The 141642-nt window shown below is 46.9% G+C and overlaps 6 protein-coding genes across 11 annotated transcripts; 3 read left to right on the forward strand and 3 right to left on the reverse strand.

The window, feature by feature from the left end:
• Window positions 1–13116: 13116 nt before the first annotated feature.
• IL19 (interleukin 19) lies at window positions 13117–23926 on the forward strand. 2 transcript variants are annotated; one of them, XM_033852687.1, is made up of 6 exons: window positions 13117–13555; window positions 17176–17322; window positions 17475–17540; window positions 19905–20057; window positions 20970–21044; window positions 23373–23926. In XM_033852687.1, exons 2-6 carry the CDS (start codon window positions 17179–17181, stop codon window positions 23466–23468), a joined length of 534 nt encoding a protein of 177 aa, XP_033708578.1. In that variant the 5' UTR covers window positions 13117–13555; window positions 17176–17178; the 3' UTR covers window positions 23469–23926. The 2 variants fall into 2 exon arrangements, with proteins under 2 accessions (XP_033708578.1, XP_033708575.1); XM_033852684.2 differs by having other exon boundaries at window positions 13118–13539.
• Window positions 23927–40474: 16548 nt separating this feature from the next.
• On the forward strand, window positions 40475–43759 carry IL20 (interleukin 20). Its single transcript, XM_019952120.2, is given in 5 exon segments — window positions 40475–40671; window positions 40960–41025; window positions 41136–41288; window positions 41955–42029; window positions 43075–43759. Coding segments are annotated over 5 exon segments (525 nt in total). The 5' UTR covers window positions 40475–40515; the 3' UTR covers window positions 43150–43759.
• A 23639-nt stretch (window positions 43760–67398) lies between these two features.
• Window positions 67399–73166, forward strand: IL24 (interleukin 24). Of its 4 annotated transcripts, none has more exons than XM_033852699.2 (6): window positions 67400–67574; window positions 68908–69109; window positions 70164–70226; window positions 71104–71262; window positions 71721–71795; window positions 72696–73166. In XM_033852699.2, the coding sequence occupies exons 2-6, from the start codon at window positions 68939–68941 to the stop codon at window positions 72777–72779; spliced, it is 552 nt and encodes a 183-aa protein (XP_033708590.1). In that variant the 5' UTR covers window positions 67400–67574; window positions 68908–68938; the 3' UTR covers window positions 72780–73166. The 4 variants fall into 4 exon arrangements, with proteins under 4 accessions (XP_033708600.1, XP_033708590.1, XP_033708594.1 ...); XM_033852703.2 differs by having other exon boundaries at window positions 68911–69109; window positions 71724–71795; XM_033852698.2 differs by having other exon boundaries at window positions 67401–67574; window positions 68911–69109.
• An 892-nt stretch (window positions 73167–74058) lies between these two features.
• FCMR (Fc mu receptor) lies at window positions 74059–87985 on the reverse strand. Of its 2 annotated transcripts, XM_033852694.2 has the most exons (9): window positions 87967–87985; window positions 87764–87835; window positions 80373–80708; window positions 79493–79624; window positions 78312–78534; window positions 78025–78161; window positions 77525–77701; window positions 77207–77265; window positions 74059–74919 (listed from the first exon to the last, which is right to left on the reverse strand). In XM_033852694.2, the coding sequence occupies exons 2-9, from the start codon at window positions 87798–87800 to the stop codon at window positions 74743–74745; spliced, it is 1278 nt and encodes a 425-aa protein (XP_033708585.1). In that variant the 5' UTR covers window positions 87801–87835; window positions 87967–87985; the 3' UTR covers window positions 74059–74742. The 2 variants fall into 2 exon arrangements, with proteins under 2 accessions (XP_033708585.1, XP_073658692.1); XM_073802591.1 differs by lacking the exons at window positions 87764–87835; window positions 87967–87985 and having other exon boundaries at window positions 79493–79532; window positions 80373–80565.
• Window positions 87986–93989: 6004 nt separating this feature from the next.
• On the reverse strand, window positions 93990–103073 carry PIGR (polymeric immunoglobulin receptor). The gene is made up of 10 exons (XM_033856881.2): window positions 103031–103073; window positions 101958–102302; window positions 100567–101217; window positions 99040–99372; window positions 98152–98475; window positions 97071–97245; window positions 96560–96678; window positions 95792–95923; window positions 95610–95668; window positions 93990–94580 (listed from the first exon to the last, which is right to left on the reverse strand). Exons 1-10 carry the CDS (start codon window positions 103071–103073, stop codon window positions 94485–94487), a joined length of 2277 nt encoding a protein of 758 aa, XP_033712772.1. The 3' UTR covers window positions 93990–94484.
• Window positions 103074–121176: 18103 nt separating this feature from the next.
• FCAMR (Fc alpha and mu receptor) lies at window positions 121177–129390 on the reverse strand. Its single transcript, XM_019951976.2, is given in 6 exon segments — window positions 121177–121361; window positions 122002–122120; window positions 122746–123502; window positions 124463–124801; window positions 127832–127975; window positions 129336–129390. Coding segments are annotated over 6 exon segments (1578 nt in total). The 5' UTR covers window positions 129370–129390.
• Window positions 129391–141642: the final 12252 nt, after the last annotated feature.

Raw genomic sequence — 141642 nt, forward strand, 5'->3', positions numbered from 1 at the left:
TAGAGACTGTCAGACAGAGTGAAGTAAGTCAGAAAGAGAAAAACAAATATCGGATGTTAACGCATATATGTGGAACCTAGAAAAATGGTACAGATGAACTGGTGTGCAGGGCAGAAATAGAGACACAGATGTAGAGAACAAATGTATGGACACCAACGGGGGAAAGTGGCAGGGGTGGTGGTAGTGGTGTGATGATTTGGGAGATTGGGATTGACATATATACACTAATATGTATAAAATGGATAACTAATAAGAACCTGCTGTATAAAAAATAAATAAAATAAATTTCAAAAATTCAAAAAAAAGAATGCTGCATAGGAAATTATTAGGTCAACTAAAAAATTGGCATATGGTTGTTTACTTGGATAAAAATATTGTATCAACATTAAATTTCCTGAAGTTGAAAACTCTACTGTGTAAACATAAGAGAATATTATTATTTAGAGGAAATGCTCACTGAAATATTTGGGGGTGAAGGGCTTTATGCAAGTAACTTACTCTTGAATCATTCAGAAAAATGTTATGTATATATATTATGTGTGTGTGTGTGTGTGTGTGTGTGTGTGTGTGTGTGAATACATGTCGATCTAGATGTATATGGAAGAGAAACAGCAAACAATAAAGCAAATAGAGTTAAGTAAATAAATAAATAAAAATAGTAAAGACTAAATGCCTCCCTTCCTGGGATGCCAATGCTGGTACTCCTTTAACAGCAAGACTCCCTTCCCAGGTGCCAAGGCCATACTGACTTGCTGTGTATGTGCCGATCTGTTTTTTTGTTACCTTGAAAGAATGTACCCATGATTTGTTTGATGTTCTTTGTTCTGACAAGATATAAAACTGCTAAAAACCAGGTTCCTCCAGAGCAGTTCCTAAGAGTTATCTGAGAGGCTGTCTTCCAGACCATAATATTCAGTTTGCCTCAAATAAAACTCTTTTCAATTCCTATTATAGATTGTTTACTGATATTTTTGTCGACAGTGGGCTATAGTAGATATTTCCCAGCTCAGTATGTTGAATCAATGAATGATGTGATGATAAAGCAGATTTTGTAAGTTAAAATGATGCTGTCAGAATACCAGATTAGCAACAGGACCCAGCACCTGTAAAGGGCCTCAGTGAAGCAGGTTCTCCTGGAGCCAAGATTAAATGAGTTCAAGTACATAAAGCCTTTTAGAGCAGTTGCCTCACACTTAGTGTTTGCTGCTGCTATTATTACTGCTACTGCAACAACCATGACTTCTTCAGCTTTCAGAGGGAGAGCTGTCCTTGTCAGAAGTTCTTTTTGCTCTCACATCAGGCTTTTCCCGTGAACAGGGCCTTGGATGACACCACTGGCCCCCTCCCAGCTGCTCCTCCCCCACCCCCAGCCCCCCAACCCCAGGCTCTGGGAGTTCCCTGAGGCTAGAATTCCCGAAAGAGGAATGCTGTGGAAGAGGAAGTATGTTCAGGGCTAACAGAGTCTGGGTGTGTCTTCCTTTGGCAAGAGCTTAATGCCTGCTTCTGTGCCGTCACTTCTCCCCTATTGGCTTCTGTTACAACAGGTGGACACTGGTATTGCCACTTGCCAGGTGTTTCTGAGCTCCCCCAGGCCTGGCGGAGATAAGGAGAGGCAGAAAGAAGGAAGTGAGTGACAGGCTCCTCTGGTATTTGCCTCCTTGGGATCCTCATCCACCTCCCCTTTGCCCTGGGAACCTGGGGTCGTTTGGGGGAAGCTGGCGGGAAAGTGCGCCCATGGCAATGAAAGCTAATTGCACTTGGGGAGAAGGCTTGGTCTGCACCTTAATTTGGGCGAGGTGCCCAGGCTCTTCAAGTTCCCTCAGGCCTTGCTCTTGCCCTGCCTTTCTGAGGTGGCTGGAAGTTGAAAAGTCCCAGATTTTTTCTCATCACGTCCCTTCCGTACCCTGCCTGGAATTTGCGGGAACTTGAGCTTGGCAGTTTTAGCCAGAACTGTGATTAATAATCGGTGCTGGGAAAACTGGGGTTCTGAGTAAACTTGAAAATTTTGTGGGGAGGGGAGAAGGGAAATTTCCAAGATTCCCCTGAAAGGAGGAGACAGGGCAGGGTCCCTGGGAAGAGGCTTGAGAGCAGTGGGGCACTGAGGAGGACTCATGCGGAACACTCAGGACAAAAGGGCTGAAAAGCGAGAGATGTAAGGATGGCAGGCCCTTGAAGAGCCACAGCTTGGGGTGAAGATAGGGCGGGACTCCTGGGGGAGGACATTGGAGTCTCGTGGATGATCTGCAGGAAAGGATGGATTTCCTCCATTTCCTCCATCAATTTTTTCTGGTGCTCCTCCACCATGTTTCCAATTAAATCTCACTTCCGTCAGGAGGCATTCCTTGATTGTGCACCAGGTTAGGCCCCCGTACAGCTTCCCACAAGGCAGCACTGTTATAACCCTTGCCCCAGCCCAGAGTCAGATTCTGTGGTCCAGACCCCATGTCCTCCCTTCCTAGCTCTATGGCCTTGTCCAAGCATTCAAGCTCTTTTTACCTAAATGTTCTCAATCTGTAATGTGGCTGAATATGGGGCCTCTTCACAGGGTTGTAAGATGAGATGAAATAACACATTGGAAGGGTTTAGCACAGAGGCCAGCTCTTGAATGGTAAGGGTGATGTAGTGACCATGGCTGGTTGATGGCTTGTCTTCCCTACTCCTCCGAGGCCTGTGGGGCAGGACTGTTTGTGTTGTCCACCATCGTATCCCCAGAACAGAGCACAGTGCCTGGCAAGTTGTAAGAGCCCAGTGAGTATTTGGTGAGTGAATGTACCAGTGACTAAGGTGAACTGGAGTTAGGGTCCTTGTGGGATTAGGGCCTAGGTTTACCTAGGCTGTGTGTACCCCCAGAGTATTGTTCTCTAGTGAGCCCAATTTAAAGAAGACACCAAGGTTATTCTTGGATAGAATAACTACAAGTGACCATTTTCCTTTTCTTCTATTTCTCTGTGGTCTCTACAATTTTTCGGTACCAAAACAAGGATGACTTTTCCAATGGTTAAAAAAGAGAAAATTCTATTGAGCAAACACTCTGCACTGTCTGGAACGGAGATGTGACAGCAGGATAAGAATGGGAAGGTGATGCAGGGGATGGCTTGTGTTTCTGTTCTCCTTCCCATCAGCCTTCTCAGCCCTCCAAGGCCCCTTGGGGAAGCGGGGGGGTCTTACAGCTTGATTCCTGCCCAGGGAATTCTCAAAGCACAAAGCCATGGGGATGAGGTTCCTGCTTTTCTTTTCTTGAGAAGGATACGACTGAAACAAGTTTGAGCTCTAATAGGATTTCCATGTTCTCAGAGGGAAAGAACATTCTCAGTCCTGAAGTCTTGTGATGCCAAGAAATGATCATGAGTGTGTGTGGTGAGGGGTGAAACATCTTCCCCAGGGCTCACCCTGGCACTGCCTCTTAATATCAACAGAGTATTTGTCTCCAGAGGCCTGGGGCCCCCAGGTTGGAGAAAGGGCTAGCAGCTGCTCCATGGAGGAGGGGAGGAAAGTGGTCTTGAAGAAAGAGGCCTAGACTAAGAGCCAAGGTGCTTAGGTTGGAGTTCAAACTCTACCTGGCTGTGTGATCCTCTAGTCACTGAGCCTCAGGTTCCCCATCTGGAAAAAAGAGATGAGGACATCTCTCTACTTACATGGAGTTTTGAGTATAAAGTGATACCAAATGTGGAAATGCTTTGGAGAGCATGGAATGATGGACAGATGCTATTTGTGAATAGGAGGATTATTATTATTATTATTATTATTTTGCAGTACACGGGCCTCTCACTGCTGTGGCCTCTCCCGTTGCGGAGCACAGGCTCCAGACGCACAGGCTCAGCAGCCATGGCTCACGGGCCCAGCCGCTCCACGGCACGTGGGATCTTCCCGGACCAGGGCACGAACCCGTGTCCCCTGCATCGGCAGGCGGACTCTCAACCACTGCGCCACCAGGGAAGCCCCAAATGGGAGGATTATTGATGGAGAAGAGGAAAGCATAGTGAGTTATGTTCCTATTGCTTGCATTTTCAGATTTAAAAGCACTTATTGAGTTTCCCCCTTCAGCTAGGAGTTGTCCTATATATCATATTGTCAGTCTTCAATTGCCCCATCTTACCGATGAGAAAACTGAGGCTATTCAAAGACAGCCATATCTTACCCAATGTCACAAGTCTAGTAAGCGGCAGAACCAGAGCTCAGATCCAGCTCTTCTTTCTCAGTCCAACTCGTGGTGACCAACTTGTCTCGGTTTGCCCAGGATTTCCTGTCTTTAAGACTGAAAGTCCTGTGTCCCAGGCAACTCCTTTGTCCCAGGCAAACTGGGATGGTTGGTCACTCTAAGACCAGGGCTCATTCCATAAGTCAGCATCATTGGCTTTGCCAAGCGTGGTGGAGGCTGTAGAGCTAAGAAGAGCCCGAAGTTATTCTCCCCGGCTTCTTCCTAAGGAAGAAATGGCTCCAGCCCCCAGCCATGGGCAGATCCTTCTACAGGCAAGACTATCATGAACAAACCCAACAGAAAGACTGGGTGGGCAGCTCCCGTCTAGCATCAGATCAGTTTCTCTTTCTGTGACTTCCATCACTGAGCAGATTGTAACCTGCTCTTAGGTAAACAGGTAGAGAGAAAAGGCACTTCTTCCGTTCTAGATGAGCATCCCTCCCTGTAGTGCTCATCAGCCCTCACAAATGCATACAGCATATGCTTTGTAATGCAGGCAGGCAGGCAAAAAGTATCACCCCCATTTCTCCAGATGAGGAAACTGAGGTCCAGAGAGGTTGTCCTGTCCAAAGTTATACAGCCATCAAGTGTCAAAACTAGACCCAAATCCAAGTCTTTTAAAGTTTTAAATTTAGAGTTCACGGACTCCTGAAGGTCTGTAGATGGGCATCAGAGGAAAAGTTTGTGTGTATGTGTATCTTGGCGGAGGGAGGGGGGATCTCATATATTTCACCAGTTTCTCAAAGAAATGAATTAGACATCTTGGATCTATAGTTTGTGCGTGATTAACTTTTTTCTGTGTTTAAAGATTGACTTTGTTACAAGAAAAGCTTTAAGGATGGCAAGTTACTCTGGTACTTAAAATGTGCTTAAGTGTTACTGTGTTTCAAGTGCACAAGGCAAAAATGACTAATTTTACTTTGACACAGCTGGTGAAATTGAATTTTTTCTCTCTTTCTATTTGAAAATTCTTCACTGTCTATAAAATGTCATGTTCAGAATTTTTTCTTCTGTTACCACATTTTATTTAATTTCTCAGCATAGATGCAGACACCAAAAGAAAAAAAGGCCTATATAGTTCAACTCTTCAATAGCCAGGGTTGCCTGCCTCCAATCTGTCCTGGGGTCTGGTTGTTTTGGACACTGAGAGAGAAGCATGCAAACACTTTGGGCCTGGCTTCTCTGATTTTTCTATGGAAGTGCTTCACTTAAGGGACCCAGAAAAATAGTGTTTCTGTGGTACAAATCCGCAGGTCCCTTCCCACCAGGCTCCCAGCCTAGCAGGCAAGCTGTTCATGTTGAACTTACCAAAACCCCATGCGGGTGGATGTGGGGAAACACCAAAGAACCATGCAATTGTCTCTGTCTTTGGGAGGTCCCATTCCCTCTCATTCATTCATTCATTCATTCACTTAAGAAACGTTTATGGAGTGCCTACTACATGCTACATTTTGGAGGTAAACTAGTGAACAAGACAGAGAAGATCACTGTCATCATGGAGTTTATATCCAAGCAAGAACTTGACCTCAGTTTCTCAAATTAAAAAGAGTCATCTGGTCACTAACTTGAACACGCTCTCTGATGGGGAGATACCGTCTCAGTCCTTCTCAAGTTTCAAGTCTTTTGGGAGAGAGATTTCAGGATGGCTCAACCAACCTAATGTGGAACTGACCAGAGCACATAAGTCCCCAAGTGCTAAGGGGGGACCAAGGGGAAAGAGTGCAGGGAGGATGGTGAGAGAAATTCCTGGAGGAATTGCGTCTCGCTTTAAGTTTGGGCCTTAAGCTGAAAATCCTAGCTTACTTCTGAGAAAAGCCACAGCTGGCTCCCACTCAGCATGCCAGATTGAATGAATCTGTATCTGAAATATGACGGAGATTTAGCCAACCTAGGGGAGAAAGTCCTCTAGGAAAGGAAATGTAAACAAAGTCTCTGGCTTTCTGAATGGACAGAATCCTAAGAGCTAGGATGATACCATGGCAGAGTTCTGCTGGTTGGGGTTTCCTCCAGGAAACAATGTGAAAGCAAGATGCAGTTCTCGGGCCCGACCTGCTCTGACACCTCAAGTATTTCAGATCCATCAGCCTTCTTTCTGCTGCCCACTTAATATACCTGTGCAGCAAACCAACAGCCTCCAGCCCAACGTCCTCCTCCTCCCAGGTGTCTTGAGGTGAAGCTCTCCTCAGGAACTCCTTGGTTCCCAGTGCCCAAGGGAGAAGCTCTTTTCAGCTGACAGATCATTTTACCAGTAAGGGAAAAACCACATCCAGTTTCCACAGAATCACGGTTTCTGCTGACATGCCTGGATTTGTTGGTTGGGAAGGGCGCTCTCAAGCCAGACTCTGTACCATTTGTTGCTCTGCTTTTCCTTAGCTTCGAGAGAAGAGGTGTCTTTATTTCTGTAGGAGGAAGGTTTGAAATCAGAAGAGGCAACAAAGGGCATATGAATGAAAAGAGCACTGGACTGAGAGTTTGGGGATGTGGGTTCTGGTCCCCACTCCACAACTACTCAGCTTTGGGCAAGACACATCTTCTCTTTGAGCCTCAGCTGGTTCCTCCTCTGTAAGTGAGAAGGCTGGACCAGCTCCTTCCTGTCTGGTAGATTGAAGTGGTTAAGGAAGAAGGTGCTGGAGTCGGGTTGCCTAGATTACATCCAGCTCTGCTGCTTACTCCCTGGGTACCCCCAAGCAAGGTTCTTCATAGCGCCTAAGTCTTAGCTTCCTTCTCTGAAACAATAGACACAAAAATATTACCCACTTCATGGAGCAGGTGTGAAGAGTAAAAGAGACAATGCATGTAAGTGCTTAATACAGTGCCAGGGCTGATCAATGTGCTCACGACTTCTTAGCTATTGCTGTCAGCCTTGTTCCTTCAGCCTATGAATGTTGAGTTTGTGACGATGAGTAACACCAGATAATGGAATGATAAAGAAACACAAAACGTTTGACCCTGATAGCATTCCTCTGATTCTCCCTGGAGCGAGTTGAGGCACAGGACAAGAGAGCAGGACTTTGCCTTTTCCCAATGGCTTTGGCCGCCCTCGGTGGACTTGGATTGAGTGATGCGTTGCCTTGGAAGAGGAGCTCTGATGATATGTTTATGTTGGCAGGATGGGGAAGGGAACTGAACGTGTTTGTGTACGGTATTATAAAGAAACTAAATCTTTATCTTCTGTTGTAGTAAGCCAATAGCTCATTTCTAAAACGAAGAGTTCAGAAATAGCGGTAAATGCGTGTTCTCTAGAATTATGAAGCTAAATAGCAAAAGGGGAAGCTGAAGGTTGAAAGCTGTTGCCTACAGGGCATAGGAATGGTGGGCAGGGTGGACTGGGCAACGGCCTGCAGGTTTGCATCATATACATGCCTTCTAAAGTCACATACCTGGAAATCCTCAATTAAAAATAACATTAAATTAGAAAATACAGATAAATGCAATATATTATCCTAGGGTCTGTGGTCAGGGGGATTTATTGTTTAGCTAAGGAAGTTTATGTGTTCACATGTCATATGTTCTTGTAAAATTCACAAAAATAAGGTATATTCACCTTAATCAGTTAAGATCAGTGTTCGTTTCTACTCTGGCCTCCCCTCAGGTGACACTGGAGAAGCCACAATATCTAGGGGATCTGAGTAGGGAGCAGTTGACTTGGAGATGTGTTTGGCCCTTAGAGAGATGTATTTCTATGTCTTGTAATCACATCTGTGTGTGGTTAAGATATTGTTACCCAGCCTGTTGTAAGAATCGCATCCAGAAATATTCCTTCCACCCACTGTACTGACTTTTACTACTGGAAGTCTGTGGATATTGGAAGAGAAGCATGGAGCCAGAAGAAAATGAGTTGAAAATTCTTCCAGGCACCAGACATCTAAGGCTGTAAGCCAAAGATTTGGTTTTCATTAAAATCTAGTAAAAATGGAAACATTTACTCAATAATGCAATATATATGATTAGAAATGAATCACATGCTTTTTTCTTTTCTGATGGGAATCTCGTGAAGCAGAATTTATCAGAATTTCTGTGTTTGTAGGGCACCAACCTATAGCATCTTTCATGCATGCCAACTATCAGTGACAAAAACCCAATCTTGAACAACCATACGTAAGGAAAGACTAACTTTTCTTTAATCCTCTTTATAGAAAATAACAGTTAAAAATCATTGTCATAGGGGCTTCCCTGGTGGCGCAGTGGTTGAGAGTCCGCCTGCCAATGCAGGGGACACGGGTTCGTGCCCCGGTCCGGGAAGATCCCACATGCCACGGAGTGGCTGGGCCCGTGAGTGCATGGCCGCTGGGCCTGCGCGTCTGGAGCCTGTGCTCCGCAACGGGAGAGGCCACAACAGTGAGAGGCCCGCGTACCGCAAAAAAAAAAAAAAAAAAAAAAAAAAAAAAAAAAAATCATTGTCATAGAAGAAGCAAAGAGTTGTCAGATTTCTGAAAGTGTTGGGCTATCTTTCCGGATTTTGTGGTGTTTTTGGTACTTGTCAGCTTTATAAGATTTGTAATTTTCCATGATTTATTTCTGATTCTAAATAATTATTCAGTTTTTTATTTTTTTTAACATCTTTATTGGAGTATAATTGCTTTACAATGGTGTGTTAGTTTCTGCTTTTTAACAAAGTGAGTCAGCTATACATATGTCACCAGATCTCTTAATTATTCACTTTTGTCCCTAATTTTCTGTTTTAAAATTCCTTTTCTTAAAGAGCTACGCATGAGCTACAGGCCCCATACAAGTTATGTCTGGCCAAGGCTGGGGCTGAAGTCTGTAGAGGGTCCAGTGGAGAGTTGCCAGATTTAACAAATGAAAATACAGGATGCCCAGCTGACTGTGAATTTCAAATGGATAAGCACTAAAATGTGTTTATCTGCAATTCAAAGTTAACTGGGCATCTTGTATCCATTCAGCGGTAATAGGAAAGAAACAGTAGTAAATTCAACCAGGGTGGGGGTAAGAAGGTGGAGGGGAGGGGGAATAGGGAAAGGAAGAGGGGAGAGACTTCACGAGAAAGTCACACTGGGCTAAGTCTCACAAGCTGGGTAGGCGTTTGCAAGGCAGAAGAGCAAAGGGAGTGCTTTCTAGGTGAGAAGAGGTAGTGAGGTATGGGGCTCGTCAAGAGGGGTGAGGTTGGAGAGGTGGTCAAGGTCCAGGTTGTGATGGGTCTGGAGTGCCACAGGGAGCATCTTCCTTTACCCTGGAAGCCCCTGGGACCATGTTGGGAGTTTTAGGCTAGAGAACACTAAGATTAGGTTTTCATTTTAGGCAATCTGGCACCTGGGAGAGGATGGGTTGTCGAGAATGAGACCAGGTCAGTGATCCAGGAGAGGAATAGGGAGGCAGTGCTTAGACCCTTCCCATTACCCATCCCTGGCTCTCCCTCGCCAGTCTCCACAGGGGCTGTTTCATGGCATTTGAGCCACAGAACCCATTGACGTAAAGTGTCAAAGAGGATCTGAGGCTCTAGGCCACCAGGCTGTGACTTAGAGCCCTGAGGGTGAAAACGGAGAAGGAAAGGCCAGGTTGATGTAGCATAGGTGCCCAAGGCAAGTTTGTCTTTCCCTCCCCACCAGCACAGGGGCAGCCAGTTTGAATTTCCTCAGGTCATTAACTTCCTGGGTGAAGGCAAGTCAGAACAGCTTGGCTTGGGGGAGTTACATCACCTCCCCTGCTAAACAGGCTTGATGTTCCCCACAGATTTATGTTCCGTTCCACTGCACCTAGGCCTGAGATGGGAAGGCAGAATGGGGTTAGAAAGGGCACTGAGCTGGAAGTCAGGACGTGGAGATTTGAGAACAGTATGCCGTGTCTTTGCTGTGTGATGGGAGGGCTGGTTCACGTCTCCATTTGTTCACAGCTTCAATGGGAACGTTGAACCGGTGCTCTCTGCTGTCTTTTCTGACTCTCATTTCTAAATGCCAAATAGAGGAGAAACATTTCATGTTTAAAGTCCCCGGGGGGGCTGGCCAAGAAGGAGGAGTAGGAAGACCCTGCGTTCACCTCCTCCCACTGGCACACCAAAATTACAACTATTTACAGAGCAACTCTCAATGAGAACAACCAGAACTGGGAAATTTATCTTTTTTTTTTTGCTTTATTTTAACAGTTATATACAATTCAAACATATTATTACAATCCAGATATATTTAGCAAGACATTTAAACATTTCTATTCCCAGGTATGTTTCCCTGTGCTGCACAGTAGGTTCTTGCTGGTTACCTATTGACGCTTTATATACAGTAGTGTGTACATGTTAATCCCAAACTCCTAATTTATCCCTCCCCCCTTTCCCCTTTGATAATCATAAGTTTGTTTTCTATTCTATACTCAGTATTTTGTGATAACCTATAAGGGAAAATAACCTGACAAAGAATATATATATGTCTGTATGTATAACTGAACCACTGTGCTATACACTTGAAACTAACACAACGTTGTAAATCAACTATACTTCAGTTAAAAAATAATAAAAAATAGAAAGAAAAAAGTTAATAAACATTTATATCCTTTCTGCTTTTAAGTCCCATTTACTTCCCAAATGAAATATCCATCCACCAGTATCAGTATTTCTTTCTTTTACAAATTCTTTCTCTATCATATTTTCCGGTGTCATATAGTCCTCACAACTATAGGTTCTTCCTCAGATCGAACTGAAATTATGCATATAAACCTAATCCATTTTCTCCAGGTCACTCAGTAGGGCTGCACTTTGCTCAGCTCCATGGAGCCTCATTCCCGTAAAAGGCAATGGGCATGGTGCCCTCTGGGGTTGCACAATGCCTGGCTCACGTTCTGCTTGAGCTCCAGGACTTAGCACTTAGGAGTGGCAAGCTCCATTCTTTTATGGAGAAGAAATTGCTTTGGCAGCATCATGAATGGTTCATGGAGATGGAGTGGATTGTGAGTGAGGATAGGGGATTGGAAAGTGTGAGAGAGCTGTGTCCAGCACACACCAGACTCAGAGCATCTCCATCCTGGCTCTCTGGTTTTCCTTCAATCTGTCTGTATTCTCATTTATCAAATGGGAACTTGAGCTCTGGTATCCCAATGGTGGGTCAACTGGCTCTAGAAGACCCAATTCTAAGGCTAGGCATAACCCACATCTATGGATCAAATACACCATTTGATTGCAATCCTAGGAGGAATGCCATTCCATCTCAATCCCTATGCTTATCTTTTTATATTAGATGCTAGTAGCAAGGCTTAGGATGGAGAGAAATCATTTCTTGTTGTCTCTCCTTCCTCCCAATTTAGGGACTTAAAGGGGGGCTGGAACATTAATAAAAAAGCTTATTATTTTCTAATCTCTTATTATGTGTCAGGCACTGTGCTGAAAACGTACATTTAATCATTTAATCTACACACCATGCCTACATGGTGAGTATCCGTTAGGCATAGTTAGCACCATTTTGCAGATGAATAAGCAGAGGCACAGAGATTAACTGGCTTGCCTTCGGTCTGACAGGTGTAGGGAGCACAGGCAGTCAGCCTACGCTTGGCTGACTCCGGAGGTACAGTCCCGGTCACTATGATGCAATGTATGCTGGAGGGGAGCTATAAACATGCTAACGTAGTTTTCCTTTCTCTGCAAGCTTCCTGATGTGAAATCTTTGTCCTGAAATGAAAGTTGGGTCAGAACACACCATTTGAGTGCAAGCTGTTGAATGCAGGCTGTGAGTCAGCACAGACAGTTTTGCAGTCCTCTCACATATGGGGCCACCATCTGTGAGCTCTGAGCCAGGCAGCTCAGGCAGTGCTGGGAAAAACAGCGTCCACCCCCCCTGCCCATCTCCCTCCCCGCGGAAGCAGGAGTGGGGGAGCCGAGATCTCTGGACTCAAGAGTAGCTCATTCTCTCCTCCCCAGAAGGAGGAAAGAGACACTTATTAAGTCCTAAAAAGGTGTCTTCTCTTTTTCCAGCTGTCTGGCATACAGCATAAGAATAAATAATATTTACGGAGTACTTACTATGGGTCAAGTCCATTAGATCATTCAAATCCTCATGGTTTATTTTTATCTATTTTATGTAGCCTCAGAAAGGTCTTGAGTAGCTTGTCTAGTGTCTCACAGAGAAGAGGGAGAGCCTGGGTTTAAATCCAGAGCTACACTGTGACCACTACAATCTATTTTCCCTCAACATGTACTACTTCATTATGTCCAAGATGCTGAACAACAAGGCTTCCAGCCCCTGTGGCTCCCTTCCCTTGCATCTATGCCCATGAAAAGTTTTCAGTCCCTCTGTCCCTCTTCCTTCCTTGCTAGTGCCCTGCCTACCACTCTGTCTCCCCAGTCTGGCTGCAGGGCAGATTTTGTTCCAACCTGTTGTCCAAAGGGCCCATGGGGTCTCTTGTAATTGCACCCCATCCCCAAGTTGTTTTATTTGGTAAAAACAAACTCTGTTTCGGGAATTTGTGTTTGGAGAGGAAACTTTTTAAGCCCTGTCTTTTCATCACCATCTCTCCAAACCTCGATTCTTGAAGAACATGGTGGTGTAGAGATTGTGTAAAAAAGTAATTTAGATAGAGAGTCTTCCAGCCCAAGAGCAAGGATTCCAGGCTCTGTTCCTGGCTCTGCCACGGACTGCTAAGCCTCTCTGACTCCCAGTCTCATTTTCTCTCTCTGCATTAGTTGAGAATGAAAGGGCTGTCCAAGGGACAAGATGGAGAGGAAAGAGATGATGTCCAAAGATATCCTTGCATTTCTGAGAACGAAAGAAAAAAAACTTCCCTATGAAGTTAAACAAAATAATGCATGTAAAGCATTTAAGCTATTGCCTGGCACATGTTAGGTGCTGAGTAGCTGAGGCAGATGGAGCGTGCAGGGGCTGGGGCACCCGCAGTCTCAGGGCTGGCTGCGTAGGGCGTGGCTGTCAGAAGAGTGCTTCCCTGATTTTGCCTGCAGGGTACGACTGGTGACATCTCACAGCTCTCAGGAAAGTGACCTACTTGGGTTTTTCTGTATGGACACAGGATTACAAGAAATTCTCATTTGCATAGAGATGGGGAGTTTATTTTTACTAGAAGCTGCATGTCAAGACTGAGAAGAAAGAGGCATTTCTTAATAATCATTAATCAACTGTATCTGAAAAGAAAAAGAAATCAATTCAGGAAATGAGATGCTAAGGAAATGAGGGGGAAAACAATCTCCCCCTACATGGACCCACCCAGTGAGCCTTGACAGCATTTCCTTGTATCCACCTGCATAAAAGTGACCAGCCCTCTACAAGTGGCAAGGAACACAAAGAGCGGAGACACAGGAGAAGCCCAGGAGCACCCCGTGAGAGGTCGTCCTTCCTCAGAGGATTTGTTCATCAACCATCCCAGCCCTCGTCCTTTACAGCTGCAGAGAGGTGATCTGCTGTCACTGTGGGTGGCCTATTATATCCCAAGTGCTGGGCATTTTGTAGAATGGGGAGGGGTATTCTGTATAGAGGCTGAACTTTCCAGTACCTTATTTTCAATAAGAAACAGGGAGAGTGGGAAAGGAGGAAGGAAGAAAGGGAAGGGGAAGGAATCTATTTTTTTTAGAAATATGATGATTTTATTTTTTATTTTATTTTTTAAATTTTATTGAATTATAGTTGATTTACAATGTTGTGTTAATTTCTGCTGTACAGCAAAGTGATTCATTTATACATATTCTTTTTCACATGCTTTTCCATTATGATCTATCACAGTATATTGAATATGGTTCCCTGTGCTATACAGTAGGGACTTGTTGTTTATCCATCCTATATATAAGTTTGCATTTGCTAGTCCCAAACTCCCAGTCCTTCCCTCCTCTCTCCCCATCCCCCTTGGCAACCACAAGTCAGTTCTCTATGTCTGTGAGTCTGTTTCTCTTTCGTGGATATGTTCAATTGTGTCATATTTTAGATTCCACATGTAAGTGATATCGTATGGTATTTGTCTTTCTCTTTCTGACTTACTTCACTAAGTATGATAATCTCTAGGTGAAAACATGTTACTGCAAATGGCATAATTTCATTCTTTTTTATGGCTGAGTAATATTCCACTGTATATATGTACCACATCTTCTTTATCCATTCATCTGTTGATGGACGTTTAGGTTGCTTCCATGTCTTGGCTATTGTGAATAGTGCTGCTATGAACATAGGGGTGCATGTATCTTTTTGAATTATAGTTTCCTCTGGATATATGCCCAGGAGTGGATTGCTGGATCATATGGCAACTCTTTTTAGTTTTTTGAGGAACCTCCTGTTTTCCATAGCTGCTGCACCAATTTACATTCCCATCAACAGTGTTGGAGGGTTCAAGGGAAAGGAATCTAGCATTTACTATAAACTTTTTGTTCTAGGAACTGTGCTGGGCACTTTAGAATATGTGTATTTTTAATCCTTTGGAGTATTAAATATCTTTTTAAACATAAGGAACACCACTGGTTCAGTGGGATCCGATCAGAAATGTGTTCTTTTTTGTCTGCTGTAAGGAAATCTGCTGGATCTCCAGTTGCGATCCCAGGAGGAACAGACCTGTAGGTGGGGGTGGTGCAGTGGTAAGGGGAACAGGCCACCTGCCTTCACATCCTGGCTCTGCCACTTGTTGGCCATGTACCTTGGGCAGGTTTCTCCACCTTGCTAAGTGTCAGTTCCCTCTTTGGTAAAATGGGGATAGAAACAGAACCTGCCACATAGGATGGTTGTGAGCATTAAATAAGATAATTGTGGAAAATACTTGGCATGGCACTACGGGCACGTGGCACGTATGATAAACGTTAGCTACTACTGTTACCTGAATCAGCCGAGATGTCTGGAATCGCCTCACCAAACTAAGGGGGACCTCTTTTTTCTCCACATCTTTCTCCTCTGATGCTCCCAGCAGGGGATGAACCGGCAATGCCCCACTGCTTCTGAGAGTTGTCAGAAGAAAAACTGTGCCCCCTTTTAGTCACTTGGCTCTCTAGAAGCACCTTATTTGCCTTTCGAGGGGATAGAGCTCTGGGGGACTCTATAGTCTCGCCTGTCAATGGGGTCTATTTTTCTGTTTTGTCAGAAAGAGGTTGGAAAAAGAGAAATCAAGTTCTTTAACATAATGCCTGCTCTACAGTGAGGTCTCAACCTACACCTATCCCTCACTGAGAGTGATGCTGAGTTAAGGAGAGAGAAGGAGAAATGGTTTTCTAAGCAGAGTTTGCTGTTTCTCAGAGAAGAGCCTGGGATTCCCAACGATGATCGGGGTGGGGAGAGGGGAGCGGGGACAGGTATGGCTCATGCTCTCACACGTGTGTGCCTAGAGCAGCTCTAAGTATAGTTAGGAGCGGGGGCGTCCACAGCCCCCTCAGCTGGCTTCTTATGCGTGCTGCCTCCCTCTCTTCCACTGCTGCACCCACTACGCTTATGCAACACACACCTGGCTGGGAGTGAGTGCTCAGTCTGCACGTGGAGGAGGCTGGGCAGAGGCTGGTCTAGTCCCATGGGTTGCCCTCTGACTTACCTTTAACGCTCAGCTCTGTTTGTGAAACATGCTAGTGCTGGAGAAAGTCGGAGAAGGAGAACTCAGCAGGCTGTGCAGTTATGCTTTGGGCACTTTTCTCAAGGTGTGTTACACGACACTATTGAAAGCCGTCCAATGAAAAGAGGCAGAGAGAAAGGCAGGAGGGGCGTGAGAACTAGAAGAGGCAGCAGGCATCTCAGGTCTGGCCCTGCCTAGAGGCTAGCGAGTTGCAAACCTGTCCCTGGTGCCTGCTGGCTCAGTGTGTGATGGAGGGGAAGCCGCCACCTTGCCATCTGGGGGTCTCTCTCTTCACTGTGGCTAATTAGTTATTAGATGCCCCGCACCTCCCTTTCCCATCTTCTCCAGAAGGTGACATCTTCACAGCTGACTTCAAAGGAATGATTTTAAGCAGATACACAGTAGGGGTTTATAACAAAAAAGGTGTCGCCTATTTGGGGGGCAAACATAAAAACCAAATGTGCTTACAGCTCTATTTACAATAGCCAGGACATGGAAGCAACCTAAGTGTCCATCAACAGGTGAATGGATAAAGAAGATGCAGCACATATATACAATGGAATATTACTCAGCCATAGAAAGGAACGAAACTGAGTTATTTGCAGTAGATAGATGGACCTAGAGACTGTCATACAGAGTGAAGTAAGTCAGAAAGAGAAAAACAAATACCGTATGCTAACACATATATATGGTATATATATATATATATATATATAAAGGTCATGAAGAACCTAGGGGCAGGATGGGAATAAAGACGCAGACCTACTAGAGAATGAACTTGACGCGGGGAAGGGGAAGGGTAAGCTGGGACGAAGTGAGAGAGTGGCATGGACATATATACACTACCAAATGTAAAATAGATAGCTAGTGGGAAGCAGCTGCATGGCACAGGGAGATCAGCTCGGTGCTTTGTGACCACCTAGAGGGGTGGGATAGGGAGGGTGGGAGGGAGGGAGATGCAAGAGGGAAGAGATATGGGAACATATGTATATGTATAGCTGATTCACTTTGTTATAAAGCAGAAACTAACACACCATTGTAAAGCAATTATACCCCAATAAAGATGTTAAAAAAAAAAAAAGAAAGAAAGAAACAAAATGTGCTTTTATAATTTTTCAGATCTGTTGCCTAACTCCTAGGGCATATTACCAACACTGTTTTTCCTATTTAATTTATTAGAAACAATGCTTCTCACCCCTGTTGAAAAGTGAGCCGTGTTGAGTCATGAGAGTGATTTACACACGAATTTACTCCCTGGGAGTTGGGAGAGCGCTGGATTAGCCTCTCTAGGGGTGGAGCGGGGGCAGGGGGGACAGGGAAGGGCTCATTCAATTGATTTTAAAAAAATCCAGAGAAGGAGACACATGCCCCAAGGTCCACAGGCTGAGGTACTGAGTCCTGTTTTCTTGGCTGCCATCTGGCCTGCCCCGTGAGGTCCACAGGGGAACTCAGTTGGGGTCTCTTTCCTTGCTTTTCACTTTTGGCTGGGAAGCTGACTTTATCCCTTCCTTTAGGACATGCAGGCACAGGGTGTTTCTCTCTGCCTCCTGGGTGTGATGCTCTTTCTGTGCTCAGTGCATGCCCGAGGTCTCAGGAGATGTCTGATTTCCATGGACATGCGCCGTATGGAGGAGAGTTTCCGAGGGATCAAAAACGCCATTGTGAGTACGGGTTTGGGGTGAAGGTGTGGGCAGGGGGGCGTGCCTCACTTTACATCTTAACGTGGAGAGCCAGTTCTCTCTCATTACCTTTGTGTCTCTGGAGAATGTGGAGTACTCACTGCTTGTGTCTGTTCTTATGTTTTCCTCCACAGCAAGCTAAGGACACCTTCCAAAATGTCACCATCCTGTCCACATCGGAGACCCTGCACAGCATTAAGGTATTGGCCTGTGTCTGCTCGTTCCTCTATTGTCATTTTTATGGTGAAGTGGCGCAGGGCTGAGGGAGAAATCCTCACCCTGTGCTCTTCTCTTTCCTAACCTCCAGTGAACTCTGATGCTCCGGCTTCTCACATGTGAACTGATGTGTGAGGGCGCACTCGCGTCTCAGCGACCTTGAACCCCATGGGAGGGTGTTCACCCAGGGAGTGATTGGGGTGCCACACGCTCAAATGGGACAGGATGTCTAGGGCTTAGGGTGGCTCTGGAAGGTTTCATGGGGAAGTTGAGAAAATGAGCAGTGACTTAAAACCTGAGTAGGCTTGGGGTTAGTGGCTAAAAGAGATGGAAGGGTTTTGGGGAGAATGGGTATGCAAAATCAATGGATACATGTCAGGGGACATAGAGGCAACCAGGGGGCATTCCCTGGCATTCCAGTGGTTAGGACTCTGTGCTTTCACTGTTGAGCACGCAGGCTCAATCCCTGGTCAGGGAACTGAGATACTGCAAGCCGCGCGGCACGACCGAAAAAAAATAAGAGACAACCAGGCTCGTGGTGTGAGGGACACGAAGGCAAGTGGAAGAGAATGAAGTGCACAAATACATTGGAGTCATTTTACCAAGAACCTTAAGCCAGGCCAAAATGGAAACTGACTAGCTGAGCCTCGGTCTTCTTTTTTTTTTCTTTTTTGGCTGTGCCGTGCGGCCATAGGGAGTCCCTGCAGGTTTTTGAGCCAAAGACTGTACGGCCACAAAGTCTTTTAGACAGTCTGGTGATGTTCTTTACAACTGCCAGCTTGAGGCACAAAAGCAGGGAGGGGATCAGTCTACTTGTCCAGAGAGAGGTGGTGAGAGTGTGTTACAAAACTGTTGGCTTACGAGGTGATAATTCACTTTACAGAAGGGGTCACTGAGAAGTGCCTTTAAAAGTGAGCTCCTCCAGTCCTTGTAAGCATTCTAGAAAGATCCAGTTCTTTCAGGCATTTATGTGACAGAGTGTAAGGTACATCCACAAAGAGTTACTTTTTCCTTGGGCTTCTCTGCACGAGATAATTCTTCTAGGCAGTATTAGGCCTGATTTATTTATGGTAAACACATGGGTCCACTTCCTAAATACTATTCCAGCCAATGGTATAAGAGACTCAGAGGATATGATAGCTGGAAGGGACCCAAAAGGCCATTTGTTCCCAAACCATCATTTTCAAGTGACCAAATTGACATCTTGGGAGAAAGAATGACTAGTTAGTGGTTGAGCCAGGAATAGACCCCCCAAGTCTCATGCCTCTGTCTCCAGATTCTTTGTCCTCTCAAGGTCTAGAAATAGCTGATGTGGCATAAGGAAAGGGGTCAATGAGGATGCAGGTCTTTGCCATATTTCTCCCCTCCCCACCCTCTCCCTCCTTGATAAAACAAAGGTTGCAACTTTTTGCCCGGTTGGTTAAGGGAATTAGCAGGAGCAGAGGAAAAGGAGGGTTTTTGTGTTGCAAGGTGAGTTTCCACGTCAGAAAATCTGCCTGTCGGGCCAACGAGGCTTTGCTGCTTTAATGCTAATGAAGATAAGTGCACCACTGGCTGTAGCCACTTCCCTTCTCAGACTGAGCCACAAATCTCCTGCTCTGGCTCTCAGGGCTGAGTGCAAAGTGCTAGAAGGAAACTCTGCCTGGCCAGCTGCTTTAAACTGTGCCTGGGGAAGTCAGGAGCTTTCCCTTAGGGAGAGCTGCACTCTGCCCGAGGAGGATCTGCCCAGATGTGTGCATTTCGGCAGCTGTCAGTTTCCACTCTTGCACATCTCAGCTCCATCCAAGTGATCCCTGAAGTTTAAAAAGGACAGACTGGAGGAGGGCTGAGCAGGGGGGCCAGGATAAACACAGTGTCATTACACAGGAAGGAATATGTGCCCAGCAGAGGCCTGACATGCAATAGCCATCGAATAAACACATGTTGGTGGCTAGGAGATGTTCCAGAGAGGCAGACTTCAGCACAATGTAAGGAAGTACTTTTCAAGACAGTTGCTCAGACATTGGTCCTTTCCAAAGGGAGGTGTCTGATGGAAGCGGTTAAGCCGAAGTTAGGGATGACTTGTTGGAGATGCTGTAGAGACAATGCTAGTCTCTGACTGGGCTCCATCCCTTGTGAATATATCTCCTGGCCATGTAAAAAGAGGGTAAGAACCGCAATCTCTCCTTGGTGCCTTTGTCATAAGTAGCTTTGGTGTGGTTAAGAGGACCCTCGGAGACCAATATGAATTTAAAAAAATGACTTCTAGTGATCTCACTCCTTCTTGCTCCTACCCAAGCAGGCTGCTTTGATCGCTAAGATAGTAAGAGAAGAGGGCCTCTGGGGCTTTCCCTAATTTGTGTCTGTAGCCCTTAGATGTGTGCTGCGTGACCAAGAACCTCCTGGCATTTTACGTGGACAGGGTGTTCAAGGACCATCAGGAGCTGAGCCCCCAGATCTTGAGAAGAATCAGCAGCATTGCCAACTCTTTCCTCCACATGCAGAAGAGTCTACAGCGATGTGTGAGTCACCAGCAGCATCTGCTTTCCGTCTGCCCCAGGGAGAGCCCAGGACATGCTGGCCCCAGTCAGCGTTCCGAAATGGATCCTGGACTCAATGGAAATTCCCGGCCCTGTCGCCCACGGGGAGAGCTGTTGGGAGCCTCTTCCAGTGGTCCCTCTTTGTCCAGGGCTTCCTCCTCACCAGACCCAGTTTCCTCATGGATAATCTTCCTGTGGTGACCGACTTATATCAAAGCATCTCTTAAGTGATGCCGGGGATGGCCTGTGAGAGAGGCATACTGAGGATGCCGGGCTTATCACAGGCATACCCCTAGTTTCTTTGTTTCTGGCCCTTTGGGGTTTCCATACCAATTCACCTCTGGGTGGTTCCCTGGTATAGCCTCTCCTAAGGATCACCTATTCATTCACTGGGATCTATTAAAGACAAACCACAGAAACAAAACCAAACCCAAACAAACCGACAAAAACTTAGACCAGGAGAAAACCTGGACTCTGGCCCCATCCCTGCTGAAGATTTCCTTTGTAACTTTGTGGCAAGTTACTTCACCTCTCCGTGCCTTGGGTTCTAAAATTGTTAGAAGAGGTCATGACCCCTATTCCACTTACATTAAGATTCATTTAACCAATTATTTAATTAACTGGCCCAACATATTCATTGAGTGCCTACCTAACGCTGTACTGGGTGGTGACACACAGACTTGGAACCTACTCTCCAGGCCTTTCCAGCCCTGGGGAAGTGCAGGGTGACTCTACACGCAGACCCTACTGCCCCCTTCTGCCTAACCTGGGTTTACTCACCTGACTCTCACCTTGGGAGGAAGGAGAACTATCACTCCTCATGCGGGAGGTGGCGGTGAGAGTGAGCTGGGGTGGAAAGGTCCTCTGATGGGTGCTGTCTCTGCTTGATCACAGCAGGAGCAGAGGTTGTGTCACTGCAGGCAGGAGGCCACCAATGCAACCAGAATCATCCATGACAACTACCATCAGGTAAGGGAAGGGAAGAGGATGGGGAAGATGGAAATGGGATGTCAGAGCCTGATTGGGCAGCCTCCTCTCCATTCAAATTCATTCATTTACTCACCAGTATTCATTTATTTATCCTAACATCTTTATTGGAGTATAATTGCTTTACAATGGTGTGGTAGCTTCTGCTTTATAACAAAGTGAATCAGTTATACATATACATATGTTCCCATATCTCTTCCCTCTTGCATCTCCCTCCCTCCCACCCTCCCTATCCCACCCCTCTAGGTGGTCACAAAGCACCGAGCTGATCTCCCTGTGCCATGCAGCTGCTTCCCACTAGCTATCTATTTTACATTTGGTAGTGTATATATGTCCATGCCACTCTCTCACTTTGTCACAGCTTACCCTTCCCCCTCCCTGTATCCTCAAGTCCATTCTCTAGTAGGTCTGTGTCTTTATTCCCGTCTTGCCCCTAGGTTCTTCATGACCATTTTTTTTTTTCTTAGATTCCATATATATGTGTTAGCATACAGTATTGGTTTTTCTCTTTCTGACTTACTTCACTCTGTATGACACACTCTAGGTCCATCCACCTCACTACAAATAACTCAATTTCAGTTCTTTCTATGGCTGAGTAATATTCCATTGTATATATGTGCCACATCTTCTTTACCCATTCATCTGTTGATGGACACTTAGGTTGCTTCCATGTCCTGGCTATTGTAAATAGAGCTTCAATGAACATTGTGGCACATGACTCTTTTTGAATGATGGTTTTCTCAGGGAATATGCCCAGTAGTGGGATTGCTGGGTCGTATGGTAGTTCTATTTTTAGTTTTATAAGGAACCTCCATACTGTTCTACATAGTGACTGTATCAATTTACATTCCCACCAACAGTGCAAGAGGGTTCCCTTTTCTCCACACCCTCTCCAGCATTTATTGTTTGTAGATTTTTTGATGATGGCTCTTCTGACCAGTGTGAGATGATACCTCATTGTAGTTTTGATTTGCATTTCTCTAATGATTAATGATTACTCAGCAGTATTTATTGCGGGTCTGCCCAATTCTGTGTCTGCAAAGAGTGTGTTGGTCTTACCTCATCTGCTGGTTTCCTGGGCTCCCCTTCCCTATCATCCTTCCAGCATTTTCTTATGCCCTCACATATCAGACCTACGTTAAGTTTTGAGGGAAAGCACATACTGTTTAAGATGGGGGTGATAACAGAGGGAGCAAAGATCTCCAGAGAACTGTAAGCTGTTACACATGAAACATGCTACTTTCTGGGTGTCACTGTGGCCAGTAACTGACATCAGCATCCTGTGTGGTGACGAAGAACAGTGCTTCTCGTGTAGGTGCAGATGTTGAATGCACACCTCATGTAGAGGTGGAGTTAGAAGCAGTGTTTCTTATGTGCATCATTTAGAGATTCTGTTAAAATGCAGGTTCTGGCTGGTAGGTCTGGGTTTCAACCACACTCCCAAATTATGACAATGCTTTGAATAACAAGGAGCTGGGGAGTCCATTCAGACCTCTGCTTCTTTGTGGAGAGGCTCCATAGGATAATATAACAATGGCTGAAACGCATATTGCTCTTCCTATGAGCCAGGTATTGTTCTAAGTCCACTAAATGTATTAACACACTTATTCCTCACAACAATGCTATGAGCCATTATCTGCATTTGATAACTTAGGAAAGCAAGGCACAAACAGGTTAAGTAACTTAACTAAGTTTATACTGCAGCTAAGTGATGGAGGTAGGGCTCAATCCCATGCCATCTGGCTCCACAGGACATACTTTTGGATCGTACCATCTCCTTCTATTCTGCTGAGGAAGAGCTGGAATAAGTCAGGAGACTTGGGTTCCAGTTCAGCTCTTCCACCGACCGGCTGTGTCACATTGGGTAGGACACATCCTTAGGGGTTTCAGTGCTTTAATTTGTCCAGTGGAAGCACCACCTTCTCCCTCCCCACTGCTGGGCACCTCTGGGATTGAGGCTTTCTGGGAGAACAGAAGCACTAAAGCAAACTGATGTGAACAGGAAAGTAAGCAGAACTGCCGGAGAAGCAAGTTGTTTTTTTCTGGGAAATATAGGAAAAAGAAAAACAGATGGCAAAGAATGAAGACCTTTTCATTTTGTTTATAAGTTGCTGACATGATTTAACTGCTTGTTTGTGGAAAGCAATTTAGGTCACCTATTAAGAAAATAATTTGAGGTCTGTATGCCCTGCAGATATAATGGTTGAATAAAAAGCAAACCTCATGGGGACCAGAACGTGGGGAAAGTGATTTGAAAACTATGACACGGTCTAGAAAGGCAGGTTCTTATGACGATTTCCATGGTTTCAGTTGGAGGTCCGGTCTGCTGCCATTAAGTCTCTGGGAGAGCTGGACGTCTTGCTAGCCTGGATTGACAAGAATCATCAAGGAACTTCTGCTGCCTAAAGACAAGAAATCTAAGTTTGGGGGATGAACAGCCCCTGAGAGGTTTCCAGTGGGAGACAGCCAACTTTGAAGGGGAGGGAGATAGGGAAGGCTCCATTTTTATGCAAATTGGGCCTTTTTGAGGAAACCTTCCTGCCCATTTGGAATTCTCTTCTTTGGGGCTGAGGTATTGTAGGGAAAAAATCTAGGTTTGAGCACATCTTACCCTGTAGCTACAAGTCTCACTGGCTCGGCCCAAGCTGTCTGATTCCACCTGAAAGTATCCAAGCAGTCTACTGTCATATTTATATGAAATATGTCTGTCAAAAGGTCCTGTGGGCCATCCTGTAGGGAGAGGGTGAGTTTCCCCCTAATTTATTGTGAACTTGTCTATCCAGTGTCTGTGATGTGATCTAAGTGGTATTCTGTAGTGCATATTGTACTGATTGATTTTTTTAATAAACTCTGTTCTTTACCAATGAGTGGAAGTGTCTCCTGATCCAGGGAGAAGGAACCATAAATGGTGACTATTAGAATTAAAAGGGCCTTAAAGAACAGAAACAGATGGGGAAACTGAGACCTAGAGAGGAATAAAAATTTACTCAGAGTCCCAAAGTGAGTTAGTGCCGAGGGTTTCAAACTGGACTCCATCCAGCACACTGTCCTCCACACAATGATCAAGAGGATGAACATAGGGCTTCTGATCATGACTCCTTCTTGCTACCACTCCATTTCTGATCTCTCTTTCTCTGTGTTTCTGTTTTTTCTCTCTGTCTCTCTGTTATTGAAATTGGGTCCCACTGCTCTACAAAATCAATACTCACAAATGTTGATAGAAAGGAAATGTGCCTTCAGTCAGAATGCTGGCAATCTGGGGAGGTGGACTCAGCATCCCCCAGAAACCACCTCCAAAGATTCTGCTCGGACGTGAAAGCTTCTAAAGGGAAACAGGAAAGTAATCTCAGTTTATCCCTGAGTTAGGGGGTCAGAGTCACCGCCATCCCCCACTGTGTGCAGGTTCGTCGACTCCTCCTGATTTTTCTTTAGATGCTATCTTGTTCACAAAGTTTGTTCACAAGATTACTGGAGGGGAAGCTGGGGAAGAGATCTGGTCATCTGTTGATTACCTATTCTTCATTTCTATTTCTTTGATCTACGGAAAGGATCAACAAGTTAGGCAAAGTACTGGGTGATCAAAAGATTTGAAAGGTGTGCTAGGGAGGAGATGAGTAGAGCATTCGGGTGCCTGGGTTAAGGTCGGTGACAAGACAAAGATGACAGCTCTTTCCTGCAAAGAGCTTTTTCCTGCCCAAAGCTGCTTACATCTCTTTCTCTCTCTCATTCCTTTCTAGCTGCCTCCAACGTGGATGTCTTTTCTGACCCTAAGTTCATCCCGCATGGCTATGTATGTGGGGTTGGAGAGAGGGTGTTTCTGACAAAGGGATGGTTGTCATGGTGACAAAGCTGAATGAGTGCAGCCCAAGGCAGGGGGGATTCTCGGTAGAGGGGTTCTGGCCAAAATGGGCACTAATTTCCAGGTGGACAGTCCTCCGATGGTTAATGACAATAACAACTGGTACTTACTGAGCACCTGCACGTGCCAGATGCTGAAATAAGTGCTTTACATGTACCATCCTGGGTCACTATCTATACTGTAACGGGCTGGCTGAAGCAACTTTTCTTTATTCCTACCTGGGAAAGAGATTTCACAGAACGTGCTTTAGTGGACAGAGCAGGACCTCTGAAGTCAGACAGACCTGGTTCCAATCCTATGTGACTTTGAGCGAATTACTTAGTGTCTCTAAGTCTCAATGTCCTCTTCTGTAAAATGGAGATAATAGCACCAGTCTGCAGGTGTTGCTGTGAGTTACAAGTGAGGCGAAGTCCCTTGTAGCGCCAGCAGGGTGGGAGGCTGCACGTGTAGTGTAAAGAGTGCCAAGTCAGGAATCACAGTCTTGTTCCAAGTCCGCCATGACTTGCCCGGGGCAGGTCACTACATGTCTTTGACCCTTAGTTGTCTGTAGTGTGGGTACTGACCCCTGTGCTATCATTTAAAAGCCAGAGCATTACGATGGCCTAAGAAGCCCTCATATCTGCACATACCGCCTTCCCAACTCCCTTTCCTCTTACTGTGTCCCCTACTTCTTGTCCAGGCTCAGTACCGCCCTACCACACTGGCCCACTTCGTGTTTCTCAAACATACCAGGCATGTCCTCACCTTAGGGCCTTTGGGGTTTGTGTGTATACACACGTAAGCTAAGGTAGGAGTAAAAAAACACTCCAATGTTATGCACGAATGGGATTAATAGACTATTAAGAAGAAGCAGAGTTGTTTGCAGAGGACTCAACCTTCCCAAGGAGACTTGGCTGGATGTCCATCCTGAGCCGGCTGGATGATGGTAGGACCAGTTTCATTAGAGCATTTCTCATCATCTGTGACTCCCCAAGGTGTGCTTCCCACAGACACCTACGCGGCTTACACCTCCATCTCCTTCAGGCCTTTACTCAAAAGGTATACTATTTAAGCATTAAGACCCGATTTCCGGGGCTTCCCTGGTGGCGCAGTGGTTGAGAATCTGCCTGCCGATGAAGGGGACGCGGGCTCAATCCCTGGTCCGGGAAGATCTCACATGCCACGGAGAAACTAAGCCCGTGCGCCACAACTATGGAGCCTGTGCTCTAGAGCCCATGAGCCACAGCTACTGAGCCTGTGTGCCACAGCTACTGAAGCCCGTGCGCCTAGAGCCGGTGCTCCACAACAAGAGAAGCCACGGCAATGAGAAGGCCGTGCACCAAAGAAGAGTAGCCCACGCTCACCGCAACTAGAGAAAGCCCGTGTGCAGCAACGAAGACCCAACTCAGCCAAAAATAAATAAATAAAATAAATAAATTTATATTAAAAAAAGATCCCCATTTCCACCTTCAGCCCATCTTGTACCCCTTTCCTGCTTCCCCAGTATCCTATTTTATTATTATCTGTTTCTCCACTCAAATGTAACCTCCATGAGGATAGTTCAGTTTCTTCACTGCCTGGCACTTAGTAAGTGTTAAATTCACATTTCATGAATACGTGATCTGGATGCATTAAAACGATAATAACAGCAAACATTCATACAGTGCTTTCCACATGCCAGACAGTCGTCTAAGAAATATACATAATGTAATATATTATGAATATATATTTCATTTAATTTTCATGACAGTCCTATAAAAGTGAGAATGAAATAAAATGAAAAAGGCCCCCTGTTTGAATGTTAGCAATACAGATCATTAAACCTTAAGGAAGAACCTGGGCACAGAAGTTAACACCTGAAGTCACACAGCTCATAAGCAGCAGAGCCAGGCTTCCAATCCCGGCAACCCGGTTCCAGGATGAACTTTAATGTCAACAACAGTGTACAGGTGTTGAGCACTTATTATGCGCCAGGCACCGAGGTGCAAACTTCTTTCGTTTTCTCCTTTCCTCCTCACGATAATCCTCTACGGGAAAGATTATTAACAACACAATTACACAGATGATGAGGTCTGAAGCTTAGCGAGGTTCAGCAGCACACTGAGGGTCACGCAGTTAGTTGTGGAACTGGGATTTGTTTAATTAAACAAGGAGACCGTTACCCTTAGGTGGCTGTAATGCCCTGGTGGGTCTGTGTAAGCAAACCAAAATCTAAGCACATAAATGCTTCAAGGTTATGAAATCAAAATGCTAAGGACCAATCATAAACAGCAAACTAGGCTTTAAGCTGTAGCCAATCAAATAGCTTCCTTTCTTTGCTTCCTCACCTTCTCTATATATGTCCTTCCAGGCTTCTGATCGCAGAGAGCTCCTAACCACTTCCAGTTTGGTGCTGCAGATTCCAATAGATTTTGGCTCAAATAAAATGGTAAAAAATTTTTAATATGCATCAGTTTACCTTTTAACAATACCCAACGCAGGTGTTCTACCCCACCTTGAATGCATGGTGGACAAGAGAAGAGGAGCTTTACTGGCATAAGGAGCTGTACCTGAAGGAAATAAATATGTTGTATCAATGCTTGTAAAGTAGAGGAGGAGGATATAGGGCAGGAGAGGGAGGGGGAAGAAGCACTACTGACGGGGAAGAAGCCCCACCCCCATATCTCCTGCCTGCTTACTTTACTTTCACCACTTCACTCGTCTACCTGTCCTTGCTCTCCTTCCGGACTTGAAGAATGTGTCCTGGCTCTTGTGTAGTCCACAGAGGGCCTGGCACAGAGTTGTGTTTTTTGTTCTTGATATTTTTTGTTCTTGTTTTCACAGAGCTGGTGTTTCATAAATACCTGCTAAGGAACCAAGTATAAGATTCACTCCGAAACCATACCTTCTGATCCTTGATTAGCCCCTAGGAGGAGCCCTTGAGAAATCTAGGGCTCATCTTCCACCGCTCAGGTGCAAGGGGAGGGAATCCATAGCTTGTGGCAGGACCATGCGTGTACTTTATGTATATGACCTCACTTAAGTCTCAGAGGAGCTGAGGAGGTCGTAGGTCTCATCCCCATGTGACCAGCAGAGGCATCGGAGGCTCAGGGAAGTGGGAGGACTTGCCTGAGGTCACATAGCTGAGGGACGGCAGGTCCAGAAAGTGAACCCTGGTCTGATCTTCCTGGCTCCAGTGCTCCCTCCTTGCTTTGTTTGGGCCAAGCTCTCTAACCCAGAGCCCAGGTTGCTACACTGCATGCCAGCAACACAGATCTTTAAACCCAGGTGCATAAAAAGGGGCCTGGACTTGCCAGCAACAAGTCTGTGAAGTTACACAAAAATTTATTGACCAACACAGAGCAAAGAAGCAGAGGCTGACTTCTGAATGTGTCACAGGATATTCCTGGCCCAGACGAGTCTGGGCTCCTCCTGGAGGACATTCTATCCCCCTTCCATCTTCCAGAGCAGATCACTGACAGCCACACAGGCTCAGGGCAGCCTGTCTTTTAGAACCATGGACTTGCCCAGAAGTTTGGCCAAATGGATAAGATAGGTTTGTGTGAAATCCTGGTCCTGCCACTTATTGTGTGATCTTGGGCAATATACTGAACCTGAGCCTCCCTTTCCACATGGGCACAAATTAAGGAGATAGCTGCCTCATGGATTGTTATAAGGATTCAAGGTACCATTTATAGTAGCTGTGTAGTAGGTGTAGAGTAGGTGCTCATTAAAATGATGGTTGTTACTATTTAGTGACTTTCAACTTTTCTAAGCTTATTTCCCATAAGGCTTTTTGGGAAAGCCTTCCTCTTACGTGTTTTTTTAAACTAGCAAGTGAGACAAGGCAAACTGTGCTGCCTTCCGGGTCTGCACCTCCAGGAGGCTCTCAGCTGAGCCCCCGCACAGGGGTGCTTGCAGTTTCTGTGCGGCCAGGCTCCAGGCAGCCTTCCTGATTCTCCTGCTACTCAGCCCACCCCCTGAAGGCTCTTCTGCCCGTGCCCTCCCTCTGTCACAGACTCAGGCCAGTGTGAAACTCTTCCCTTGACTCTATCTGAACCTTGCTTTGTTCACGCCTAGCACAATCCCTGTTGCATCCAAATCATTTGACGTCCCCTGCAGCTGTGAACAAATGCCTCTGCTCAGTGGCAGAAGCCAACTGATCCTTCCTGGAGATAGACTCAGGGGTCAGCAAATCATGTTTGCTCAAGGAGTTTCGGGGAGGATATATTCTTAAAAAGTCATTATGAGTTCTAGAGATAGTGTACACTTGCAGTTCTCTTACGGAAAGATATTCAATTAGCCCAGTCTCAGGCCTCTACCATGGAACCACCGTCAGTGGAGACTGAATGTTGTGAAAGAGACATTTTCTGTGCAGGCACAGACTTGATCCAGGCACCAGGACTGGGCGAGGGTTCAAAATCCAGCTTTCATACCAGGAGATAAGTTTGACTTAGCACGCCTTTGGTCTGGATGTCTCTCTCTGGTCACTTTCTAGATGCTCTAAGAAGACTCTATGCCTCAGTTTCCTTATTTTGGAAAATGAAGGGAAAAATCATCCCTACCTTAAGGGTTGCCTGAAGATCAAGTGAGTTAATATTTCACGAAGTACTTAGTGCCTGGCACGCGGTAAGTACCATAAGCGAACAACAGAAGAGCCTGTGGCCACATTCTGCTGCTCTCCTAGCTCTACCCCAGCCTAGACTTAACTTCCTGAGAACCATAGTCCCACCGCCAGGGCAGAAACAGTCTTCCTCCTGCTTCTTCCTATTCACCTCCACCCCCATCCTCATTTGTGTTCCTGGGACCCAGAGTGATTTTCCAGTTTTTGACAAGTCAGAGACATCTTGCTTCCATCTCCTCTCTCCAGACTGAGCTCCTCAGGACAGCTACTTTGTGAATGGCTGCACTCAGTAAATAAATATTCTTTGAATGAATGCATGCATGCATGCCACAAAGGCAACCCCAGCTGTCCTCTAGGCAGCTCACTCTTGGCCTCTTGGACGAAGCCTACGGCTTTGCCGTTTGGCTTTAGGAATCTGGCTTCCTCTTATCCTCCAGGACATTCCTTGCTAATGTCCCCGTCTCTAGCCCATAGCAAAGATTCAGTTTTCCCCTCTGTCTGGCCTCCATGGCTTGGGTTTCGATTTTGCCCAATTGTTGTTTTACGGTCCTTAACTCTATGTCCTGAAGCCTGAAGCATTAGTGCCTCCCATTCCACTCCTGCACTACCAGCCCTTTGGCTATCGTGCTAACCTGGACCCAAGCTCTCTTGGGAGCCATGTGGTCCTGCGGCCCTGTGGGTGGGGAGAAAGAACTCAAGAAGTACCAACTTCTCCTCCTCTTCCTCACCTACTCGACACCTCTAAAACATCCCTCACACCTAGTCCAAGGAGAGCAGGTGTACTCTACATGAGGAACCCCTGAGGCAGGGTGCAGACGACATCCCTCTGTGGTCACACCTGGGGTGGTGGGATTATGCCTGGGTGGCTAGAAGTGGTGTCTTGTATGAGAGTTGTTGGCAGTCAGAGAGCTCAGTCTCTCTTCAGGGAACCAGCACATGAAAAAGTGCCTTGAATTTAGTTAGGGAAACACATCAGTAAGCAATTCTGTTGAGTTCCTGGGATGCATGTGATGGTATCTAGATCCTGAGCAGCTTATCAAAGGAAAACACTCACTGATTCTTCAGAAATGAAAAGTTTCAGAGTGCAACGTCCTCAGATTGATGCTCACAGTTCATTGCATTTTGACTCTTTTCAATCTTTTTTTTAATTACCTACCTCCCTTCCCTACCCAACACCCACAGGAGCACCATCCTCCAGGTACCAACTGGCTCTCTGGTCTCAGGAGTTTTGTTGCAGCTTTTCTTACTTTAAGGAGCAAGGGTCCTTCTGCTCCTGACACAGTCTCTCCATCCCCAAAGCTCATAAATTATTAGTTCTTCAAAGTGTTGCTCAAACTGAACTTTCTCCAAGAAACCTTCCCAGAGATACTCCTTATCCCTCAGAAGTCATCTCAGCACTCCCTTCCCCCAATGACTATGATGAACACAGACGCAGAATTGTTCCAGGGAAGTCCTGGTAACAAACACTCCCATCATCCCTATAAACAGCCTCATTCTTCTCAGACTGCATGTCACAATTGGGAAGATATGGTTGCAATACCCCTGGGCCTTTGCGTCTGCCATGAGAGCAAGGGCTATTAACCTTTCATGTGCCATGGCACACCAGCAAAGCCTATGGACCCTCCTCAGGATAATGTTTCTAAATGCATAAAATAAAATGTATAGGATTGCAAAAGAAACTAATTTTATTAAAATACAGCTATCAAAATATGGAAATGACCATGGGTATTATATAATAAATTGCTTCTTTATTAATGCACTAATTAAGATCCAACAGTGGGCCTGCAAATTACTGACATTTCTAAGTTGTGAAGATTGTAAATATGTTGAGATATCTGAAACGACCATAATGGGATACAAAATATCTGTGATTTGTATCAGTGACAAAGTCACAGGCACCATTAATACTATTGTGGTCTGTATTTGTTTCCTATCCTTTTAATTAAAAAAAAAAAGTTAAATTTTGATTAGAGGTTATTGCAAAGCTAAGATGTGGCTTTTTCCCATCTGCCTTCTGCCAGATTGGGAACTCCTACATTAGAACATCTGTTCCCCTCACCATGCTCTGAGGTACCCTGAGAGGTCCCAAGAGACCAAGCCTGTTCCTTCTGGCATTCTTGGGTCATCCAGCTCGGCGCCTGCACACGGAAGACTCCACGCTCGTTCGTGCAATTAAAAGGAAAAGAATTGAGTACATCCTTATTCTCCTAGGTGAGAAAACTTAATTCAAGTTCATGTCTGGAGTTTTGTTCCCAGACTCTATGTCCAGGAGAGGGTTTTCCCAGTGGCTCCCACTTTGTAGACAGGGGATGGGAGGGGTTAGCTAACTCTGGGGGACCCAGGTACGTCAGAGGAAATACCAGGAGAGAGGATGGCAGCAAGTCGGGCTGATTAAACAGACAAGATGGAAAAAGCAGGAAAGGGAAATGATGTCACTCATTCTGTCAGCTTTGAGGAGACGGAACTGAAAATGCACTGCTTCTGAGGGAATCGGCTGCGCCGCCCATCCCCACCCTGCAAGGGGGTAGCAGGGGCCTCAGGTGGGGCGAAGCTTCTAATATTGCAGGCCCGAGAATGGGAGCTGAGGTCTTCCTCCAGCAGAACCCTAATGGCTACGTGTTTCCCTGCAAAGTGATGCATCTGGGCAGGAAGCCCAGATGCCAGCAAATATGATGTCATCATAGACAGGGAAAACCCTAAACTGCCAACTCAGGACTTGCTGTGGGAGAAGAGGAGTGGCTGGGTTTTTTTTCTTGGTTTCTAGAAAATTGTTTCCTGCCCCAAAATGGCTTGGTTAAGAAGCCAATTTTATTTCATAAGAAAGAATTCGTTTTCTCTCTCCTCTGCCCAGCTTATCTTTTCAACTACACAGGCACTGATTACATGCTGACCCCTAGTTTTGAAACCCTACTTCTTAAAGTTAGATTGATGTGCTCATGAAATGTACCCTCATTTCTCTACCAGAGCCGCATCATCCCCAACCATTCCATTTGAGCACTGACAATGTGCTATGCACTGCGCCGCCCTTGAAAATCTCCTGGTTAGTGCACAGCTATTACTGTGTCTCTCCCCCACTATAAGACCCTTCATGGCTCCCTATTGCCTCAGGGCAAAAACAAAGAATTACAGAATCAAAGGGTCCAGCTGAAGGAGACTTAAGAAGTCATTTAATTTATTTCCCCGCAATTCACAGATGAGGAAACTGAGGCCCAGAGAAGGGAAGTGATTTCCCCAAGAACACACAGTAGGATGAAGCTGAATCCAGAGGTAGAACTTAGGTTTCTAGTCTAAATTCACATTCCTTGGCATGATATTCTTGTTCCTTGATGATGCGGCCATATTTCCAACCTGATCTGCCACTGCTAGTTCATTTGCCTGTCCTCAAATACCTTGTGAGCTTTGCTGTCCCCTCATCCCTGTCCTGAACGCCCTTTGCCGGACTTCACTCCTCTTCCCTACCTCTCTCCAGAGTCTTTGTCCGTTTAAAGGTTCAGTTCAAACCCTCGTCAGTGTGAGCCTCTCTCCTCTGTGCTCCTCAGCACGTACCTTCTGCTCATGCAGAAGTGTTGACTTTGTGGTTCTGCAAGCACGTGCTTATCCCCTCATCGAGGCTATAAGCAGCCAGGGACCAGAGATCCCCTGAGGCATCACTAATCCTCACAGCCTTCAGCAGTGTCTTGCAGATAGCAGGCATTTAGTTAGTAAATGTTTATGGAAAGAACGACTTAAAATCTATTCTATCAGACATAAGGAGTAATAAAAATCTACTTTCGAGCTTAAAGATTTGCATAACTATGCATATATTTAAATATTAGAACTGGGTGTCCTGGCTCTCAGTCCCATTTGGTGTCCAGTCAACCCCCTCTATGTTCTTTCCATAGAAGAGTCATTTCTTCTGCCAGAATTATGATGGGAAAAGCTTCTCTCTTGGTCTCATTTTCAAGGGATGCTACTTAATCTAGAAGAATAGTTCATAATGGGTTAAAAGTGTCATTTATTGGAAAGATTACTTGATTGATTTCAACTTCTGAGTCTTTTACCAGCTGAGTGACCTTGGGCAAGTTACTTAACCTATCTGAACCATAGTTTCCCCATTTGTGGAATGAGGGAATTGGACTAGATGTCCTTGAAGTCACTTCTAGCTCTAATACTAGAGGAGTGATATTGTGGCAGGGGTGCCCCTGGGCCCCGCACAAATTAAATTATGAAACGTATGCACTGCAGGCCACTGTCTTCTCTAAAGGATCTGGGATTGTACCAGCAGGCAGGGGCCAGCTTGCAAAGGGAAGAGATTCACAACAAAACTCTATTTCACTTTTCTTCTCATGTGACAACTTAAGGGGGTCATGTTACAGAAGGTGTGGCAATAATTTGCAATTATTTCCAGCAATTATTTGCAATACTGAGCCAACATGTTCTTAGAATGATATGATTAATATTAATGCTCCAAGAAAAAGTGAATTTCATTGTATTGGGAAGTTTGAAAACCTTCTGATTTTAGGACTTGAGGACGGGTTGCAACAGTTCCTTGCTTGTTTCATAAACTGGGTAAAAACACCCATCCTGTTTATCGCCTGTGAGACAGGTCCTCAAGCAGCTGGTATTGCCTACGATAGGATGGAATTATCCCAGTGATTCAGGAATCCTGGGAGGGATGATGGGACATGATAGAATGAGAAAGATTGTTTCTATTATTGTGGATTCAGTGTCTGGAAGGTTCTCAGAGAGATGAGATGGGTGATCTGTTCTTTTAACTGAACATCTTGTCAGGTCTCTCCCTTGTACATAGGGCCAGAAGTAGAACTGGGAATCCTATCCCTTGGCATATTCCCCTTACTTTTCCTGGGCCTCCTTGCCTCTGAGGACACACAATTTAACACAAAGAGTAATAAATTCCAAATTAGGAGACCTAGGTTGATGTCTCCATCCTGCCACCAACTGTCTCCTTGATCTCCATGTTGCTTCCCTGGGCCTTAGTACTCACACATCAGTAATAACAGTAGAAAGAGATACTGTTTTTTGAGGAAGATCTGTCATTTACTGGCTGGGGGAACTTGGGAAAACCATTCAACCTCTAAGCTTAAGTTTCTTCATCAGAAAACTGGGTTATAAGACCTGCCTCAAAGAGGTAATAATTTATCCAACACATACTTATTAAAAGCTTACTATGAACTGGGCTCCGTTCCAGGCATGTGTAATATAGGGGTAGATAAGACAGACAAAATTCTTGCCCTCAAAAAGCTTATATTCTTAGTGGAATTTTATGAGAATTACATGACAATAAGTATAATATATATGTATTAGTATATATATAACATATGTTATATATATTATGATTATAATATATAGAGCATTTAATATCTAAGTCCAGGTACTAGGCTTAGGATACGCTCTACATTATCATTATAATATTTATTAGGTTGAATTATAAGACAAGGCAAATATCAGACCAGTCTTAATTTTTAATTTTTATTTTATTGAATTACAGTTGATTTACAATGTTGTGTTAGTTTCTGGTATGCAGCAAAGTGATTCAGTTATATATATACTTTTTCCTATTCTTTTCCATTATGGTTTATTGATGTTGACTATAGTTCCCTGTGCTATACAGTAGGACCTTGTTATTTATCAATCCTATATATAATAGTTTGCATCTGCTAGTCCCAAACTTCCAGTCCCATTCTTCTCCCACCCCGCCCTTTTCTCTTGACAATCAAGTATGTTGTCTATGTCTGTGAGTCTGTTTGTTTCATAGATAAGTTCGTTTGTAATATCAGACCAATCTTGACCTACACAGACGGAAATTGCATGTGGTTCAACGTAGCAATATTTTTACTATCCTTGATTCCTCCTCTCCCTAACCTACACATTTAATCAGTCTCCAAACATTTAAAAAATGTATTTAGATTCTCTCAAGTCCACACACGTCTCTCTCTCTCTCTCTCTCTCTCTCTCTCTCTCTCTCTGCTGCTACTAGTTCAAGCCAAGGTTAAATCTCTTCCTGGGACTACTTCAATGGCTGGATTCCCCGTCTCCAGTCTTACCTGCCTCAAGTCCATTTTCAAGTGTGCCTCTCTTATCTCATTGCTTCTTGCTAAAAGCTTTCATAACACCTTGCTTTTGGATAAAGTCCTAACTCCCTAACATGACCAATCTTACTTCTGACCTCCAACCAGCTTATCTTTCACTCTTGTGTCCCCATTCTCCTCTCTTGCTCTAATTTTAGGCCATTTGGTAATTACTGATTGGTTTGTATGTCTCCATTTTCAGGTACAGCTAAGCCTGAGATCCTGTGGTTTTAGGATACAATATAAAGAAGGAACAATTTGAAATCAACATGTTCATTCAATAGTCATCAAGTGTTTGCTGAGCACCTACCAGGAACCAGTGAGTGTTGGGACCATGAAGTTGAACAAGAAGCTCTCAGGCCAGGGGGAGATACAGATATGTAACTCAAAAAATTGCAATTCACTGTGATAATTACACAAGAGGCACAAAATAAAGGCAGCTCCAAAGGTGGGAGGGAGGGATAAATTTTGCCTCGGTAAGTGGTGGCATAGAGAGAGAGAGAGAGGTTAGGGTGAGACAGAGGAAGCTTTTTATAGCAGGTAAGTTGAATTGGTGTCTGTGCAGAGTGTGGGATGGGATCTATTCAGCAGATTTAAAAAAGAATAAAGTATTCTGATATAGGAAAAGCAGAGTCTTCATTATTAAAGGAACTTGGGATTGCACATGAGCTAAACTTACTTAATCATTACAGATAACTTAGAACAAAACAATTGGATTCTTATTGGTTAATGAGAAGGAATGGACTGACACGGGTACAGCTTATATTCCCTGAAAGTCTTGTCAGAGCATGTTTCTCAATTTTACTTTAATCACAGTTATGGATGAGAAATTGTTTACTTACTAACAAGGATGGAAAAACAGGCATAAGCGCAAGAGATATTTAGATTAGATATTCACACGTTTTCAGCATTTATCAAGTATTACAGTGAAAAATTACAGTCCTCATTTTCAAGGAACTTTAGGAAGACATTAAAAGACATTAAAAAGGAGTGTTCTGATCAAAAGGTAGAAGAGCAAAGCATCATAGTGACATTGAATGTCAGAATTGGAAAAGATCTTATACATTATCTATTCTATTACTCTCATTTTACAGATAATGTAAATTGACATCCAGAAAGATGAAAGAATATGCCAAACTTATCCTAGTAACTATGGAATCCCTGAACTTAAATACAGGACTTCAGAGTGTCAGATATTGAATAGGAAAAATGTTGCAAAGGAATATGTTACAATCTCTACCATCTTGACGGTTTCCAAAGCACTGTTGGAGGTTAATCTCAGGTGCCTTAATTTAATCTTGCCTGGAGGTGTGTCCTGCCTAATGGATTAGTCCATGTCCAAGAAAATATTCCAGTATCACATTAGGGAGAAAAAGCAAAGACCCATGAAACAGAGGGCAACGTTAGACTCTCATGTGCCAAAGAAAAATCTGCTGTTGGAAGTTAGAGAAGAGAGGAATTGCTTTGGACCAAAGTAGTTCAGGAATAAAGAATTGGGGTCCACTCTTCAATGATGAGTGGAGGGAAAGCAGGGTAGCCATTGTTGGAGAGAAATGGTGGGAAGAGCAAAGGCAAAGGAGAAACAGCAGGAGTGAGTCCACAGTGTCTGGGTGTGGGGAGAAAACTGGTTAGGAGAACTGGATTTAGAGGAGGGGGAAAAAGCACCTCCTGGAATTCTCTTCCAGTTCTGTAATTCAGTGATCTTTTCTGTTCTGATTACCATTTTACCTTCCTTCTGGAAGGAAGCCAGAAAGAAAGAGGTTTCCTTTAACCAATAACTAAACCAGTAATCTCCAAAGAAGTGCTTCTTAGAGAAGGAAGGTGTTGAGGTAATCCAGTCTGCAATTAAACTGCCTCAGGCCGGGAGGAAGTCCAGTGCCACCAGAGAAATTCCAGGGGAGTTTTAGCCCTCACCTGTGGGAGCTGACTTCCTTCATGGGATATATATATATATATATATATATATATATATATATATATATATATACACACATAATTGGAAACCTCTTAGCTTGAGACAGACTCCTAGGAGATCACAAGTAGCAGCCCTTCCTGAACTCAGGTAAGAGAGCTCCCTCTCTCTACACTATTCACATGGTTCTGGGGATGAGCCCAGTTCTCCTAGTCATCTAGCCAGGTGTGTTCAGGGCCATGTCTAAAGGAGTCCTTTGCATCAGGACAAAATATCCTAGAGAATAGGGAATTGTCATGTTTATCTTTGTATTCCAGTACCTAGCATGATATTCAAGACAGTGGGTGCTCAATAAATGCTGATCAAATTGTTGAATTTAACATATATTTACCATATACCCACTATGTTCAAGGCAACTAACATCATTCTCTATTTAAAATGAGTTGATCACTCACTAGATGCTAGGTGTACGAATCATGCATCATTTTATTTAAATGTCAAAACAAATTTCTGGGGTAAGTTTAATTATAACCATTTGGGGGCTAAGAAAACAAAACTCAAGAGAGGTGAGTTGACTTGTCCAAGGTCACATAGATGGAGAGTGACTAACTCATCCAGATTTACCTGTGACGTTTTCAGTTTTGAAAGTTAAAGTGAGGCTTCCCTGGTGGCACAGTGTTTGAGAGTCTGCCTGCCGATGCAGGGGACGCGGGTTCGTGCCCCGGTCCGGGAAGATCCCGCATGCCGCGGAGCGCCTGGGCCCGTGAGCCATGGCCGCTGAGCCTGCGCATCTGGAGCCTGTGCTCCGCGGCGGGAGAGGCCACAGCAGTGAGAGGCCCGTGTCCCGAAAAAAAAAAAAAAAGTTAAAGTGCTATGCCCTGGATCCCCCCCTAGTCTTGGGAAAACTGGGACAACCTACACCGATGGGGACTTGCAGAGCAGGCATTTGGACCTAGTTCTCAAACCCAGAGTTCTCTCTGAGGGTTTGGTTTGTTTATTCTTTTTTCCTACATGTGGCAGTATCCCAGGTGAATATGAATGTAAAGTATACCGAGCCTATTGATTGGAACGTAGGAAAAAAATCAGTAAGCAGTAATGATTATCAGTGCTGTACCAAGGCATCCTGGAACCTAAGGCAAACAGGAAAGATGTACACCTCTCTATATATGCTTTTTTTAAATTCTTATTGGAGTATAGTTGATTTACAATGTTGTTTTAGTTTTAGGTGTACAGCAAAGTGAATCAGTTATACATACACATATATCCACTCTTTTTTAGATTCTTTTCCCATATAGGCCATTACAGAGTAGAGTAGAGTTCCCTGTGCTGTACAGTAGGTCCTTATTCGTTATCTATTTTACGTATAGTAGTGAGTATAGGTCAATCCCAATCTCCCAATTTATCCCTCCTCCCCTTACACCCTGGTAACCATAAGTTCGTTTTCTACATCTGTGAGTCTACTTCTGTTCTGTAAATAGTTTCATTTGTACTCTTCAGCATATGTTTTTATTATTTTATGTGTATTATTTTCCCAAGACATTAAGGTAGTTGAAAATTATTGAAAAATTGATAATTAGCTGCATTACAACTCACATTATTTTTAAGTTTAAATATGTTATTTATGTCCCAAACAGAATTTATTATAATTTTACTTTCCTCGTTTTAAGGGAAGAGAACTCATCACTAATATTTTCATCATATACTTCTGATACATAAAAACATAGATATGGATATAGATACATAGATATAGATGGATGGATAAACATATGTAGATATACATGGCTAGATAGATGATGTATAGATAGATAGACAGATAGGAGCACTCATTTCCCCTTTTGTCCTGTGTTTCCATATGGCTCAGCATGGCCCTGTCAGATTCTGTCTTTATTTAAATTGTTAATCTTTTGTTCATCATGGATTGTTTTCATTAATTTTGCTACTGCATTAAAATATTATTTATCTTGATTACTGAGACTTTTGTCTCCTTAAATTTTTTGCCTGAGGTGAGTGTTTCACTCTCCTCTCCCTAATCTCAGCGCGTTATCATTTTACCTTAAAACTCAGCAACTACTAGAGAGTACCCTCTTACAGAGCAAGCCTCATCCCAAGAAGAAATGAGTTCCTTCCCACCTTTTTCCTCTTTCTTTTGGGATCGCTTACTTGATCCTCAGCCTGAGTTACAAGGCTAGGAAAACGCATACTCTTGGATTAGTCCCAGGTATGCCTGAGTGCTGCCTTCCTGCAGAGGGCGCTGTGGAGTCCAGGTACCCCAGGAGGGTGGAGAAGTGCTAGGTGGAATTAGGCTGATTGCCCATCAGAACTTGCCTTTCCCTGGCAGAAGGACTGTTATGAAATCATTGACTTTCTATTTGTCTTCGGGGCTGAAATAAATCTACTATCCTCAAATAACCAATCTGATCTCAGACAAATGCCAAATAGAGCTAAGTTCCCCAACCCTGGGGATGGACGTAAAATCCAGACAATTTCCCTGAAATGTTTTTGGTGGCTTGGCAACAGCTTCTATGAGGTTCAGTTTTCCCCCAGTCCCTCTGTGGGTCTAAGGGGACCAGTAGGGTGAGCTACATTGGCATTCTGGAAGGGAAGACTATATACGTCAACTCGCAAAAACAAGTTCTGACATTTTCCCTGAAATGTCATCCTCTATCTACTCATTGCAAATGCCTGCTGCTCCAGGCCTTTCCTGCTGGGCAATAACGATGGGGCTGGGATGGGGAGAGAATAAAGGAGCCAGGACCTGTAGCACCAACTCATACTCAGACCCTGAACAAGCACCCGAAGCCTTCTCTTCTCTTTTTCTTAGTAAGTTGGATGAATGCGCCAGACCATCTGAAGTCAGATGAAGCTATTAAGTTTCACCAGGGGATATCGGGGACTGGGGGAGGCATGTCCCTGGTGACAGGACTGGCTTCTTAAGACATGAGATGGGGAAATCAATAAGTCATGCTCTTTCCTTTGAATTCTTAGCTCCAGTGGTCTCCAGAATCTGGCTCCAGAATCTCCTGGTCTCCAGAATGAAAGGCTCTGGTCTTCCCCTCTGCCTTCTTTCTGCTGTGTTTTGTGTCTTCTGGACACCTTCTGCCAGGCTGAAGACACTCCATTTGGGAAGCTGTGTGATCACCACAAGTCTTCAGGCAATTCGAAGTGGATTTTCAGAGATACAGGACAGAGTGCTATGTGAGGGAAGGACCCCACCTTTCACTTTGTGACTGCCTCCCCACTTTTCTATTTATTTTTCTCTGTCCCCCAGCAGTGGGATCACAAAAAGAGGCAGGCTGGGGACTCCTTACCAGGAGGATGTGTTCCCAGGAAATATCTGTAGTTCATAATTCAAAAGTGTTTTGGAGAGGGACTCTGTCCACTGTGCCATGGCAGGGAGGGGATGGGAGGTCTGGATGTCTAAGATCCTGGCAACAGTTACTAACCTGTACTTTTTCATCTTGCCTTCCTCTGTTTAGCAACCCAAAGATGAAATCATTGACCTCAGAATCTTGAGGAAGACTCAGCCTTTGCAAGACACAAAGGTACATGCTTGGTCTGTATGAGTTCTGGGAAGAAATATGAGTCGGGGGAATCTCCATCACCCTTGTCCCTGGACACCCTCCGCCCACCAACACGCCAGTCTTCTTTGTAGCCTGCAGGTCAGTGCTGCCTCCTCCGCCATATACTGAGACTCTACCTGGACAGAGTATTCAAAAACTAACAGACACCTGACCACCGTATCCTCCAGAAGATCAGCGGTCTCGCCAACTCTTTTCTTACCATCAAGAAGGACCTCTGTCTCTGTGTGACTAAGGGTCTTGGGTAAAAGGATCCACCTCAGCACATAGCTTCAAGGACTTAGCAATCAGGCTCATTCTTAGCCCCATTTAATGGATGGAAGAACTGAGTCCAAGAGTTCTAATAATCTGTGTTGAGCCATGTGACTAGGTAATAAGAACTCGGTTATATTTACTTTTGAATACAAGCTTCATGCAAAATGTCTACAGAACTATAAAGTGCTACCTATTTGATGTCACTGATAATTTCCTAGTATCCATGAAATTATGCTTCTTCTGTAGGTGAGTTATCCTGCGGCATACTAGTGCATACTGAGTCCAGGCAGCTAATCAGCAGACAACCGGACTCAATCTCAAGATAGGACCTAGGAATCCAATTCTCTTTCCCATGGGGGCTCTCTGGAGGGAGCTAGACTAGAACTGGGTTGGGGGGTGTAGGCCAGATGGGATACAGTGATCACAAACTCTTTCAGTGCTGCCTGTTTCTAAAAAGAAACAATGAGCTCTATATGCTTCCTCTTCTAGCTGGTGATCAGTTTAATGATCCTAAATAAGGAGGTCTGAAAAGACTTCTATAGGTGAAAGAATAGAACTTCCACCTACTTCGTGTCAATGGCAAGGGCAGAAAATCAGAATCTTTAATAAAATCTATCATTCTTTGGTATTCTTTTCAGCATGCCCATATGACATGCCCTAGTGGGGAGGAAGCAATGGAGAAATACAGCCAGCTTATGAGCCACTACGAAGAGGTATATGCAGTTTTGGCCTTGGTTGGGATGAGTGTGTTTTTAGAACTGAGATCATAGATGGGTGTGATAGATGTTCATACTCAAAGAAATGTTACAGCCCTCAGGTTAATGGCCCTCTGAGGTCATGTGGACTGTCCCTCTTCTTTAACCCAGGGGATACCCATTCAGGCTCTAGAAAGGTGCTGTCTCTGCAAGATGCTCTGGGAGTCAAGAAGGAATAGCCATGATTCCATCAAGTCACTCCAGAGACATCTGAACTTTTCAACTACACAAACTAGAGGCGATAGTTTTCCATCATTCATACGCTTGTACATACCCTCAAAATAGTCACTCACAATTTCATGCATGCCCGTGCCATGCTGTTTCTCACCTCAATGCCTTTGCACATCTGCCAGGAAGGCCGGAGTCTGCTCCACACTCACTAATTCCTACTCATCCTTTAAGACTCAGCCTAGGCATCACCTCCAGGAAGGCACTGGCTACTTCTCTCAGAGTTAAGTGCTCCTGTCATCCTGTGGGGACCCCATCATCTATTTCCCACACTACATTTTAATTGCCTGCTTCTGCCTGTCTCCCTCACTCAACTGTGAATTCCCTGTGGGTAGTGACGGTGTCATTCATTTCTGAGTCCCTAGCCAGCCCAATGCTTACTTAGCACAATAAATATTTGTTCCATTGAAGGATGCACAGCAGGCAACCCATACACACACACACACACACACACACACACACACACACACATCTTTCTTTAAAAAACAGCCTAATTACTTTGATCTCTGTGATTCAAGAGGCTTGAGTTGTAGTTCCAATTCTGCTACCCCCCGGGCCTCAGTTTCTCTATGTAAGACTCGGGTGATTGGACTCAATGATTTTTCCTCCCTCTTGTGAGATCTTGAGGTTCCATAATGTCTCTCGAGCTCTTCATTTTGAAAAAGATGCTCTGTTTACAATCTCCAGTAGACCTACCAGTGAAAGGAGAGGATTAACCTTGGAGCCCACATTGTCTCTTTATGAGTTGCTCACCACTTCACTTGGTATCTTCCAGCTTCAGCCTCAGGCAGCAGTGGTGAAGGCTTTGGGGGAGCTAGACATTCTCCTGAGCTGGATGGAGATGGACTAGGAAGAAAGTGATGCTTCTGAGAGTATTCTGGGCCCAGACTCCCAGCCCTCAGTACCCAGGAGGCATGACCCCAAACCACCATCTCTTTTTGTATAATTTAGTGCTGGTCACTGTGTATATTATTTATTTATTATTTGTTTCCTTATTGTGATTATCTTCATGTGTTCCTATTCTTAATCTAGAGTTTTATCAGATTTTAATAAGATCTTTTTTACTGTTGAGTGTATTTATTAGTTAATATATTTATTTCTGCTATTTAACTTATTTATTTTTATATTTGAAGATGAGACTTTTAAAAACAATTCACAGATTATATTTATAGCCCAACTAGAGCAGGTTTTTCGTACAGTAAACAAACCTTCTAAATTCTAGAGGAGTGGCTAGAATTTTATTAAATTAAGGACATGTTTACTGACCACCAGTGTTTTAAGAGATACTTAAAACTGAACCAATGGCTACTAAGCGTGGGTTGTGGAAGAAGAACTTCTGATGTGAAATTACAGGCTTGTCTTACAATTACTGACCACCCCTACTCAACTCCCAAACCCCAGACTTGTGTATCTTCCATTTATGGAATCCTCTGGGGCCAGAATGTATTTTTACAAATAAAGTTTTCTCCGTATGATATCTGCTTGGAGTTTGAAAATGCTTCAGGAGTAGAAACAATGGTGGGGATGAGCTTGAATCTCATATTACTTAGGGACCTCTTGCTTCTCCGGGGAAGGAAGATGCCAGTGAGAACCTGGGCCTTCTCTCCCCTGCCAAATGCATCCCCAGCTCTATCTCCTAAATCACCCACGGCTCTGATCCCATGACTCTGCCCTCCACATAAAGGGACTGTGACTGGGTGAGGGGCATCAGCCCTCCCTGCTTCCTCCTTGCTGGTGTTGAGCACTCTCCCCTCTGTACCACTGTTTTCCTTCTCATTTCAGGCTTTCATACTTCTGTGTCAGAGGTCTTCATTGCAACACAAATTATAATGGGCAGGAAGCTCTATTATAAGGGCTAAGAATGCACAGGGGCAAAGTGTACTTCCCGAGCCCTGCCCAGGGAGGTGCATGAGCCCTCTTTTGAGGTCCTTCCATTTTGGATTCTGGCCAGCCTCATGGTATAGGTTGCTCCTGGATTAAGTCTTTGAGTTTGGAAACAACGATTAAGTCAGTGTTCTCGTTCCAGGCCCCTTTCATGCTGAGCTTCCCTGGGCTTGAAGGAGCCACAATTCTGGCCTGGATTGCTTGCCTCCTTCCTCCCCAGCTCACTCCGAATAGCACCTCAGCTTAGCAGTTTAGTTTCCACAGTTTCAGAAACAGCAGACTGATGCTCCTATAGTGAGCTTTCCCACTGCTTCTGGTTTCTGCTCCCAGCCCTCATCCTCGGCCCTGATGAAGTTTAAATAATTTTATTGATTTTTTTCTCATTATTAAGTAACAACTACCCAGTAGAGAAATTTTGGAAAATACAAAAAATATAAAGAAGAAAATGAAAATCACTCATAATCCTATCACCCATAGATAACCATTCTGAAATGTTTAGGGTTTTTTTTTTAATTAATTTATTTATTTTTGGCAGCGTTGGGTCTTCGTTGCTGCACGCAGGCTTTCTCTAGTTGTGGCGAGCGGGGGCTACTCTTTGTTGCGGTGCGCGGGCTTCTCATTTCTCACTGAGGTGGCTTCTCTTGTTGCTGAGCACGGGGTCTAGGCGCGTGGGCTTTAGTAGTTGTGGCACACGGGCTCAGTAGTTGCGGCTCGCGGGCTCTAGAGCGCAGGCTGTAGAGCGCAGCCTCAGTAGTTGTGGCTCACAGGCTTAGTTGCTCCATGGCATGTGGGATCTTCCCAGACTAGGGATCGAACCTGTATCCCCTACATTGGCAGGCAGAGTCTTAACCACTGCACCACCAAGGAAATCCCTAGGTGTGTTTTTCTCCAGATCTTTTATCTTGGATTCAAATCATGATTCAATTCTGGTTACCTGATTGATTTGGGCTGTAAAATTTAACCTAGGAACATCTGGAAAACAAGATGATAATATCTACTTTTCAGGGTGATGGAAGAGATGGTCTTTTATGTTCCTTTGAAACAGGGCATTTTTGTTTTTATACTCTCCATTATGATCACCCTTCTTCTATCAGATTGTCCAGTTGCCTGTCTTCTGGTTTCCCTGACCAGTCTGACAAACGACTCAGCTTTAACTCTCAAGGCACAGTTGCAAATTCAACTTCACTGATCTCAGTGTTAAAATTAGAACCAACATGAGACATGCTGAGGGCGTATCTCAGGTTGACCCACAGAACTGAGGATGAAGCTCCTCCCTTTGTTTTCTGGGAAGCATTTCTGATTCTTCTGAGACTCTGGGCCATGGGAAGCCTTGGTCTTTTGGAACTCCACATTACCATGTAACCACTCCTTGCCTGTTTATTCCTCTCCCCTGCAGGACCCTTCTCCTCCTCCAAGTCATTTTTCTGGTCTCTGCTTGAGCTACCACAGTACCAACAATGGGGAATTCAGCAGTGGAGAGTCAAACCAGTTTGGAGACTAAGACAAAACTTCATGAAGGTGGGCCATTAAGGGACAGACTCTAAAGAATAGTTTACAGTTGTCACTTTCAATTCTAACAGTGAAAATGATCGTTGTCATTTATTAAGTACTTCTCATGTGCCAGGCACTGTTCTGGAAGCTTCACATACATTATCTTATTTAATCCTTAAAACAATCCTGTGAGGTAGGTTATTATTACCAGTTTGCAAGGGAAAACGTGCTCAGAGATGGTAATTTGTGCAAGGGCAGAACCAAGCTTTGAGTTGAGACATCCTGCTACCACGGCCCTCTATGCTTTCCCACTCTACTGTCTCCTTTCCCAACAGTGGCATCTAGTGTTCAGAAGCTCAGTGGGAGGGAATAATAAGTTTGGGCTTCATAGAGACATGAGTGAAAATCCTGATTCGGACACTCACTATCTTGGACCAGTGACATAACTATCCTTAGTACTATCCTTAGTTTCTTCACCTGCAAAGTAGGATTATATTACTTATCACGCTGAATTGATGTGAAGACTAAACAAGATTGTCATATCTAACTTGTACAAGCACATATTAAGTATCAGGTACTGTTTTAAGTGTGTTGCAAGTGCCTGCTCATTTAATTTACACAAGAGCATGATGAGCTAGGTGTCCTTGTTATCCCCATTTTACAGATGAGGAAACTGAAGACCAGAAAGGTAAAGTATCTTGTTCAAGTTTACAGCTAATAATGGTGAGGGTAAAATATGATAGAATAGGCAGCCTGGAGAACCGTGCATTTAACTACTTCACTTTGCTGCCTGGCTGGAATGCCCAGTACGTAGAGAGCACTTGATCAACAGAGGCTCTGGATATAGCAGTGCTTCTGCCTGAAGGGGAAAGTGATGAGCCTTCCTGCCAAGCTGTAGCACTAACTATTAACTTCCTGGTGCAACTTATCTCTGTAACATCTGTACTGAACTTCATTTTTCCATGGATCTGAACCTTGTTTCCTCAACAAGCAGAACAAGTTCCTTTGGAGGTGATAAGATAAATATGCTAAATCTCAGGTTGACCTATCAGTTCTGATTACTCTTAGCTCTTAGACCTTGGATTAAGCATCTTAGACCACTCTACTTCTCTGGGCCTCAGTTTCTGATGAGAGATTGCATATAGTAATAGACAATGGCTAGACCATGTATAAAAGTAGAACTCTGATCCACAGTCTGTAACAACCAGCCCAGGAAACCAATCCATTATCTGCAGTAAACAGCCCAGGAAGCCAGTCTGCTATCTGTAAGTCAGACTTGTATGAAATCAGACCACAGTCTCTAGCAACCAGCTCATGAAGCCGAACAATAACTCCTGTAGCCACTGGATCCAAATGGTCAGGAATTGATTAAAAACCGACAGCTTCCCTAATTTTTGTCCCCACTTCCAACCTAGCATGAATCAGACCAAATAATGCACCCCTAACCGATCGTATAGGATGCTCTGCTTCTAGTTAGCCTACTGATGGCTTCCCCACACCAGCAGCCTCCAAGCAAGGCATACCTGATGGCTTCTTTGTTTTCTCCTGTAAAGCTTTCCCACTTCTGCAGGCCTTTGAGTCTCTGCCAAAACATGTGATGGTGGCTGACTCCCTTTCTATAACAAGCTCTGAAAAAATAGCCTTTGCCTGTTCTCATTTGGTTGGTCTTCATTTACTCCACACTGCATTTGTAGAATGAAAGAGTTGGGACAGATGATTCTGAATTCTAGAAACTGGATGTGCTATCGCTGTTTCAGGAGATCAGATGTAGCTACTGCTGCCTTAGTTACCAGTGGGGTTTGCATGGTTCCTGTAACATCAGTTTTGGATTTAGAATTTTAGGCGTGCTTATTTAATTGGAAAGACCTAGGTGATGCCCTAGATGCCAGGGAGACTGGACAAGCCTTCCCTCTGATGGGAGGTGGGCTCAGAAGGAAGAGCATCCCCTAAACTTAGGAATGAGATCCAGTTGCAGGGTGACTAAAAAGGGTAAAAAAAGTCTGCTGTATCTCTCACTTCCACCGTGCCTTGGGATTGACCCAATTCCCTGTTTTCAAGGATTCAGACCTTCTCCAACATGGTCCAGTATAATTTTGTCTGCCCGTTCTTCTTCCATACAGATGGAGAGCAAACGGACCATTCCCCTGCTGGACTCTTAAGTTCCTACAGGACAGGACTGTGTCTTTTCAGCTTTTTAGCCTACCCTATCTCAGGAAAAATTACTTTATTGATAAGGACTGAATTCAAAAGCAGGAGAATGGAATGCATTTTTAAAAATTAAAAACAAAAAAAATCTAAATGAAATTGGCTTCTCTACGTGTGTGGTTCTTAGTTAATTTTTTCATGAATTAATGGCTTTGGCTTTTGCTAGAAAATAGATAACACACCCTGCAGACTGGGCCTTGCCAACAGGAGGCAGCAGAACAACAGTTGGTGAAAGAATGAACTAATAGGGCCGCACCCCTAATTCACTGGAAGGTTGGCAGGTTGAACACTCTCCCGTTCAACCCAACTGTCAGGAGCACAATGAATCAGTCACTTAACGGGAAGAGGGTAGGACTCAGAGACCTACCCTCTGAGGCAGGAAGGAGGCAGGAAGCTGTGGATTAAAACCAGAGTGCTAATACCTTTCAGAGTACATTCTTTGTCTCACTGAACATTAGAGGTGGGCAAGAATTTACAGATCACTTTACAGGGTAACTGAGGTTCAGAGAGGGAAAGTGAGTTGTCCAAGGTTACACAGTGAGTTATGGCAGAGTTGGCATTAAAACTCAGGTCCCTGTACTTCCAAGATCACTAAATCTCAATTCAGTTAAAGAAGAAGTAAAAATCGCCCAGATTGGAAATGAAGAAGTACAACAGTCTTTATTCATAGATGACATGCCTATCCAGGGAGAAATATCCAATGGATTTACGAAAAGCTAGTAGAACTAATATGAAAGTTTCGTTTGGTAGCAGGATATAAGATCAATATACAAAGATCAATTGTATTTCCATGCACCATCAACACACAACTGGAACTTGAAATTTAAAAAAATACTATTTAAAATAACATCAAAAAGTTTGAAATCCTTGGAGATAAATCAAGAACAAGAAATGTAAAACAGCTCTACACTGAAAACTGTAAACCATTGCTGGGAGAAATGGAAGATTATTTAATAATGGAATGATGTACTATATTCATAGGTCTCAATATTATTATGTCAATTTCCCCCAAATTGATCTATAAGTTCAATGCAATCACAATATAAATTTCAGTAGCCTTTTTTTTAAGGTAGAAATGGACAAATCCACTTTAAAATTCATATTAAAAAGCAGCAGACCTAAAATAGCCAAAATAACTTTGAAAAAGAACAAAGTTGGAGGATTAATATTATTAGATTTCAAGACTTATATAAAGCAATGGCAATGAAGGCAGTGTGGTATTGGTGTAAAAACAAATAGATCAATAGAACAGAATGGAAAGTCCAGAAAAAGACCCACACAACTAGGGGCAATTGATTTTCTACAATCGTACAGAGGTAATTTAGTAGAGATAGAATAATCTTTCAAGAAACGGTGCTAAAATAATTGGATATTGTATAGACAAAAATAAACTTGGATCTATACTTTACTTCATATATACATGTTAACTCAAAATGGACCATCAATCTAAATGTAAAATCTATAACTATAAAATTTCTCAAAGAAAATCTGAGGAAAAAATCCTTCTGACTTTGAGTTAGCCAAAGATGTCTTAGATACAACACCAAAAGGAGAATCCATAAAAAACCGAATTGATAAATCGGACTTCACTAAAGTTAAACACTTCTGCACTTAAAAAGACACCTAAGAAAATGAAAAGACAACCCATAGTCTGGGAGTAAATATTTGCAAATCCCTATATATAATAAGGGATGTGGGTCCAGAAAATATAAAGAATACTCAAAACTCAAATATAAGAAAACAATCCAATTAAAAATTGGGCAAGAGATTTGAACGGACACCAAAGAAGATAAATATATGCAAAAATAAGAGAAACACATGAAAAGATGCTCAATATTGTTTGTCATTAAGTATATGCAAATTAAAACCACAGTGAGAGAGAGTTGAAGATGGCAGAGTAGAAGGACGTGCTCTCATTCTCTCTTGCAAGAGCACCGGAATCACAACTAACTGCTGAACAGTCATCGACAGGAAGACACTGGAACTCACCAAAAAAGATACTCCGCACCCAAAGACAAAGGAGAAGCTGTAATGAGATGGTAGGAGGGGTGCCATCACAATAAAATCGAATCCCATAACTGCTGCGTGGGTGACACCCAGGTGTTAGTGGAGAACACTAACACCACAGAAGTCCACCCACTGGAGTGAAGGTTCTGAGCCCCACGTCAGGCTTCCCAACCTGGGCGTCTGGCAACAGGAGGAGGAATTCCTAGAGAATCAGACTTTGAAGGCTAGCGGGGTTTGATTGTAGGACTTTGACAGGACTTGGGGAAACAGACACTGCACACTTGGAGGGCACACACAAAGTAGTGTGTGCGTCGGGACCTAGGGGAAGGAGCGGTGACCCCACAGGAGACTGAACCAGACCTACCTGCTAGTGTTGGAGGGTCTCTTGCAGAGGCAGGGGGTGGCTATGTCTCACAGTGAGGACAAGGACACAGGCAGCAGAAGTTCTGGGAAGTACTCCTTGGTGTGAGCCCTCCCAGTGTCTGCCATTAGCCTCATCAAAGAGACCTTGGAGGCTCCAGTGTTGGGTCGCCTCAGGCCAAACAACCAACAGGGAGGGAACCCAGCCCCAGCCATTAGCAGACAAGTGGAATAAAGTTTTACTGAGCTCTGCCCACCAGAGCAACAGCCAGCACTATCCACCACCAGTCCCTCACATCAGAAAGCTTGCATAAGCCTCTTAGATAGCCTCAATCCCCAGAAGGCAGACAGCAGAAGCAAGAAGAACTACAATCCTGCAGCCTGTGAAACAAAAACCACATTCACAGAAAGATAGACAAGATGAAAAGGCAGAGGGCTATGTACCAGATGAAGAAACAAGGTAAAAACCCAGAAAAACAAATTAATGAAGTGGAGATAGGCAACCTTCCAGAAAAAGAATTCAGAATAATGATAGTGAAGATGATCCAGGACCTCAGAAAAACAAGGGAGGCAAAGGTCGACACGATGCAAGAAATGTTTAACAAACAAAAAGTGCAGGACCAGATGGCTTCACAGGTGAATTCTATCAAACATTCAGAGAAGAGGTAACACCCATCCTTCTCAAACTCTTCCAAAAAATTGCAGAGGGAGGCATACTCGCAAACTCATTCTATGAGGCCACCATCACCCTGATACCAAAACCAGACAAAGATACTACAAAAAAAGAAAATTACAGACCAATATCACTGATAAATATAGATGCAAAAATCCTCAACAAAATACTAGCAAACAGAATCCAACAACACATTAAAAGGATCATACACCATGATCAAGTGGGATTTATCCCAGGGATGCAAGGATTCTACAATGTATGCAAATCAATCAATGTGATACACCATATTAACAAACTGAAGAAGAAAAACCATATGATCATCTCAATAGATGCAGAAAAAGCTTTTGACAAAATTCAACACCCATTTATGATAAGAACTCTCCAGAAAGTGGGCATAGATGGAACCTACCTCAACATAATAAAGGCCATATATGACAAACTCACAGCAAACATCATTCTCAATGGTGAAAAACTGAAAGCATTTCCTCTAAGATCAGGAATGAGACAAGGATGTCCAGTCTCACCACTATTATTCAACATAGTTTTGGAAGTCCTAGCCATGGCAATCAGAGAAGAAAAAGAAATAAAAGGAATACAAATTGGAAAAGAAGAAGTAAAACTGTCACTGTTTGCAGATGACATGATACTCTACATAGAGAACCCTAAAGATGCCACCAGAAAACTACTGGAGCTAATGAATGAATTTGGTAAAGTTGCAGGATACAAAATTAATGCACAGAAATCTCTTGCATTCCTATACACTAATGATGAAAATTCTGAGAGAGAAATTAAGGAAATGCTCCCATTTACCAATGCAACAAAGAGAATAAAATACAGAGGAATAAATCTACCTAGGGAGACAAAAGACCTGTATGCAGGAAACTATAAGACACTGATGAAAGAAATTAAAGATGATACCAACAGATGGAGAGATATACCATGTTCTTGGATTGGAAGAATCAATATTGTGAAAATGACTATACTACCCAAAGCAATCTACATATTCAATGCAATCACTATCAAATTACCAATGGTATTTTTTACAGAACTAGAACAAAAAGTCTTAAAATTTGTATGGAGACACAAAAGACCCCAAATAGCCAAAGCAGTCTTGAGGGAAAAAAATGGAGCTGGAGGAATCAGACTCCCTGACTTCAGACTATACTACAAAGCTACAGTAATCAAGACAATATGGTACTGGTACAAAAGCAGAAATATATATCAATGAAACAAGATAGAAAGCCCAGAGATAAACCCACGTACCTATGGTCAACTAATCCATGAGAAAGGAGGCAAGGATATACAATGGAGAAAAGACAGTTTCTTCAAAAAGTGGTGCTGAGAAAACTGGACATCTACATGTAAAAGAATGAAATTAGAACACTCCCTAACACCATACACAAAAATAAACTCAAAATGAATTAGAGACCTAAATGTAAGACCAGACATTATAAAACTCTTAGAGGAAAACATAGGAAGAAAACTCTTTGACATAAATCACAGCAAGATCTTTTTTGATCCACCTCCTAGAGTCATGGAAATAAAAACAAAAATAAACTAATGGGACCTAATGAAACTTAAAAGCTTTTGCAAAGCAAGGGAAACTACAAACAAGACGAAAAGAAAACCCTCAGAACGGGAGAAAATATTTGCAAACAAATCAATGGACAAAGGATTAATTTCCAATATATATAAACAGCTCGTGCAGCTCAATATTAAAAAACAAACAACCCAATCCAAAAATGGGCAGAAGACCTAAATAGACATTTCTCCAAAGAAGACATACAGATGGCCAAGAGGCACATGAAAAGTTGCTCAACATCACTAATTATTAGAGAAAAGCAAATCAAAACTACAATGAGGTATCACATCACACCAGTTAGAATGAGCGTCATCAGAAAATCTACAAACAACAAATGCTGGAGAGGATGTGGAGAAAAGGGAATCCTCTTGCACTGTTGGTGGGAATGTAAATTGATACAGCCACTATGGAGAACAGTATGGAGGTTCCTTAAAAAACTAAAAATAGAATTACTATATGATCCAGCAATCACACTACTGGGCATATACCCAGAGAAAACCATAATTCAAAAAGACACATGCACCCCAATATTCATTGCAGCACTATTTACAATAGCCAGGTCATAGAATCAACCTCATTGCCCATTGACAGATGAATGGATAAAGGAGATGTGGTATATATATACAATGGAGTATTAGCCATAAAAAGGAACAAAATTGGGTCATTTATAGAGATGTGGATGGACCTACAGACTGTAATACAGAGTGAAGTAAGTGAGAAAAACAAATATCATATATTAACTCACATATGTGGAACCTAGAAAAATGGTACAGATGAATTATTTTGCAGGGTAGAAATTGAGACACAGATGTACAGAACAAACATATGGACACCAAGGGGGGAAAGCGGCAGGGTGGAGGGGTGGTGGTGTGATGATTTGGGAGATTGGGATTGACATATATACACTAATATGTATAAAAATGGATAACTCATAAGAACGTGCTGTATAAAAAAATAAATAAAATAAAATTCAAAACAAACAAACAAAAAACCCACAGTGAGATACCACACTATACCTGTTAGAATGGCTAAAATTAAAAAGACTGACCGGGCTTCCCTGGTGGCGCAGTGGTTGAGAGTCCGCCTGCCGATACAGGGGACACAGGTTCATGTCCCGGTCCTGGAAGATCCCACATGCCGCGGAGCGGCTGGGCCCGTGAGCCATGGCCGCTGAGCCTGTGGGTCTAGAGCCTGTGCTCCGCAACGGGAGAGACCACAACAGTGAGAGGCCCGCGTACCGCAAAAAAAAAAAAAAAAAGACTGACCATATCGTATGCTAGGGGAAGGTGTGGAGGAAATGAAACTCATATGGGCTGTTGGGAATATACAATGATACAACCACTTTGAAAATAGTTCAGCAGTTTTTGAAAAAGTTGAAGAAACAGCTGCCATATGACCCAGTCATTCCATTCCTAGGTATTTATCCAAGAGAAGAGAAAGCATATGTTCATGAAAAGACTTGTATATAAATGTTCATGGAAGGTTTATTTTTAATAGCCCCAAATTTAAAACAACCTAAATGTCTACCAACAAATGAAGGGTTAAACTGTGATGAATGTGTTCATTATCTTGATGATGGTGATGGTTTCCAGTTGTACACATATGCCAAAACTTGTCATATTGTACATTTTAAATGTGCAGTTTATCGCATGACACTTGTATATCAGTAAAGTTCTTTAAAAATAATTCAATTTGAGGTAATTTCTCTTTCTAGGCTTTGTGGAGGTTAGAGGCATATAAAGAGAGTGAGGTTGGTAGGACAAGTCACTGCCAGCAATATAAGACTCAATGTAATTAAGGAAAGACCTCTATGTGGGGAGATGAGGGAAGGCTTTCTGAAGGAGGGATCCTTGAATTAGACCATGAAGGATGAGCAAGGATGTTAGTGAGTGGCATAAAAAGACAAAGGACCTGAAGTCCTGCTACCCCAGGGAAGTGGTTCTGTCCTGTGCTAATATCGATATTCTCACACGTATAGCATATGGCAGTTCAAAATACCTTTATTTAACTTATTTATGTATGTCCCACCTCCTTTCAAAGTGATCGAGGGTGGCTTATAAGGATACATGCAATACTGCAGGATTTAAGGAAAACAGATGAAACACTTAGAACACAGATAATACAATGAAGTTGAGCTAAGATTGTTCCACAAAGGACATGTCATAAGGTTCTGAATCATAACTTGTTAGAAGGATCAAGATTTGGCTCTGAGATTTATCGAGGCTGGAACAAAGGGAGAAACATGGTTGTTACAAAACTCACTAAGCACTTTGTCTGTGTTATCTCATTGCATCCTCACAGATGTACCCAGCAGGTGTGTCTTTCCTGTCGGTGGCAGAAGACATTGGTTTTTCTGAGCTGTTGGGGAGCTGGGGAATATGTGGAAGAATCTTCCTTTTTGTCTGTTTTGCCTGAAAGAAGAAACAGCTGTTGGCTTTTAGATGAGTCTTCTCACTGAGAAGAATTCAAGAACAGCTGGAAAAATCAGGAAACATGAAAAAAATACTGTTTGAAGGTTTTGAAGAGATAACAAAACAGACATAATTCCAGGGCCAAGATTTGGGAGAGGGAAATCCAGAGAAGTGAGCCCAGCACTGGGTACTGCTTTTCCCTGAGGAAGGTCATCCAAATTCAGAAAAGTTGATGAAAGGTTGGGAAACAGAAGATGTGCCCAATTTGCCACAAATTTACAGGATCAGGGCAACAGCAATAGGTGCTTGAGCCTGCTGATGAGGGGTCCTAGTAACCTCCCTGTCAAGCTTCCCGTTGAGATCCCAAAGTGCTACCCACTAGGTGTCATGGTCACCCATGGTGATCCCCTAACAGGGACAGAAAATCAGCTTCGAATTATCTCATTCTGTGATTGGATTAAACTAACGTGGAATTACCAATCCCCTACCCTCCTTCCAGAAGCAAATATAAATCCACCTCAGAGGACGATAATATCCTAACCTTGAAATTATCTTTATAACTTTTCAAATACAATGTCGGGGAACGTTTAGAATAGGCAAAACCCTAGGGACAGAAAGAAAACCAGTTTTTTCCAGGGACTAAGGGGAGAGAGGGTGTGGTGTGATCCTAATGGTTATGAGGTTTCTTTCCGGGGTAATGAAAATGTTCTGAAATTAGATAATGGTGCTGATTGCACAATTCTGTGAATATACCAAAACCCACTGAATTGTACACTTTTCAGTGAATTATAAAAGGGTGAATTCTATTTCAATAAAGCTATTATTTTAAAAATGAAGGGCTTCCCTGGTGGCACAATGGTTAAGAATCCGCCTGCCAATGCAGGGGACACAGGTTCAAGCCCTGGTCCGGGAAGATCCCACGTGTCGCAGAGCAACTAAGGCCGTGCACCACAACTACTGAGTCTGTGTGCCACAACTACTGAAGCCCGTGCGCCTAGAGCCCATGCTCCGCAACAAGAGAAGACACTGCAATGAGAAGCCCGTGCACTGCAACGAAGAGTATAGCCCCCTCTTGCCGCAACTAGAGAAAGCCTGTGCGCAGCAACAAAGACCCAACACAGCCAAAAACAAAATAAATAAATAAATTTATAAAAAATAAAAATGAAGATGAAATAAAGACATTTCAGATCAACAAACTTTAGAGGAAAGTAGAAATAGTTAAGGTATAATGATTTTAGGACAAAATGATTTGGCTTCTTAGGAAACGATTTAGTTCTCATTTACTTTCATTACAATTGTTAATCAAAAAAGAGCCCACTCAATGAATTCTGGTCTTGACGTTTTCATATAGTCTCATGTGACTTCTCTTGGGGCTGGACTATTATTTTTGTTAAGTTTTCTAAATTTTTTTCCTTTTTTATTGACGTATAATTGACATACACTATTATATTAGATTTAGGTGTACAACTCAGGGATTCAATATTTATATATATCATGAAATGATGGCCACAGTAAGCCTAGTTACCTTCTGTCACCATACAATATTATTACAATATTGTTGATTATATCCCCTATTCTGTACATTACATCCCCATGACTTACTTGTTTTATAACTGGAAGTTTGTACCTCATAATCCCCTTCATCTATTTCTCCCACCCTTCTATTTATCATTTCAAAGCAACTTCACAAGTTCTCTAAACAGATTGATTAAAACTGGAATGGGCCATAGTATATTCTGACATATTCTACTGTTTCCATATGGAATACTATTATGACACTTTAAAATTTTTTCCTAAACAGAAGCTCATATAGTTAGAGGCTAAGTGTTTTTTTGTAGCTGTATCAAGCTCTTTTCATTAATAAAAGGCATTAAATGTGCCATGGTAATATATAAAAATACTATTAATAGTATTCTAAGAATAGCTAACTCTTTTTCATGCTTCCTAATGTGTCAGCCTGTCTTCTATGTACCCTGCATGTATTTTCTCATTTAATCCTCACAAATACCTCTGAGGTGGGTAGTGTTATTCTCACTTTACAAATGAGGAAACTGAAGCATAGAGGAATCAAGTGACTTACCTATGGTCACACAGCTCTAAGTCTCAGAGCCAGGGGTCCACACACAAAGTGTGGCTCCACGGCTGCATGCTTTCCGGTGCACTGTACTGACTCCCATACACCCAGACTTGGAGTCAGAGACCTGGGGTCAAGTCTAGGTAGTCCCATTTTCTAGCTCTACGAGCTTAGGCAAATCACTGTTTAGTGAAGTTTTCCTCTTTGCCTTGGCTTCCTCATTGTTAAAATGGAGATAATGATGTATGCTCTGTTTCACAGGGTTTTTGTGAATATCAAATTGTGGAAGTATTTAGTAACGTACTACACAACAGGCTGGCTGGCTTACTGGACTAGTGCGGAGACCTACCCCTAACCATTCCCCCACACACTGCTAAGAAATGATGAATTCCAGTCCCATGCCACCAGAAGCTGCCCAAACCCATCACTCTGGAGGTATGTGGGCATCCTGGGACCAAGAAAGTCTCTGAGTGTAAACTGGAAAAGTTGCTTCACTGAACTCTGTAATACTTTGGGCCCAAACATCCTATTAGGGGTGAATATGACCTTGCAACATTTTTTGGCTGGCGCAAATTGGCGCTAAGAACCTGGTGAGGAGAGTCCCATTCTCACCGTCCGTGGGGCAGCCCTTGGAGCTTGCCATCATTGGCTCAGCCAGCTCTGATGGCATGGATGGTTCATGGACAAGGCTGTGAGAAACACCCCTCTGGGAATTCTCAAAACACTTTAGAGAGTGGAGCCCTGCAAGAGCCTGCTAGCTTTATATCAGCACTGGGGACCACAGCACTTTGAAATTTTTAATTTCTAACTTTTCATGCCAGGTTAATGAAATGTGGACTTTCAGATTCTGTTATTCCAGGTTATTTTTATTCTCATCTTATTGTGGAAAAGCAGAATTCACTCAACCAGGATCAAGCAATTAGATCCATTAGATCAGCTTTCTGGTGGGGCCATGTCTCTGGCCTGGGAAGAGAAGTGGTGACTTCAAGGCAGGAACTAGTCCACAGAGGGAAACACCCTCTCTTCATTTTCATGAGTAATAACATTTTCCAAGAGGATACGTTTTGGAAGTTAAAGTCAGAGTTTGAGTGGAGAGAGCCCCACTCGCTATTGCTGGAAGCAGCTTCTACTCTTCACCAGCTCTTTGACTTTTGATAATTCCCTGGATTTGATCATTTACCTGTGGGCTAGGGCTGAAGATGAGGAACCAAAAAAATCTATTTTGGGTTAAGAACCCAAATCGTTTCTCATTTCTGGTACTATATGTAAGCGTTTTCAGGGACACACATCTATACTTTCTCACATTCTGGGACATGTTCAGACTTGCTGGGCCTTAGCCTGCCTTGCTTTGAAAGTTTTAAAACTCATGTAGTAAATGAGTGTGTGTGTGGTGTGTGTGAGTGTGTGTGTGTGTGTGTGTCTGTTGGCTTGTCCCAAACTTTTTACTGGCACCTGTGAGTAAAAGGGTCCTCTCCATCACTCCTGCCAAGAGCACAGGGCTCTCTCTTGCATACAAGGATTTCAGACTTCCATCCATGCTTCATTCCAGAGCTCTTTCCCCTTTATGTGACTCCTGAGTGACTGAGCAGCCAATTCCTGGATCCCAAAGTGGTCAGCATCATGCCGTAACCTGACCTCATCCTGCCGAATGCATAGTTTTCATTGTATTCAAGGAGAAAGCAGTACTTTGCATCAAAGAAGAATTTTGAGACTCTGTGACTTATAATGAGTTGTCTAAATAGCATGTGGAATAACAGTTTTGTCTACAGCAGAGTCTACATTCATTTTCTGAGGGTTGAAAGGGACTTGAAAAGTGTTTAAATCCCTCTCCTCTAACATTCCTTCTGTATTAGGTTAGGCTATGTTATACTGCAGTAGCAGACAATACCTTAACCTTTCTCAGTGGCTTATTACGACAAAAATTACTTCTCACTTATATTACATGTCTGATATGTGTTAGCATGGGCAATCTGCTCATCATGGGTACTCAGGGACACAGGCGAAGGAAACACTTCCATCCCTTAATGCTGCCATCCCAACACAGGCAGGATAGGAGAGAGCATGGAGAACTGTGCACTGGGTTTTAAATGCTTCCACCTGAAAGGACACCTGATTCTTCCACTTATATTTCACTGGTCAAACTAGTCCCGTGGCCATGCTGAGCTTCCATGGGGCAGGGAAGTGCAATTTTCCTGTCTCCTAAGAAGAAGGAAACTGTAGATGTGAGGAGTAACTGCAACGTCTGCCATACTTCTCAGTGGATATCCCACCTAGAATACTTCCATAGATTTCACTTCTTTATTCATGTGATGAGATGACCCACCAAAATGCAGACTCTGAATCGTTCTGAATACTTTTCATATCGAGTATCTTACTATTTGTTTATTTCTTTAATAACCTATTCTGCTGTGCTGAGCAATGTGAGGAAAAGAGAAGATCATATCTGTTCCTTTGCCCTCCCAAGGTCCTAGACCAGGGGAAAGGGGGTGGAGGGGGAGGCAGAGGCAGAGAGGGAGAGGGACAAGGGAAGGGGAAAGATGAGATTCAGTGCCACAAAAGAAATTCAAATCCCTGTGGTGTTCAAGGGTGATAAAAATTCCTTGAAGCTTTTACAAGAGCTTCAAGGAAGAAACCTTTAAAAACAGGTAAAATTTTAATGCAAATGTCTCTTTCACTCTCAAATGGTGTTTGTTGCATTCTTTTTACACCAGTTATACAAAATAGTCTGAAGATGAAAAGAAAATCTATCCAGCCTGTAATCTTACTCCTTCAAAATAAGTATCATTAGCAGGATATATGTGTGTGTGTATACACACACATATTATACATGTGTATATGCATGCATGTGAACACATATATACATGCAATCTGTTTTTGACAGTCAACAACATATCACTTCATCTTTCTATGTCGAGGCAACAGATGGTGGTTAGTGTTTGGCACGTGGTAAGGGTGTCCCAGATTCTGTGAACAGCAGCGCAGAGGCAGGAGTTGGAGGTGAGCAGCCCAGTTTGGCTGGGAGCATCATGGGCAGAGGTGTGAGTAGGCCAGGTCTCAGAGAATGTGTACTTCCACAACAGGAATTTCAATAATTTTCTGTGGGCAATGGTGAGACTAATGATTTATTTAAATTTTAAGTAACTTTTAAAAAACCTTACCCTTGTATTAAACTTGTAGAAACTTGGAAAATACAGATAAGCTCTAGAAAAGGAAAACACTCATGATCTCACCACTCAAAAATTCCTGTTAACATCTTGGTATTTATATTTCTAGATCATTTTCAACATGTACATATGCTCATTGTACTGTTTACAAAAACGGGACCATACTGCATATGTCATTCTGTAACCTGGTTTTTAAGCCTAAAATGTTATAAAAGGTTTTCTTGAAGAATGTAAAGACAAACTATATTTAGTGGTTGAATAGCATCCTATTACATGGACTCTTACCCATAGAAATAACCAGCTGAAGATCACATCAAAGTAAAAATAAATTTAATTTATCCTCTCCCTTAAATGCATTCCATTTACCTGGTTTTGAAATTAAGAATTTGGGCTTCCCTGGTGGAATAGTGGTTGAGAGTCCGCCTGCCGATGCAGGGGACACGGGTTCGTGTCCCGGTCCGGGTGGATCCCACATGCCGCGGAGCGGCTGGGCCCGTGAGCCATGGCCGCTGAGCCTGCGTGTCCGGAGTCTGTGCTCCGCAACGGGAGAGGCAGCAACAGTGAGAAGCCCGCGTACCGCAAAAAAAAAAAAAAAAAAAAAAAAAAAAAAAAAAGAATTGATTAAAAAACAAGCTAAAATGTTGAAGCCTCTGTGCTAGGCACTGACGGATACAGAAATGGAAAAAAGAGCAATGGGCTGGGGGGAGCTTTCCTTACCTGAAACCAAAGGTAATTTTAGGGGTTCAGGAGTAATATGATCAGAGTTGTGCATTTAGAAGGATCTTCTGGAGTAGTGTGCATTCTGTTGTAAAGAGGGATGAGACTGGGAGAGAGTCTATAAGACAGATGAAATAGGGACATCTCTCCCTTTGGCAGAATGGTGTGTGTGGCGCAGAGAAAGCATGAAGGCAGCAGTATGGAAGCTCTAGGATAGGATAAGACTTTCTTATTCACAGACCCAGGACTCTCTCTTGTGCTGGCCTAATCACAGACTCTGTTTCCCTGGGATTCTACAATCAGATGGATGGTTATAGCATAATTTCATGAGTTTTTACTCTCATACTATGGACACACGCAAAGCTGGTCCAGGTGTTTAATAAGGCCATGGGATTCAAGGCCGTGTCTCCCAACCCAATGGTTGTTGCCTAAGCAAACTGGTCAACACTTGGCAAAGACCTGTTTATAAACAGCCCAGAAGGCTATTGGGGCCTGTACATAATTAGATTTGGGGATCAGTCATATGAAATGCACTTATTCAACAAATGCTTACTGAGCACCTGCCATGTGCCAGGTTCTGAGGGCCATTCTGAGATGGAGAAAACTCAGAGCCGGTGCCTAGGGAGTTCATGGCCTGGTGGACAAGACAACCAGGGCACAGGGAGCGATGACAACGGTGCCATCAGAAAAGAGCACAGGAGTAGAGCGACTGCTGCTGTCTAGGACTCTAAAAATGTCCTTGTAGGTCTAGAGAATGAATTTGGCTAGGAGGTAGGCAGAGGCGCTATTTCGGGAGCATTGACGCTGTTGAATGACTTGGGATGGGATACATGGCATTCCCACTGAAGCCTTTTCCCTCTCTTCCTCCTCTTCTCCCTCCCTCCCTCTCTCTCTCTCTCTCTCTCTCTCTGTCTCTTTCTCTCTTTCTCTTTCTTTCTTTCTTTCTTTCTTTTCTTTATTTTTTTCTTTTCTTCCTTTCCTTTCTTCCTTTCAAAAAGAATCTGTTAGAAAAAGCAACCTTAAAAAAAAAAAAAGCAACCTTGAATATGTGAGACACAGATTGGCACAGGGGACATGGACCATGATTCATCACCTGGATCTACTCAGGAGACTCTGTCACTATCATTTTCCCCAACCCTGTGCACTGCCGTGTATTTATTTAAAATACTCTTGCCCTTGGGACCCAAAAGTTGATGCTCTGCAGGCTGTGGGAGGGTACAAGAGCCTGACTCCTGGGAGGCAGTTGCAGCTTTCAGAACTGCATGTCTCTTGTGCTTCTCTTTCTTGTGACTGGTCAAAGTCTTTGCTTAGAAAGCCGAGACCCAAGTCCTTCACCCCACTTCTCCATTCCTGTCTGTAGCTCCCAAGGCTCAGTAACACTAGGTTACCTTACATACCCTGCAGCTGTATTTAAATTGCTGTTGTCCATTGATTTCCCTTAACTTTCAAGCAAAAGAACAGTTATCCTCCTTCTTCCAGCAACTTCCAGAACCTTCTTCGCCTTGGTCCCCTATAGCAGCTGTGTGGCCATAGAATTAGTGGAGGTCACAGTGGTCTCCAGCAGGTGCCCTCCCTTTATTTTTGCTGGCAAACTCCTACTCAGGCTTCAAGCCTTAGGTCAAATGTCACCTCCACTAGAAAGCTTCTCAACCCCTTCCAGCACCATCCAATACACACCTCACCGAGATTCTGCCTCACATTTATGTTTCCACTGGTTCCATCCTTCTGTTAGTGGTGTTAACACACTCCCGTGACTCGTGTTGCAATTGATCTGTTTGCAAGTGTATCCACTCTACTGACTCATTAGAGCACAGGTACTGGGTCTTAATTCTTTTTTTTAACAGCTTTATTGAGATATAATTTGCATACCACAGAGTTCACTGTTTAAAGTGTACAATTCAGTGGGTTTTAGTATATTCACAGAGTGCATCACTATAATCTAATTTTAGAACATTTTTCCTTACCCCCCAAAGAAACCTTGTACTCATTAGCAGTCACCCTCAATTCCTTCTATCCACCCAGTCCCCAACTCCAAGCCCTAGGCAGCCAGTACTATATTTTCTATCTCTATAGCTGTGTCTTTTCTGGACATTTTATAAATTGTTATCATAGTCATTCATCTTTTGTATAGACTTTTCTGACACTCAGTTGGTGCTGAGGAAATGTTTGTTCATTAAATGTGTGAATACACGCAAGATTGAGAAGTTGACGAACGGTGGAACAGAGGAAAGAATACTGGACTGAGAGCCAGAAGACCTGCACTCTAGTTCTGATTCTGTCATTTATTTATGTGACCTAGGGAAGATTATTTGACTTTTCTGATACTTAGCTTTCTAATCTGCAAAGGACAGTTAATAATATCTATCCTCTTTCTCATAACATACTTGTGACAGTGAATATCAAATGAGAAATTTCACTTGGGGGTACTTTGTTCATCTGAGCATGCTGTACAGATGTAAGAATGATCTATGTTTGTTTTCACTCTCCTCCTTTGAAATGCCTGTAATAATAAATCATTTATTACACTAGTGACAGAGGACAAGGTGGAACGGCAGAGTGCCAGTCTAAGGGGGCCAACCAGTGGACACCCACCCCTCATCTCTGCTCCTGGAATGACGGCAGCTGAAACAGGGAAAAGGACTAACAAAAGCCCAGAAATCCCACATCTATCAGTGTGTGAGCTTCCCAGCCAAATAAGGAGATACCAATCCATGTTAGAGTGAAGATTAAATCAGGGAAGAAAAATGATGCTGTAACTTTCTTTTATGTCTTGGCACTCAGGAAATACTGATTCACATTCTCATCACTTCTCTCCCGCAGGGCATTTCCATTAATCAGAGAAGGAGGGGGTATTCAGGTTTAGGAGTGAGCTCTTCACTGCCTCACCCAGGAGTGGAGAAGGGAAACTTCTCCATCCTGGTTCAGTCCTTTTCTCTATATATAGGTTTAGGAGAATTTGTAGAGGATGTGGGGTGGGAACAGAGTTACTTCTCAAAGGTAAAATTCAGACCGCAGACAGGCTATGACATACGTGAAATGCATGTGTACATATACACATACATATGGGACAGGCGTGGCCTGAGAGTAACAGAATAGACCTCCTCAATCCAATAAAGTGTATTCAGGGAAGAAAGTGGCCTTGTAAATCAAAGATTATCCTCAGAGGACATTTTCTCCTGTCCAATATTATTGTGAAGAAAAGTCTCCAAGTTTCCAGAGAGATTAGAAGAGCCCCTGGTCTTAGTCTGGTCCAGGATGGAGTTTGGATGAAAAAACATGGATCTGGACTAAGGGACCAGCCCCCCTTTCTCCAGCCTCTCAAAGTCTGAGACATCGAGCTTCTCTGGGAAAGGGGCGTGGGGGGAATGGTGGTGAGCCAGGGAGCCAGGCCTCGCCCATCTGCTCCCACCCAGGAGCCTTTAGTCACTGCCTTCCAAGTTGCCATCTTGATTTGTCCCCTCTCCTGATCATTTCATCAGTCCACTGCTTCCCCCTGTCCCCCAAGAAGGGTACCCTTCTAATCCTTCTCTACGCCTACGTCAGCTCTTTCCCCACAGCCACTACTCTCCTCTAGTCCAGGATTTTTTAGCCTCAGCTCTGTTGGCTTTGGGAACCACATAATTCTCTGTGGTGAGGGCTGTCCTGTGCACAGTCCTGTGCACTGTAAAATGTCTCCAGACATTGTCAAATGTCCCCTGGGGGCAAAATTGCTCCACTGAGAATCACCGCTCTAGTTCCTTCTCCTTCACTTGAAGCCCCCGTTTGTTAAGCATTTACCATGTGGAAGATACCGGATGGTCCTTCGTGTGTTTTATGTAAATGCTTCTTAAATTTTAATATACATAAGCATCATCTCGAGAGTTTTTAAAGTGCACCTTCTGGTTCAGTAGCTTTGGGGGAAGGGTCTGAGATTTTGCATTTCTAATGAGCTTGCAGATCTTGCTGTTTTGCTGGAGCACAGACTACACTTTGAGGAGCAAGGCTCTACGTCATTGGCTCCTTGTGGCCCTATGAGGACTCGGTTTTACAGATGAGGAAGAGAAGAGTCAGAGAGCTCCTAGGGGCTCATCATGTTTGGGGCCCAGGTCTGCATGCATGCAAAACGCGAACTCATAACCAGTGATCTCAGGTGTCGTGGGACCAAGGTCTTTGGGTTCTCCCCATGCTCTCCCTTCCCTGGGGAGTCTTGCTACGATAAGCTCAGCCAAGCCTGAGAGGCAGACACGTGTTTGCCTGGAACGTCCGTATTATATTACTCCTTCCTTAGACAGCATGAGCAGCTCATGACCCCAGGTGGGTCCTAGCCTGCTCTGCTAGCAGCTCATCCCTCCCACCCTCCTGCCGATCGGTAGACAGTTGTCTATGATTGCGGCTGCTCTAGGGGCTCACTTTTCCTCTCAGCTCACCTGTCTAGTCTCTCCAGCCCTCTCCTGCCTCCCTGTCATCTATTACCACAATACTCTTACTTTGTCTCATAAATGCCTCTTGGCATCTTCTTCCCATCATAGTTAGGGATTTTTAGTAATGAGCTAGACCCTGAAGGGAAAAAGGGAAAAAGGGTGATGTGGGCCCCTGCCTAGGACTAGAGGACGAGACTCAGGTCTTCCAGGAGCAAAGGACTCACGCGTGGTACCTGTAGCAGCAGTGGCAGCTGGGCAGCCTGCTGGCTGGGGATTGCATCATGTATTTGATTTACTAAAGAAAACAAACAACACTGTGAGTGTGACGGAGGGAAGGGGTGCTGGTGCCAGAGAGATTAAGGGTCGGCCACCTGGAGAGGTTGGAAGGGCTGTTCCTCCCAGTGTCCCCTGTCCTTCCTCCTCCCCGGAGCCGGAGCAAGTTATCCTGCCCCTCACATCACATTTCTACTCCCATGGCTTTGCCTGGACCCAGGTTTAAGGAAACTCTTAGAATGTTTGTGAAAGAAAGTAATTCAGAGCAGGGCTTGGCAACCTCTCTCTGCAAAGGGCCAGAGAGTAAATATTTTCAACTTTGTGGGCCATATGGCCTCAGACCTACTCATCCTCGTCACTGTAGCACGAAAGCAACCCTAGACCACATGTAAACAAATGGGCTTGGCTGTGTCCCAATAAAAATTTATTTATGGACACTGAAATTTTAATTCACACACGTTTATGTGTCACAAAACATGTTCTTCTTTTGATTTGTTTTCAATCGTTAAAAAATATAAAAACTATCCTTCTGTCACCGGGCTAAGCCATTCTTAGCTTATTCTTGGCCGGTAGTTTGCCAATTCCTCATTCAGCGTCCAATATTTCTCAAACTGTGTTTCCTAGGGTCAGGCTGGGTTAAAGAAAGTTAAACCCACGCCTGGCCCCCTGCCTCTACAGGGTACTATAGGTTTCCAAGAGGGGCTAGCACATGCCAGCCTTCTCTAATTTACTGACAGTGAAATCCCTAGTTTCGTGGAGAGTCTTGCAGACAAGCATCCTTCAGGACTAGATTCTGTGGAACATGCTTTGGGAACACTGCTCCAGTCTGCCCCTCATTCTACAACCAGAGAACTGAAGGCGGGAGTGCCTTGCTAGTTGGACACATGGCCAGGTCTCTCTTTTTTTTTTTTTGTGGTACGCGAGTCTCTCACTGTTGTGGCCTCTCCCATTGCGGAGCACAGGCTCCGGACGCGCAGGCTCAGCGGCCATGGCTCACGGGCCCAGCCGCTCTGCGGCATGTGGGATCTTCCCGGACCAGGGCACGAACCCGTGTCCCCTGCATCGGCAGGCGGACTCTCAACCACTGCACCACCAGGGAAGCCCGAGGCCAGGTCTCTTGATGGCACTGGTGTTCCTGATGCTGCACTGACGCATCCCCTGGGTGACCCCAGGCAGAGCAGCACTGCTGAGGCTAGACCACAAGCACACCAGGGCTCCCATCCTTCCAGACCTGGCCATGCACAGCCGCTTCCTTATTCTACTTGAACCTGAGAAGGGGCACATTTTGGTTGAGTGATTAGACACCTGGGTGGCTGTATGTCAGGAAACACTCCTAAAATTCTTGTCCCTGACCGATTAAAGGAGAAACATATCTTGGCCATCCTTGGCCTCTGGGTTACGGTTGCATCATTAAATAGGGCTTAATTTTTGAGTGATTTTAGCAGTAAGGAGACTAGTGTACTCTGTACAGTAATAATTGGTTTACCTGTGTATAGGGGTTACAAAGCACCTCTGTGGCACTTTTGCATTTACTCCTTACGCCTGCCCTCTGAGGGTGGCGGGATGGGTTTTTGTTTGTTTGCTTGTTTTAATTTTACGGATGCAGAAACTGAGGCTTGAGGTAGCTAGACACCCTGCCCCTGGCACATCGACAGCGGCAGAGCTAGAACTCAGACCCAGGTATCACCTCACCTCAGAGGCTGCTTTCTCCATTGCCGCATTGTCTCAGAGTGAAGGGTGACTAGGCAGTGAAGCAATTCTGTAGGACAGCATGACCAATTTCCCTTTCTCCACCTCCCTCTTCTTCCTCTGCCCCTCCCCCGCAGCCCCCATATATAGGAAGCTCCACAAAGCCTGGCTTGCCTGTGCACCTCTACTTTTGAAGCTGCTTCCATAGCTGGAACAGGAGCCTTCCATTCACAGTTGCACCCTGATCGCTGAATGGTAGGGGCGCCTGCCCAACCCTCTTCCTCTACAACAGGAACCAGCCACCTCTAAACAGCAAACCCTCAAGCATCACTTCTAGGACCTGAGGTGAGTGATGGGAGAGTCTTGAGTACTTGGCTTTGAAGCCTTACACTGACCGCTGCCCTACTGGGAATGGGGGCTGGGGGATGGCAGAAGCCAACTTTTCCAGTGTTTATGTAAGGGCGAGATCTACCGTGAGGCTGAGCTGCTTTCTTGGGTTTAACACCCAGAAGAATTTAGGCTGGAGGAGAGGAAGGCCAGGAGGATTATGAGGCCTAGAGATGAATTTGCAAGACAGGCTGCAGATCCTGTGGAATTTGCAAGAAGGGTATGGAAAGAGTCTGAGTGAGAGGCTGAAGCACAGAGCTGCATGACAGGACAATGGGTGCTGGCTCTGGGCCCACTTCTCTGGCCCATGTGTTGGCAGGCACTCCAGAGACAGGCCTTCTCCCCGCTTCCTGCCCAGTTTAGGGGTGGAAGACTGAGTGTCCTCAGGTGTGAGACCAGGGCCAGGAGAAAGAAAGGGAGGGATGGACTGAGTTCTGAGGAAAGAAGGAAGGAAGAAAAGCAAAGGACAAAGAAATTAGGGAGAAGAAATCTCTGCATACGATTATGATAGACAGACAATGGGGTTCCCTTCCTCTGGCTTGGGGCTCTTCACAGAGTCTTTCAGTGGAAGGTTTTATAGGTGATTCCTCTGGAAATCTGATTCCTCTTCTTGTTCAGTTACCTGAAAATTTAATTCTTAGAGTCGAGAGCCAGTCCGTCAGTTGAGGTGGCATAGTGAGTATGTGACCGTAACCTATCAATCCTATCAGTCCCTCCCTGTGGGTCAGGATTAAACCCACGGCTCCTCATGAGTCGGAGGTGGCCTTCTCCTGGGGGAGGGGAGAAAGACCTGTCCACGTGTGCCCGGTGACTTAAGGGCAGAACTCAGACAGGCAAACGCCTAGTTAAGCTCTCTATCCTGCTGAGCTTGGGCTCCCTATATGAGTTCTTTGGCACATTGTAAAAGAGTGAAGAAATGGCCCTCCTCATTTCTTCACTCTTTTTGGTCAAATTCTGACTGGCAGGTGGTTGGCTAGAGTTGACTATAACAGAGCAAGGAAGGAGGTGCAGGGGGTGTGTGTGTGACATGGATTGGGGGGGGCGCAGATAGTGGGAAAGCCAGACCAATGGGTATGAGACCGAGTGGCAGAAAGAACCTTGCCCCACCCCAGGGCACCTCAGCAAGGCCACATGTTTGAATTATTCTAACACCGGGAAGCCACTCTAGTTTCAGGTTTCCCATCTGTGTGTCCCCGAGGCTGGCCGAGGCAGAGCCAAGGAGCATTACTCTGGGGTGTACCCCTCCTGGGGCAGAGGGCCTGCCTCAGAGGGATGCCTCCCTTTCTTCCAGCAGGATCGCCCCGCTCCTTCCTCTGCTGCAGATGGGCTCTCCTGTGCGCATGGCTGCCCTTCCCTGCCTGAGTCTGATCCTGCTTCTCTGGAGCCAGGGGCCAGGGGTCCAGGGCCAAGAATTCCAATTTGGGCCCTGCCAAGTAGAAGGGGTAGTTCTTCAGGAGCTGTGGGAAGCCTTCCAGGCCATGAAGGACATTGTGGTGAGTGAAGCGCTGCTCTGAAGCCAGCCGTGGGGGTGATTCCTTTTGCAGCATGATCATCATTTCCCTATCTAGGAACTCAGTGAAATCAGACGTATCACGAGTCTACATTTCCTCTTGCCCTTGGGGAAACGGAGGCTCAGAAAGATGTGGCCAGTCTGTAGGAAAAGAAACACAGCCCACGAGGAAGAAAGAAGGGAGCCCGATTCATTTGAGCTTCATCTATGTCCCAGGGTCACACGAGACTCCACCAATGGGAAGTCATGGGAAATCCTTCGAGACCCACCAGAGTTTTCACCTACTGCTTTGCCAGCTCCTACTATCCTGTTCCCACCCGCTTAGGCCTTGAGTAAAGGTCAAAGAATGTTTAATGCTGAGCTGGGAAAGAATGGTTAATAGAGCTTGCGACATGTAGTACTTAAAGGACAAACCACATGCAAGGCAGAAAGAAGGAGTTGATGAGGCAGCTAGGGAAGAGGGGAGGGTGCTGCATTGGAGACAGGGCACCTATGTATGATCTTGACCTTGAAACCAAGCCGTACAGCAACCCCTACCTTCGCCCCCATCAGTTTCCTTATTTGCACAATGAGGAGGTGGGACAAAGGAGCTCTAAAACTCCTTCCTCTCAAGCATTCTTTGGCTCAAGATTCAAGAACTGGGATGAGGGGTGGGCTGCAGGGGAAGCTCCAAGGGGCAGCCCCCCACCCCGCCCCAGAATATGGGGGTAACATCCCATTCCTAGTGGATCTTAAACCACATGGGCTTATTTCTTCCTGCCTCAAGTGACCAAAGGGATCAAACAGGTCCCTCATCAAAGCTCTAAGAGCTCCTGGGATTCCATCTGCCCCTGGGGGCCAAGATTGGTGATTTTCTGGGCCTGGAACCTTGTACCCCTACCCCAGGGGCCAGCTCAGCATGGCCTTTCCTGGGTCCTCCCTCTGGCCTCTGAGATCTCACAGACTGGATAGGGGTTTGGGGAAACAGCGTGTATTTGCAAGGTCGGTTTCTATGCTGACCCCCAACCTGGAGACATCTGTTCTTTCTTTCCCCAAAGCAAGCTCAGGATAATATCACGAGTGTCCAGCTGCTGCGGAAGGAGGTTCTGCAGAATGTCTCGGTAATCAGATGCTGGGGAAGGATGGTGCCTCCTCTGGGTGGCTGGTCTTCTATGGGTGACGCTGAGGGGTTGTCTAGGGGAGGCTGACAGAGGACTTCACTTCTGCCCTGGGCTGAGCCTGCCCAGGACAGGGCTTGGTAGTGAGCCAGAGAAGTAATATCTGGGGTTGTCATCTCAGTATCTGGGGCATGTGAACATGTGGCATGAGGAGAGGGGCGGGGATTGCGGCTTGTAAACCTCTGTCTCCATTTAGCCAGAGTTGCCATCAGTCTAGATTTCTCGCTTTTGTCGGCCCAGTGAGCATGTGCTTAGGCCACTTCCATGCCCCTGCTTTTTTCTCACCTGTTACTCATCACCCATCTAGGCAATGAGCAGAGACGACTGAGCCCTGATCCCTGAGAGATGCTGAGCTTCCCTCTGTGGCACTTCAGAGGGCCAGTGTGCAATCCCTGTGCTCAGGGATACTTAGTTTTCTTTTCTCCTCCTTTCTTCTCCTTCCAAGCCTTTTCCCTGCCAACTCTCAACCAATCAAGATCTGGTGCTTTTCAAGGTCCATCACCGCCCAGAGCTATTAGAGAGGCCATGTGGTATAGAAGAAAGAATACTAACCAGATGGGAGTCAGGAGTCCTGGGGGCTAGGCTGTGTCTGCTACTGACCGGCCATGGGACCCTGGGTGAGTCCCCTCTTTCTGGGTCTGCGGTTCCTCCTGTCAAACAAAGGGGCCTGGAGGCTCCTTAAGATCTAACGTTTATCAGCATCTCCTAGAGGATCGCTGCCTCTACTGTGCTTATCTTGCCTTGCATGGCACGTGAGTGGTTCATCCAGGGCTGGGGTGGGCAGAGGCCTTGGCTCCGCAGTGACCCCGCCCCTCCCCAGGAGGCTGAAAGCTGCTACCTCATCCATGCCCTGCTGGAGTTCTACTTGAACACTGTCTTCAAAAACTACCACGATAAGGCAGTTGAATTCAGGATCCTGAAGTCATTCTCTACTCTGGCCAACAACTTTATTGTCATCGTGTCCAAACTGCAACCCAGTGTGAGTAGAACAAAGCTGGGACTGAGGCCCACAGGAAATGCTATGTTTTCAGAAGACTCATCTTCCCTTATTTGGCCCTGGCTTTTATTCCACGACAGGGAGCTGCAGGTGTCATGGAAAAGAGCACAGGCTCTGGGCACCAGCAGTTCTGGGCTCAAATCAAGGCCTGCTTCTAACCAACTGGGTGTCCATTTGCAAGGTGGTTCACCTCTCTGAGCTTTGGTTTTCTTATCTATAAAATGCTGATAATCACCCCTATGTGGCAAGACTACTGTGAGAATTAAAGGACACAGTCCCTGCTGCATGGTGGGAGGTCAGCATTGGCTACCTTGGGGACACGGGATTTGGAGTTGTCCTCTTAGGCCTCAGGCACCCCTCTGGCATCATTAGGAAGCAGCGGGAGGCAGCTCGCCTCTGCTCCTACCCGACACTTGGCACACTTTTTTTCTGTTATCCAGCAGGAAAAGGAGATGTTTTCCATCAGTGAGAGTGCACGCAGGCGGTTTCTACTGTTCCAGCGAGCATTTAAACAGGTAATCAAAGCCAGGAACGGAGAGCTGCCCCGCTGGAAGTAGACTAGCCTGAAGTGTCACACAATTGCTCCTCAGGGACCGAGTGCAGAATCCAGTGCAGCTGACTCCACCTGGCTGGCCCCAAAGCCACCTGACTTAGCACAGCTGTCGCTGCGTCAGTTGCCATATCCTCTGCATAAATACCACAAATGGCAGCCTATTTTTCTGCCAGTTTTCAAGTTAAAGTGCTATTATATTTCCCTACAAGATGATTTCACTACCAAGGACATTCCCAAGTGAGAGTTTTATGGGTACTTGAGGTGGGCGATTGGAGTCAGAAGTGAGGGGGAAGGAAGGGAGAACCCCCGAGCACAACACACATTGCGTGTTTTCCATGATGTTCAAAGGGTCTAGTCTGTGAAAAAGAATTACGGGAATTATGTTGCCTTTTCCTAAATTAAGACAACAAAGAAAATCCGAATTTCATACCCAGCTCCCCCGCAAAGCAAATACAATTTTGATCATTTTTTGAGGAACAGATACCCCAGTTTATAAATAAGTGGTGAAGAGCAATAATATACAAGGGAAAGGGGCCACCCGGGCCTCAGTTTCCTCATCTGCACAGTGGGCTCAGGGGATGGACAGAATCCACCCTGCGCTGGGATTCTGATTCTTAGTGTCAGGGACTCCAGATGCTTTTCCCTTACTCCTTATCCGTTGCCACTCACCAACCCACCCGTCCTAACCTCCGAAGCAGACAACACTCATAGACGGGGAATAATTGATGGGTAGGTGACTTTGTCAGAGGCCATCCCAAAGGGGACTCAGCTCATGATTTGGAGTCAGACCGGGTTCAGGTGTCGGAAGGAAACCTATTCTTGTGGCTAACATGACAGATCTTCAACTCTCCTTTCTCTTTAGTTGGACAGAGAAGCAGCTGTGACTAAAGCCTTTGGAGAAGTGGACATTCTCTTGACCTGGATGGAGAAATTCTACCAGATCTGAAGGCCTAGGCCAGGATACCCTCCTCGTTCTCTGTGTCATTTCAAACAAGCGTTCGTCCCCATGATGTTCTCTGGGTGCTTCACATCCTTGACCATGGGCCCCATCCTTGGCACAGGCTTATCCTCAAAGACTTCATTCTTTAAGGGACCCCAACAACAGTTGTGGAAGGTTCCCTCGGGTGCTGCGAATAACCTACAAAGCAGATTCCTATATTTATTACAACGCTATTTAATTCCTATCAGTGTTTTAACCGACACCTTATTTATTTGTCAGAATGAAAGTTCTGTGAAGGCAGCAAGGACAGTGCCCCACGCTTCTCTCTGATCCTCCACAATCTTTGCCACCACGTGGGGTAGAGGATGGGTGCTCAGTAAATGCTTAATTGGATTTTTTTTAACCTGTCTTTGAATTGTTGAGGAACAATGAGGGATGTTGGGATGTGAAGTTGAACTTTAGGGCATGGAAATCACATTGTCATGACACCTGCAGGGGTCGTACACAGAGCACTGGGATGAGGGGGAGGGCACTGGTTTGAAATATAAATGATAAAAGATATAATGCAGGGGGGTGACCAGAACAAAGCAGACTCTCCCTAAACACTGCATTTCTTGCCCACACTCCCCACCTCACTCCCACCATCCCTGCCCCTTGGGTACTCTCTTTCTTATCCTACTCACTCGTCCCTTATCTGCCACTTGGGAGGGTGCCAGTGTCAAGCTGACCTCGTGGATGGTGTCATCATACCTGGATGACAGGTATGATGGTGGTGCGAATATAATTTAGGGTTAGGTTAGGGTTAGGGTTATGTGTTATCCCATCTGTGATGACATTCCCTGCTCATAAAAAGCAGGCACCTCGGGAACCTTTCCTTTCTATCACTGGACCAGTGCCCAGAGAAGCTGAGTTGTGTGTCTGGGAAAGGCCTTCTTCCTAAAAGCAAGACGGGACATTCTCTAGTCTCAAGCTTTGACTGAACTTTGTAGTTGATTGCAATCCAAACATATAATGTCTGCCTAACTCTGCCCTTGTTCAGAACACTGAAGAGGATGAATGTACGTAGGAGGTGGGATGTCTCTTCTTCCATGACGTGAGTTCTCTTGCAGAACAACTGGCCTTCCAGGAATCCCATATCCTTGTTCTCCCCCACCTGGCTATAAGCCACCTGGACTGGCAAAGAGAGGAGGTGCATTTCTGAAAGCAGAGAGATGTAATGCCTTTGGATAGCTCAAATAGACCAAGGCTAAGATAAGTGCACACATTTCAGTGCATGGAAGAAGGATAAATAGATGACAAAAACTATTCTATTTCTGAAAGAGGGCGAATGCTGGAGTCAGGGTACTTAGGTGCATCAAGGGAGGAAGACTTAGAGTAAAGAGGGTATCCACATATATCACTAGCACTAACAAGCATGGTTCTGAAAATTTACAACCCTTCATCACATCAAAATAAATTGCCCTCATAGGACTCCAGACAAATAGAAGATCACTGGTAAATGCCAGCCCTAAGATCTGGGCAAAGAGGTTGTAAGGGGTGTTTCATAACAAGGTCCCTTCCTAGCTCAGGGCTGAAGCATGTCCTCACAAAGAAGTTCAGGCACCTTCTACTGGTGGGAAACCCAAGACTGAGAAGGGCTTTCAAAGCAACAGCTATGCCTAGGCTCCAGTCCATGTGGTCTAGATCCAGGGCAGCAAAGACCGCGTGATCAAAGACACTCTGCAAATCCCACAGCCTGTTGCATGGCTTGGAAAGGAAGCAAGTGGCATCAGGACAAATGCTCTGCATTCCCGGAGCCCACCTGAAAACCACAGGGGGCTGCAAAAGTGTCCAGGAAGAGCTGGGGGAGGGGAGACTGAGCACTGCTCAGGGCAAACAGACAGGGATGAGACTCGAGGTGGGACGTGGGAGTAATGAGGGTTCTGAAAATGGATGGAGCGGGTGTTGGAAACCAGCATAGAGACAAGACTCATTGGCACCAAGGTCTGGGCCCAGGGGGACAGCTGGAGAGCTGAGTCAGGCAGGGAATATTGACGTAGTCATCGGAATGCGTGTCCTCCATCTTGGCAGCAGGCTGGTGGTAGAAGCTCACATATTCACAGCTGATCTTCACAGATGGGGCATGGAGCCAGGGAGTTTCCGACACCTGGGAACAACCGGAGAAGCATCACTGGATCTGGGTAGGGTGATTGTAGCATCGACAGCAGGCAATGGGGTGGGGTGGGGGGGAAGCATGCATGTGGTTGCTGTCTTCTAGAAGGCAAAACACAGAGGTGGTTGAGCTCCATCAGGTGGCTCAGCCCTGGGGATTTTCAGGGTGGCGTCTCAACCCCAAATAACTGGAAAACACTTAGATCTAATGTGACAGGAAATGCCTTAAACGGGGCTCAGACTAAAATCATGTGACTAAGCACGGGTCTGAAGGAGAACCAGCTGCTGGAGGAGTTTCCCCTCTGGGATTAGATGATGTGACTTGTGGAATAAATATGCATCTTCTCAGGGACTTATCAGAAGTAGCATGAGTCATCCTCTGCACCTCCATAGGGCTTTTATTCCATGGAGAGCTTGTGACGTGACATGACAGTGCATTCCAGGAAGGAGCCGGCTGGTGAAGCAGAGGAAGGTGGCAGGCCATGTGGAACTCCGCTTCCCCAGAAAGAAAGTTCAGGACCATCTGCCTTCAGGACGGATCAGTTCTCGGAGGGCAGGGCTATGCCATGACTCTAACACGGCACAACTATTGTAACATCCACCCAGGAAGGCTGCAGTAGGGAAAGTCACACATTTTTGACACAAGTGCTGAGAACCAGAAGTTCAGCCCCCTGAACACAGTAGGCACTGAGTAGGTGCTCACTGAAAGGAGCTGTTACTTTCTGTACTTTACCAAGTACAAGCTGAGCAGCAGCTTGCTTCAAAAATATATCTCCCACTGCCTGTTACAGTTCATCATTTGAGATTCATTTGGCTTAAAAAATTTTAAAACGTCACTCCCTGTGAAGGCTTAAAATACTCAGTCATTAATCATAGGCACCTTGTTGTCAACTTGCTCCATCAAGATTTTTATCCCTGATAGTGGGAATGTGAGTTTCAAGCAGGGAGGAAGGGTAAAATTTGAACAAGGTACTGGGCCAGGTGAGGGCATGTGTGGTCACAGAGCAGTTCCAGAGAAAAGGGCTGAGGTAAGTGTAGAATAGATGGGCACCGCTGGACCTACCTAAGCTACTGTGAACCTTCTCCAGCAGGGCTGAGGGCAAGCTCAAGAAGCTGGGCATGATGGGGGCAGAGCTGTTGCTTGTTGCCGGGCATCACTCTCCCCCTTGTAGCAAGGCACGGTTACCGAGCCAGGGATACATTATTCAGCCTCCCTTGAAGGCAGGTGTGACCACGTGACTAAACTGTGCCCAGTGGGATGCAGGGAGAAGTGATGTGTGAAATTTCAGGGTCATGGTCTTAATAAAGCGACTTTCTCTTTCTTCCTCCCATGCGCTGGGATGCAGACATGGTGCTGGTGATTGAGCATTGACCACGGAAGGATGGAAGCGGCAAGACTCCAGGGGGTGGTGCAGCAACAGGCAGAAGGCATTTGAGTCCCTGGATGACCCCATGGCTCAGGCCACCTCCTCCTGGCTACCTGCCAGGAGGCTTCCATGTTGTGGGCCGTGGTTTAGGGTTTACTGCACTAGCTTAGCCTACCCCCTAATTAAATCAGGGACACTTGCCACACTTAGTTTTTACTGGTTCCTGAAGTAATAATGTTTCGGCTATGGTAGGCTGCTTTAGAGAACAAAATGGGAAATTTGGGAAAACAAACACGAATGAATAGTTTAAAGGTTTTTCACACATCTGCCAAATGGCAGATTTTTTCTTCAATAGAAAGATGAGAAGAAAAAAAAAGAAAGAAAGATGAGTTCCCTATGTCCAAACCTAGATTTCAAGAGGAATCTTCTTCATCCAAAGTGTTGAATCTTATCTACGTCTCTAGGCCAGGCTTAACTGCCTTCAGTGATGGGTAAACAACCTCCTCTCATCTTCGAGGGCTTACTAGAAAGTACTTCCTCATATTAAGGTGAAACTGGGTAACTTCCACCCCCTTAAGATCTCCTAGAAATCGAATCTTTTCCACGTGAAAGCCCTTCACGTATTTGTAGAGGTACCATCTATCATCCTCTACTAAGCTCCCATTTATCCCATGAGAAATGCTTGGCTAAAAGCCGTGTAACTAAGTCTACCACAATTGTTGCGTAGTCGCCTACTGACACCATCAAAGGAGGAAACTGATACCAGTTCCCAGACTCAGGGCCCGGGGAGCCGCTGCGAAAGCCCCCGCCCCCCAGCTAAGCCGAAGCTCCACCGACTGCGCTCAGGTCCAAGCTCAGGTCTGGGGCCGCCCATTAGGGCCGCAGCTGCCAATCAGGGGGCGGGGCGGAGCTTACCTGCGGCGGGGCTGGGGGCGCCAATGCTCCGGGGCATGGGAGAGGTGCCGCCCCTTCACCTAATAGGAACCGGGAGGGCCGACATGAGGGCGGGGCCGAGGATCCAACCCCACCCGCAGCTCTGCCGGAAACCCGGGGGAGGAGGAGCCGGCCGCGCTGCACGCGGCTGTTCTGAAGGCGGGTTTTTCTGGCTCAACCTCCGCGCCGCGCAGTGTCTGGCTGCTCCAGCTCGCACGCCCGGCCCGTCCCGCTCTCCCCCAGCCCGCCTCCCTCTCCCCGCGACCTGTCCCGCTCTCCCCCACCTGCCCGCCTGCTCACCAGCAGCGTCCACCCCCCGAGGGCGCCGAGGGCAGGCGCTGTAGACGTTGTTTTGGGTGCGTGGCCGCTGCGACACGCGTGGCCGCTGTGACACGCGTGGCCGCTGTGACAGGGGCCGCTGTGAGGCCTCCAGGGCGCGCATCCTCACGGCCAGTCGGCGGACCCGTCTGGAGAGAGCTTCTCGGTAAAGCCACAGGGAAGGAGAGAGGAAGAGGGCGTCAGAGGCCCATGGGCACCCCCTCCCAGTCTTAGAAAACTAAAGGCTGTCTGTTTGCCTGGTGTTTGGCAATGTCTGACGTGTGGGTGCTTACTGAAGACCAAAGGGCCCAGGCCGCGCTCCTCCCCGCCCCCATTTCCAGACCATTGAGCCCCGTGCCACGTTCCCCACACCCCAGGCTGCTCGTCTAAAGCGCCTGAGTGTCCCCGGGAGGTCAGAGGGATCTGAATGCGCTGGGATTTGGGGAAGCTCGGCTCTCGGAAACTTAGCCTGGCGCCCTCACCTTTCCTCCTCTGAATGACCCTCTTCGCCACCAGCCCCAGAAGTGCCAGCAGGATGAGACCCAGGATGGTGGGGGTCAGGATGTAGAAGCCTTGGTCTTCCATCCCAGACACGGGGCCTGGGCCCTGGTTGAGTGAACTGAGGAGGGAAGGAGGGGGAGAGAAAAGGGAGAGGTCAGGAAGGGAGGGGGGTAAGGCAGCACGCAAGTAGCCAACTTTTTTGGAGGTAGCTCACAAGTTTGTCCCTTTGTTAACAGAATTCTCACCCTGGACGGTGCAGGCCTCTTACCTCTGCCTGTGAAGCCTGGTTTGGTGGTTGTAGCTGGCCGTCTGGAGCCTGAGCAGTTCCTCCTGTGCTGAGGTTTTTGAGGCTGTGGCAGATGGCAGGAGGGTGGTGGGCTGGGCAGTTGCTGCTGAAGATGCCCTGTAAACTCGAGGGCGGTGGGTGATTGAGGTGGTGGGGGAGGCATGGTGTGCTGGAGGGGCCTCGGTCCTTTGAGCTGGTGTGGTTACTACAGAACACAGCAGGAAGAAACTCTAGTCTCCAGCAGCCTTGGGCCAACCATTTCTTTCCAGAACACATGCTTCCCTTTTACCTAGACTACCTTTGTTCTCACAGTCCTTGTCACCTGAAATGCCTCCTGAGCATGCCATCTGCATCTAGTACGTTCTGTCTATATTTGCTTCAAACTCCATTTCCTACAGAAAGTCTTCTGTGACTTCCCAGGCAGAAGAGCTTGCGCTCCTCTAAGCATGGACAAAACCTTGTTTGTAGTTCAGTTCCCACTCTGCCTTGTGTTGTATCTATGTGCTTGTCTATTCTCCCCCATCCCACACCTGTCAGTCACAACCTTGAGTATACAATGAGCTCAGTTACACGATCCCTCTCTCAATGGCCAGCGGTCTTTTAGTGTAACAATATTCAATTAATGTATCTACCTCACAGGGCAGATGTGAGGATGTGATGTAACTATTGCATGTCAAAATGCATTTAAGACAGGAAAATGGTATAGAAATGTAAAAGTATCATTAGTATAATCGTGATTGATCTTGTTATTGTAAAATAGAGCTGTTAAATCAGTATGCCAGCGAATGGTAGACAGCCCTATGGGGAGCAGGAAGCAGGAGGACCTCTGGCTGGGAAAGTCTGCCCAGTCTTGGTTTCCCGCAGTCATTCATAAAAGAGCTAGATTTTGTGAATGGAGCACAAACTTCATTACATGTGGTGCCACCTGGTGGTGATGGGTCATTTCTGCAACTAGTGCCAAGTGTGCGTGCTGAAGGATGGGCTTGAAAGACTTGGAATGCAGATCTCAGGGAGGTACCCCCTCCTAAGGCAGGGAAATACACATCTGAGACGCAGCTCTGCTCTGCCAACCATCCTACGAGCTGAACATGTACCCCCTCCTCCATTTTCACAATGCCATAGAATCTCCCCCACCTCCCCTACCCTACCTTTGGGGAACTGACCTTTGGATATGAATTCCAAAGAACTGGCATGTTCGGGCATCTGGAACCAAAGAGGCATACGCATTTGGAGAAATCTGTTAAACCATGCTGGAGGCTCAGGCATTGGCTCTTCTTCCCAGAAAGGCCCGTAATCTACCGGAGGCAAGAGGAGTCCATTGGTGGTCTCTAGGACGAGACTGAGGCCTGAGGAAGGGACTGCTGCTATGAGCTGAGGCTGACTCAACTAGGGCAGATGGCAGTGAGGGGATGAGGGCAGGGAGAAGAAAAATAACCAGGCTGGGGGCTTCCCTGACAGAAATCCTCTTTCACCCTAACCCCGTCGGCATTCCCTGCAAAACCATCGGAGACCATTGGGAATCTAGGTTGTTGAATTAGTGCTGTGTATGTCTGAGGAAGTCAGTGGAGAAAAGAAAAAAGGAAGGATTCGGGAGAAATAAAGAAAGGATCAGATCATAAAGTAACAAATTTGGCCATCAACTGTGAAAAATGATTGTCTTTCCTTTATATTTATCCCTGATATCTCTCACGGGACAATTATGGTAATAATTATGTCCTTTTGCTTCCAATTTCCTTCAGTCTCAGAGCCCCTCCTCAATCTCACCCCACACTCGCCTCGTGCCCTGGGTAGGATGAGTAAAATACCACACAAGGAGAGCACCTATCCTGTCCCTTTCATACAGTTTGGATAGAAAATTTGGTGGACCGTGAAGTTCATTGACTCTATGAGGTTTCGACTCTACAGATCCCAATTCCTACTGGACTTGCTAATATGGGAATAGTGTAAGAGTGTGGGGACTGCTGCAGTCCCATTGTCGTCCCAGCCTTCCTGAGTGGAAACGTTTTCTGGGTGGCCAGAGCCTCCATCGTGTGGGGCACCTACCACTGTGAACAGACAGGGTGACCTGCTGGGTCTTGCCCCGGTCTGTGTCCATGCCTGCCCCACAGGCATAGACCCCGCTGTCACTCTCGACCAGCTCTGTCATCTCCACCAGGAACAGATTCCTGTCTGGACACAGCTCCAGTGTGACTCGATTCTTGAATTCCTTCTTGACGAAGTTCCTATTGGACACCACGGTGGCGCATCCTCCAGACTCAACAATTGTCCGGCACAGATATATCCTCACATGCATTTCAGGAAGCGGGCACTCGATGACAACGGATCCTCCCAGCATTCCCTCCACCTTTACTTCTGGAACGACCCTCAGGGCTCCAGCGACTGCAGGGAGAGGGAGTTAATGTAGAGGAAGCCCCATCCCCAGCCACATCCCCAACTCCAGCCCTGTTTCCAACCCAGGCCCCAGCCCAGCCTCACACTCATCCCTATTTCCAACTCCATCCCTGTTTCCAACCCAGGCCCCAGCCCAGCCTCACACTCATCCCTATTTCCAGCTCCATCCCTGTTTCCAACCCAGGCCCCAGCCCAGCCTCACACTCATCCCTACTTCCAACTCCATCCCCATTAGCAGCCCAAGCCTCAGCCAGCCCTGAGCCTCAGCCCTCTCATGATCTCTAGCCCTGGCTGCATCCTCAGCCTCTTCCCATCCCCAACCCTATTTATATTCTTGGTCCAGCTCTATGTCCATCCATAGCCCTATGCCCAAGGCTGAGTCTCTCCCCAGCCCAAGCCTTAATGTAATCCTCAGCCTTGTTACCAAACCTGAACCCATATGGACCCAGACATCAACCCCCTGAAAGTACAGTCAAAGCCACTACCCCACTCCAGGGGGAGAGAATGTGCCACAGTGATCCCCGCAACCAGCCCATGATCCCTGAGTGACTTCAGGGTGGTGTCGGGAGGCATGGTACAATTGGCTCCAACAGGTTTTCTGTCTAGTTTTGTTTTGCTCAGATCCATCCAACCAACCAAAACAACCATTCACCTCCAGTTTTTTTATTCGATCATTCAACAAGTATCAGTTGAATGCCTTCCATGTGATAAGGTGCCTGGCATCCCTCCCTCACAGAACAAATCATTTATTGAATGATACAAATGGACGGCCACTATGTGACAACAGAGTATAGTAAATCCCACGGCGTAAATACACGAGCCCCTTGGAAGCAGCAAGCAGGGGCGCCTGATCCAGTCTGCTGCAGAGGATGATACAATTTGACGCAGGCTTTCTGGAAGACGTGATGTGTAAGTTGTGACCTGAAGGACTGGGTGTGGACGGCAACTCAGAGAATGATGGTGTTGTCTTCACTGAGGAAGGGAACACAGAAGGAAACAAGGGTATATTTGAGTGTGTGTGTACATTGTATGTGCATTGGGGGTGGTGTGGAGCAGGGTGGAATAAAAGGGGTGGTTTCTGAGTCCCTGACATCAAAAAGCTTATGCTTTGGCTGAGAGAAGGCAGGTCTAAGCTGGAGAAGAAAGTAAGTCCAAGTATGATTAATTGTCAGCTAAGTGGGTCCCAGTATATTTCTGGGAAGACAATTCAGAGGATGAAATGTGTGTGGGGGGAGGGGGCTGTGGACTAGGGTGGAGGAGAGACCCTTCTAGACAGTGAGAACCACCCCCAAAAAGGCTGGGACAGGAGAGAGAACATGGCACGTTCACGAGGCGGGGAGGGATGTTCACAAACTTCCTGAAATTCATCCATAGAGCAAACATTAAGAATAGCTCTAGGACTTCCCTGGTGGTACAGTGGTTAAGAATCCACCTGCCAATGCAGGGGACACTGGTTCGAGCCCTGATCAGGGAGGACCCCACATGCTGCAAGCAACTAAGCCCGTACGCCACAACTACTGAGACTGTGTGCCGCAACTACTGAAGCCCATGCACCTAGAATGCATGCTCCGCAACAAGAGAAGCCACCACAGTGAGAAGCCCGTGCACTGCAACAAAGAGTAACTCCCAACTCACCGCAACTAGAGAAAGCCCACACACAGCAACGAAGACCCAATGCAGCCAAAAGTAAATTAAAAAAAAAAAAAGATTCTCTCTTAAAAAAAAAAAAAAAAAAGAATAGCTCCAAGGAGTCAAGGAAAGAAGTGGGGCTGGAGCCTCCTAGATGAGCAGAGAGAGTCGAGGAGGATGTTCTGGGGAGAGGGAAGAACATGGACAACAGAAACAACCATGGCAACATGAGATGGGGGTAGAGGAGGCTAGATAGGGGCTAGCTGGGGACATTTACAGGAGTATGTTACGATCTGAAAGTGTAGCTGGTAAGTGTGGTGGGGAGAAGAGGGGCCCACCAGACATGTATGATCTGACATGGAAACCCTTCATGAATAACCCAACACTGCTTTAAATCCCCTGGAAACAGACGTGTGAGGTAGCTCTGTGACTGGAACGTGCCAGTGGAAGGGTGACCCATCAAAGGACAAACACCCAACCAAGGGGATAGGTGAATCCCCTGTATGTCCAGAAGGACCATACCTGTGTGTAAAGCCCAGCACCTGAGAATGAGCATGCAAACATTTTTGGACCAACCCAGCCAGAAAAGGGCATGCCTGCTGCTTTCTCAAGGGTGAGATGCTGTAAAATGGGCAGGCGCAAGACAGAGCAGAGAGGGGTCATCACCTGTGCAGATGCCTCCAGTGGCCTCTCTGCTCAGCAATGAGCTGCTGGTAACCCCCTGGCTTGCCCAGGTCCTCTGTTATGGACTGTATGTTTGTATCTCCCCAAAATTCATGTGTTGAAACTCCAACCCCCAAAGTGATGGTATTACAAGGTGGGGCCTTTGGAAGGTAAGTAGGGTTAGATGAGGTCATGAGGATGCAGCCCTCATAATGGGATTAGTGTCCTTGTTCTCTCCGTGTGCACGAGAAGAGACCATGTGAGCACACAGGGAGATGGCTGCAAACAAGGAAGAGGGCCGTCACAGAGAATCATGTCTGCCAGCACCTTGATCTAGGACTTCTAGTTTCCTGAACTGTGAGAAATAAATGTCTGTTATTTAAGCTACGCAATCTATGGTATTTTGTTACAGCAGCTGGAGCTGACTAAGACATCCTTATCGTGCAAACTTTGGATGGATGAAGCACAAGGAAAGCTGCTGCGTACACTGAACTCTGGTCCCAAGGAAGCACTAATGGGTGAGATGAAAATGACCAGATCCCATTCTCCTTGGAGTTCATAGTAGCTTCTAACCAAAAGCAGATTTCCCAAGTAGAAAAAAAGATAGCTATAACCTCCAGGTTTAGAACTTAGGCACAGTGTGCATAAGACTCCTTTGGGGGAACTTGCTAGGATACAGATAACCTGGTCCTGCCCTTAAGCAATGTGATTATATCTGCTTAGGATGGGGCCTGTGGATCTGCATTCTTAGATAAGCATCCCAGATGCCCTTGAATTTTTGCAATTCTGGACCCCTTAACTACATTTCCAAATGATTCGGGGGAAAAAAGAAAGGGGTGGGAGAAGGTATCTAAAGGAACCAAGCTGTTTAATATTGACATTTTAGAGAGGCTGCTAACTAAGTGTCATTAATCTTTAAGTTGGTGATTTGATTTTCAGTGGTGATGGTAGGGGAAAGGGATATATGTAGCTTAAAAAGTCACTCTCAACATATAGTTGGATATAAATATCCAATTTGGAACATGGAAAAAATCTTTTTTTCATAATGCAAAATAAGGTAAAGGCCCCCAAGGCCTTGGCTGGTGGCAGTGCTCTGGGAACAGACTTTGGATTCCGTGTAGCAGTGATTTTCTAGGTGGGAAAATCGATGAGGACCCTATCAACTCAAGACACAGCAGAATCTCTGGAAGAAGGGAGCTGACCTGAGAGTTTTATGTTTATCCAATGGAGCGTGGATTTTTTTAAAAGGATGGGAAGCATCCTATGCTCCTTCCCACTTCCGCCCACACTAACCTGTGTGTGTCTGGGCCCGCTGTCTGCCCTCGGCCCTGTCGCTGTGGATGGAGTGTCCCCCTCCTCTCAAAAGCCAGTCCTTTCACCTTTATCCTGAATCCATGCCATCACCTTCTTTAGAGCATGTCTTCTGCAATCACCCCCTTTCTCTGTCTGTCTCACTGGTTCTTCTCCTCCAGCATTGCATGGCTTACACACACGCCCTGATATGGCCCATACTGGAAAAACCCTTGGTCGACTTCTCCCCTCCCCTTCAGCTGCCACCCCTCTTCTGTTCACTTTCTCAAAATCACTGAATCCACTCCTCCATCTCCCGATTCCTCTTCCACCTATATCTGTCAGAATTATGGCTCCAGTATTCCTCTGAAACTGCTCCGGTCAAGGTCACCAAAACTTTACTTGTTGCCATGTTGGATGGTCACTTCTTTATCCTTTTTTTTCTTGCTCTCCTGGCAGCATTTGGTGGAATTGAGCCTTCCTGCCTTGAAATGCTTTCCTCTCCTGGCTTCCCCGACATTACACTCTCAATGACTGTTCCTTTGCAATCTCCTGACTTATCTCTCCTTATCTGTTCACTTTAGTTCTCCTCCTCCTTCCTTCCTTCCTTCCCCTTCTCTATCAGCATTGGACCTGACGCTGGGCCTGTTCTCTTCTCTGTCCTCCTTGCTTCCCCCCACACTAGCTCATTTACTTCCATGGCTTTTAATACCAACTCTATATAGATCTCACCATAATATGGATCTCCAGTCTTGTCTTTACCTCTGGGCTCCAAACTTGCCTTTTTGACACCTGCTCTTGCACTTCACTCAAACATATAAGATATTTTCCAGACTTAAATGGCAAGAACAAACAAACAAAACCCTCTTGATTTTTCTTCCAAAGCCTGTTCCGTCACAAGCTGTTCCCATCTCCAAAAATAGCACCAACATCTGTCCAAGTGCTGAAGCCCCAGAGTCATCCCCATATTAAAGAATCAAGAATAAATTTTAGGTATGCGTATGTGTACTGGGCCACAGCATCAAGTGTATGTATTATTATGGGTCAAGGTAAAAAAAGTTTGAAAGTGTATACCCTATGCTACTGCCTTGCTTTATTACGGAACTCCACTTAGGGCCCCAGGCGATGTGGCCTATAGTCTGTGCCTCATGCACTGGGCTCTGGGACCAAGACCACCCCCACATTTGCAGGACCTGGGGCAGAAATACAAATAAGACCCAAATATCATACGTCTAAATATTTTAAAGTTAATTATCAGGCTAAAAAACTGTTGAATAAATGATCCCCCTATCTTGACAAATTTACACACTCCTTGGATGTCCACTCTAATACATGGCTGTGCAGGGAAAAATGGCTCCAAGTTTCCTGCCTCTATCCTCTGGCCTCTCTCCTTTCTGTTCTCATCCCTGGCTCCTGCCCACTCCACAATGGTCCTGGTATATACATGGGGGATGACCCAGCTTGCGTGTACAAGCTCCATCCATCTCCTTCCCAAACAGCCACCTGTAGCCACCCTTTTATAGGCCAAGGGGTCACCCTAGGACAGAAGACCCAGGATAGAATCTCACACAGTCATTGAAGGTGGTTCCAGAGACATTTGGACAGGGAATTTGAGGTCTAGAAGAGGGGGTGTGGGTGTGGGCTTGGAGTAGGCACATCCTTTGGGGCCTTGAACGCCTCACCCTGTGGAGATGGGCACAAGTGGAGAAGGACCAGGCCCAGAGCAAGGACACCTCTGGCTAGAAGGGTCGTATTGCTCAGGACAGACTGCAGGGGTACAATTTAGGTACCCTTCACTCCTAGACATTTTCCACGTCCACCCAATCCCTCTTCCCTCTCAGGTCTAAGTTTAGTTAACCATCCACTGTGATCACCTATGTCCTACCACCTCTCACAGAGTCTGTTTCATTAAAACTTCATTCCCTTGGGTTTTTAGGGATTTCCAATATTTGATTCAAAGATTTGACTTTCTTCCGAACTCCAGTCATTACAAAGAAAGCAAGTATGAATAAAAAACAACTTTGACCCCCAAGAAGCTTACCATTGAATCAATAAAATAAAGTGGACACACCCTGAGCTACAATACAAGGTAGAACGGGGTCAGCTATTGGGGTTCAGAAGAGGGGCCTGTGGAACATGTACGAGAAAGTGGAGGTTGAGATGGGATTTGAAGGACCCATAAATAGTGGAGGTGAGTGGAAGGCTATTCCCGGCAGCAGGAATGGCATGAGCAAGGGCATGGTGGCAGGAAAGTCTAGCACATGTTCAAAGAGGCGTCCCATTGGCTGGAGGTTAGGAAAGTACAGGGGAGTATGATAAGCTCAGAGTATAAAAGGGGAGGCCAAGGGCTTCCCTGGTGGCGCAGTGGTTGAGAGTCCGCCTGCCGATGCAGGGGACACGGGTTCGTGCCCCGGTGCGGGAGGGTCCCACATGCCGCGGAGCGGCTGGACCCGTGAGCCATGGCCGCTGAGCCTGCGCGTCTGGAGGCTGTGCTCCGCAACGGGAGAGACCACAGCAGTGAGAGGCCCACGTACCACAAAAAAAAAAAAAAAAGGGAGGCCAAGAGAGGAGTTTGTATTTAAGGAGTTCGATTCAGTAGGCAGTGGGAGCCATGGAAGGTTGTTGGAAAGGATGATCCTATGATCACAGTCAAGATGAAGGAAGGTTGATCTGGAGCTACAGGCTGATCAGGTTGGAGGAAGTGGGAGAGATAGTTAAGAGGTGATCCTGTGGTCTTCCTTTCCATTCCCTCTGTTATGTCTCTAGTAGGGGCTGCCATGGCTTCTCATCCTTGTAAATGTGAATCTAGAAACTACGTGAATTGGCCATTGATTAGGTCAAAGTCTGGTTGGGGATAAATAGGAAGAGGTGGTAAAAAGCTATTTTGGCATTTTACAGCTGATATCAGGGATAGTTAAGACAGAGAGAGTAGCTGATTTGGGTGGTGACCAGTGAGGAATTTGAGGTTAGGTGTTAGGCCTGCTGCATTTCTGATCTTGATGGGATATGGAAGTGGGAGTGCCCAGGAGACAGCTGTAAATTGAGATATGGAGCTCAGGAAATGGATTAGGGCTACCAAATGGGTTAGGGAGACTTCATTTACATTGGAACTTTGAAAATTCAGGCGTTAAAGAGATCCAAAGAAAGAGAATGTAGAAGTAAGAAGAAAGAACGTAGGAGGTACTTGCTTTGAGATTCCATATTAACAGGCCGATATGTCTGGAGAGGTGGCATCTTCAGCCCTTACAAGTCAACTCCTGAGCGAGCAGGAGGTGTGTCTGGAGTAGAGGGAGGCGCACTAACTGGGAGTGGGGAGGACCTCCATCCATGTCCTGCCCTAGGTACCGGTTTGCAACTAAATCCATCCAGAAACTTCAGAGCTGGAGATGCACAGCAACTCCCCTACCTGTGGCCAATTAAACCCTCATACAACGTCCAGTGTGTTTCCCCACAACACTTACCTGGCAGGAAGTAAAGTGACCAAAGCCAGAGGTCCATGGCTCCTTCCAGACCAAGGTCCCATCCAAGAGCCCCTGGAGAGGGGGACAGAGACCCACTGCTCACCCAGGAGCCCTTCACTGTTTGAGGCTTGAAAGAGATTTCTGGTGCCCACAAGGAGTATGGCTTGAAAATGAGGAAATGACAACCTATTTTATTTGCTTACCAGTTTTAGATGAAAAAGAATATACCAGCAAACCAAACAGGAAGTCAGGAACTGAGAAAACATGTTGTGTTCAGTGAGAATGGGTCACCAGGGTTCAAAGTGCCTCGAGGCAGCTTCTGAAGACTATTAGAAACTACCAGTTCTGCTATTTCTCTGCCTTGGGGGCTCCTCCCACGCTTTAAGTGCGCCACAGTCATTCCCCTTATGCCTGTCTTCAGGATAAAAGAGCCTCCTTACCAATTTTCTGCATCTGAGGACAGCTGTATGGACAGAAGCTTGGGCTTGAAGTCAGAAGGTGCTGGTTGTAGCCCTTGAACTCATTTGACACATGCTTTGGGAGACCTACTATGTGGAAATACCAGCTGTGGATTTTGAGCAATTCACTACCTTTCTCTGAGCCTGCATTTCTCTATCTAGGAAATGAAGGTGGGACTAGATGATCACTGGCATTCTCTCCCACAGAACATCATTCCTGGGGTCTTAACTGCAGCTCATCCCCCCTCAGATCAGCCACCCCTCATCTTCCCCGACTCTTTCCCTAAGGTGCTGCCCTCTCACGGCGGCCCAGGCACGGTCCAGTGACCACAAGGGCAATGCCCGGAAAGGGTGTGACAGGTCACACGGCAACTCTGCCTAGAGTCACAGCAGCCTGGCAGAGCTACCCTTCAGGCCCCTGACGGTCGAGGGTGAGGGTCAGTGGCCGGGACACTGAGAGTCATCACGGAAGGAGCTTTGGGCTCCAGTCAGAACCCTGGATTCTCTTGCTGGCTTGGCACTTTCTAGCGTGGGCCTCAGTTCTCCCACGGATAAAATGGGATGGTGCCTGCCCTGCCTCCCTCCCACAGTGTGCCTGAGGCCCCGCAGAAGCCATGGTCATGCAGGTGTCTCTAGAGCCCCTCATGCGGAGGCATGGAAGGTGCTACTGATCGGAGGATTCAGCATTCATCCCTGGATGATTCATCCCTGTCCACAGGTTGGTTCCCAGGGCCCCCACCTCCAGGCGCTGCAGCCTCCTGTGCCCACAGGGGACTCTGGCTGTCCCCATACCTTTCCAGGAGGCCCCACCTGCCCCCACAACACAGGTCTGTCACACGCTCTCCAAAACACAGAAGACAACATCCGCAGTGGAAGTGGGGCGTGAGGCTCGGAGCAGGTGCAGAGGAAGTGTGGGTGGCGGGGCGCTGGGTCCCCACCAGCCCAGAGCAGCTGCAGCTGTGATTTCTTCCCCGCCCCCGCCGAGGTGTCGAGAGCAGCCTCCAGGCTCTGGTTCAAGTGGGTGACTCTAGGGGGTCTTCCGTCAGCCTCCACCCTTCCCTATACTCAGGCCTCTTCCCAGCCCTGCAGCTGGTGCACAGCTGGGCTCTGGCATTGCCAGGCCCAAGGCCTGGGATGCCTTGGAGGGAGACAGAATAAATGAATGAATGAAATGTGTGTGTGTGTGTGTGTGTGTGTGTGTGTGTGTGTGTGTGACTGTGGGTGTGAGAGTGTGAGGTGTGTGATGTGTGAGCATGAGTGGTATGTGACCAGAATGTGTGAGTGTGTGACAGTGGGAGGAGCGGTGTGGGAGTGTGTTATGTGTGATGTTAGCGTGTGAGCGCATGTGTGGAGTAATGATGTGTGTGTGTGATGTGTGAATGTATGTGTGGTTGTGAGTGTGTGTGTGTGTGGTGTGTGCTTGTGAGTGTGTGGGTGCGTGGCTGTGAGTGTGAACGTGCTGTGTGTGTGAATGTGTCTATGAAGACGAGGGGTCGGCTGAGCTGTGGCTGCGTCTGCCAGGTAGTGCAGGGATGTGTGGGATAAGTGTGTAGGAGGGAGTTTCACATCATGTGTGGCCCAAATAAAACTCTTAACAACATCACATTGGGCTCTTAAGAGCGGGATCTGAGGATGGTCAGGGAGGAAGTGAATGTTTGGAGTCTGAGGGACTAAAGCTCGCAGACCTGGGCCGTCTAGTCTCTACTTTCAGATGTTGCCCCCGGGTCTTGGGGGTGTGGCCCCAGGGGAAGGCTGATCCCTGGCTAAATTGCCAAGTGGGAAAAGTTAGCCATCCTCACTCTCTTCTCCCTCGCCTTTTTTTGCCCATCTATACTATTTCTTCTTTCTGACCGACAGGGCTTCTGGAAGGCTCTGGTGCCCCCACTCACAGGAGAAGCTCTGAGGAGCTGCAGCGCCCCGACAGGCAGGGGACTCCGTGGCCTCATGTCGTGCCAAGGCTTGGCCAGAAGGGATAACCCAATGGAAAATATTCAGAGCCCAGTGACCGGCGGGTGGAGGGAATAAATAACACCAGATAGATCAGGAACTTCAGGTAAATTCCTTCAGGTAAAGTCCTTCAGGTAAATTCATCCACTCTCCATAACAGCTGAGGTTTTATTATCCTACCTCTGTTACAGATGGGGTGAGAACATTTCTCACAAAGTTCTTGTAAGGGCTGCAGAAGGCAGGCATTACCTAGGGCTGGAATATAGTGTGAGCGCCGAGGAGACTAGCCCTTGTTATCAAGGGGGACGTTGTCCTACGGCTCTGCTTGGTTATCGCATCACCCTGCTTTGACCTTCCCCTTGGCCAGGCTCTGAAGAGCCATCTCCTGACCTTTCCAGACAGAGGGCTGAGATCCTTGGGTGGCCCTCACTATGACCCAGCACTGCTCTCCCCAAAGACAGACCGTGAGAGTCCCCTGCCCCCTGGACTCACTGGGGAGCCCGCCCAGGTAGAGGCACCTGGCTCAGGCATCCTGCAGTTTCCTCTTTCTGAGAACTTCGACCACAGGCTTGCCCGCCCCAGAGGGAGCTGCTCCCCAGGAATGGGCCTTTGGGAAGGTTAACCTTTACGGTAAACAGACTCGTGACTTTCTGCTACAAGAAATGGTGGAGTTTGGGTAAAATTTCTTTCCTGAATATGGTCATGTTCCTGTTGGTGTTCTAAGGTTAGAACCCAAATATGTGGAAATTTTGGATGAATTTTAATGTGATTTGTCCGCAAAGACCTAGATTTTAGAATATTCAGCTTCATACACTTAAACAAAGACTTTTGGCTCTAGTGAGGGTGGATTGGCCACCCATTTCTTTATCAGCCTTAGGAGAGGTTTACAAGCTTCTAGAACTCCTTGAATTTTACAGCTCTACTATCTTCCTTCCCTTCCCGCTTCAGCTTCCTGTCCAGCTGGGGACCGCTGATCTTAGTTTTATATCTTCTCTCTCGGTGTGCCCCTGTCTAGATGTGTAGTCTTTCTGAGATGATCTCATAATTTTTTATTGTACAGGCTCCATCGTAGAGTTACTTCAGAGAAGCTTGGGGATGGGGAGCCCTACTTGTTTCTCTGCCTTGGGGACAAGCTTCACAGACCATATCATAGTCAGGTCCTCTCTGCTGTCTGCTGTTTTTAGGAGAGATGACCCGTCCTGAGTCTTGGGAAAGTCTTGGACAAATATATATATATATATATATATATATATATATATATATATACATATTTAGCTTTGCAAACAAAAATCAACTGCTATAAACAGCTTCTCAACCACTACTGGGTCTTAGTAATGTGTAATCATTGTTACATAATGGATTTTTAAAAAGAAAAAAATCAAGATAATTCAAGAACTTGAGGAAGGTTTTCTTGCCATCAGAAATATTGAACTAGTTCTCTGCATGGTTGCTGGATACTAATCCTTGTTATCTGATTTATCATTATCAACCTCACAGTTGATTGTTACTCCCCTATATTGGGCTGAATAGTGTCCCTCCAAAATTCATGTCCACCTGGAACCTCAGAACATGACCTTGTTTAAAAACAGTAACTTTGCAGATGTAATTCATTAAGATGGGGTCAAACTGGATTAGAGTGGGTCCTCCACCCAATGACTGGTGTCCTTATAAGAAAGCATGTGAAGACACAGGGCAACCCACAGGGAGAAGGCCATGCGATGATGGAGGCAAGCCCAGGATGTGATGCATCCTTGTTGATGCATGTGATGCGTCTACAAGCCAAGGATTGCTGGCAACTACAAGAAGCCAGGAGAGAGACATGAACAGATATTCCCTGCTGACATGGACCGACCCTGCTGACACCTTGATTTCAGACTTCTAAACTCCTGAATGGTGAAAAAATAAATTACGGTCATTTTAAACCACCCAGTTTGTGGTACTTCCTAGAGTAGCCCTAGGAAATTAATATACTCCCGCAAATTGGTGACTTTTTAACTTATTAGAGATCCCATTTAGGCTATAGACCAGCTTCCTTATTCATAGGAGGGTTTTTCTGTCCAACATGCTGCATGCGGAGCAGGTGGATTTGGGGCAGGTCATATTACTAAACTTGCTATCATCTATTGACAATGTCAGTTAAGAATAATACAAGATTGCAGCTTTAGTGACATTTCTTGGCCTTTGATTCTAGGGACTGGGATAGACTGCCTAAGTTCAGGACTGGCTTGTAGGTTGTTGCATTAACACAGAAGCTGTATCTTAATTCTTCTGCCCCAGGCATGACTCTTTGGTGGGTCAGGGAGCAGCTTCCTGAGGGTAAAACAGTGATGGGTTCTAACATACCTTGTAGTTTTGGTTCTCCTGCAATGCTTTGCGATCCAGACTGGGGAAGCACATAGCATGGAAAGCATTATGTTCAAGGCCCGGATAGAAACATAGGTTCTATCCCACATCAGGTGGGCTAGACGGCCAGGAAGAACTCTCTCCAAGAGAGAACTCTCTACACACTGACACCCTGAAGAAGAGTCTAGGGGTGGCACGGAAGCTTATAAGATATGGCAACGTTTAGCAGAACCTAGGAATGGCCTTAGGAGACGAGGGGGTCCTTTACCTAATCACTGTCCCCCAAGAGGCTTTGGGTCAACTATTCTAAAACCTAACTCATCATCTAATTAGCCTCTAGTCTATGGAAGGAGTCTATTCGTTTGGTTACTTGAGTTTTGATTAATAGCCTCTTGATCTCGGAGGATACCCCAGGGAGGTATGAGATTTAAGGTCAGGTGTTCCATGGATGCTGTACCAAGACTTTTTTTAATGCCTAAGCGGAGCACTGGTTATATCTGCTTTCAGTTCATTCCATCATAGAGAGTCTTTCATTACAGAGCTTTGGCATCTTGACCACTGGTGTAGGCCCCAAAGTGTTCTCTTATTGAAGAGAATCTTGGTCCCACTTGCAAGCTGTCCCCTAGCCTCCCTCAGCCCAGCATTGGAGGTGGGGGAACTCTGGTTTAGATACATGTCCTGGGGTGTCTAAAAGTGGGACTACAGCAAACTGCTCTGAAAGGGTTGCCTGGGAAACAAGTGGTATGGGGGACAAATGCAGTCTGAGCCTCCTTGGTGGCAATCACTGTCTTTAATTATTAATTAATTCACATTTTTGATTTGTTAGCAAGTCCCAGCTTGTAGGTGCTAGTTGAAGTGCAGAGCTTAGAGGGAAAAAGACCTTAAAACCTTAGCTCTTTGGAGATCAGCCCCTCCCTGGCACCATCAAACCCCCTCTTTTCTCCCCTTTCACTCAGAACTCTTCAAATACAGGGGTTATGAATGTTTGACCATTCTCTTACACGATTAGGTCTCTGTGAGTGACAAAAAGGGAAAGGGGTGTCTTCCCTGAGGTGGGGCTTGCGAAAGTCGCTATTTACATTTTTCTCCTCCTCTTCCTCCTTCCTGTAGAATTCTGTCTCCATCAGGAGAGCAGAGGCTCTTGTATGGAAACAGGAGATGCGAAATCTAGCTTTGACACTAGTGTATCTCATTTTTTGCCCTTGGACAAAATTCTTCACCTCTTAGGACCTCAATTTTCTCACCTGGAAAATGGTAAGAATGTGTTTTTGATTCCTTGTATGTATGCCCATGTTACATAATCCCCAAGGCCTCAGGACTCCAGACCTTTTATGGTTTCTCCCAATATAGGCAGAGGTGAGAATACCTGATGAGGATTTTAGTGAGTGTAAATACACAGAGATGCTGTGGCTTCCAGGGATTCAGTGATGTTTTTAGAAAGGTTGCTAGCCGGGTTTGTGGCCTACGTGTCCCGGTGTCTAGCAGAGCACATGGAATCTAGTGAATATCCAAATGCGTATTTTTAATGAGGGAAAGAAGAAGAGAAGATGGAAGGGAGTGGGGGATTGGGAGACTCGGGGATGGAGTGGAAGGGAGAATCCCACTGACATCCCAAAACAAGGGTGCAGAGAAGCCCTGAGTGGCTTTCTGAAATTGTCTCTCCACCCACTGTGGTCCCTTTTCTTTCTGAGAGGTCCCCTTAGATCTTAATTCTCCTTCCACACCTTAGTTCTTTCATTAGGAATAAACTGTAGGTGGGAATGCCTCACGTCACCTCACCCCCAACAGGAACAAGTAAGCCAGGCTTGGATGCCACCGAGAAGGGACCAACATACCCTCTGAGGACAGGTAGGAAAAGCCTAGGTGGGGTGTGAGTGCAGGGAGTGGAGGCCCGGAGCTGAGGGCCCTGAGGATCAACGTGATTCAGAACGTGATTGCCACGTGCAGAGGGATGGGTGCAACCAGGGCTCTGTCTAGGCTTCTCTGGGGCCATTCTGGGTGGCAGCGGCCATGTTGTTGGTCTGGAGCAGGTAGGTGGTGAAGGCCATGTCGGCTTCCTCCTTGGATGACTAGGGGGCAACAGGAGAGGGGTCAGTGTTTGGGGCGTTGGCTCAGAGACTGGGGGTCGGGGGGGGGATGCACTAAGTATCCTAAATTCATAATCTTGACCTAAACAACCCAAGACTGTTCACCCACTGTTCTCATTCCAGCCACTGTGCTCACCAAGAGGGACTAATTTTGAGAAATGGAAAGTTGCAGCTTCTAAAAATATCTCCCTCTGTCTCACTACCTCCTTCCAACACATGGAGTGGAACCATCTCTGTTGCCTGGGCCCGTCCCCGGAAGCCCTGCCCCCAGTCACGGCCAAGGTGGCCTAGGTTGGCGTCTGCTACAAGGTTTACATTTTTCTTTCTCTACCAGTTCAGAGACACAACACCAGGCTGGAGGGGAAGGCTGTCTCCAGGACTGACTCATTCCCCTAATTGTTCCCAGTGCTGGGATCTCTGCTGCCGCCAGGGAGAGTAGATATGATAACAAGCGTTAGTGCCTTGGGATCAGGGAAGTACGAGGAGAGGGTAACATGTGACCCAAAGGCAGGCAGGATTTCAAGTAACATGGCACTTGGTTGGGGTGGGAAGGGGCCTCTAGTGACTAACAGTACCTCCCATGAGCAAATGTCTTCCGGGCCCAGGGAAAATGCTGGTCCCCGCAAACCCTCAAGCGAGGGTGGTGACCTGAGTCTATGGGTCCCATGGCCAGCGTTTGACATTTGACCTGCCCACCCTGTGGCTGAATCTTTAATGCATTTGCCTTCCTCATCCCCTGCCAACCACTCCCCCTGCCCCCTCCCCCCCACTGCCGTCTCCCTCCCTCCTGCCAGTTTACAGCCTATAAACGCAGCTTACCTCCTGCCTGGGCCTCAGCCAGGTCAACACCACAACCAGAAAGATGCACTTTCCAAATACTGTTTACACCCCCTTCCCTACTCTGGCACCAGCCCCACTCTGAGGTGGTTTCTCCTGATGTCTAACTGCAGTCCCTCATGCTGCATTTCCTCGTCACCCACGTGAGGCCTCCTTCTCCCTCCTTGCTCTCACCCTTTTCGCCTTCTTGGGTTCTTCCTTCTCCACGGCATCCTCGGTAGTGGTGGCGAACTCTGTGTGAAGAGCAGGGGTGGGTGGGTCAGCCCTCCCCGGCCTCCTATTCCCATCCCAGACGCGGAGTCAGGGCTAATTCTTGTTCCCCAGGGACTGGGCATTCCCTTGAGTGAGGGATGTACCGTCTTTTCCTCCGAGAGTTGTCTCCTGAGTGTCTGGAGAGGCTCCCATGTTGTCATGGGCTCCAAAATCCCTGGAGTTCTCAAAGTCTGACATGCTAATGTCCGTCCTGTAGCTTCTGATTGAAATCCGGTCTGTCCGGGGGCAAAGAGGAGTTGGTGTAGAGATGGGGACCGGGGCGTCCCCGAGGGAGCCCCACAGGAGAGCTGAAGGGGGGCAAGTTCTTTGCTGCTCGTCTCTGACTAGGACCCAAGGCAGATTAGAAGTGACCCGAGTCTCCTCCCCAGTCCCTTTTCACAGACAATCTAGACTCAACAGTCGCTGACCTCTCTTCATCACTCTGCAAACTTGCAATGCCCAGGACCTTGTTTTGTCCTCAGAGATGTTTATTCTTAGCCCTGTCTTGAGCCGTGAGGAAACCAGAGGTATGAAACTGGGACACCCCGAGTCACACAGCTGACTGGTCCTCACACCAGGCTGGAAGCCCAGGTTTCCCAGCACCCTGCCCTCCTCTCCCCAGCAGCTATGCCTCTGAACTTAGACCCGCAGCAATTGAAGATGGACTTCCAGCAGAGATGACGGCATTTGGACCACAGCACTTACTGTAAGTTTTGAGCATGTATGGGTTTATTATTCCCCACCTCACTTTCCTGGACCCTTCCTTTGAGCTGATAAAAGGAAACAAATCATGGCAACTCCCCTCAGCGCCTCTGAGCCAGGACTGAGGCTCAGTGTTGGAGGTGGGGGGCAGGGAGCACCCCGGGACTCACCGACATTCTTCCTGTGTCGGGCTCTGACCACTGCAATCGCTACGGCCCCTGCAGCCAGCACCAGGGCCAGGGGCACCAGGGTGAACAGCGCTTTGGAGCTCCCACCTTGTCCTGCAGAGCTGGAGGGAGCATTAATTTAGTTAGTCCCTGCAAGGGACACTGGGGATCCCAGGAGGTGCTGGCCGGTTGTCTCCAGCCAGTTCTTCCTTCCTGGTTAATCCACTGCGTCCTCCTGATACAGCCGCCCGAGCTCTGTTCTTCTAAGAAGCCCTCCTAGACAGGACAAAGCTGAGGACCGGGCCTTGCCTGCATCCCCGGACTGGCAAATTGAACTGAATGGTGAACACCGCACTGGTCGCGGGAGAAGGGCAGAGAGCACAGACCGAGGCAGTGAGGGCTGCCTCCGCTGTCAAGAAGCGGACAGGCTCTCCTCCTTGGGCCTGGTGGACCAACCTCAGGTCCTCGGTCTCCAGAATGTTCTCCGGGTGGGGATCCCCAAATCCCTCCTCACCTGCCGGGATCTGCAGGTGCTCCGCTCCCACCAGCTGGACCTCCGACATCCTTCGCTGCTCTTTTCTCTGAAAAAAGGCTGGGACCCTGAATGACTTTGTTCTCAGTCTCCCTGGCCCTCGGCTCTATCGCCTCCTCACCAGGAGCAGCATTCACTCGACTGGTATCCTGGGACCCTGGAGAGAGCAGAGGGGGCTGGATTATGGTTCTTTCTGTCCTTGAGTTTAGGGAGTCTGAGGAGTGGGACTTCATTAGGAACCCCAGGGTCAGGGTGAGATTTCAAGACTGTTAGGATAGGGTCTCGAAGGACACTAGAAACAGGACTGGTGGTCTTCAGTAGCTTGTCACAGATGACCTCGGTCTCATTCATAGCAAATTCACTTCCATTTGCAGGGTTCCGTGTCATTAGATCCAGGTATGCATAAGGGCTGACCCATCATTTGTGGACAGGGAGATTTTTCACAGCTTTGAAACCCTGCCCAGGGCCTCTTGACTACAGGGCTGGGCGCCATAGTGCTGCCCCCTGGTGATAGCTTGGTTAGGGCTCCCTCAGTGAGCCTGACCAACTGGATGCTGACATAATCGGATTTCTGGAGGGACTAAAAATACCTTCATTAGGGATAAAACATTTCATGTGATATTTTAAAAAGAGGCTTGAAATGCAAACTTATTAGAAGATATTGCCCCGATTTTCTTTATCAGACCTTGTACATGAAGGTTATCTGGCCCTCTTTTGAGCAGACTTTGGCAGAGTATGACGCATATAACAGTGACTTTGACATTTCTACATATAGAAGAAGATCTCTCTGTATAGAAAGGGCTTCAAAGTGGCCTGAAGGAGCAACTATGGGACTTGTCTTGAAACTGAGGTTAAATGGCAAATCCACTATTTTTAATTAGTTTGTATATTTATTGGGATGCCCTTTCTGGAAGGCTAAATTAGACCAGGTGGGGGCATAATCTACCCCCCTCCCCACCCCCGCCTCTTATAGCCAACCCTAGGGGCCACCCCTGATGGAGATGCTCTTAGGCAGCTTTCTGTGGGGTCCCAGGGTACGTGGGCATGGCCCTCGGAGACTCACCCTTCACCCTCTTCTCCACCGCCACATAGACAGCCACGGTCTCTCCGTATTTGTGGCCCTCCTTCACTCCGCACCAGTACCAGCCTTCGTCCTCGCTGGTGACGGAGGTCAGGTTCAGGGACACGACCTGGCTCTTCTGGTCGCAGTTCACAAAGGCCTGGCTGGGGCCTTCGTCCTGGCTGGGCAGGGTCCTGCAGCCTTTGTTGCTCCACTTACACCAGTACTTCTCATAGGAGTAGAATTTGCAGGGGAAGTGGCAGGAGATCTTGAGGGTCTCTCCCAGCCAAGCCTTGACATTCTTGGGTACCTTGAGGCTTGGTTCTCCTGGAGCAGGGAGGGAGAAATAGGCACAGAAGTCGGCGCTGGTGATGCTGCAGAAAAGTGATGGGGGGACTAGGGGGGTGCTTTGTCCACAGCCTATTTCCTCTTTGGACAGCATGGTAAATAAACACACTATACTGAACACAAAAGCACTTGTAATTATGTGTCTATAATAGATTATTGGTGACCACCGTGAGTCACTCTAGTCTATCACAGACCATAGACCTTGCTAATGACTTCAATTTGCTTTCCTCGTTGTTATCTGCTCTCCTAGACTCAAGACAGCCATACTCTACTCCGCTGACGCCGTATATACTGTAAAAGAAGCCGATACTCTTGATCGCTGGAGGTGTGGTAGTTTGAAGAGTGTGGGGCAGGAAAGGGTTTGTTACAGGTGTGAACGGGACGGGGATGGGTGCTTGATACAGGTATGAGCAGGTGGGCTCTCTCCATCAGCATGGAGGTGGGGGAAGGTGGGAGGCAGAGTGGTTGAGGGGTGTTACTGCTGCTGACTGGAGGGGTACCTGGGGCTGCCTGCCTTCCCTCTTGCCCCAGTGCAGCAATTACCTTCCACAACCTTGAGCTCCACCGTGGACATCCAGCGAGTATCGCCGCTTGTCAAACACCAGTAGAAGCCGGCGTCCTGGGTGGTGAGCTGGTTGAGGATGACGGTGTAGGTGCCATTGCCTGGCTCCTCGTACAGTGCGAGCCTGCCCTCGTACTGCTCCTTGACCGGCCCCTTGCTCTCCACCAGATTCGGGCAGTGGCCACCCTGAGTGTCTTCCCAGCGACACCAGTACTTCAGGCTGTCTGTGTCCTTCGGGTTGTAGGCACAGGACACGGCCACGGAGCCTCCCACCACTCCTTTCACCACAGGCTGACTTGGGGGAATCATGGTCTCTAGAAGCACAGACAGGGATGGGAAGGAAGAAGCAATGCGGTCTGGGCAGCCTCTTCCCCGTGGGCTCGGCCAGGGTAGAGAGTGACATTTAGACCAATCACCTCACCCTCCTGAGAAAGTGAAAAAGATTTTCCTAATGTCACAGAGCCCAGCACTGGAGCCTTCACCCAGCCTCCAGGAGACTTCCCCACTGGTCTGGCGACCTTGATTCCTTCCCCACCTTATTCTGAGCAGAGAATGGAAGGGGTTTAAAGAGAGACTATTAGCCTTTCTCCTTAGGCTTCTTACAAAATCTCCCCCTAGGTAAGTTTTTGTCTGTTTATTAACTTGTCCCACAAAAGGGCCAGATGTTTTTTCTCCAAATTAAGAAAATGTATTAGAACAGTATGATTTAAAATATACACTATGTAGCACAGATAAGTTTAATTGTTGAGCACCCCGACTGAGGGCCATGTCCAAGAGAAGAAGCATGGCTTCTCTCCAAGAAGCTAAAGTTGAGGTTCCATGAGAACCCCAGATGACTGAAGATGCTGAGGGATGTGGTGAGGACCGAGCTAGATGGAGAAATGATGTACAGGGAATGTGAGCCCCTTACAGGAAAGTCACAAGGGCAGTGACCATGAACTTCAAGTACTGGTTCACTGTGTCTCATGAGGGTAACTCTGTGTGGAGTGCTCCAGGGTGAGAAGAAGCAAAGATTTAACCTGCTGAATAACAAATAACCCTAAGAGATGTTAGAGGGGAGATTTTAGAAGCTGGGGCATTGCCTTCCTGGGAAAGCTTTGCGACCAACGTAAGTCAAGACTTCTTCCATCTGAGTGTGAAGGATGAGATGCCATAGTGCTCGAGGGTCAGGTAGCCTCCGTGTTATGTCCTCACCATGACTCCCTGAAACCCAGGCAATCTACAGGTCGGGTCTCAATCAGGAGCTTCACTCCTCTCATTCCTATTGATCAGGGACGGCCATCAAAGGCCTTTGATAACAGAGAAGAAGAGTTAGGAGATCACACAAGGCAAAGGCTATGTCGTATAGCTCTCATGTACAGCTGCCCACAGAACATCTGATCCAGGGCTCGTCAGTGAGCAGCTATTGTCAGCTGACTGACGGAGATTAAATAGACTCACAGGGAGCGAGTGAGGCTCTCCCCTGCCAGACTGCCCACCTCTTCCCTCTCCCCACTCTCAGGTCTCACCTTCATTGACGAAGAGTTGCCAGGCCTGGGTGGGCCAGCCTTCCTGAGGCTCACCATCTGGGTTGGCTCCGCACAGGTAGAGCCCCGCATCCTCTTTCCTCAGGCTGGTGACAAGCACTCTGAAGCCGTCATCCTTGATAGTGAACAGGATCCTGCCCTCAAAGTCCTGAGCCTTCTTCCCCAGCGTGTTGAAGATCACACTGCAAGCTTCCGCATTTTTTACCTGGCACAGAAATTGGGCCACATTTGCCTTCTCGGGGCCCACGATACAGTCAAAGGTCACTGAGCCCCTCAGGTCTCCATAAATCAGCTCACGCTTGGGCTTCAGCACTTGGAGGTCAGCATTGCTCTTGTCGGCGTTGGCATCATCCCCAGCCTGGCAGACGTACATCCCAGCATCGTTGAGCTGGATGTGATTGATTTCAACACTGAACGCTAATTCGTTGGTACCCTGAATATTGAGATGTACTCTGTTGCTGTAGCTGGGGCTCACATACCCAGTAGAGTCGGTGACTAGCACGCAGCTCTGGCCTGTCTTCTTGCACACAGATTTCTTCTTCTCAGAATTCATAGCCCTGAAAGGGCAGTTGATGGTCACTTTTCTGCCCAGTTCTGCTGTGTAGACGTGGACGCCATTTATCTGCCCAGGAGCTGCAGAATGAGGGGTGGGGGGTAAGTTGTGATTTTGCTTTCTTGCAACATAGGACTACTCAATGTTCCCCTTGAGGGCTGGGTGTGCCTGTCACCTGGAGTGCCCTCTTTTCCAGAGGGACACTGTCGGAATATCTACCAAGGCCCAACTTTACTGCTGCCTCCTCTATGAAGGCTTCCCAAGCTGGCACTCGTCTCTCCCTCCTCTATTCTGTCTTGATACTTACACCTGTATCACTTATTACATCCAGTCTTGTGGACTTTGGGCAAGAACTGATCATTTTATTTACGCTGAGAGTTTTGATGGACTAATGGATCTCAGGTTAGAAAATATATTTTAAAAGAAGCCTTCTGGTGACCCAAGGTCTTGATCTGAAGGGTGCTCTAATAGCAAGAATTTAAGGAACCCTATGAATCTCTCCCTGCTCATGGACCTCTTGTCCCTCCTGCAACAAATCTAATGAGAGACGCTGTCCTCCTCATGCTCTTCTAAGTTAGAGCCTTAGTAAAACCTGAAATGTTTCAGGCCCTGAAGACCTAGAAAAGTGCCCCCGCACCCCACCACCAAGTAGGTCCCGTCTGTCTTGTTTCCATGTTCTATTATGCAAAGTCCTTTCCTCCAGATGGACCCATAGCCTTCCCCATGCCCTCTCAGGAGATCCTTCCTCAGGCCTTCCTGTTGCTCCTGGGATGATTCCCTCTCACTTTTCCCCAGAAGTCTAAGGCACCTGGATCCTTACCTTGACTGACTTCCAGGTTCACATCAAAGGATAGGCCTCGGCTGCTAATGCCCAGACCACACTTGTAGAGCCCCGAGTCATTCCGAGTGAGATGGCCGATGTTCATCACAAATGTGCCGCTCTCTGGGAAGTTGGTGAGGTTGGCTCTGCCCTCATAGTCCTTGGAGACGTAGCCCTCTGAGGAGATGAGGGTAGTGCAGCGGCCCCTGGCTCCCTGCCGGCACCAGTACTTACGGGTATGCCGGTTGACGGAGGTGGCAGGGTAGTAGCACTTGATAGACACTGAGCTGCCTTCCACACTGCTCACCTCCTGAGGACCGAATATGGGACTCTTCATGGAGACCACTGTGGGGACAGAGACAGAGGCTTTCCGAGGCTGCAGGAGGGTAAAGCCCGCTGAGAGGATCCAGACAGCCCACGCCGAGGACATGAACGTTTCCTCCCAAGACATGTGCCTTCTGTGGATTAATTACCATGTGCTACAGCTAGGCAATTGCTAAATTGCCAAACTGTTGAACAATTCTTACATTTTAATCGTAATTCATTAATGATAACCATTTTAAGGAAAACGGAATCACAAACTTATTTAGTGATATCCCTTGTGTGTGTGTATATATATATATTTTTTTAAACCACCCTCGTGGGGTGCTACGTTATTTCCTTTGTTATCTGTTATTTCCTTATATTTCTGAAAACGCTTTACAGATTACTTTCTTTTTTTTTTCCAGATAAAAATATTAAGAGCCACAAGGATAAGTCATTTCCCCAAAACCCCCAAACAAAGCAACTCATAGTGATGCTTCGTTCAAGGTCAAGGTCTTATTTTCTTTATTCCCAGTGAAGATCCTTCACCAGACCCCTGACCTTCAAATGTGGGAGCGCCATTTCTGTTCCCTATCCCCAGCGCTGGCTCACCAATCCATTTTCAGATGTGGCCTCTCTGCATCGTCTGTGCGGTTACTCCTCAAGGGAGTGCAGGCTTTGCAAAGGACATCCTTGGGGACGGGCCTGATTTCAGAGCCCCCAGGGAACTGGGTCTGGGATGGGGGTGGGCTGGGACCTGGCCGACGCACCTGGGAAGACAGCCAGCAGGCAGGCGAAGAAGAGGCGCGACATCGCTGGAGGATCCCGTGGGGCTGTGCCACCCAGGCCGCCTTCTTGAGTGGTTGCTGAAAGACAATAGCATGAGGTGATGGAGTGCCTTTGTCTTCCAAGACTAGCTGACCGAGTTCCTGCAACACCTGTTTGATTTTGTATCTCCAGTAACCGACATAAAACCTGTGGAAGAATGAATGGCTCCGCCTTTCCCATTACAGTTCAAAGTCCCGTTATCAACAATGCTTCTTTGTTCCTTAATAGGTATAAGTAGATTTTCATCTTCTCAACTAAGCTGCAAAGTTCCTTTGGGGTAGGGACACGCACATGGGTCATTTCCTCTCTATCCCTGTCCGGGGGTCACGGTCCTGGGCAAGATCCGTTACAGCTCAGGAACAGCTCACCGGATAATTGGTTACTACCAAGAAATGGCTCCATCCCTCTGTTCCAGCCGCCCTCCCTACACCCCTGGGAGGTGGAGGGGGGCTGGCATATTTTATGGCGTGTCCTATGAGTAAGTAGAGATGCCTAGAGGCAGCCTAGCAAGGATGAAAATGATGATGATGGTCATAACCACCATGAATGGTCTTGTACCATGTTCCAGGCACTGTGTTAAATAATGTACCTGTATTATCTCATTTAAACTTGATATCGCCCCACGGAGGTGGGTATTCTATTTTTGTTGTTGTTGTTGTTGCTGAGGAGACGGGCAATCTTATCCACATTTTACACAGGAGGAAATGAAAGCTTAAAGGTTAAGCGCTTTCCTCGCGTTCACACGAGGATTAAGTGTGGGGATAGGTAGGGTGGGAGTGGAGGAGGTGGGCAAGACCTGAATCCTGCTTTGTCTGACCCCCAGGGTCTAAGCTCTGAGCCTCTCTTACTGCACTGTATTGCACCTCAAAGAGAGTGGGATGCTTATCCCTCATGCTTATTCCTGCTATTTGTAGAGCCCCCTTTGCTTATCAAAGCATTGCCATTTACACTATTTCACTGGAGCTCTATAAGTTCCCTTTAAATAAGACAGAACAGATATAATTACAACCATTTCATAGACAAGAAAATCAAGATCTTGAGATGCTGAGTGATCTGCCCATGATTTCCCAGACCCTCAGTTATGGGGTTGGGGTTCAAAATGTAGGTGTGATGGCCTCTGTTATCCTGGTTGCTGAGGTGGGTCCGACGAAGATGGAGAATCCAAAGTAAGGCCACTCAGAGGGTGCAGCACGTGTGGACCTTGTAACATCTGTGGACATGGCCCAGGGCTGGGGAGGGTTGAGGGCCCCAGGGCCCAGCCTGACCACAGCTGTCCTCTGGACCCAGACTGCAGCCTAAAGGAGGAGAGAGGCGAAGAGGGGAGTCCCCACTTTCCCACGGACTGTGACAGGATTTCAACTTTGGAATGGACTTGAGGAAGAGAGTGTGAAAGGAGAAAACTGTGTTCACAAGTGCTGGGCAGTAACCAGCACCCGTAAAGAGAAGGAAGCTCTAAGCAGCGGGGGGCGTGGAGACGCATCTCCCAGGCTCCCTTACTGCCTTGGCCCTGTTCCTACTCTCAGAGACGCCCTTCGCTAGCTTGAGCCAAAGGAAATAGAGCTGTTTATCTCGGTTATTTCTTTTCCGTGAGGGAATTTCCCAGCAAGGCACCTTTTTATTTCCTTGTGGAGATAAAGGTATTCTGTTTCTCCGGTTCTTCAGAAGAGTAAGAGGAGCGGGTGGGGGCAGATATGGGTGTCGGGTGGCAGCTTGAGGCTCTCTTGATTCTGGTTAACTGCCCCGGACTTTTCATACCAGGCCAATGATTAACTTCTGGGGTGGGGCCTTAGCCAAATGCCAACGTCCCTCCCAGCCTGGATGTGCTCAGGCAACGCTGGCTGCAGGACCACCTGAGTGGGCACCGTGGTGGCCATGGGATTGACTCCCAGGTGGGGGCAGGGGTCAGAGGCCTGGGAAGTCTCTCTCCTCTGGAGCACTTGGGATGGACTCGCTGCAGAGTCCCAAGGACTCTACCACCCGCCATTTGCGCTGGCCTTGGATTCCGTGGCCAGTGGGCGGACACAAAGCCACGTGCTTTGAGGAGCCCAAGCCAGTAGCAGCTCTCTGGTTCTGGTCGCTGTTCTCACCTGACATCAGCAAGCTTCCTAATATTTCTGTGAGACTGGGGTCGGTCTTCCCATAGGCTGAGCTGGGGGATGCAACCCCTCCTCTGGATTGGTAAAAGCAATTTGCCTTGGGTTACATAGAGTCAGATGCCAGATTTTCCAAAGCGGGGGTCCCGACTGCCAGCCCAGGCTTCTCTCATCTGTGACATGCTTGGATGGCTGTGAAGGTCCACGTCGGGGGAGGATGCGCACACGTACCCATTACCCTTTGCATAACCTCACACCAGGGATGAGATCACCAGGCATGCGCAGGGGGAGGGCAAATCTGGTAGAAGTTGACCTTGGTGAGGAAACACACAGTCCAGTCCCCAGGGATACTGGACTCTTCCCGTGTCCCCATGCTCTCAAGAGCAGGAAATCTTTGATCAAAGCTAAACTTGAAACACAATTTCTCTGTTCGCAGCTGAAAGGACCCTGGGCTTTGCAAATCATTTGAAATCCCTTCCTCTCAAAACCAGACTTTCTCCCAAACCTGGGAGATTCAGGTCTCAGGGAGGCCCCAGTTCCATGGTAGCTGGGGCTGGAGTCAAAGGATTTGCTTTAGGAAGGAAAGAAAGAGCATAACATCTAGTATGCACCAGATGCTTTGCTACCTTCTTTTCTTATATGACTTCATCCATCATCTCAGCCACCCAAGGGATAAATGATATCTTCATGTGCAGATGGGAAATCTAAGGGTTAAGAGATTCTTGGCCCCAAGACTCCACAGCAGAGTGGGGTCGAATCGCTACCCTATTATCACTACTTGGATGCTCAGAGGGACCTGTTCTTTTGGGATCTACATGGGCTAGTATATCATGCGTGAAGGCACATTTTCTGGCTCTTAAAAAGGAGCCAAGGGCTTCCCTGGTGGCGCAGTGGTTGAGAGTCTGCCTGCCGATGCAGGGGACACGGGTTCGTGCCCCGGTCCGGGAAGATCCCACATGCCGCGGAGCGGCTGGGCCCGTGAGCCATGGCCGCTGTGCCTGCGTGTCCGGAGCCTGTGCTCCACAACGGGAGAGGCCACAACAGTGAGAGGCCCGCGTACCGCCAAGAAAAAAAAAAAAAAGGAGCCGTATTTTCACTAGTCAGGCTGGGATATTCTAAATCATTCTCATTTTACCAAGTTACCGACCCTGATATATTCATAACGTATGTCTACACCATTGTGGGTTGGGGCAGGGTGTTAGCCCTGCTGAATAATAGAGTCTATCTCCTCGTAGAATTAATCTAGCTATAGCTCCCCTGAAGTTAGAGTGGTTGGTCTTCAGCTCTCATGGCTTGGAGTCAAATCTCTGTCCATCTAATCTTAGGGTTTTCTCCTTTTTCAGAGGGAGGAGGCTCTCCTGGACCAGGTCCTGGCTTGGCTGCTGGCGAGCACAGGCCCTCAGCAACTCTGGGTTCTTCACCTGTTTGGCACACAGCAGAGGGTCAGCTGAAGCTCTCACAGCCTCCGGGGCTTTAGAGGGAGCAGAAGCAGGCACTATGGGGACTTGAAGCCAAGTGGGCAGTTTCTGACTTCCTGTGAGTGTGAACTTGGGGGAACAGGAAGCTTGGGGCTCAGAGGAGCAGGGAGTGGCTGGTCTGGCTGGGGAAGGAGCTTTCCTTGGCCTGGACTGAATGGCCAGGAGAGGCACTGACTGGCTCCATGTGGGACTATCACTCTCCTCTCCCGTGGGTGCAGAGGCCGAGCACAGACTAGCGTGAGCCTGGAAACCACAGCATCGCTAGGGGAGGGAAGGCAGTCTGTGTAGTCTGGAAGGGCCTCAGACTTGTAGTGGCAGGCAGGCGCATAGGAGAGGCTATGAAGTTTATGTAAGCCCTGGATTGTGGGAGAATCTCCAAGGAAAGACAGTGTTGGGGAAAAGGAATCGGAACTCCAGAGGGCAGGGAGACGGAGAGAGAGCAGCCACAGGGTCCAAAGGATATATGAGCTAGAAAGACCCAAGACTTTCTGGTTCCATTCCTGTCAAAAGTCGGAATGCAAGACTTCAGCAGAAATTAAGCATTTGGGATACAAGCTCCATGAAGCTCTGGGAATAAGACTTGTGGATTTTCAGATGGCCTTTCCACAAAGACTGAGAACCCCTGTTATTGACTCCATCCCATTCTACCCTGATGTGTAAGTGTTTACCTCACTACTCTACCAGATGGCAAGCTCCTGGAAGTTAAGAGTCAACTGAAATCAATCTCTCCACCTCCAGAAGGCCTTGCTCTCCAGAGAGTGCCTGGCGAAGACCAGCTGCTCAGCAAAGACTGATTAGATTGGGAATGGTTACAATCTCATTCCCTCTCTGAGAAGGGCAAAGTTAGGGCTGATTTCTCTCACTTTGCCCAATAGCTTCTTGGTTCTGGGCACTCAAGGGAAAGTAGCATGAAGAGGAGCATGGAGGATGGAAGAGAACCCAGAGGTCCAGAGTCCTGCTCTGTCACAGGCTACCAGAAGAGCTCTACCACTTGGGCAAAATATGCTGGCTCAACTTTCCCATCTGCAAAATGGGCATCATGGTCCCTGACTCTTCTAGTTGAAGGGCTACTGTGGGATGGGGGACTATGGAGTGGAATAACAGGTTAATATATATGGAAGCACTCTGAAGAGTGTAAAGTGCTCTTCCACCGTAAGAGGTTGCAATTACTCCTTAGCACAGGAGGGTGAGGGTCTGTGCACTTAACTTTTACGGTTGCTGTGCACTTGGAGAGTAGCACAGAACACGGACTCCTCAGCCTGGCTCTCGTCTCTCTTACTTGGGGGTTGTGTGATTGGGGGCAGGCTATTTAAACTCATTGAGCCCCAAGTCCTCATCTGTAAACTGGAGACAATTGTACCTAGTAGAGTGAGTCGCTGTAAGGATTAATTGAAGCAACATATGTAAAGTTCTAAGCAGGGCGCTGGGCTTAAAAAAAAAAAAGTTCCTTGCCCATATCCTCTTTAAAATCAACACAGTCTTCTCTTTTTCCTGTCTTAGAGTGAGAGAACAGAAGTCTATTTGCTGAGCGTCCTTTGAAGACTGGGGGGAGCTGCTCAGATTAGACCAGCATGGCCTGAAAGAGAACTAGGTTAGAAGTGAGGGATCATAATTATAGCTAGCACGTACTGAGTCATTTTCAAGTGCTTTACATGTGTTAACTCATTTAATCTTCACAACCACCCTAGAAGGTAGGATAAAATGGGCAAATGCATTTCACAGATGAGACAGTTGTGGCCCAGAGAAGTAAGACATTTGTCCAAAGTTATACAGTAGGTAAGTGCCTGGGATGGGATTCAAATACAGGCATTCTGGGTCAAGAGTACAAGATTTTAGTCACTGTGCTGTACTGCAGAGGGTCTTAGAGTTGAGAGGAAGCAGTCAGGAGGGGAGGGAGCAGGAAATCCAATCTCAGAGAAGTTAGTCCAGTTCTCGCCTCTCTGCTTTTCACAGGAAAGGTAGTTCCTGTGAAGAGACTCTATTTGAACCCGGAGGTAGGTGCCAACAGAGAAATTTCTTCCTGAAAAAATAATACTGACTGCTATTTATTTAGCACTTACCACGTGTACAGCATGCTACATTCGTTTCCTAAAACCAGACACGTTGCCTTCAAAGCTTCTGTCTACTCCATCACACTGTGTCAATGCCAGGGACTTTGGTCTCCCAGCTTCAGCCCACCCAAAGAGGGGCAAGACGTAGATGAGGGGATCTCTGCTGAGCACATGCCTGAATAATGTTATTGTTTATAAAGCTGGGTATTGTGTTCTTTAGGTGATGTCAGAATGTCCCCATGACCATATCAAAATGACTGCCCCAAAATGTTGTCATTTGTACTTGCCGGGTGAACTTACACCACTCACATTAACTCACAGTCTTAGTTTCCTCAACTGTAAAATGGGATTGTGATACCTACCCTGCCTACCTCCCAGGTTTGTTTCAGGTGGGAAGGGAATGAAGCTGTGAAAGCCAAGGGTAAGTGTGTTTACTACTTGGAAGCTGCTGCTATCACACTATTTGTAAAATAAAGCCACAGCGTCTAGAGGTGCTAAGAGACGGGCTAAGAGACAGCTAGCTGCTGTCCTGGCTCCTGGTTCATTGCTCTTTCCGCTACATCACCACACCCAAGGCCAGGGAGAGAGATGGATGGAGAGTTTCAGAGCTGGCTCTGGGCAGACCAGAGACTTGCCTTCTTCCCGAACCCATGAATTGGCCTATCTCGTCTCCAGGTGTTCAGGGACCTGTAATTCCCCTAGTGAAGGGGGAGAGTGATGGCGAAGGCTGTGGTGCAAAACAGCGCCAGCAGCTTAGGTGGCCTGGGGCAGTTGCAAAAAGGGAAGTGGGGGTGGTGAGAGACGGAGCTTGCGCAGCATCTGTGCTTGTGCCGGAGGGTCCCCTGGCTGGCCTGGGGATGCTGTCCGGCTGGGCCGGGGGAAAGCCTATGTCTGAGGCCTCCGGGCTGCAGAGCCAGGAGAAACATCAGGACTGGGGAATGCTGCCTATGCCTGGGAGGGGTCTCTGCCCGCCTCACTCACTTTCCCAGGAAGGACCTCATTTTTCCCACTTTAGCAGGTGCAGGATGTTACAGTGATACACACTATACCTCAAAGTGGCAGGAATCTGCGAGAGCAAAGCTGAGTTGAAATTGGAAAGGATCTCAGAGGCTCTTCGAAGCCGGGAATAAGGGGCTGCCTGTGCCCTCACCAGAAAGGTGGAGGTGGAAAGCTTCAAGGACTAGAAGAGTACCTGCCTCGCGCCAAGCACTGCATATGCCTTATTCTATCCAGGTCTTTCTGCTGCTCAATAGTCCTGGAATAACTGAACCGAACTGAAAAACACCAAACAACTGTTATTTCGCTCTAGAGTTTTCAAAGCAATTCCACACGTTTTCTCATTTGAATCTCACATCCACCCTAAGTGATTGGCCTTATTTGTATCCCCATTTTACACATTAGGAAACCGAGACTGAGAGAGCGATTAGGTGACTTACCTAAGGTCCCAGTTAAGCTATATAGGAGTTAGTAGGGAATTCGGAGACCAAACTTAGAGCAGAACCACATGTGCTGACCCAAGACATCCCTTCTTCCCACCTGCTGAGCTTCCACCCATGCGTCCTTACTCAGCTCTCCGAGATGCGCCTGCCTACTCCCCCACAACAGGCTCGAGCACACAAGCAGCGACCACACTCTCCTCACCCCACTCTCTGTAAGCTGGGAGTCATGCACGCAGAGAGCACTGCCTGAGACACCATCCCGGGCCCTTCCCAGATGGCACCCCTTCGGGGATCCCAGGGCAGCCACACTTACTGTTAACCACTTCCTTCTATCCTGTCAGCTTCTTGGGCACAGCCTGCTGACCAGTCCGCAACCCTTGCCTTTCTAGAAGCCTCTGGCAGGACACTGGATGCTGCTGCCAAAACTGAAACTGTGTGTGGTGCTTGACCCACACCTGGGCTCTTAAAGGGACACTCTCCCATGGGCATGGCGGCTGGCCAGTGGCACGTGACTCCCCCAGATCCCTTGCTTTCCTTTCCTTTTGGCTTTCCTGGCTGGCACCACTTGCTTCTCCTTGACCTTGGGAGACTCTGTTCCTTGGGAATATCCTACATCTTTACAGCTGCAGGATGTGAGATAGGGTATCAAGCATGAAGAGCCCGTTCTGTTGCTTTCTAGCTGCAAGATTCTAGGCAAGTCACCTTCATATTTCTTTTCAGCTGGAAAATAGGGAGAGTAATACCAAACCTACAGGTTGAGGATATAACCAGATATTAGATGTGAAACACCTAGCCCAGGGCACGGCGTGGAATCGATATGCATCGGAAGGGGTATAGGTGGCAGGAATAGCCTCACATCCTTGGACTCATATCTCCACTCACCTGGCGACATGTCCCCCACTCCCTGGGCTATTCAGCCTGGATTAAGTCCACTTGTTACGCATCTCCTGCAGAGCCCCTTTTGCCAGCTCCAGAGCTCCCAGGACCCCGGGGACTGTGCTCTTCCCTCCTCACTCACTAGAGGAATTGGAGATTTTGGCTGCCTCTGAGCTCCCCCGGGAATGGCAGACCTCGGAGTCTTGTTGGAACCTGGGCTTGGCGCCTCGGCAAAGAGGGCGCTGACAGGCAGAGCTGGGGTAGAAACCTCCTTCCCTGACTCAGTTAGTCCTTGGTGCTCTCCCTGACCCGACCCAGTTAGGACTCCCAGGAGTTCCCCAAACGACCTGAGTCACACAAGTGAACCCCACTCCCCAACAGACATGTGCGTCCTCCACCCCTCACCATGCTCCCCCAACAGAATCCTGCCCCATCATACCTGCGCAGGTCTGGCCCAGGCTCTCCCTACAGCATCCTACGGACTGAATCCCAAAAAGGGGAAGGAGGAAAGGGGAAATAGAGTCCCGGAAAAACACAAGGCAGTCAGAACCCAGGTCTTATTTTAGCTAACCACTCAGTCACAGCAGGCTATCAACTCGCGATCACAGGTTTGGATGGCAAGAAAAGAAACCAGGTTCTCTACTGTGGAGTTTAATTTTAGACCCTAAACCCACAATCTGACTGATGTAAGAAAAAAGTTACCTAGTCATTTCTGGGCAAAGTCGGTCCAATTCAACGATATCTCAGTCACTTTACTCCCGATTGAAAACTCAGTCTCATTCTGGATTTTCTTTCCTTTTCGTCTCCCCTCTCTCCTCTGGTGATGATGTGAACCCTGGGGAAGTGGGCCTGGGTGAGGGGATGGCTTGTGCCAGTGTAACTGTCGAGGCAGTGGGGAGGAGGGCCCCATCACACTGGCCTTGCTTTGTCATGGTTCTATGTTGGCCTCATACGCCGGAAGGAAATAGTCCCATCCACTGAGGTGTAATGTGCCCTGCTGGTGGGTGGCCTTTACACTGGCCCATCCTGAGAGGTCTGTTGTCCACTCTGTGTTCTACTTGTCCCTTCGTCTGGGCTCCTTCGGGTGGGACCTCCGGGCCCACTCAGCCCTTCCTCGCCCTTCTTGTGTATACAGGGAAATGCGGCTCACCTGCATCTTTCTGATGCCTCCGGGAGATCGTGAGCCTCAGAGGCACGTTCTCCCCAACACTCCTTGTAGCCTTCTGTGCTCCATTGTCCCCATGTAACTGAGGCTGCAAAGGACATTGGCAAGATGCTAACCACCAAAGTTGCATACAGGACAAGCAAGGCACAGGCCCCCTTGGCTCTGGTGTCTCCAAACCCTTCTGGACCTCTCCGTCATTGCCAACCTCCTCTCCCGACTGCAGCCCTGATCTAAGCCTGATGGTGGTGGGCGGGAAAGCACAAAGACACATCGATAGCTAAGCCATCTTTCTTCCCCTTCAGCAATTGTTCTTCCTCCCAGTTCCAGGGTCAATGTGAAGTGGGAGGATGTGAGGGGAGATGGAGATGGTTTGGGGACAGTTAGGGGAACATCCTGGTTCTGCTCCTTTCAAAGGTTTTCCTTCTCTCTCTCTCCTTTGGAGCTCAATTGTCAAGATATTTGTAGGTTTTGTTTTCTTAGTCTCATTAACCGATCTCCTCCAAAGCAGGGATACCTTGTGTTGTCTGGGCTGGAGTTGGTGTTAAGAGAGGTCCACTGAGCACTAAGACAGAACCTTGATGAGTGTAAGCCTGTGGGGAGGGAGGGAAGCACATCCATGAAACAGTTGCTTCTCATGCTGCCTTGGGGGCCTCAGATCTCCACTCCTATTCCTGTAGTCTGTGATGGTGGGAGGGTTCCTCGATCATGTCCTGCTGTATTCCCAGGAGTCCCCAAGACTACCTTAGCACACCGTTCCCCCACTCACCCCCGCCCCGCCCTACATATCCAAGACCCGCCTGGATTAGTGATCCAGCTTAGGGAAAGAAGAAAATGAGAAGTAGAACCCAGGGAAGAGCCACAAAGTCAAGACCCTGCGTCCTATTTTGGGCTCAGCCACATGCTAGTGGTGTGATTAGAGTCCCCCAGCTTCCCCTCTTTCTCTGTGGTTTCGCCACCTGGAACCCACTGGCCCTGAGACATAGCCCCTGCATCCCAGTCCTGAGAGAGGAGATACTGGCCAAGAGGGTCCAACTACCCAACTCAACAGTGATGATAGCAACAGGAATTACACCTCCAAAACTGCCATCACTTCATCTGCTTAAAAGCTCCCCCTCCCTCTTAAAATCATCATATGAGAAGAATATAATAATGAGAACGGCTTCTCATTTGGCTTTCACGACTCTGGGACTCAGCATGAGTCAGTGTGGGGAAGTCCAGAGCCCTGGTCTGGGGACAGAACACCTATATCGTGGCTCTGGCTCTGCCTCTGACTTGCTGAGCGACCTTTGCCAAATCACTTCCTCCTTTAGGGCTGCAGTCGTTTCATCTGTTGAATGGGGGCGCTGGACCAAATGGTCTCCAAGGCTTTTCCGGTTCTAGGATTCTGTGTTTTGATCGAGCACCCCATTAGAGTCCTGTGGCTGCTGTAACAAATTACTACAACCTGTGTGGCTTAGAACAGCTGAAATGTATTATCTCTTGGTTCTAGAGGCCAAAAGTCTGAAATCAAGGCATGGGTGACGTGCTTCCTCCGGAAGCTCTGCGGAAGAACCTGATCCTTGCTTCTTCTGGCTCCTGGTGGCTGCTGGCATTCCTTGGCGTTCTTTGGCTTGTAGCCGCATCCCTCCGATCTCTGTCCTTGTGCTCACGTTGTCTTTTGAAAGTGTATCTCAAATGTTTCTCTGCCTCTCTTATAAGGACACTTGTAATGGCATTTGGGGTCCACCCGGATAATCCAGGATGATCTCCTCATCTCAAGATCCTGAATTGAATTACATCTGCAAAGACCCTTTTCTCAAATAAGATAACATTTACAGATTCTAGAGATCAGGAGGTACACATGTCTTTGGGAGGTCGTGTTTCAGCCTACCACAAGCATCTACTATGCCCATGACCAGTTAGATCAGTTTGCCACAAAATTACGCCCACAAAAAGTTCGAGGTCCAGGGAGATTTGAGACATGCAGGGGTATGCATCCCTGTTCCCCAAGGGCTTATGGTTTAACTGAGGAGTCATCACCCCAACACACCACTGCCAAAGAGCGAAACCAGCCAGGCAGTGTAGCCTTGTGGAAAGCTCCCAAGCTCCAGACCCAGAATGCCCTGGGTTTATGTAGGAGCCCTGCCACCTACTAGCGGGGGGACCCTTGACAAGTTTTTTAATGTCTCTGGACCTTGGTATTCTCATTTATAAAATGGGGCTAATTACACCTACCCCATAATTATGGTATGAAGATTAACTGTAATATGGACAGTGGCTGGCATCTAAAAGGTGTTTATTGTCCAGCTTCAAATGAAAGGGACAGCATAGGCTTTTGGAACAGAGCTCCACTGACCCATGAGGAACCAAGGGCGGGGAAGTGGAATGACTTGCCCAGGTTTGCATGGTGAGTTGATGGCGTGGATGGGTTGAGAACCAAGGTCTCCCAGCATTGGGCACTTTCCTCCACTTCCCAAAGCCTTTACTCCCCCAGATGAATCTTCTGAATTGTGTTTCCCCAGGCAGCAAAGGGCTCCCATTTGCATCCTGAACTGATCCAGGGAAGACGGGAGGGGGCCAGGTCCACACGCCTCCGCAGGTCCAGCCCTTCAGATTGGCACCACTAGCGTGTTGCTCCCAGACCCGGGGCTGACCCAGCCACCAACAGAGAAGGGGAGGTCAACACCATCCAGTCCTCCCCCAGAACACCACTGCCCTTCTGGCATTGCTCACTGTGGATGGTCTCCATGAATGTAGCTGGACAAGTGGGATAAGATGGGACGGATGAAATGCCTATAACTGCCGTTTACTGCCTGCTCTCTGCTCCCATGTGCGGATTTTTAGCTAAGTCAATGTTTAACCCTTGTCTGGAGTCAATGTTTAATCCCAGGTCAGCCAGCCCTGAAATTTAGCATTCCTTGGTAAGCCAATAATATATAGTATTTTAGTATCAATCACTGGAAAATAGAATTGTGACAGTGGATCTACCAAAGCTAAATAGCAAGCCCCATCCCCCCCTTTTTTTTGTTTTAAGGATGTTGACTGTTTGGGGTTGTTTATGCCAAGTATGCTGCCCTTGCCATCAGCAAATAATGATCTAGCATTTCCTGGCCCCAGCTGTTATCTACTGGCAAGAGCACAGCATTGGTTCTTCCTGTTCTAATTTCACCTTTGAGGCTTGGGAGAGGGCATGGGATGGGGACGACTGCCCTTTTGGTCAGCTGAGCGCTGCCATCTGGCAACGTGGTCCCTAGTGTGGTCACTGCCTGGAATCCCAGACTAGAACCGTCCAGTTGGCTGGGCTTGCTCGGGCAAGCTTTTGGGGGAGTTTCTAAGCACAGACTTATGTTCAGAGGCTCCCTGGTGAATCTCCCCATTAGGAAGTAGGTAGAAGGAAACTTCATTATAAATGCTCTATGTTTGCCTGGCTACTGGGTGATTTCATAGGGGCTCCCCAGGGCCCTTCTTAAGGAGCTTGGAGCATAGCATCTATGACCTGGCAGCATTGTGTCCATGACAAGAGCAAGCTCAATGAGGGAAAAGTCAGAATGGCAAGCTGGGTGGTGGACACGTGGGGAGTGTGAAAGAAGGGGAGAGGGCTGCGACCAGATTAGAGGTTCAGGTTACCGGATGTGTTGGAGAGGGTGACTTACTGGCCAAGTGTGTGCACCTGAGCCTCAAATCTTTTCTTTTTTCTACATGAACTCACTGAGTCACCTCCTTCTCCCTGACTACCTGCCTCCCTATGTCACTGTCCAGATGTCCAATCCCTCATCTGTTTTCCTAGCTCTGTTGACTCCCAATCAGGGAGTGAAAACAACATTTCTTCTAGGCCTTCCGGGGTGGTGGTGAGGAGGATTGTCTGTACTCTATCATTGTGGCTGGTGGGGGAGTGAAGGCAGAGACTGTGGTGGGTGCCCCCTGAGCCTATGTCTTGTCCCGAGGAGGCTAGGAGTGATGAAGCGGAACATGAAAGAGTCTGGAAATGGAAAGTTGGCCTTGGTCCCAAGGCTCCCTCTATTTCTCCTAAGCCAGTCCCGGGACCCCAAAGAGCTTTTATTCTCTGGTTCTGAAAGGCAGGAACAAATTAACAAACCACTTCTGAGGTTACCAAACCACTCTCTTGCCCTCTACTACCACCATCCCTTGGCCAGGAAGGGGCGGAAGAAGGAAGATTTTCAGAGTAGACATCCAAAGTCAACAGAGTGTCAGGTGACAGGGCCCAGCCCCTCTCATAAGCTACTGGTGTCCTCCTGAAGCCTTGTTGTTTCCTTGTTCCTGGTCTGAGCCTGGCCTTTAGCCCAAGGTTTGCCTAGCAGGCAGCCATCGGAAAAACATCGCCTGTGATCCCTTGCAGCCTGTGCCATCCGAGCCTCAACAGTCCCACCTGTATAGTGGTGTACAATCTGCTTCTTTCTGGTGACGTATACTGTCATTAATTTTCAGTTTTCTTTGCTACACGGGTGGAGGAGAGTGCTGGCAAAATGAAAAATTTAGACAAGTTGCATTTCCTAACCAGTCTGTCCTTCCCATGCCAGGCTCTAAAGAAGTGAACTCCCTGATGCCCTTTTTCTGAATTCGTGTCTGAAGTGAGGTGCAACATCTTCAAATTATGGGACAACTTGGAAAACGCCTTTGGTCATGGTCATCCTGGCTCTCTTCCTCTTGTCTAAGATACTCAGGGCTGGGGAGGCAGGACTCTGTAACATTAGGAGAAGAAGTGGTCCTTGTTGATTGACCCTCTACACTCAGAGCAACACTGGTAGATCTAGATCAAGGCAGCAAACAGGCTAAGGTTAGGAACTCGGGCAGAGGTTGGAAGAGGCAGAACACAGAAGATGCCAGATGCTAATCAGGGAACGTATATCTTCGACAAAACGGGACCAGGAGGCAAATGGTGGCCTCCTGACCTAGTGCCTCAGTGCTCGTGATTTCTACGAGCCTCTAGGAGTATGGCATAGGGTCCTTTCCTGCAGTTGGCACCTCTCTGCTGCTTGTCTGGGTTTCAGCTGACCCCCTGGAGAGCAGGCCATGGGGTGACAGCTCATCCCCTTGCTGATAGTGAAGGGAGCAGGTTGGCCTGGGAGGGCCAGTGCCTGCAAGCCAAGCTGTGTCATTTCAAGAAAAATGGAGGGCTTGGTGGCCCTGGACCCTGCATGCAAGGCCACCCACAGAGAGTGTGTTTCCTTTCGTGTAGAATCTCCATTCTCCATTGAACGTTTGTCAAGCTGTTAGCCCTGGATTATCTACACCAATGGAAAATAATCACATAATCCATGTCTACTTGACTGAAGTGAAGTATAAGTCTTTCTGTGGAAGTACTTTCCTCTTTATATCTGACTGGAGCTGTTATTTAACTGATTCTGTATTTCCCAGACCCCACTGGCTCCTGGAGAAGAGGAAGAAGTCCCCAAAGTCTTAGTGGAGAGTATGAGAAGTCGTCTGTGGAGTTAAGCGTTTGCCCTGAGTTACCTGTGACAGATGGACACCGCTGCAGGCGATTAAGATCTGAGCTCAATTTGTACAAATGCCAATAAGGACCTCGGGGCTGGTGAGTGAATTTTTAGCTCTTAGTTTCAGCTCCCTGAACTTTTCCACTTCACTTAGCCAGGACAGGAGTAAGTCAGCTCAGTGATTGAAGAGAACAAATTATTGGAAATGGTTATGAAATTTTTACACCCAGGCCTAAAAGAGGAAAACAAGGAATTCTCTAGAACCTTAAACAGGGAAGGCCTGACCAGATATGCAGGCCATAAGTCCAAGTATGGAGCTGCAGCGCCATGATCAAGGATCTAGGCTGTATCTGCTGTGCGTTCAGCGCCCAGGTGTGTAGCTACTTCCTGTCTCCGGTTTCAGTCTTCTCATCTGTAAAATGGGGATTATCCTGCCTACCTTACAGAAATGTTGCATCAAGTGAATATGGAATGTGAAGTCACCTAGAGGCGTGCCAGCTGCGTAGAGATACTTAACGAACAGTAGCAGCATTAATAGGTAGCGAGGTGAGAACGGGAGGGTTGAGCCCTAACCCGGAGAACATGCTTGATCCTAGGAAAGTCAGTGCTTCCCTGCCCTGTATCTTGGATTAGAAATCTCCATGGACACTTCCCTGATTCCAGCTTCAGAGATGGAGTGTCTCCCTGCCCCTCATCCCAGAGGTGTGGGTATCATGCTAGCTGGGGATATGAGATTAAAAAACCAAAGCACTGACAATACCCAGCAGTGGATGTGGCCTGCTTAGCCTGCTTTGCCTCTGGCCCCTTAAGGGCTCCTGCCCCACTGCAGGCATCCTTTAGCCCATAAAGGAGAGCTGTAAGTCCTCGGGGCTGCCCCACTTCCTTCCTGGCCAAGATTGCCCTCAGATCTTATCTCTGCTCAGCTCCAAAGACTTTGATCTTGGCTCTGCTCCATCCATTTGAAATTTTACTGGCTCCTCCTGCTTGCGGACCTCAGCTTTCCCTGGAACTCTGATTTGGCAGTCTTTCCTACTTCTGGAAGCTGACCCTGACTCCAGCCCCTTGGCCAGCACCCTTGCTGGCTGGTCCCCTCCTTCCCCCAGGCAGGGGGTCAGGCAGAATGTCCCAAGGCTGAATCCCAGACAGAAGGATTACAAGAGCTCAGAAGGAGGAGGGGGTGAGGAAAGGGGTGGTCCAGGGCAGCTGTTGAGAAGGAGTGATCCTTCATATCAGAGTGGGAACAGGAGAGTCTCAGTTGGTTTTATGGCCTAATGCAGGGATTGGCAAATTATGGCTCTCGAGCCAGACCCAGATCCAGCCTGCTTCTGTAAAGAGTTTTGTTGAAACACAGCCAAAGTCATTCACTTAGAGATTGTCTCTGGCTGCTTCTGTGCTGCCAGGGCAGAACTGGGTAGTTGTGACAGAGGCTGTACGGCCTGCAAAGTCTAAGTATTTACTACCCGGCCCTTTCCCAAAAAGGTTTGCTGACCCCTGGTTTAGTGCATCAAGCTTCCCCAAACAAGAAGTGATTTGAGGAACCCAGTCCTGTGAGGTTGCTTCACCAAAACACAATAGTCCAAAACCCGGGGAAACACACATAATGTCCCCACCCCCCAGAGCTATTCACAATGCACCTTAGTGAGCTAAAGTCTTCCAAAAATCCTGCACAAAACCTGTTTTTTGGTTAACCCACATTTCCCAAACTTCTTTGGTCTACCAAACCTTTTTCTCAGCATGCCTCTTAACAGTCCTCAGAAGCTGGCACTCTGTGGACGCCTCTGGAAGACTCTATCAGGTGGAATGATCCTATACAGCCTGGGTTCTCTCCTGCCCCTGCCTCTAATGAGCTGAGGGACCATGGTTGAATTACATACCCTTCAGGGCCTGCTTCCTCATTGGTTGGATGGGATAACAGTGGCTCTCCTATCTCTTTTACAGGTGTTTCAGGCAGGTCCCTGAGATCATGTGCACGAAAATGGTCTGGAGCTAGGGCTGTGGTGTCATGGATTTTTGAGGATGAGCTTTGCTCTGATACATTGTTTAGCAAAGGTGAAGTGGGGAAGCCACCAGGTCAAGGTCGTGAGTTCCCTTTTCTAGTCCTCACTCTGTTATTCCTAACTGGGTTAACTGAGTGACTTTCAACAAGTTACTTCCCCCCATGGGGTCTCAGTTGTCTCACCCTGGGCAATGGATTTTAGACTGGTTAATCTCTGAGGATCTATTAGCTCTGAAATTCGGTGATTCCATTTGGTTAGGTGCAGGCAACTTCCCTGCTTATCCAAAGCAGTGAGTCTTTCTCTCCCAAACCATGCAAATGGCATCGTATTGATTTTCTCTGGACAGTGTCTGGGTTCAGCTCCAGCTATGAGGAGGTAGTAAGGAAGGAAGGACTTCTGGTGCTGCTGACAGCTTAGGAGAGAGGGCCGAGCCTTCTGGGAATGTCTACCTGACAATTCTTGACTTGACACTGGCGCCTTTCTTTCCCTTCTCTTCCACTGCTCAAGGGCTGCTCTGTCCAAACATGAAGTTCAGACAGCTTGCTGACAGATCTGGCAAAATAAAAGAGCAGAGGTAATTCCTGAAAAGACAGTGGGCCCAAGAGTGGAGCAAAAGTCCCCCAACAGGCATGAAATAAAGTGATTGTAAAGGAGAATCCACATAAAATTCCTCTCGGCCACCTTCTCTCCTCTCTGTCCCTCTGACCATAACCACTTTCCAGCTTCATCATCAGTCCTTGATATCAAGGATTTACAAGCAGTTGAATAAGAGAAGCTTTATGAAGAAGATGAGAATCTACTGAAAAATACCCTCTTCCTTCATGAACTTAGGAAAATCCCAGAAAATCTCGACTGGGTCAAAAGGTCTACAGCATAATAAGTATGGGGCCAAACGGGCAGGGATGAATTGGGAATGAGGGTTCTTCCTGTTGGTCCCTGTGTAAGGACCTATGGGATCATCTAGGGGACTCCCAGATGAAGGGGGATTCAGAACATCTGTGTTGGCAGTGTCCCCAGAGGTCATGGAGCCCATGCCCCTCCAGTCAGCCATTCAGTCACAAATATTTATTGCGGGCCCTACTGAGCTGAAGTTCTTTGGGGACATAGTGAGATGGAGAAAACACAATTACTGCCCTAAGAGCTTAGAATGTACTTGAAAAGGTTATAGTTTAATGTGTGCAGCAGGCTGAGTGTTAAGAGATGTCAGAAAAAAGGGGCACCTCCCAAGGGCTAGGAGTGATGGTTGAAATTTTGTTAATTCTCCACTCTGATTGGAAGCCTCTCATATTTTCAAACCTCCAGGAATGGAAATTCCACTTTTTCCAGGTCCACTGACCTCCTCCAGTAACTAATAGATCCTTTCTTGCAGCCTTCTTTGAGTCATAGTGTCACCTTTGGCCATGAAAAATGCTGGACCTTCCTTGGTCCAGTGATGGTCAGCCTTTGCTTCCCCAGATGGAGTCCCAGCTCCCCAAGCTTCCCTTCATACAGGCGGAGGAAGGAAGAGAAGAGGCCGGTATTCGGTCCTGGTTCTTTTTTCCATGGTGTCTGAGCGGCTTATCCCTCCATTCCTTGGGGTCCAGGGTCCCTCTCCGGGATGCTCAGGCTGGCACGGAGAGGAGGAGAGTCATCTTGGAGCACCTTCCTTTCCACCTGGGGAAGCTGGTCTGGCTGGAGGCTCAGCTCCGGGAACTGTGTCATCTGAATCAAGGTGACCCCTGATGACCTTTCTGTCTCCTGAGCTGCACAGACACAGAGCACACTGTGAGCACCTGGGCACTGAATTTGATTCCTTGAGAACCACCCTCACCCATGGCAATCCTCAAGGACTTCCTGACACAGAGGATTTGCAACTGAGCCCTTAGATCGGCAGGGATTGGGCCAGGCCTTTGGGGAGCTGGGTCTGAGAATCTTAGCCCCTTTGACTTGCTCCCAGAGCATCTCACCCTTTCTTCGCCAGATCTAAACGCCGTGGAGCTGTCCCTTTAGGAATGTTTAAACCTGGGCCTGGTGTTTTAAGAGACTTCCAGCTGGGCCGTGCAGAGGGTGCAAATGCAGTCTGGTTCCACATTTGGGCCCTGTACTCCGACCTGCTGTCAGGATTGTTCACGTGGTTCATATGACTACCAGCTGTCTTGCCATCTTCTGAAGAGCTTCTCCTTAAGCTCTGGGATGTCATTGAGACATAAATACATAGACTACTTTCCCATTTGATTGATAAAGGAACCAAGGCCAAGCTTGGTTAAGTGGCTCAGACTAGAATTTAGCACTTCTACATCCAGAGGTCCTGGTACCAACTCTGACCCCGACCCAGTCCTGAGGGTGTCAGATGGGAACAGGCGCTCCCCTCCCCGGCCTTGGGGTGACTTAAACTCCACTTACACCTCCTCTTTCTCCGGAGCTTCCTTTGCAGCAGAACAAGAACCGTCAGCATAAGCGGACACAGCAACGAAGAGACTGGAGTCAGCATCCGAGAGATGTTTTTCTCTTCCAGAGAAACACTGGAGTGGAAGCAGCAGGGGAGGGGATGGAGGTTGGAGCTGGGTAGGAGACTGAAGACCCTTTGGCCCTTGCCTCTCATTTTACAGATGAGAAGCTGAGGCCAAGGCAAGCTGGCTGCCCGAATTCCCATGGAGGGTTAGTTGCCGACCTGAGACTAGGTCCCCTGCCTTCCAGATCCCAAGCCCTGATCCTTTCCCTCCTCCACCAATGTGCAACAGTGGGCAAGAGAAGTGAGTGAGGGTCAGGGCATCTACGCTTGGCATTTGGCTTTGCCACAATCTGTCTTTGTAGCTTCAGTGAGTCATACCCCGACCTCGTCGGAGCTTGTTTCCTCATCTTTAAAAAAAAAAAAGTCCCAACAGTCCCACCTAAATATTCCATTATTTTAGTGCTTATATTTTTGCTTGAAAATCACATGAAGATGCTCAGATAATGTCTCCCAGCAAGGACCCTTGAATGAGGGAGGATTCTGACTTTCATGTCCCTTATGCTTTACTGTCCTGAGGTTACAAAGGGAGAGGAGTGAGCAGACAGAGGGGGTCACAGAAGTTAGCTCACTGAGGAGCGTGCAAAGGGATGGAGCAGATGTGGAGTCCCAACGGAGAGGGCAGCCTGGGGGTTTACCTCTTCACTTGGGAGTCCTTGCCCAGGGGCCTGAAGGGCCTTGCTGCCAGGGCCTGGCTCGATGTCACTTGGGGACCACTGTCTCCAGCAGGGGTGTCTAGGTCTCCTTCACTGCTTCCTTCCGCAGATGCCATCTCTATGCTGGTTGGCTCCAAGGTCCACACAACTGCAACTGGGGGTGTTCCTTCAACAGAGCCCAGGGCTTGTGGCTTAGAAACCGACATTTCTTCTTGGTGGGTTTCCCACATCCACTTATCTGAGACCAGGGTTGATGGCCTAATGGTCGCCATGACCTTCTCAGCTGTGTCTGGGACTGTTCTGACCCTCTCTGTTTCCTCTCTTTGCCTATCAGTCCCAGTAGTTGTTTCTCTCTCTCTTTCGCTGGCCCTAGTCCTGTTTGCTTCCAAACTTCTGGTGCTCCACACTCGATCACCTTCTGTTGTATTGGACACACCTCTGATGGCTGAAGCTGGACTCTGCGGAGTGGGGATGGTTGCCCAAATGGAACCCTCTAGCTGGCTGCCTGTCCCTGGAGCTACTACCCCAGTTGCTCCTGGGGTTTCTCTTCCCTTAGCTGAAGCTGTGGTTTTGCTGGTTCCTAGAGTCAGAGCAACTCTGTCCCATCCCGTCCCTTGTCTCTCTATAGTCTGCATAGTTCCTGGTGTCCGTCTGTTGGCCGCTGACGATACTGTCACAAAGGATCCCGTGATGAGCTCGCCAGCAGCCACAGTGGCTGTGGGGACGGCTCTGGAAAGACCTGTGTGAACAGCAGAAGGAGACCAAATGAGAAGGCTATCCGGGCTCCCTACAGGACACCAGGCTGCAAAGGACACCAGGCTTGACATGTTTGCTCCATGGAATGCAACCTCACTAAGCAATGCAGTCTTTGGCCAATATGTTGGATAAAATAAAAAATTGGGAAAACCAGATGTGTTCTCTAGACTGTTGCCAATATTGACATTTTATGTCCCTATCTCCTTTTACGCCCACAAATTCTCTATCCAGCTGCCCCAGGACACCATGCTGTCCCGTTTCCCAGGGCCCACATCCCTTCACGTACTGCTTTTCAAATAAGAAAAAAAGAAAACTCCAGTCACAGCAGAGCAGCCAATGTCAGCAGATGGTTAGATAGCAACATCTATTCAAACAAGTCCACTCTCTGGACTCCTGCCTGCCTGTGCCATCTCTCTGGTAGACCTGCCTTTCATAGCCTGGATGCCCTTCCTTGGACTCTGGGTACCTGACTCTAGATCAACTCTCCAGAACGAGCCACGCACGGCGCTGGCCTGGTAGCTGTTGGATGTCTGCTGAGAGGCTCAGCCTTAGGAAGAGCTCAGTCTCCATTCTTCTGCTTTGCCTGTCTTATGTGCTCTGCATGTCTGAACAAAAAGACATCATGACCCTAAGAAGCGTGTCCTCCAATTCACCAGCTTCACCGAGCTCTCTTCAAATATATGTGCCACAACTCTCAGGGGGAATTGGGTGAGATAGATTACGGGGATTCAGTTGGGACGTTTTCCCTAGTATCTACCTTCCCTCTGAAGGTGGTCTCCATCTGAAATAGAAGTCTATGTCTTAAAGTCCTTGCCTGACCCCAGCTTTTCATCATCACTCCCCTTGTGTTTAAAGCCCTCTTGGACCTCTGGGTCTTCTGTTGCCCCTTGCCCTTCCTAACATTCATGTCACCAAACTTGACCTGCCAGCCATCAGCCCTTACCTGCAGAGATGGTCAGGTTCATGCTGAAGAATAGCATGTTGTTTGCGTTTCCAATGCCACAGCGGTAGTGCCCCACATCCTCCGGGGACAGCTGGGACAGCCTCACCACAAACAAGCCTCTTTGTGGGAAGTCTGTTAGGGCCACACGGCCACGGTAGCGAAGGTGAGTGTAGCGGTTGGTGGACACGATGGTGTGGCAGACCCACGTCAGGGGTCTTAGGCGGCACCAGTACTTCCTCTGGTGGCTGTTGATGGGCAAGGGTGGGTAATGGCACCGGATGGTGACAGCTCCCCCAGGCTCCCCAGACACCAGCCTCGGGCCCCTCAACGCATTTGCAGCTGCAGGCAGAGAAAAAAAAAGTCCGGAGCAAGAGTGCTGAATTTGTCACTGTTTGGGGAGCTATGAGCTCCAAACTCTGCCAGAATTAGGGAACAGGTCAGAAAATGCTTCCGTGAAAGTGAAGCTAGAAAGAATCAATATAGAAATGTCAGAGCTTAGCCACTAGGTCAGGAGTAGCTCCAAGGTATGAAATGGAGCTGTGTCCAAGGCCCCAGGGGAGAGATGAAAAGGCAACAATAATCTTACCACTATTTAGCTAACCACTGTTGAGCTTATCACGTGCAGGTGTTCTTGCACATGTCCGTCCAAAGCCTGGATTCATGCCACTGTGCTCTAGTGCAGATGTTTTTAAAAAAATGCAAATGTTTAAGAAGCTACCATCTAAGCACCTGTAAGAAGGCCAAGGCAAGAGCTGACAGAAGGGCTGTGGTTGATTTGCATAGAATGTAAAAGAGAGATGTTAAAACAACAAGGTCCTACTGTATAGCACAGGGAACTATATTCAATATCCTGTGATAAACCGTAATGGAAAAGAATATGAAAAAGAATCTATATATATATATGCATAACTGAATCACTTTGCTGTACAGCAGAAATTAACACAACATTGAAAATCAACTATACTTCAATAAATTTTTTTTTAAAAGAGGGATGTTAAATAGTAAAAAAAGATGAGTGTGACTTCTGCTGAAAGGAGAGGGTGCTGGAAGCACAGGAATCCTGCTCTGCTGGGTGGATAACTCCCCAGACCATCGTTTTCAAAAACGTACATACTGCTCCCTTCTCTAGGAATGGAAATAACCAAGTGTCACTGTCAAAGCACAGCAGAATTTTGAATACGTCTGCTTTGGCGGCAGGCGTGAATCACAGTTGAAGCACAGTCTATGGTCCTTTTACTGATTTAAATTTGATCCAATGCAAGCAGAAACAAAGTTTACTCTTTCTCTCACTGCCTCTTCATACGAGCTCTGGGATGTCCCTCCTCCTTGATGAAATCTCAGACATAATTTCAAGTATAGTAGCTTTCATAGTCTCGCTTGGATAAGAAGATGTCCAGCCCAGTGACTGCTGCAACTCCAGCCTCTTATCCAACTGAAGCCTTTTCCAATTTCCCAGCTACACTTGGAGGCCTGATGTGGGGGAGGGGGACAGGTCGGGGTCTCTTGCTTTGCTCGACCCCTTCCCCTACTCAGAACTGCTCTGGGGCCCCTCTGGGATTGGGTGTGGAGGGGAGAAATGAGAGGTGAATGGAAAGTTGTGATCTGCTGGTGGCGCCCTCCGGGCATGGCAGACGTCCAGAGCTGGGTCCTTCCCTTTTGCCTCCCAGATCGCTTGTCTGTGGCCTCTGGCTGCAGTTCCCTCTTGGTAAGAACTGCCTCTCCTCCTGCTGGGCTTTTATGACTCCTCCACGACCAAGCCTAGGACTTCTGGCCATGTGCCCCTCTCGTGGTTACAATCCCTTCTGGGTAGACCTCTTGGTAGAGGCACTGGGGCAGCTCCTTTCTGTGGGACCTACATCACATTGGGCCCCAGGAAACACACTTTGTCTTGCTGTCAGGGGAAATCTGGGACATACAGCAAGCTTGCTGAGTGGCGTCCTAGAATTTCCTTCTCTTACTTGGCTTCAAGTGAGGAGGAGGTGATCTGCCTTGTCCCCCAGGGGCAGGTGGTGGAGAGCATAGCATGCTGTCTCTCTCCAAAAAGCTCTTCTCTTCTACCTCTGATGATTCTCCAGGAGACTACACGGTGGGCTATTTCTGGAACAACTAGCCTTGCCATCTCTCTCCATAGTCCTGCCCAGGTGGTTCTACATGTTGCTTTAGGATGTGGGTGCCTGGCATCTATCAATTTGTTCTATGTCTTCAGCACCTCTGAATTCAATAAAGTTTCATCCTGTTGCCAGGACTGGCTACATAATTTGCAGGGTCCAGTGCAAAATAAAAATGGAGGATCCCGTATTCAAAAGTTACTAAGGATTTCACTATGGCAACAGTAGAGCATTAAACCAAGCACCTTCTGAATGGGGTCCTGTGTGACTACACAGGGCACATGCCCATAAAACTGACCTTGCCTGTTGCATATGTCTTGAGGTCTCATTATAAGAAGAGTCAAGGCCATAAATGTTAGGGATAAATCAATACTCATTGTAGGTTTAATTAAGCGACACACCACAACTATGCCAGTATTGATAAAGTTAAATGGCAACTCATCATTTAAAAGCAAGAATCTGGGCTTCCCTGGTGGCATAGTGGTTGAGAGTCCGCCTGCCGATTCAGGGGACACGGGTTTGTGCCCCAGTCCGGGAAGATCGCACATGCAGTGGAGTGGCTAGGCCCATGAGCCATGGCTGCTGAGCCTGCGCGTCCAGAGCCTGTGCTCCGCAACGGGAGAGGCCACAACAGTGAGAGGCCCACGTACTGCCCCCCACAAAAAACAAACAACAAAAAAGTAAGAATCTTCGTAATTACAAACAAGGACCACCTCAGGATGACAGTGATGGTGCTCTGATAAAGTGTTCACACCTCATATTTCAGGAATCTGCATGTGATCTACATGCGGCGCAGGCAAAAGGATTAAGGAGCCCCATTAATCAGTGGGATGGGCTGTTCTGACTTTGCAGTTGAGAGCTGATTAGGAATCCTTAATCAACTTTCGCAATAAACATTTTTTTCTTTTATAAATACCAAGTTTCACTTACCCTTAAGAACTTAATCGCTGGATGACTAGTAGCTCTTGGTTCTATATAATAAAGGTTTTTGGAATTTAGTACCGGTTGCCTGTGAGAATTAAAGAAAGGGCTGGCATTTTAGGATCAACGTGGCGCCTGCCAGGGGTCCCTTCGGTGGAGGTGGTGCCCCTGCTCTCATTCACCCGTCATCTCCCAGCAGCTGTCCACTGTACAGCTTCAGGCAGGGATGGGCAAGGGAGGCCTGCACTGGAACTTGACTGGAGGCCGTGGACTGGAGCTTGACCTGGTCTGAGGAAGTGCAAAAGGCCTGTGACATGAACAGGGAGAGCAGGGCTGGCGCCTGGGATGGATCACTCCTCCCTCCAGCAAAGGGGTGAGAAAACCGGGAGTGTCTCCGTGGCCCAGAGGGTGGGCCCGGAGGACAGAGAGCCATCCCACAGCCACCTGAGACGGGGTCTTCCGTGTGGAGGGGCCAAAGCAGAACCTGGGGCACAGGGAGGAGATGGGCCCTCGAGGGATCCACAAAGGCAACCACAAGAGGAGGAGCCAGCTCTAGAGCCCTGCCAGGTCAGAGAGCTCCAAGCCATCCCATCAAGTAAGAGCTGCCTGGCTCCTGCTGTCCTCCCACCTGCTGCTGTGACCCTACTGACGTCCCAAGTGCCAGCTGCCTCGGCGGGGAGGAGAAAGAGTAGAGGGGAAGGGAGAAGGCAGCCCCCAGAGCCCTCCATGCCTTCCTGACTGCGGGCCGTGGGTGATGAGGGGGCAAATCTCTGAATGAAGATTAAATTGCTGACCAAAATATTTAACCCGCCACTTACAATGATCAAATTAGAACATCTGAGACTTAAAGGAATTAGGTTAAGACTCTTATATGTTCGGAGAAAAATCATGGGCCTGCCTGAGTTTTCATCTGGGGGCCGGGGAAGCTTGCTCCTACTGAAAAATTTTAAAGGGGGCATTGGCAGATGAAATTAAAGAGGTGGTGTGATTATATCACAGAGGGCTCTCGCCCAGAGATAAGCTACCTTTGATTCATTAAAATTCTGATTTGTTTGTAAGACGAACACAATTGTTAATCTCTTTTTTGTATTATCATAGCGTTTATTTATTCATTTATTCTTTCGACAATTCTTTGTTAAGCATCTACTTGGGTACCAGACACTCTAAGCACATACTCACTACATTCCTCAATGGCTCTCCATTACCATCAAAATAAAACCAGATACCACAGCATGGAGACAGGATGATCGGTCCTCTGAGCCTGATCAGCACACCAGCCTGTCAGGACGTACAGAGCAAGAATTCTGTCTTTCATCCGTGTGTCCCTAGTGCCTGGCACCTGGTAGGCCCTCCATAAGTATGTGTTGACTAAATAAGTAAATGTGTAGATGTAATATTTACCCATCTGATTTCTTTGTAGACTCTGCACTCTTTGGAGCAGGTCGGGGTTTTTATGTCCCTAGTACTGGGTCTGCCACTCGAGCGTTTTTAGAATGAGTGGAAATAGAACGGTGCTACCTCTGGCTTTTGCACACCCTGGAACCCATATCTTGCAAATGCAGCCAACTTTCAGTCATCAACTTGAATGGAAGAGAGTAGAGACAGATCAAAACTGTGGATATTCCAGCAATCGTCAAGTCAGACATATGCCCCCTCATGTGAGCTCTCACCTCCCTCATTCACTCTGACCCGGATCTGACCACGCCCTCGATCCAAAGCCATGCGGATGTCCAAACTACGGTGCGGGTGCTGAATGCTGCTGAGGTGCCTGTCAGGCATGTCTGCAGCCTGGAAGGCTCGGGTCTGGGTGTACAAGCTCTGAAGCTGGGCTGTCTGGAACTCACCTTGCAGCAGGCACAGTATGAGGAGGACGGGCATTTTCCATCCTGCCCTCTGGTTGCTGACCTGCAAAAAAAAACACTGTAGATGAAGAGGCCTGAGAGGAGACGAGTGAGAAGCTGGGCGAGCAGCCCTGGGACCTGGGCAAGCACCTTCTCACTCTGGGATCTTGGTTTGCTCAGTGCTGGGGCTGGATCAGCTCCACCTAAGAGCAGGAGGTACCTGCCCTCTGAGAGAAGCACAGCTCCATCCTTACGGCCCTAAACACGCACATTTGGCCTGGGTCACTGCCACCAAGACTAAAAAACTCCCTCTGGGGGATTCCAGCCCCGGCACCCACCTGCCAGCACGGAGCTCTGGATTTGGGGCAGCATTGCGTAGTGGAAAGACCCCAAGCTAGAAGTTTAAAACTTAGCTGGAATTGTGGGATCCTGGAAAGGTTACTCAGTCTTGGGGATCAGCTTCCTCTCCAGGGGGAATGAGAATCTGTATGGGGCTGTTGTACCAGTTACATGAGACTGTGTTAGAAGAGTCACCAGCAGGCCTGGTACTCAGTCGCTCGTTTCCCCTTCTCTTTTGCAGAAGGAGAATTGCTTCCTTCAAGGGAAGCTTTCTATCTCACTGGTAGTGTGCCCCCAGTCAATGATAGGAGTAAATTAACTCTCAGGCCAAGTAGTTTTTTGCCCAAGGGTCCTATTCTGTTTCTTCTCCACAATTTCTAGAAAGCCCTCCCTGGCCCCCAGTCCACACTGATTTTCCCCTGCTCTGGTCTCTCTCACTGGCCTGGGGAGCTCCTTGAGGCGAGGACTTTGAGCCTCCAGGCTCTGAAACAGGATCTAGCCGGGTGTAGGTGCCCAAGGCACAGCTACTGTGAACAAGAACCTTCCACACTTTTGCCAGACACCATGCTGACCACTACTCAATGGCCTTCTGTTGCTTGCTGATTAAAAAGGCAGGGACGGTACATTATACTTCACTTGTAGTTCCCACAGGGTTTTCATGGATGCTTTTTGAGTGACTAAAAATCTCTTCTTTGAATCTATCTACTGTCTGCAGTTCCTGGGACCTGTGGACTTTTTTTCCTAAAGAAAGCAAAATTAAGTTAGCCATAGTTTTCTCCTTCCAATGCTCATACATGTCTCGCGAATGTTAAGAACAGGCTCTTGACAGTCAATGGTCTGGTCCCCTCCCCCCCTGTATAACTAGACAAAGCCACACAAGGCCACTGGCCAGTCTGGGCTGTGGGCTAAAGGGGGAGAAAAGGGAACAAGGTGAGGAGGAGAGGGGGAAAGCAGAGGAAGTAGGAGAAGGGGAAAGGAAAGGTAAGGTGAGAGTTGAAGGAAAGGAGAGAGGAGAGAGGAGAGAAGGAGATAGAGTCCATGGTTGGCCCTGTAATGCAAGCTGTCGACTCAGTGTGGCTCAGCCTAGCCATCTCCACTAAAGCCTCTGCCTGCTCTATCCAGGTAGGGCCCCCAGAGTGGCCAGATCTGGAAAAGTCCACGGGTTCCTTCTGCTTCCTGTGCCCTCCCCTTAGAATCTCCCGGGTCTTGGGCACCATCATGGCAGCCTCAGGCCCTCCCTGCCCTCCAGAGCTGCTGGTTTCCTGCCTGCACCTGGAGGCTTTCCCAGGTGTGCCTGCAGTTAATCTTTTGTTTGATTAATATTCACCAGGTCCAGGCTAATTCTGAGGCTCGTGCCCAGGTTCCCCCAGGAGAGTTTTTCAAAAGTGCTAAGTGCTGACACAGCACACGCTGGGGCCAAAGTCTGCACTGTCCTGCTGGGGTTCTCTGAAGTGTGCACCAGTGGGTGCAGCTATCTCTCGGCTTCAGGAGCAAAAGCCGCCTCTGAGGGGCAATGAGGAAGCACAAGGTATGAGATAAAATGCCTCCAAGGAGTTACCGGCCTTTCCTTTTCAACGGAAAGTCTCCAAGTTATCCACCTGCCGATAACCTTCAGAAAACCTCTCTCCAGGAGACAGGGAGCCCCAACTCAGTAGCTTGGGGCCACAGGCCTCTGTGATAGTGCACAGCATTTTAGGGGACGAGGGCACATTGCGGAATTCTCTTGTCCCTCAGTCCTGCTGAGAAGGGATCTATCCCATCTTCAGCACAGGCTGGTGTATAACTCCCCAAATCCCTACTGGCCCCCTGAGCCCCACTTCTCTCCTATGCCCGCATCCCCGTGGCAGCAGACAAGAAAGGAAGGAGGCAGATGTAGAGGGAAGAGCACAGAACAAGGATTCAGGAGGTTCCACATTGCCCATGGCAATGACCTTGAGCAATGCCTCTTTCGTCTCCACTGCAACACAAGAACTTTGACTGCAAGAGCTCCATATGCTTCCTTCTCCTTCTTAATATTAGTTGGTTCTAAATCCCTCAGGGGGCTGTAAGGAGTCATGCACTCTGGTGGGAGGGAGAGTGGGGGTTAGCAGAAGAGCAGGGAGGTAGGAGGGAGATGCTGGCCTGAACTCCAGAATCCTTCCCTGGCCCCTGGGAGCGAGGCCAGGCTGCTCTGGGATGGCCACTGCTGCAACTCACCACCCACATCCGGAGACAAGCCCCCAACCTCTCGGGGGAAAGCCTCACCACACCTTTTGTTCTCCGGGCTTAGCTGGGGATTCTCCATCCATCTCTGTCCAGAAATAAAATCTACTTGGACTTCTTCTGTTTTTGATATGCTGGTGATTGGACGCCTTCTAGTTTCTTTTCTTTAAACCTTGAGGCTGAGTTGGCTGTCTGATGTGACGGAAGGCAGCTGGAGTTAGCACTGGAAGATGGAGGGATGAGGTATAGCCCTGCCACTCACCTCTCCACACTCCCATCAAGTCACTTCACGCTGGATCTTGGCTTTTATTTCGTATAAAGAGAGAGCCAGTCCAGGTCCCTTGTTGTTCTTACTGTCACTTATCCCTGCAGAACTTTTCCAGGGGTGATGACAGTGGCTTCAAGGGAAACACACTGACCCACATCCTTCTACCTCTCATTTCGCCTCCAGTCCAGGGTCCCAGACTTTTTAGGATGCCCCAGATCAGCCAGCCCATTCAGACCTCTCCCGGGTAAGTGATGCAACAATATATGGCAGAAGAGAAAATTCAGGAGAGGAATTCCCCTGCTTTCTGGCTGGCATCTGGTTCCTCCTAGCTGGCTGGGCCCCTTCAATTTCCATGGGGAGGCAGTTTGGGTCCCTGACTCCAGTTCAACTGCATGCCTGGTAGTTACCAGCTCATGCCCTGGACAAAGCACAATAGAGTAAATGAGATGATCTCCATGGAGAAAGAACACTGACAAGTGTGGCTTATCCAGATGGATGGCACACTTCAAAAATATCCCAATAAAGCAGCCGCATAGCACAGAGAGATCAGCTCGGTGCTTTGTGACCGCCTGGAGGGGTGGGATAGGGAGGGTGGGAGGGAGGGAGACGCAAGAGGGAAGAGATATGGGAACATATGTATATGCATAGCTGATTCATTTTGTTGTAAAACAGAAACTAACACACCATTGTAAAGCAATTATACGAGAAAAAAAATGATAGAATTTTATTTAAAAATAATTCATTAAAAATCCATTATTTAAAGAAAAAAAATCCCAATATTTCCCTTTGGAAGATATTTCATGGATGGGATTTTTTCCTTGTAGAAGATATAATTTGCCTGCCTCTGTTGGTTTTAAACTGACATCAAAACGGAAGGCATAGGGGCTTCCCTGGTGGTGCAGTGGTTAAGAGTCCGCCTGCCAATGCAGGGGACATGGGTTCAAGCCCTGGTCCGGGAAGATCACACATGCCACGGGGCAGCTGAGCCCATGCACCACAACGACTGAGCCCGTGTGCCACGGCTACTGAAGCCCACGTGCCTAGAGCCCAGTGCTCCGCAACAAGAGAAGTTACTGCAATAAGTCTACACGCCGCAATGAAGGGTAGCCCCCACTTGCTGCAACTAGAGAAAGCCCGCGTGCAGCAACAAAGACCCAACACAGCCAAAAATAGAATAAAATAAATAAATTTATATAAAAACAAACAAAAAAAATGGCAGATATACCCCAAGCACTCAACAAGGAAGGGGTTCCAGAGGATACATGTGCTGCGGGCTACAGTTAGAGACCCTCACCAGGACCCCGATAGAGTATGTAGCATCCTTGAGCCAATTAGAAGTGGCACTTCTTCCTTCAGAAAAATAAATTTAGTTGGTGTATTGTTGCATAACTTGGATAGCCATTGGGGCAGTATGTATTACCTATGCTTTCCCCCTTCCAGGTTTGCAGGCAGGGTAAGGGTAGGAATTGAGCCACTGAAAGCAATAGGAGAGGAAAAGAAACACCACCATGGGATGCCTGGAATATGGCTGGGACGAGACTGTCTCACGCATCTGTGCATGCCAGTGTCCTTGTGCACAGCCATGTGTACTGCTGTCCCAGGACTTGGTCGTGAGCTCCAGATCTTCACAAACACCTAGGGCCTCCCATGTAAGTTTGAACACACTACAGTGTAGATGGCATCCCCTTAGGCGTGGCACGCTGGAGCAGTGTACAACCTGAAGAACTGTACATGGTGGTCCTGCCTTCAGAGGCTTATCCCCAGGTTTGAACGATCTCTGTGCAGGTGGTAGAGAGGGTTGATGGCTGGCTAGATTCTCCCCTCCCAGCTCCCCAGAGAGCAGTATAGCCTCATGGTTGATCACACAGACTTGGAGTCAGGCTCCCTCCAAATTAATATCCCAGTTGTACTTTTTGCTGGGAAAGTGATGTGGGTCAGATTACTTATCTTCTTTAAACCTCATTTTCCTAATCTGTAACACAGGAGAATAATAGCACCTACCTTATAAAGTTCGTACGCGAATTAAGTGAGATAATCCATGTAACTCAAAGGGCACAACCTGCAGTAAATTCTCAATAAATATTATCTGATAGGATTAATAGCTTAGCTTACAGCAACAGGGAGCAAGTGTCTTAAAGACTATTTGCTTAGTAAAGACGTTAAGTTATAAAGTCCAGTTAGTTTGGAAAGCATGGGCCAGTTTTCAGAGCACTGGTCCAGAGCCAAGCTGGTCCCCTCTCTGAAGATTTATGGGGGTAAAAACGGTACTGGCTACTTCTCTTGGGAACATAACTGAATTCTCTTGCCCAGCACAAAGCCACCGGTGGCCTCTTTACACAGGTTTATGACACTGTGACCTTCTGATTACAGGGTCCAGACTCCAGAAAAAGGCAAAATAATACTTAGACCAAATGTCACAACTGGGAAGAACTTTGTCCACTCCCTGACCCCCCACCTCCAACCTCTAATCCCAGTTGTAGCAAAGGATTTTATTTGTTCAGTAGACACAGCAGAGGGAAAATCAGCAAACAGAATGCTAACCAATGCAAGAAAAGTCATTTGTGCTGAAACAATCTGTATTGATCTCTTTCCTCTCCAAAACATGTTTTCTAATGAATAAGAGCAATGTATAGAGATGTTTTATGCTTCCATGTCGCTGGTGGTCAAGACTTACATTCCTCCTTACACATCACTGCAAATTTTTCTGCTTCCTCTACCCACACACGTAAGCTTTTTTCTATCCTTGTTATTTACGGGAGAGACACATCCTTCCTCCCCCTCCCTCAGCCAAGCTCTGGTCAGAATACTGAAGGCTGAAGAAAACATTGTTTTAAAACACTTGGATTACTACAAGTTCTTTATCACTTCCTCAGAAACTCATAGAGGGACTTCCCTGGTGGTGCAGTGGTTAAGAATCTGCCTGCCAATGAAGAGGACACGGGTTCTAGTCCTGGCCCAGGAAGATCCCACATGCCGTGGAGCAACTAAGCCTGTGAGCTACAACTACTGAACCCACGTGCCACAACTACTGAAGCCCGCGCACCTAGAGCCCACGCTCCACGAGAGAAGCCACCTCAATGAGAAGCCTGCGCACTGCAACGAAGAGTAGCCCCTGCTCGCCACAACTGGAGAAAGCCTGCGCACAGCAACGAAGAACCAACATAGCCAAAAATCAATAATTTTTTTAAAAAAGAAACTCATAGAGGAAGGTGAACTATGCAACTTGTCACTCCTCCAAATGATAACAGACGAAAGTAATTGTATAGAACAAATAATTGTTTTATGATGCCATTAGCAGGCTTTTACAGCTCCAACCATCATTTGGCTGACAGCAAAGATTACGGTCCAGCAACATTCACACCTTCCAAACACAGAAGACGTTTGTTCTGGAGGCAGCCAGGAGAGCACTGAGATGGTTAAGTTCCTGCTGGTAAAAGCACAGAGTAAAGAATCCCAGGATATTATTTCATAGATCATAGGAGTATACATGCAGCCTAAGATCTTAGCTGAAACTCATCTCAGGACGTTGGTATAGATCAGTGTGAGAAAACATGCTCCACAGCTCTTAGCATAACCTTTCTGGAGTGACTTGAGTCTGGGGATTAAAACAAATATATTTCTTACTGGTTGGGATTATTTGCTTATGATGCTATTTGTAATAGACATTATCCTGTGATGACGAATCGCTGGCCCTTGCAGGATGGAAGGGGCTCCAAATAATTAACTTGCCATGGAGGAGCAATTGGTCTCCCCGAGGAATCGTGCTGCACGGGGGACTTGGTGTTCAGCTCTGCTGCTGGCAGGTTGGACGCTCGTTAGCAACAGTGCTAAACTCAGCCTTGGTTAGTGGGAGCCCAGGCTGTTCTTGGGAGCCCACTTCTCTCTTGTGTCCATTGTACCAGCACCACGGTGGCCAATGCCTGGAATTGGCTGATGCCAGATGGCCAAATCATTCTGTCTGCTTGGTAATTTAGTGCCTCTTCCATGGTGGATACTTTCTGGTGGGCATTAGCCTATGATACAAAGAGCTTCACACTTCATACAGCTCCCTTGTCCAACCGTATGTCTTTAACCAATCTTTCAATCTTTCTCTGTCCAGGCCTCCATCTCTATTCTAACATCAGGCCGTTTTTCCTTTAACACAGAGTAGGTGCGCTGCCTGAAGTTCTACTTCCTGGAAGGACTTTCTCTTGCTCTCTCTGCTTTGCAAGGCCACTCCTTGTAACACAACTACTGGGTACTTTCAACTTGAACCCTCATATCAAACCAACTCATCTATAAACAAAGCCTGGGTTTTGTTCCTCTTCCATGTGGTTTAATGTGTGCTTTTGTGTGGCCCCTTATGGAGGCGCACTGGTGCAGCAGTGATCGTGGAGATGAGGGACAGGCTACTTGATCATGCAGCCTGCTTGTGCCCTCAAGCCCTTATTGTGCTTGGTCCCAGCTGTACCACTTCCCATTTATTCTGAGTTGCTGCTGGCATACTTGACCTTATGACTTAGTAGGTGTAATAGCTCTCAGTTCACGATGGGCAGTTCCACATGCACATTCATCTGGGGTCCTGTGTTCAGGTGTTACGTCTCTCCCAGGGCCCAGTATCACGATAGCAGTTGTTTTTCAAAAGACACATGATTCTCCCTTGCAGGTGGCATGGCTTTGCCAAACAACCACAGGGGACTACGTGCCCAGGCTGTGATTCTCCCACTGGGGCTTGTCATAAGCTCCACATAGCATCTTTTCCCAACACCCCTACCTCTAATATTAAGTGGCAGGGCTGCTTCCATCTCAGCCTGGACCTGCTGCCGAGGTCCTGGATGTGGACCCTGATCTGGGCCCCGGTCAAAGGTAGAAGCATTTCATGCTGCCTGGTGTATGGGCTAGAGCAGTATTTTTATATGGAGGGTATGCTGCCTCCAGAACCAAAGAAGCTTGTCAAATACGCTGCTTCCTTCATTGTGGTGGAAGGTACAAGATATAATATCTTGTCTTTCACTTGGGATGGGAGTTCCTGGCTGGCCCCCGATCACTGGACCCCTAAAAACATCGCTGATGGGGTGGTCCCCTGGAACTTCCATGAGGTCTTCCTCCCATCCTCTGAGGCATGTGTGTCTTACTGGGGCTTCCAGCATTCTAGGAGCATCTTGCTCACCTGGCCTGATTAGCATAATACCATCAATAAATAATGGAGCGATGTGACATTCTTTAGGATGTCCAGATGGTCCAGATCCCTTTGGACTATATTATGACATAGGGCAGAGGAGTTAACGTAGCCTTGGGGACAAAATTGTAAACCTATGTTGTTATTCACCCGTATAAGTTCAAATGGTCTCTAAGCCTTTCCTCTGAAGGGAATAGCAAAGAATGCATTCACCAGACCAAGGCTTCATACTACGTGCCAGAGGCCAGGTCAAATCTGCTGTGGTAGATAAACAGATACAGTGGCTGGAATTGGGGCTAATATTTGGTTGAGTTTGCAGTAGTTTATTGTCATCCTCCAGGCTCCACTAGGTTTCTGAAGGGGCCAACTATTGAACTGAATAGTGACATTATGGGAACTGCCACTCTGCATCCTTTAGATCCTTAAGGGTGGTACAAATGTCAACAGTTCCTCCCTACCGTGCAATAATATTTTGTATTTATTATCTTGGCTGCGGAGGCACCAGTTTCACAAGCTTCCATGTGGCTTTCCCTACTAGGATAGCTCTTACCCACAAGCCTAAGACCCAATGATTCAGCTAAAAAGCATGTCAACCCCAGTTACACATTCAGGGACTGGAGGTATACCTGCAGACCCAGTGGGCACACTGTAAACCAGACCTTGGCAGGGACTTTAGCATTACCCATATACCCCACTAGTTAGAACAGGGGGCTGTGATGATGCTTTGGTTCTCTGGGTATCATGTGAGCTCAGAGTCAGTGTCCAATAGTTCTTAGAACATTTGGGGGTCCCCTTCCCCCAGTTACCCAATCAAACAACTGTGGGTCCCTTTGGGAAGGACTTACGGAATCATGACTCTGTATGTTTGGTGTTGTAGGTTTTTCCCTTTTTTTTTCTCTTCGGGACCTGGCTGAATCTGAGTCTGACATTTTATTGGGGTTGCTGCCCTTACACTCCTTGTCATCCATCCTTGACTTCTTCTAGTGATATAAGCCAAGAAACACCCTTGTTGGTTGAGTGTTTATTTTGCCTCTAAAGACACCATATTATTATTATTATTATTTTTGCAGTACGAGGGTCTCTCACTGTTGTGGCCTCTCCCATTGTGGAGCACAGGCTCCGGACGCGCAGGCTCAGCGGCCATGGCTCACGGGCCCAGCCACTCTGTAGCATGTGGGATCTTCCCGGACCGGGGCACGAACCCATGTCCCCTGCATCGGCAGGCGGACACTCAACCACTGTGCCACCAGGGAAGCCCAAGACACCATATTCTTTTAATCGTGTCCATAACTTTCTGGGGTCAGGCCCGTTGGCTGCCACTCTAAACTTACTGCTCATCGTAATAACTGCATCCACCTGGCCTCTTTGGTCTGGGCCTCTCAACACCACTGGTATCACTGAGCCAATTTCTCCACCTACCTCTCCTACCAGCAGCCTGGCATACAGAGGAGAGCCCCTCTCGATCTTTTTGGTGATGCTGGTGTCTTTCTCACTAGCTCATTTCTTTTAGCTTTTGTGAATGGTGTATTCGCCGGGCCTTCTCATGGAACAGAATCATCTGGTAAGTCTTCCAGCCTTATAAAACATCCTCTCTAGCATGATCCCTTCCTGAACCCTTTCATCACTTCTTCCACTGCCCGCTGGGGCAGCTCTGGCATTTCAGCTGCATCTGGCTTGGGCCATCAATTTTTCCACGCTTCTAGGAGCCGTTGGAACAGTGAGGACTTCCTGAAGTCCTTGCCAGGGTGTTAACTCTTGTATCCTTGGAGAGCGCTCCCCAAACAAGAAACTCTTCCATATCTTTTCTTATGTTTCAGCCCCCTTGGTTCAGCAGCTTCAGAATCCAGTCCCATGTGAAATCCTCTGACTTTTGCTCGTTCATGCTGGCTGGAACTTGCAGCTCATTTGAGGTCTATTCCCTTTTTTCCATTATCAGGCTCAGTATATCCCAGCTGGGTGATGCTGGGACTTACTTCTCATTAGAAGCCTACTTACTAGAAAAGTAGATGGTGGGGAGAGGTCTCTGTAGTGTCTTCAAACAAGGAGGGGGTGGTGGGGTTTGGGAGGTAGAGAAAGTGGTGCTAGTTCTTAATAGGGAGAGGTGGATCAATTCTGCAGACTCTGAGAGTTTAGAAGAAGCTGAGACTTAAAATTTTGGAGGGGTCATCCACCAGATGTCCCCTCTCAAGCTCCCGGGTCCCATCTCCCCCAAAAATATCTCCATGCTCTTTGGACTTAAGCTTGTATACGTGTAGGAAACAGAAAGGGCAGGTTCCGCTTTCCTTTACAGAAAGAATGTTGTGTTACTTGCCCAGCTTGCCCGAAATCCCGCAGAAGCTGATAAGAGGAGGCTCCCAAGGCCATTTCCTCACCAAATATTGAAACAAGCAGATGGATGCATTTAGTTTCCAGATTTGCTACAATGGGACAGTCTCCACAATGATAGGACATTTCATTGAGTCGCAAGTTCTAAATAAAGCTTATTTGTTCACATTATCATCTTTTAAGCTCTACAGTAACAAAACATCTTAATTTGAGAAGGCAGATTATCTTCAGAGATCATTACCCTTAATCTTTCATTCACCTTTTTAAAATCTTTTCATTTTTTATGGCTTCTACAATGATGCCTCATTCTGCATTTCAAAAGCCAATGCCTAGGATCCTCAAAGTTCCTGGGGTTATTTCCTTCCTAACTGTTCAATTTTTGAAGCTGAGGTTTATCTTGAAGGAGAGAAGGGGCTGGAATCCTGCAGCTGCACCTACTTGGGCCTGGGAGCTTTGCTCTCTAAAAGCAAGACGGGGCTGGATCCACCCTTCCTCCCTGAGCACTCTTTTTTTTTTTTTTTTCCCATTACAGGATATTGAATATAGTTCCCTGTGCTATAAAATAGGACCTTGTTTTTTATCCATTCTATATATAATAGTTTGCATCTGCTAACCCCAAACTCCCTGTGCAACTCTCCCTGACCACTTTTTATTGAGAACCCAGTGACCATCTGCAGTGTTGCTGGGTGCCTTAGGGAGGGGGTAGTAAAGCATAAATATAAGGTATGGTCCTCAAAAAATGTACGACCTAATTGTGGAAGAAACAGCAAAACTCAAATATCAATACAAACTTACATATTCAGAAAAATAAGACCTCAAAAGAGTGAGAGAATTCAATGAACCTAAGAAGTTAGGAAAGGATTCTCTTAGAACCATAAATTATCATAGAATCATAAGATGTGAGGGACCTTAGAAGTGACCTAATCAAACCTCTACTTAATGCACAATACCTTCAAAGACTTCTTTATTTATTTATTTATTTTTTATTTTATTTATTTTTGGCTGCGTTGGGTTTTCGTTGCTGCACGCGGGTTTTCTCTAGTTGCAGCGAGCGGGGGCTACTCTTCATTGCGATGCACGGGCTTCTCATTAAGGTGGCTTCTCTTGTTGCAGAGCATGGGCTCTAAGTGCACGGGCTTCAGTAGTTGTGGCTCATGGGCTCTAGAGCGCAGGCCCAGTAGTTGTGGCGCACGGGCTTAGTTGCTCCGCGGCATGTGAGATCTTCCAGGACCAGGGCTTCAACCTGTGTCCCCTGCATTGGCAGGCAGGTTCTTAACCACTGCGCCACCAGGGAAGTCCCTATTTATTTATTTTTAATCTTTATATTCTTTTAAAAAAATTTACACGATTTTTACAGGTTACTTTCCATTTATAGTTATTATAAAATATTGGTTATATTCCCCGCATTGTGCAATACAGCCTTGTAGCCTGACTTATACCCAATAGTTTGTACCTCCCACTCCTCCACCCCTCCCACCCCCCGCACTGGTAACCACTGGTTTGTTCTCTATATCTGTGAGTCTGCTTCTTTTTTGTTATATTCACTAGTTCGTTGTATTTTTCAGATTCCACATATAAATGATATATGGGATTTGTCTTTTTGGTTCTGACTTACTTCACTTAGTATGCTAAGCTCTAGGTCCATCCATGTTGCTGCAAATGACATTATTTCATTTTTTTTAATGGATGAGTAGTATTCCATTGTGTATATATGTACCATATCTTCTTTATCCATTCATCTGTTGATGGACACAGGTTGTTTCCATATCTTGGCAATAGTAAATAGTGCTGCTATGAACATTGGGGTACATGTATCTTTTTGAATTAGTGTTTTTGTTTTTTTCAGATATATACCCAGGGGTGGAATTGCTGGGTCACATTGTACTTCTAGTTTAAGTTTTTTGAGAAACCTCCATACTGTTTTCCATAGTGGCTGCACAAATTTACAACCCCACCAAAGTGTACAAGTGTTCCCTTTTTTCCACATCCTTGCCAAACATTTGTTATTTGTGTTCTTT

The sequence above is a fragment of the Tursiops truncatus genome, chromosome 1 (genome assembly GCF_011762595.2).
Source record: "Tursiops truncatus isolate mTurTru1 chromosome 1, mTurTru1.mat.Y, whole genome shotgun sequence".
NCBI lineage: Eukaryota > Metazoa > Chordata > Mammalia > Artiodactyla > Delphinidae > Tursiops > Tursiops truncatus.

Excerpts from the sequence above, each read along its gene's own strand:
- IL24 (XM_033852699.2), top strand. The coding sequence starts at position 68,939 with ATGGGCTCTCCTGTGCGCATGGCTGCCCTTCCCTGCCTGAGTCTGATC. Across the intron at positions 70,227-71,103 it reads AGGTTCTGCAGAATGTCTCG|GAGGCTGAAAGCTGCTACCT; the intron begins GTAATCAGATGC and ends GCCCCTCCCCAG. Across the intron at positions 71,263-71,720 it reads TGTCCAAACTGCAACCCAGT|CAGGAAAAGGAGATGTTTTC; the intron begins GTGAGTAGAACA and ends TCTGTTATCCAG.
- PIGR (XM_033856881.2), bottom strand. The coding sequence starts at position 103,073 with ATGTCGCGCCTCTTCTTCGCCTGCCTGCTGGCTGTCTTCCCAG. Across the intron at positions 97,246-98,151 it reads GGTGGAGAAGAGGGTGAAGG|GGTCCCAGGATACCAGTCGA; the intron begins GTGAGTCTCCGA and ends TGCTCTCTCCAG. Across the intron at positions 95,924-96,559 it reads CCGACACAGGAAGAATGTCG|ACCGGATTTCAATCAGAAGC; the intron begins GTGAGTCCCGGG and ends GCCCCCGGACAG.
- IL19 (XM_033852687.1), top strand. The coding sequence starts at position 17,179 with ATGCAGGCACAGGGTGTTTCTCTCTGCCTCCTGGGTGTGATGCTCTTT. Across the intron at positions 17,541-19,904 it reads AGACCCTGCACAGCATTAAG|CCCTTAGATGTGTGCTGCGT; the intron begins GTATTGGCCTGT and ends TTGTGTCTGTAG. Across the intron at positions 21,045-23,372 it reads TCCATGACAACTACCATCAG|TTGGAGGTCCGGTCTGCTGC; the intron begins GTAAGGGAAGGG and ends CCATGGTTTCAG.
- FCMR (XM_033852694.2), bottom strand. The coding sequence starts at position 87,800 with ATGGACCTCTGGCTTTGGTCACTTTACTTCCTGCCAG. Across the intron at positions 78,162-78,311 it reads ACCAGGCTTCACAGGCAGAG|TTCACTCAACCAGGGCCCAG; the intron begins GTAAGAGGCCTG and ends TTCCCTCCTCAG. Across the intron at positions 77,702-78,024 it reads GGTCATTCAGAGGAGGAAAG|CTCTCTCCAGACGGGTCCGC; the intron begins GTGAGGGCGCCA and ends TTTACCGAGAAG.